This window comes from Rattus rattus, chromosome 11, assembly GCF_011064425.1.
Source record: "Rattus rattus isolate New Zealand chromosome 11, Rrattus_CSIRO_v1, whole genome shotgun sequence".
NCBI classification, from domain to species: Eukaryota; Metazoa; Chordata; class Mammalia; order Rodentia; family Muridae; genus Rattus; species Rattus rattus.
The window spans coordinates 11,911,654-12,054,698 of NC_046164.1; the positions used below are offsets into that span (position 1 = coordinate 11,911,654).

The 143,045-nt window shown below is 48.2% G+C and overlaps 2 protein-coding genes across 7 annotated transcripts in view; one reads left to right on the forward strand and one right to left on the reverse strand.

Moving 5' to 3' along the window:
- The first annotated feature begins 29,970 nt into the window (after positions 1-29,970).
- Cds1 (CDP-diacylglycerol synthase 1) lies at positions 29,971-92,564 on the forward strand. Its single transcript, XM_032916180.1, has 13 exons — positions 29,971-30,336; positions 47,778-47,905; positions 59,996-60,092; positions 66,060-66,157; positions 67,502-67,641; positions 77,709-77,767; positions 79,465-79,547; positions 80,761-80,848; positions 83,639-83,707; positions 85,355-85,507; positions 87,056-87,175; positions 88,919-89,022; positions 91,933-92,564. The coding sequence occupies exons 1-13, from the start codon at positions 30,220-30,222 to the stop codon at positions 92,060-92,062; spliced, it is 1,386 nt and encodes a 461-aa protein (XP_032772071.1). The 5' UTR covers positions 29,971-30,219; the 3' UTR covers positions 92,063-92,564.
- An 11,490-nt stretch (positions 92,565-104,054) lies between these two features.
- Wdfy3 (WD repeat and FYVE domain containing 3) overlaps positions 104,055-143,045 on the reverse strand; it is a 168,058-nt gene continuing 129,067 nt past the window's right edge. For 5 of the 6 annotated variants that reach the window (XM_032916271.1, XM_032916266.1, XM_032916269.1 and 2 more), the window contains 23 exons: positions 141,298-141,466; positions 139,291-139,454; positions 135,973-136,121; positions 133,781-133,901; positions 133,215-133,300; positions 131,150-131,230; positions 129,411-129,465; positions 129,099-129,218; positions 127,085-127,202; positions 125,733-125,839; positions 124,292-124,445; positions 122,462-122,553; positions 122,056-122,268; positions 120,032-120,179; positions 119,754-119,908; positions 118,785-118,943; positions 116,739-116,918; positions 115,805-115,987; positions 114,451-114,547; positions 111,759-112,082; positions 111,415-111,526; positions 110,869-111,066; positions 104,055-107,091 (listed from right to left, as the gene is read on the reverse strand). In XM_032916271.1, coding sequence (XP_032772162.1) covers positions 106,968-107,091; positions 110,869-111,066; positions 111,415-111,526; positions 111,759-112,082; positions 114,451-114,547; positions 115,805-115,987; positions 116,739-116,918; positions 118,785-118,943; positions 119,754-119,908; positions 120,032-120,179; positions 122,056-122,268; positions 122,462-122,553; positions 124,292-124,445; positions 125,733-125,839; positions 127,085-127,202; positions 129,099-129,218; positions 129,411-129,465; positions 131,150-131,230; positions 133,215-133,300; positions 133,781-133,901; positions 135,973-136,121; positions 139,291-139,454; positions 141,298-141,466 — 3,309 coding nt within the window. In that variant the 3' untranslated portion in view covers positions 104,055-106,967. The remainder of the gene's footprint in view (positions 107,092-110,868; positions 111,067-111,414; positions 111,527-111,758; positions 112,083-114,450; positions 114,548-115,804; positions 115,988-116,738; positions 116,919-118,784; positions 118,944-119,753; positions 119,909-120,031; positions 120,180-122,055; positions 122,269-122,461; positions 122,554-124,291; positions 124,446-125,732; positions 125,840-127,084; positions 127,203-129,098; positions 129,219-129,410; positions 129,466-131,149; positions 131,231-133,214; positions 133,301-133,780; positions 133,902-135,972; positions 136,122-139,290; positions 139,455-141,297; positions 141,467-143,045) is intronic. The other variant, XM_032916268.1, reaches the window with a different exon arrangement.

Below are 143,045 nucleotides of genomic sequence, written 5' to 3' on the forward strand. Positions count from 1 at the left end.
AAGCACAGAGCTTTTCATCTTCAATATGGCTTCCTAGTCATTCATAGGTGGGGCCAGGATGGTACAGTAACACAGAGGGCAGCAGAAAATGTCTCATATTGCTTCTGGCTTTGGCCAGAGAGAAGAAATTAGAGACAAAAGGCAAATAACACCACACAGTTAATATTCGTAAATTAGAGAAGTCAGCAACCTTCTATTTCCAACTGAAATCTATTGAACTGAGGTCCCGGAGTCCTTCAGAGACTCTGGGTTTTCTGCTGTGGTTGAGGAGAAGTGGGTACCATCATGTTTTTTAGATACTGAGTAAACTTCACAGAGTGAGCACAGGTATCTAAGTGTGGTTAACACGTGGCTAATAGATGTTGGGGAATGGGTGTCCTTGTATGTTGAAGAGACGCCTATCCTCCTAGCAATAGCTAGTATATGGAATTATTCGGAGTAACCATCAATGAATGGATGAAAATGTGGTTTGTGTACATAACGCTAGCTGTCTCGTTGAACAAGACGATGCTGTGATATGTTGTAATGTAAACGACTTTAGGATTCCATTTCACCCAGGTCAGAACGGCTGCTATTAAGAAAACAGCTGGCGAGCAGTGAGGGTGTGGGAGTAAGCGCTTGTGTCAGCTGCGGGAATCAGCAGGGAGGCTTCTCTGAAAACTAAAATAGAACTTCCATATGACCCAGCCATAGCACACCTGGGCATATACCCAAGGAACTCTACATCCTGCTGCTGGGACAAGCGCACATCCGTGTCCATTGCTGACATGTCCACAAGAGCAGGGAGATGGATTCAGCTGAGCTCTCGGTCAGTAGACAGATGGATGATGACGGTGTGAGCCATGACTATAAAGAACGTTTACCCAGCTATGAAGAAATGCAAAATCAGAAAGAACATGAATGGGACTGGAAAACATTATATTAAGTAACCCAGGCTCGGGAAGACAAACACCATATGTTCTCTCTCATATGCAGATCCCACTTATAATTGTAAATTATGTGTGTGTGGGTGGGAGGAAGCATAAAGACCAGGAGACTAGAAAGGGGCCCACGAGACAGCAAAAAAGAGGCTTGGGGGAGGAGGTAGGGAAGACAATACTTAGGATGAAATGACACAGTGGAGAAGAGGGATAGGAAGATGGAGGAGGGAGAGAGGAAGGGGAGGAGGGAGAGGGGAATGGGAGGAGGGAGAGGGAAATGGGAGGAGGGGGAGGAAGGAGAGGGAAAGGGGAGGAGGGAGAGGAGAAGGGAAAGAGGGAGAGAGGAAGGGGAGGAGGGAAAGAAGGTAGATAGCAGGAGTGGAGGGAGAATGGTTTGGGGGAATGTTCTAGTTTCTCTTCGGTTGCTGTGATAAACACTGTGACCAATTGAATCTGGGGGAGGAAAAGGTTTATTTGACTTACAGGTTACATCCATCACTGAGGAAAGCCACGGTAGGGACTCAAATCAGGAACCTAGATGCAGTAACTGAAGCAGAGACCGTGGAGGAATGCTGCTTACTGGTTTGTTCCCAGTCTGATTACCTTTCTTATGCAATGCAGGCCTGTGGGCCTATGGATGACGCCGCCCACAGTGGGCTAGGCTCTTCTCTATCAGCTGCAGTCAACCACATGCCTCTCAGACAAGCCAATAATCTGAGGGCCCCTTTTCCCAGGTGTCTTTGGTTTGTATAAAATTGACAAAACTTAACCAGCACAGGGAGATGCTGATCAAAGGAACACAGTTTCAATCATCCTGGAGGAGTTGGAGAATCTATTTAATTTTATACTGAAAAGACATTATTTCACTAAAAGAAAGAAAGAAAGAAAGAAAGAAAGAAAGAAAGAAAGAAAGAAAGAAAGAAAGAAAGAAAGAAAGAAAAGAAAAGAAAACCTAGTGGCCTTAGGTCAATAAAGCAGCACTTTGATTACATAATCTAATTCCAGGTATATGCATGATACATACATGTGATCCTATCTATATGTTAGGGTCATTTGAGGGAGGGAGCGATGTTTTGGGGAAGATGGCAGGAAGTAGGCTACGGTGGGATTACATGGAGTGTGTTAGAACTGCCATTGTTACTTACCCAGTCCTGTAGTCTTGAAAGGCTGTTTATTCTAAGATCCTATCTCCTCAGACTAGCATCTCAATGACTTTCTATAAGGTACAAATTAAACAACATCTCTGAAAAAAATATCTTGAATGCCTAGCATCTATTAAATGCTCAGTAAACATATAGACACGTTGATTTCTTCATTGTCTGTCCTGGGGATGAAACTGGTTCTGAGTGGACAGGATGCCTAGCAACCACTTCATAGTTTCTGGAAAAGATTCTGTGGCTTGCGTGTTTCCATTACTAATTTTCTACATGATCTTGTACCATTTGAAAGATAAAAGCCTACATAAAATTGTGGTGTGTGTGATGTGTTTGTGTGTATGTGTGTGTGGTGTTTGTCTTTCGTTTGTGAATATGTGAGTGTATATGTGTATTTGTGGATGTGATATGTTCATGTGTATGTCGTATGTGTATGGTGTGTTTTTGTATGGTGTGTTTGTGAGTGTGTATGTGTGTGTTTGTGTGAAGTATGTTGTATGTGTATCGTTTGTGTGAGTGTGTATGCGTGCGTATTTGTGAGTGTGGTATGTTTGTATGTGTGAGTTGTTTGTGTGTGCTTTGTTTGTGTGTGCCTTGTGTATGTATGTTATCCATGCGAGTGTGCATATGTGTTATTTGTGTTTGTGGTGTGTTTATGTGCATGTGGTTTGTGCATGTATGTTATCTGTGTGAGTGTGTATGTGTGTATTTGAGGTATGGCTTGTGTATGTGTGATATCTGTGTGAGTGTGAATATATTTGTATATATGGTGTGTTTATGTTTATGTGGTACATGTGTGTGGTATGTTTGTGTGTAGTTTGTGTACATGTGTTGTCTGTATGAATGTGTGAGTTTGTGTGTGTGTGTATTTGTGTATGTGATATGTTTATGTATATGCAGTGTGTACATGTAAGGTGTGTGTGTGTGATTTGTGTCTGTTGTTTGTGTATGTGTGTTGTCTGTGAGTGTATATTGTGTGTGTTTTCGAGTGTGGTATGTTTACATGTTTGTGGTTTGTATGTGTGTTTTTGTGTGTGGTGTGCTTATGTGTATTGTGTATTTGTGTGTGGTTTGTGTCTGTGTGCTGTCTGTGTGAGTGTGTATATGTATTTTTGTGTATGGTGTATTTATGTATATGTGGTGTGTGATGTGTATGTATTTGTGTGTGTGTGGTATGTTTATATGTATATGGTATGTGTGTACTTGCGTGTGTGTGTCTGCTGTGTGCTGTGTGGGTGAATATGTGCACTCTGTCTCATTCCCCTCAGAACCTGATGCATCTTTCTGAACTGGCACTCACCCTCTGGGCTAGGATAACAGTCAGAGGCCCCAGTGATCTTGCTTCCCCCCCACCCCTCACAGTGTGACTACATCCAGTTTTTCATGTAGAATCTATTTTTAAACTCTTTTTTTTTTCCTTTTCTTTTTTTCGGAGCTGGGGACCGAACCCAGGGCCTTGCGCTTGCTAGGCAAGCACTCTACCACTGAGCTAAATCCCCAACCCCTAGAATCTATTTTTAAAGCTCACCATGGCTTCAAATTTGAGACCCAGGGAGTTATTGTGAATGAAATGAGACTGAAGACTTTCAGTTGCTACAATGGAGTGATGGGGAACATTTCTCTCTTTAACTATGTTTTAAATAAATAAACTCTAGAACAGACTGGCAGTTCAAATCCTACGTTCATTACCGCTCAGTTGTGTGATGTCAGGTGAGTCATGTAGCACCTCTCTACCCCTCAGTTTGGGGTCCGCAGATCTGAAAAATGTCTGAGAAGTTCATATCTGTAGGGTCAATGATGCTGAGCATAAGGACACCCTTTCAATACCAGCACTTATGGGAGGCTGAGACAGGAGGATTGCAATTTGGAGACCAAACCTAGTGAGAGCCTGTCTACAGTGGTTTAAATAGGACTGGCCCTGCAAAGCTCATAGGGTTGAATGTTTGGTCATCCCAGCACAGTACTATATAGGGGAAATAGAAAGTGTGGCCTTGTTGGAGGAAGTGTGTCACTGGCAGTGGCCTTGAAGTTTCAAGGGCCCAAGCCAGGTCCCGTGGCTCTCCTTCCTGCTGCCTGCCAGTCTGGATATAGAGCTCTCAGCTCCTCCGGCACCATGTCTGCCCGCATGCTGCTGTGCTCCCCACCATGATGACAATGGACTGAATCTCTGAAAACAGTTCTTTTCAGTCCCCTTGCTCTTGACAAACACAGTCATTCTGCAGTAGATCCCGAGCTCAAAGCTTTGGTTTGCTTCACCGAAGCTGCTATGAAAAACAGTTCACCATGACCGGGCCCCACTGCCCAGATCCACAAGCTGAACTTCATAGTTTCATATTTCCCCTTGGCTCTTACCTAAAAGGGAATAAGAGATATTTTATTCTGGAACCAAACGTGAGTGGCCACAGCTCGGGAACACAGATTCGGGTCACCCCATCTCAGTGAAGTGGACGTTTTATAGTAAGACTAAAAGAAAAGTCATAAATCAAGACACTTTTCCAGTATGTTAATGGGCACGTAAGGTGGTTAAGTTAAAACAAGATGGAGGGAGCTCTGCTATAGGCCTGAGCTACCATCTGACACACTTAGTCCTTTGACGAGTGGGAAACTAGGGTTTTGTTAAGTGAAGACATTCCAAAACAGCTTAGGGTTTTTTTTGTTTTTTTTTTTGGTTCTTTTTTTTCTTTTTTTCGGAGCTGGGGACCGAACCCAGGGCCTTGCGCTTCATAGGTAAGCGCTCTACCACTGAGCTAAATCCCCAGCCCCAGCTTAGGGTTTTTTGTTTGTTTGTTTTGGTTTTTCCTTCTATTGTGATGTTAGATCTGACACAGAGCTGGGCAAGGAAATAATTATTTAATAAGACAAAGATAGGCCGAGATAAATTTTAATTGCGCTCTCCGCCCGCAACGCTCCATCCTCTTCCCACCGCTGAGGTTCTAAATCAGTTCATCGGCTTCATGGGCACGGCTTTTCCTCAGGAGTTCTCCTTCATGCTCCTAACCACTGAGCACGTGGGGACAGACACAATTAAGAAGTACAGCTCTGCAGAAGGCTCCCACTGCCTGCCCAATCTCTAAGCCTCAGGAAAAAAACCATTATTTCAGACATGCAGGGCAAAACCCTGGGCGTTGCACTCGACCTGTTTTGTTCTGCCACGTCCTGCACCAAAAGGGCTAAAAGGGTTGGTGCTATCTCCAAGTCCTCTGAAGCATCCTTGCTACTCTCCCCTTGGGACAAGCAGCCATATTCCTAGAAGCTTACTGCCTCGCTCTCCGACTGTGCCGTAAGACTCAGAGCAGACCCTAAACATGGCACCAAGAGCACTGACTTAAGACTGACTCATAAGCCTCAACCCCTTCCAGAGGTTTCCCAACTCTGGGTGTCTGTCTGGCTCACTCAGAGCCCAAGTTCATAATGACATAGCCTTCAAGGGCTTCCTTGATCTGATGACTCAGAAGAGGATGCTGGATTGCCTGGAGCTGGAGTTCCAGACCATTGAGAGCTGCCATGTGGGGGATAAGAACTGAATCCTGGTCCTCTGGAGGAGCAGCAAGTGCGGCGAACCATTGAGCCCTTTCTCTGGCCACTCAACCTCTTTTCCATTTAGTTAGCTCTGGAAACACTCAGCTGTGTGCTGGTTCTAAGGTGCGTTTAGCAAACTCCCACCCCAGGGCCTTTGTTCTTGCTGTGTTCTTTACTGGGGTTGTCTGTGAGACTTGCCCCTTCACTTCCCTGTCTCCTTCGAGGATGCTAAACACAACTGAATGCCCCTGCCCTGCACCTCACCACTCCTTCACAATCCCTTCCTCTCTCATCCAACTGCTTGCTTCTCTATAGGCTCCTCACTACCCAATGGTCCATAAACTTCCTTTCTGTCTTCCCTTCCTTGCTGAGCCTTGTCTGAGCCTTGTGTAAGTGACCCTCTCCATGTTCTCATCCAGAAAGCTGACTGACTAATCTATGAGTTGACAGACGTGCTCGATGCTCTCTAGGTACCCCAGGAGGAAGAGATTTGTCTCCCTATATAACTGTCATAGCCCAGAACCTTGAATAACACATGACACGCATACACAACACACACATACAACACACACACATACACATACACATACACAACACACATACACACACACACAACACACACACACATACACACATACACACATACTTACAACACACACACATACACACATACACTCACACACACACCACATACACAACACACATACACACACATACACACATACACACACACATACATACAATACACACATACACAAATACACACACACACCACATACACAACACACATACACACACATACACACACAACACACACACATACACACACACACACACACATACATACAACACACACACACACACACACACACACACACACACACACACTAAAGCAATAGTTATAAATGAATAAATATCCCTAGGACCATTTTAGGATTACTGGATATTCATTTATGGTGCATTTAAATTACATAAGATAGTTCCTAAGATGTGAAAGAGGCAAAACAAGATTGGACAGGACAGGGTGTGCCGCTCAGTGGCAGAGTGATTGCCTACTGTGTACAAAGCCTTGGGTTTGAGTCTCAGAACCACAAAAAAGAATCCAATAGTGAGTAAGAACGACAGTACTTAGTACAGTTTTGTTAGTACACAAAATAAATATCGAATGGTTCCTTCGAGTAAGCTACTGTGCTTAGGAACAGGCCTGGAGCCAACGGATGTCACAATCCTAGCTACTTTTTATGAAAGTCCAGTGGATTCACATCTGGAAGGAAATCCCCTTAGCTGGCTTGTTGTAGATGTTCTAACTGCCGTACAGATGTTTGGGCAGTGTGTTGGGTCTAGGACTTTGCCCGTGCTAGGCAAAAGAGCTACTATTGAGTGTATCTGATTTCCATCTGTAACTCCTCCAAGCCCATTAGATCATCAAAACACCTCGTGCACCTAATGGAAAAATAACGTAAAATAACGTATGGCTGGCGCTCACACACTCCCTAGGGAACTCCTCTAACCTTTCTTATCCTCAACGTTTCTCTTATTCCTGCTGTTTACAGTGGTTTCCAAGTGAATATTCCAGTTCCGAAAACCAGTAAGTCCAGGTTCCTGTCACCACTTGCCTCGTATGCAGCAAAATTCCCTACGACTTACCATATGCACGTACAGATGCATGGAACAGGGCAGACAGGCCAAGGTACGGCTGCAGACATGACTTCTTGGTGATTCTTGTCTGAGCTTGTTCAAGTGAATCTCTATGTTCTTATCGGGAAATATCAACAGGAAAACCTGTAAACCTGTGGATTAAAGACATTGTGTGCCAAGGACTGCTTGGTGCCTTGTAGGTACCACTCCAGATGTCTAGATACTCATGCCCGTCTTCCTTTCGTCCTGTCTCCCCTCCTGCAGTCCCCTTCTCCAACAATGGTGCCACCAGACAGTAGGCTGCCCACATTAACACCTCATCACTGTTCTTAAAGTGTCCCCCTGTCTGCTTTACACACAACTGCTCAGCAGGTCAGGTCGCCTGGATTTCATGGTCTGGCCTAAGTATTTGGTTCTGCAGTGAGAAGCAACTGAGATTATATATGAGGCCGTTAGGATGAGACTGTTATCTGAACAGATAGGCGTCCTTGAGAAGGGACTCCAGAGGACACGACTGCCCTCCTCGTGACGTAAGACCATGACAAGAAGGCAGCCATCTGCAATCCAGAAGGAGAAACTAACCATGTTGACGCTTTGATCATGTCTTCTGAACCACAAGAAGTTAATTTTCTTTATTTCATATTGTTTTATGCTTATTTAAAATTATGCATCACATATAAATGTACATATGTATAAGCTTAGAGTTGAGATGAAGTTATACTACCTGGGATGACAATGTCCCCCCCGAAAGTCATGGATTATCTAGCAAAGCCTCTAGTTCCAGGCATGGGAAACTTTCTTTAAAGTTGCTTGTCAGCAGAGTCTAAGGGACTCCCGAAACAACATAGGTTATTGATGTTGTCCTGGGTTGCCTCCCCGAAATAAAAGGTGAGATCCTATTACTGAAAACAACACACACTTAGGACATAGGATTTAGAGGAACTAAAGCTGGACCTGTCCCAGAATCTTCCTCCCACAAGATTGGCTCTTGTAGTCCCAACAGGGGTTCTGTTAGATGGTAAAGCAATCTATCCTCCTCCCCAGCTGTGATACTTACGAACCACAATGACTAGACTGGCAAGATATCCCAAAAGGTTCCGTAATGGCACTCAGGTCCCAAGGGTAAACAGTATTTGTGCAGTTGAATTTAAGAGCTGCTCAGGAGGGAGGGAATTCATTCCTGGTACTGAAAATCTAAGCAAGTGTTCGCAGCTGGTACGGTCATGGAGTCCAGAGGAGAATGTATTACCACCAATTTCCTGAGCCAGTACAATTTGCAAATGCTAAGTCCTTATCCTGTGTCCGCTGGTAAGTGTTGTTCTCACCTCTCAAAAAAAAAAAAAAAAGAAGCTTCTTTTTGAAGCAGACAGAGATCATAGCAGAAGTCCGGAACTGGTCAAAATCCAGAGAACAAACTGTAGATGCTGTACAACACAACCCCCACGTGTAAGGCTAAGGGAAAACCAGGGAAGAGGGGCCAGAAAGAGAGTGAAAGCCAGGAGGCCAGGAGGTCTGCTGTGAAACAGTGTCTTCTATATAGGACGAGGAGGCTGCACTTAAAAAATCTCAAAAACAAGCTGGCAAAATAAGACCTGCACGATGACAACCCCAGCTGACACACCAGTGTGGATAGAGGAGCCTCGTGTGGCCCCTCCTAGATAAACAGGTAGACAATAGATTTCTACTGTTTGAACTACCCAGTCCACAATGCTCTGCACCTGAAGTTACAAACAGGTTTTCATGCCGAGAGTAGCGCGTTGTGCAACAAAAGACAAAACATGTGCGTGAGACTTTGGAGGAAGAGGTCAGAAGGATTTCGAAGTGTGCGTTAGAAAGAGTTTCAATCATGAGTAGAATGCTGATAGACAGCTATAAGGGCATTGACGGCCATCATATCATGTGCAGAAGAGCAAAGCGACTTGGAGAGAAAGCTCTGTCTTCTTCAAGATCTCATTAACAATCTCCAACATTAACACTAGTAGGTGATGTCTCAGGCCATTCCAATGACGTGTCTGGTAGGAACAAGGAATAGAGGACATCGGTGACTAGAGGGAAGAGGAGTCAGGTTGAAAAGAATTCAGCCAAGTCTATGATAGCCTGTTATGTGTACAGTGGCTAAAGCCGGGCAAGTCTGCTTATGGTGAGCCAGGCAGTGCCAGGTCTGGAGGCAAGCTCTGACCATGTCTCTGTGTGACGGCAAGAGAGAAAAGGTGTCAGGGAGAGGGTAAAGTCATTTCATGCATTTGGGCCCAGTTTTCTAAAACAGAAGCTCTAAAACTCAATGAGTGCTTGAACTGGCTGGTTTTGTGTGTCAACTTGACACAAGCTGGAGTTACCACTGAGAAAGGAGCCTCCCTTGTGGAAATGCCTCCATGAGATTTAATTGTATGGCATTTTCTCAATTAGTGACCAAGGGGGAGGACCCAGCCCATTGTGGGTGGAGCCATCCCTGGGCTGGTGGTCCTGGGTTCTATAGGAAAGCAAGCTGAGCAAGCCAGGGGAAGCAAGCCAGTAAGTAACATCCCTCCATGGCCTCTGCATCAGCTCCTGCTTCCTGATCTGCTTGAGTTCCAGTCCTGACTTCCTTTGGTGATGAACAGCAATGTGGAGGTGTAAGCTGAATAAACCCTTTCCTCCCCAACTTGCTTCTTGGTCATGATGTTTGTGCAGGAATGAAACCCTGACTAAGACAGTGCTTCATTTGGAGAAAGGAAAAGGCCACATATCCAGCACATAAGTCAATGGCACATCCTGCCCACATCTACCTCCATCCCCCACCATCCTCAGAATTACCGGAAAAAAAAAAAAAACCAAACATAAAACTGGCACAATCGTTTGGTAGGGAAATCTTACAGAACCTGTCAATGTATTAAAAGCACGTGTTGCTAAAATTCTTTTTCTTGTGGGGTGGGGAGGGCATTAAGCATGGCAGACATCCAGGACCCTCTCCTCTGTCCCAAAGACAAACAGGGGTGTGATTCTGCTGCCGTGCACTCTGGGGAGCCCATGCGTTTCTTAGGCTCCTTACAGAGCAGTCTGTGGGTCACACAGGATCACTGATGACTTTAAAGCTGCCACCGGGAAAGGTCTGTACCCAGCATGCATATATGCACAGTGACACCTCTGGGGCTGTCCCTTCCCCTAATCCATCCCCACCTTCAGCCTCCCCCTTTTCTCAGAGTTCCAGGGGCCACAAGCAATCATGGCAGAATTCCATACAAGTTGTGATGGGTGGCGGTTCCTCAGGTGAGGGCAGAGTGACTCTTCTTAGTCCCTCTTTCCAAAGAAGGGAATCAACAAGCCTGGCCGGAATGAACTTTGGTGAGCAGCCAGCCGAACTCCCGAAGATGGTAGCTGTCTGTCTTGGAGGATGGTCTGGTATGGTAGTGTATGGTTTTGACTTTGTTCGTCCCTGCCTATGTATTTATAAAGTCACACTTCTCTTATGGGCTTATCCTCAAGCATGAACAGCGGACTTACATTATAATTACGTACAGTATAACTTTAACAACGGTGAGATTGGAGCGAGCCCTACGTGTCCGTCAACAGAGGAAAGGTTAAATGAGTTTCGATCCCACTGTGTGGACAGTGATTGGAAGGATGAGTATCTGTAACCCAACACAAAACCGTTCTAAAGCACACCATTCAGTGAAAAGCGCATTTCAGAGCATCATACAGAGCACACACACACACACACACACCATAGACTTAATTTCTCTTAAGTTTTTTTTTTTGAGACAGGGTCTCAGGCACTTCAGGCAGGCTCCAAACTAAATATGTCACTGTGGATGATCTAATCTCCTAACACCTCCTCAATGGTAGGATTTCAGGCGGGCGCTACTATGTTATTTATGCAGAATTGAACCCAGGGCTTCACACATGTTGGGCTAACACTCTACCAACTGACAGAGCTGTATCTCCAGGCCATGCCATAGGTTGATATAAATAAATAAATATGGGCATGTAAAATATCTGAAGGTAAAGAAATATGTTTTTTAGGAGGTTGGAAAACAGATTTTATATCACAGTATACTCCCGCTAATACTGCATTCTTTAACTTTTTAACTTCAAGTGTGCATATATATGTATATATGTACAATTTGTATATATGCATATATGCATGTATTTTATGAAGTCCCTAAAACTGCACTTAGACTTTGAAGGTGTTCAAGTATTTTCTACATAAGGAGAAGAATATCTATTGGATAAAAGCAAGCGTGTATTGTTACAGATGAAGCATGTATTGTTACAAGTACAGCCAGAGTGAGGACCACACATTCCATGTGAATATAAGGTAAACATGGAACGAGCACTTATTCCACGCTCAGTGGTGGAACTAGAGAGATACTAAAGTTAGAGAACTTACCAAAAAGGACTTCGACTTCAAATCATTCATCAGACAAAACATACTTATAGTCCATATGTGTGCATTCCTATTCCCCAAATAAAAACCACACATATGACTGTCTTTCTTAAGATTAACTTTTACTCCAACAGAATTGTAAAATAACCCAGTTGTACAAAGACAGGCAAACATACATTTCTTCAGTTGTCCTCCAGTGGAACAATGGCTAAAGAAAATGTGGTCTGTTTATGCAATAAATACTGATCAGCATAGAAAAAAATGAAAGATGAGAAGAAGAAGGAGGAGGAGGAGGAGGAGGAGGAGGAGGAGGAGGAGGAGGAGGAGGAGGAGGAAGAGGAGGAGGAGGAGGAGGAGAACCCTGCATTCACAGATGCATGATGGACCTGGAAGTTGTGATGCTCCATTAAATAAGCCAGACATGGAACGACAAAAGCACACACTGTCACCCATCTGAGGAAACACATGCCCATCTCCTGGAAGAATGGATCAGACTAGTGGTCGCCAGAGGCAGGGGAGAGGGAGTGTGAAGATTAGTCAACAGGAAACACAAGTCACACAGGGAAGGAGTTCTGAGGCTGCTTTATACACAGGTTAGCAACCTACGGAATAATTCACAACAAGAAGAGGGCAAAAATTCCCAACACATAGACAGAATGGACTGTTGAAGAGAGAGAGGAAATATCTTGACCATTACATATTGAACCTGGTCACCTAGTACATCATCCTGTGTCACCCATGAGCATCAGAAATGTGTGCTAATATGTGCCAACTTAAAGCAGAAAAAAAGTTATGGAACAGAAAAAAAAGGAAATAAAACCATGAGAGAGGACACATATTCTTTTCAAACTTCAGTAAGATATTATGTCTGACTATTAATATTATAGCACATTATCTTATCTGGTGTTTCTCCTATGGGGAGGTAGATTAATACTTTCAGTCATAAGATTTATGTCTTTTTTTTTCTATCAAAGTTAGTGACTATGGAACTGACATTTTTTTCCAAAACCAGAATTTTAAGGGCTGCATATTTTATTGTAGACTGGTGTAATTATGAATTTATAAAGTTTTGCCATTTGGGGTGTTTGCATACTGTTTTCAGTGTTATTAACATTATATTTAATATTTTTGTATAGCTTTCAGATTTTTATAAAATCTTTACCCCATTCTGGTTTAATTTATATTTTCATGAATTTTTATAAGCAGACTCTGCTAATAAACATGGAAAAGGAACCCCCTCCCCCACTCCACCAGAGAACACCCTGGCACCCAGAACACCAAGTAAGCTCCCACCCATGGACTACCAACACTTCCCCAGCACCTGCCCAGGCCTACACCTCTACCCCCTGCTCCACCAAAGGCCACATGGGTACCCAGACCCCCCAAAGACCCTCTGATTAATCAGAGGCTACCCTGGCTATCAGAAGTCCAGCCGCTACTCAGACACAGACAACTCTGGCCAGAAGACCAAAGAGAAAACAGAAATCAAAGAACAAAATACAACCCAACAAGGATAAATGCAGAAATCTGGTGGTTAGATGTATGGGTCGCCCAAAACCCGGATGCCTAGACGCCAATGTAAGAACACAATCAGCAATAACCAGGGCTAAATGTCACCACCAGAACTCAGTCATCCTACAACAAGCAAGCCCGAAACAGCCCATCCAGCACAGCTGAAGCACAAGACCATGACCTAAAACCAACTTTATAAAGATGATAGCAGCCCTGAAGGAGGAAATGAACACATGCCCTAAAGAAATCAAGGTGAAGACAAACAAAAAATCGGAGGAAACTAACAAGTCCCTTAAAGAAAGCCAAGTCAAGACCTAAACGTGGAAATAGAAGCAATAAAGAAAACATAAGCTGACAGAATTCTGGAAGTAGAAAATCTGGGTAAGCAAACAGGATTACAGACACAAGCATCACCAGCAAAATACAAGAGATGGAAGAGAGAATCTCGGGCTTTGAAGATATCACAGAAGTAATAGATACATTAATCTAAAAAAACCTTAAATCTAAAAAAATTCCTGATACAAAACATTAAGGAAATCTGGAACACTATGAAAAGACCAATCATAAGAAAAATAGGAGGAGGAAAAAGGAGGAGGAGGAGGAGGAGGAGGAGGAGGAGGAGGAGGAGGAGGAGGAATCTAGCTCAAAGACACAGAAAATACTTTTTTTTTTTTTGGTTCCTTTTTTCGGAGCTGGGGACCGAACCCAGGGCCTTGCGCTTCCTAGGTAAGCGCTCTACCACTGAGCTAAATCCCCAGCTCCCAGAAAATACTTTTAACAAAAATCATAGAAGAAAACATTCCTAACCTAAAAAAAGAGATGCCTATAGAGGTATAAAAGCTTACAGAACACTAAATAGATTGGAACAGAAAAAAGTTCTCTCACAACATAATAATCAAAACACTAAACACATAGAACAAAGAAAAAATATTAAAAGCTGCAAGGGGGAAAGGCCAAGTAACATAAACAGGCAGACTTTAAATTAGAGTTACATCTGACTTCTCAGTGGAGATTCTAAAAGCCAGAAGGACTTGGACAGATGTCCTGCAGACTCTAAGAGACCACAGATGCTAGCCCAGACTACTACACTCAGCAAAACTTTCGATCACCATAGATGGAGAAAACAAAATATTTCATGATAAAGTCAAATTTAATCAACATCTATCTATAAATCCAGCCCTTCAGAAGGTACTGGAAGGAAAACTCCAACACAAGATGATTAACTACACTGACAAAAACACAGGCAATAGATAATCTCACACAAGTAAAATCCAAAAAATGGAAACACACACATACTACCAACACCAAAATCAAAACAAAACAACAACAACAACACAAACAACAACAAAAAACAGGAGCTAACAGTCATTGGTCATTAATATCTGTCAATATCAATGGACTCAATTCCCCAATAAATAGATACAGACTAACGGAATAAATGTGAAAATAGGATCCATCCTTTTGCTGCATACAAGAAACACACATCAATATCAAAGATAACCTCTACCTCAGAGTAAAAGATTGGAAAATGATTTTCCAAGCAAATGGACCTAAGAAACAATCTGATATAGCCATTCTATTATCTAATAAAATAGACTTCAAACCAAAGTTAATCAAAAGAGAGAAGGACACTTCATACTCATCAAAGGAAAAATCAACCAAAATAATTTTTTAATTCTTAACATCTATGCCTCCACACACAGGGCACCCATGTTTTAAAGGAAACACTATTAAAGCTTAAATCAAACACTGACCCTCTCATACTGATAGTGGGAGACTTCAATACCCCACTGAACAATGGAAAAGTCATTTAGACAAAAACTAAACAGAGAAATACTAGAACTAAGTGGCTTTATGAACCAAATGGACCTAATAGATATCTTAGAACATTTCACACAAACACAAAAGAATATACCTTCTTCTCAACACCTCATGGAAGATTCTCCAAAATTGGCCACTTATGCTGTCACAAAACAAGGTTCAATAGAATGATAAAATTAAAATAACTCCCTGCATCCTATCAGACTACCATGCATTAAAGCTGGAATTCAACAACAGAAACAACAGAAAACCTATGAACTCATGGAAACTGAACAACTCCATACTGAGTGTATACTGGGTCAAGATAGAAACAAAGAAAGAAAAAGAAATTAATTAATTAAAGACTTTCTAGAGTTCAATGAGAATGAAAACACAACATACCCAAATTCATGGGACACGACGACGAAGGTGCGCTAAGAGGAAGGTTCATAGCACTAAAGGCCTACCTACATAAAGAAATTCAGAGATTTCATGCTACCAACTTAACAGCACACCTGACAGGTTTAGAACCCGTAGAAGCAAGCTCACCTAAGAGGAGTAGATGGCAGGAAATAATCAAACTGAGGGATCAAATCAATGAAGTAGAAACAATGAGAATAATACAAAGAATCAATAAAACAAAGAGCTGTTTCTCTGAAAACAAATCAACAAGACATACAAACTCTTATCCAAACTACTAAAAGATAGAATATCAAAATTAACAAATTCAGAAATGAAAAGGGGGACATAACAACAGACATTGAAGAAATCCAAAGAATCATTAGTCATACTTTAAAAACCTGTATTTTACCAAATTGGAAAACTTAATAAAAATGGATAATTTTCTCAATAGCTAACACTTACCAAAGTTGAATCAAGATCAGCTAAGTAGTTTAAATAGTCCTATAACCCCCAAGGAAATAGAAGAATTCATTAAAAAGTCTCAAAAAAAAAAAAAAAAAAAAAAAAAAAGAGTCCAGGGCCAGACAGTTTTAGGACAGAATTCTACCAGACTTTCAAAGAAGAGCTAAGCCAATACTCCTCAAATTACTCCACAAAATAGAAACAAAAGAAATATTGCTAAATTTATTTTATGAGGTAACAGACACCCTGATCCTGAAACCACAACAATGATTCAACAAAGAAAGAGGATTTTAGACAAAATTCCCTCATGAACATAGATGCAAAAATAATAAAACACTCACAAACCAAATTCAAGAACACATCAAAATGATTGTGATCAAGTTAGCTTCATACCAGAGATGGCTCAACATATGAAAACAATCTGTCACTGTAATTTTCCATATAAACAAACTGAAAGAAAAAAAGAAACCACGTTGTCATCTCATTAGATGCTGAAAAAGCCTTTGACAAAAATCCAGCAACCCACTATGATAAAAGTTTTGGAGAAGTTAGGGAAAGAAAGGACATACCTAAACATAATAAAGTCAATTTACAGGAAGCCAATAGCCAACAACAAATTAAACGAAGAGGAACTCAAAGCAATTCCACTAAAATCAGGGACAAGACAAGGTTGTCTACTCTCCCCATATCTCTTTATTATAGTAGTTGAAGTTCTAGTTGGAGCACTAAGACAACTAAAGGAGATCAAGGGGATACAAACTTGAAAAGAAGTAGTCAAGTTATCACTATTTGCGGGTGATCTGACAGTATACATAAGTGACCCCAAAAATTCTACCAGGGAATTCCTACAGCTGATATAAACCCCTTTAGTGACGTGGCTGGATCCAAGATTAGCTAAAAGAAAAATAATCCTCCTATACTCAAATAACAAATGGGATAAGAAAGAAATCAAGGAAATAACACCTCCACAATCGCCATAAATAATATAAAATATCTTGGGGTAACTTTAACCAACCAAGTGAAAGGCCTGTGTGCCAAGAACTTTTGAAGAAAAAATAATTGAGGAAGATATTGGAAGATGGAAAGATCCCGCATGCTCGTTGGTAGGTAGAATTGAATTAACGCAGTAAAGATGGCCACCCTACCAAAAAGCACTCTACAGATTCAACGCAGTCCCCATCAAAACTTCAGCACAATTCTTTACAGGCCTTGAAAGAACAATAACCAAGTTCATATGGGAAAACTCCATGGATCTCCCTGGAAAGGGGAAATAGAGTAGAATTTGCAGGTAGACTGGAGGGTCAGTGGGGTGGGAAGAGGGGAGTCTGGGCCAGGGGAGAGGCGATGGCAGGAGAGAGTACTGGTATTGGGGGCATTGGAGGAGCAGCGTAGAAACCCAGTGCAGTGGAAACCCCATGGAATCTACAAGAGCGACCCCACCAAAGTCTCCTAGCAATGGGGGATACAGAACCAGAGCCAGCCATCTTCTCTAACCAGGCGAGTCTCCCAGGAGTGAGACTGGGACATCAACCCTCAAAACCTTCAACCTCCAATACGTTCTGCCTGTATGATGTGCTTGGGTAAGGGGGCGCAGAAGTTGTAGGAGTGGCCAATCAGTGACTGGTCCAACTTGAGGCCCAGATCATGAGAGGGAGTCCACGCCTGACACTGCATGGATAGCCAGGAACCAGAGACCCGGCAGTTCAGACACCATATGACAGGCAAAACAAACAAACAAAAACAAAAACAAACTCAATGAAATGATTCCTAATGGTATTCTGCTAGACTCGTAGATCAGATTCTAGTCCAGTCATCATCAGAGAAATGTCCAGCAACTGATGGGAGCAGATGCAGAAACTCACAGCCAAGCACTAGATGAAGCCAGGGGAACCCCTGAAGAAGAGGGGGAGGAAGGGTTTTAGGAACCAGAGAGGTTGAGGTCACCACAAGAACAAGGCCTACAGAATCAACTAAGCAGGGTTCAGAGGAGCACACAGAGACTGAAACAACAAAACAGACCCTGTAAGGGTCTGAGCTATGGTTCTGTAGCTTGGTGTTCTTGTAGGACTCGTAAAAGTGGGAGTGTACGGTATCTCTGAGATTTTTTTGCCTGTTCTTGGATCCTTTCTTCCTACTGGGTTGCCTCATCCAGCCTTGGTATGAGGGTGTGTGCCTACTCTCATTGTAATTTCTCATTCCATGTTTGTTTGATATTTCTTGGAAGTCCTCCTCCTCCTCCTCCTCCTCCTCCTCCTTCTCCTCCTCCTCCTCTCCCTCCTCCTCCTCTCCTCCTCCTTCTCCTCCTCCTCTTCTCCCTCCTCCTCCTCTCCTCCTCCTCCTTCTCCTCCTCCTCTTCTTCCTCTTCCTTCTCCTTCCCCTCCTCTTCTCTTTCCCTCCTCCTCTCCCTCCTCCTCTTCCTCCTCCTCCTCCTCCTCCTCCTCCTCCTCCTCCTCCTCCTCCTCCTCCTCCCTGTTCAGGAAAATAGAGGAGGAATGTATCTGGGGTTGGGGGACTGGGAGGAATGGCATGGAGGTAAGGGAACTGTGGTTGGAATGAAAGATTAAGATTAAAAAATAATCCCCAGCTCCGGAAAAAAAAAAAGATTAAAAATAAAAGAATAAACACAGAAAAGGAACTTTAAAAGTTGCACTTTTGTGTTGAGCCTACTGGGCATGCCCAAAGCCCACTGGAAGGAAAGCCAGAAACCTCTTTTGCCTGTTTTCATAACTTGGTTAATTTTCCCTTGCCTTGCCATGTTTCTGATCACTCTATACATTTCGAAACATGTGGAGCACCTTTCTAAATATTTGTCAATGACCCCATAGATCTGAATAGTTCTTCAGTGTGCACAATGTATGCAACAGAATAGCAGATAGATACTAGTCACTTTCCTCTTGACAAGATGGCCAGGCAGCAAGGCAGACTTGGTCTGCTTTCCTGGTGAGGGAAACTCCAAATGCTCGCCTTCTGGAAATCTCTGGATATCCTTGTAGAAAACGTTCTCACCACTAATCTCGTCCTCAGACAGACTGAAAATAAGTTGACAGAAGCTAATAAGAGAGCAAATTTGTTCTCTAAACACCATGGAAAAGTATTTACGAGCTGAACCAGATGTTGCTGAAGTATGTGGAGGAGTTTTACTCTGGCAACACTGGATGGTCTGGCGACGGATCACGTCCGCCAGGAATACAGACCCACCCTGGATTACAGTGTGATCTGTTTAGAATACAGACACTCCCTTAGCACACACTTTTAATCTCTAACAGTGAAGGCAAGGTTAGTTTGTAGAAGGAAGCAGCCATGTTTGAAAGTGATTTTTTTTTTTCTTTTCTTTTTTTCGGACCTGGGGACCGAACCCAGGGCCTTGCGCTTGCTAGGCAAGCGCTCTACCACTGAGCTAAATCCCCAACCCCTTGAAAGTGATTTTTGAGGGGTAGAAAAAGTGATGAATCAGAGAAAATATTGACAGAATGAGTCAGAGATAGGATACACCCATACGCCCAACTCACAGGAAAACAGAAGAGAAAGAGGGCCTACTTAAGAGCAAAGAGAGAGGCAGGGGCATGGAGAGACAGTGTGGTGGGTGGTGGGTGGTGGGTATGAATGGCAGTTTTGCCAGAACAGTTTTACAGAGACAGGTTACAGAGAGAACAAGCTAGACACAGGTGAAGCCAGAACGAGGCAGAGAATGAGAAGGAGACAGAGGATTAGAGCAGATTGTCAAAGTAAGTCAGAGGCCAGGCAAAGCAATTCAGTCAGAAGCCAAAGCCAGATTGAACCAGTCAGTTTGGAAGATAAGACTGTACAGAAGGTAGAGGCTTCCAGGCCTAGGCCTCAGGCTAGTACAGAGAAACAAACAATGTGGGCTCAGCCCGCCGTGTATTCACACAGCTTGGATACAGTTCTTATCACTTCATCGGAGGAAAATCAGTGCAGCTAACAAAAGTGAGGAACAAAACCAAGCCCACTGTTGAAAAATGAGAACCAATCGAAACTCTCGAGCAGTTTGGCTTAGCAATCACTCCCGTTCCGTTCAGTTACTCATTGGTTTTCTGCTCTGGGCTCTTCCCAAGTGTCTGGAGTCCACACTGGAGCGTCTGGGTCCTTTAGCAACCACACACATCACCCTTTCCCAAATAAGTGCAGCAAATCACATCACACAGCGAATAAGTAAATCATTGTTATGGGGCCAGGTGGGATCAACTTACTCTCCGTAAGTATTGGGCTATTGATGTTAGTCTGAGGAAGAAGTCAGTAGATTCTCTAAAATATGGCCAAATATTTTTAGTGGGTCAAACTGTGTGGACAAAAAGGGCTACCAGACAACATGTAAGAAATGTATAATGTAGACATGTTTTGTAACGTGCAAGAACAAAACATATTCACTAATGCAGTACTTTATAAAGATTTGTTTTAATTCTGTGTCTGTCTGCATGTCTGTGTGGGTTATGTGCACTGTACAGGTGCTCGTGAAGGCCCCAAGAAGCCATTGTATCCTTTAGAGATGGAGATACAGACTATGGCGAGCTGCCTCGGGTGAGCCATGGGAACCGAACTCAGGTCCTTGGTAAGCCTCCTTCACCGCTGAGCTATTGTTCCACCCACTGATGTAGTAATTTTTTAAAACATGATGATGATTATATTTTCCCAACCAAAGCTGAGGATTCATACAGCCTCGCAGGGGATTTTTTTTTTTTTTTTTTTGGAGTCTGATAATATGTTGATGTGAAAGTTTGTCAATACTTTAAAAATCTTAAAGATGTACACCTACACATTTAATAATTAGGTTGTATTTTTTAAAACGATTTTTTATTTATTATATATGAGTGCACTGGAGCTGCCTTCAGGCACACCAGAAGAGGGCATCAGATCAAATTACAGATGGTTGTGAGCCACCGTGTGGTCGCTGGGATTTGAACTCAGGACCTCTGGAAGAGCAGTCAGTGCTCTTAACCACTGAGCCACTCTCCAGCCCTGGGTTGTATTTTTTTTTTACAATGCATGTAATTGGGACAATCTGGAAAAATCCAAGATTTATGATCTTCCTATCCAACTCCCAACAGTAATCCATCTTGACAATGCTCTATTTGAGTGGCTCAGTGACATAGTCATTTAGAGATCATACCACGGTTTCTGTATTAGTCAGCTTTCCAAAGCTGTGAGAAAATCAAGTTAAAAGTGGGAAAGAGTAATTTCAGAGATGTCTGCTCATGGCGGTTTGGCCTATGATGAAGAAAGCTTCCTGGGGAAACGCAGGAGGAACCTGCTACTTGCTGTCTGGTGGTTGAGAAGGGGCGGGGGAGGAGAGAGGAGAGAGGAAGGAATGAGGAGAAACAGAAAATAGAGGAAGGAGAGGCAAGCAAGAAGGAAAGGAGGAAGAGGAGGAGGGAGATGAGAAGGAAGAGGAAGAGGAGAAGGAAGAGGAAGAGGAGAAGGAAGAGGAGGAGGGAGATGAGAAGGAAGAGGAAGAGGAGGAGGGAGATGAGAAGGAAGAGGAAGAGGAGAAGGAAGAGGAGGAGGGAGATGAGAAGGAAGAGGGAGGAGAAGGAAGAGGAGGAGGGAGAGGAGAAGGAAGAGGAAGAGGAGGAGGAAGAGGAGGAGGGAGAGGAGGAGGAAGAGGGAGAGGAGAAGGAAGAGGAAGAGGAGAAGGAAGAGGAGGAGGAAGATGAGAAGGAAGAGGAGGAGGGAGATGAGAAGGAAGAGGGAGATGAGAAGGAAGAGGAAGAGGAGAAGGAAGAGGAGGAGGGAGAGGAGGAGGAAGAGGAAGAGGAGAAGGAAGAGGAAGAGGAGAAGGAAGAGGAGGAGGGAGATGAGAAGGAAGAGGAAGAGGAGGAGGGAGAGGAGAAGGAAGAGGAAGAGGAGAAGGAAGAGGAGGAGGGAGATGAGAAGGAAGAGGAGAAGGAAGAGGAGACGGGAGATGAGAAGGAAGAGGAAGAGGAGAAGGAAGAGGAGGAGGGAGATGAGAAGGAAGAGGAAGAGGAGAAGGAAGAGGAGGAGGGAGAACTGTGGTGTCAGAGCAAGGCCCCAGTGACCTGGCATCCATCTATTGGCCCTCTCTCCTAAAGGCTCCACCCTCTGCCAATAGAGGCTGCCAATCAAGCCTTCAACGCATGGACCTTTGAGAGGCTGGGTACAGACGGGAGTGATGGCTAACAGGAGTGCGGTAGAATATTTTCTCAGCAGGACCAACCAGGGTCAGTTTCTGTCTCTGAACTTGGGAACCTCACTACCTGCGGAGTCCAGCAGCTTGTTGAACAAGAGTTGATTGACTGAGTCTGCAGAAATCTGTTGACTCGGCCCTGATTTTGTTTGTACTTGGCTTGATTTTTTTTGCCTTTGCTGTTTGTCTAGTTCTGTTTCGGGGAACAGTATCTCGATCATTTGTATTCCAAGCTGGTGTGGAATTATGAATGAATGGCTTGGCCTCCAACTCACAGTGATCCCCCTGTCTCAGGTGCTAAGATTTTAGGTATGCTCCATGCCTGGCTGTGATCCAAGCTTCCCAGCAGTGGTTATTTACTTGGTCCGGTTTCCTCCTGTATTTGAAGAGCAAAATGCTTGACCACACAGTATCAGAGGCATGCAAAATAAAAAAATCACTAATGTTCTTGTTTAAAGATTTGTTTTTTAATTTTGGCTGTGTTTGCATGGTCTACTCTTCCACCAGACAATCTCCACTGCTTTGTGCTTATTTAAAAGCACAAAAACTGGGGTTAGGGATTTAGCTCAGTGGTAGAGCGCTTGCCTAGCAAGCACAAGGCCCTGGGTTCGGTCCCCAGCTCAAAAAAAAAAAAAAAAAAAAAAAAAAAAAAAAAAAAAGCACAAAAACTTTATCTCTGCTTAAAGTGTGACTTCACCAGTTGTCCAAGGAAAGTCATGGTTTTAAGCACGCCATCCCTTAAAATGACAAATTGTAAATGTATAGAAAGTGCTTGCCGTCTGCTTTACAAAGAAATCACCAGCACATGCTTTCCCTAGGGGCCGTGGGAATCGGCGAGGGGCTTAAGTGTAAGACCTTCCAGTTGGCACACTGTACGCATACACAACTGGTTCCAGTTAACAGAGCTCTGTTTGTGCTACGTTCGCCTGCTCTCAGGTCCGAGGCAAGCATTCTTTTGGGTGCTATGCTGACTTCTTTGTACTTTGCTTGCCAAGTCACCTGACCTGGTGTTTCTCTTTCCACCTATCCCGTCAAAGTGCTGTTAGTGTATCCTTCCTTCCAGGTCATCTGGGGTATGGCAGTGGCTTTAGCGATCCGATATTGTTCTCTTTGAGAAATATGGATCTTAAGAATATGAAAAACAGTAACAGGTCACAATCACTCGCTCACACTCGCACGTACACACACGCACACACTCGCATGCACACACACACACACACACACACACACACACACACAGACACGCACGCACACCCTACCCCCACCTCTCCACCCTCCCACCTCCCCACTTCCCACACATCCATCCCCTATGCCCTCCTACACACCTACACATACCCGCTCCAGCCCCTCCCACCCTCCCCACCATACCATCCCCCACACCTACAGCCCCACCGTCCCCTCCCACCCCTCACCCTTAGGTTTCAACACAGCACCTCTAGAAGCCTATCAGCCTGACTTTTTCCCTCTGACTTTTTTCTTGTAACGTTGGGATCATTGTAGTATTTGCCGTGTCTTCCAGGTGAAGCAGAGGAAGTGAAATGGTGCGTGTGAGGGGGCTCTGTGAAGCGTCGCCTAAAGAGCCATTACTTACGCTTTGGATGGGTGAGGCGGCTAGGACATGCCTTCGGCCAAGTTGGATGAGCACGCTGGTACATGGTGTCAAAGGTGAAGACCCCGAGCTCTCTATGCTCCTACCCTTGGGACCTCGCTGTATCCCACACGCACCTGACCATTGTTTCCTGAACTTAAGAGGTTGGTGAGGGCTGGAGAGATGGCTCAGTGGTTAAGAGCACCGACTGCTCTTCCTGGCGTCCTGAGTTCAAATCCCAGCAACCACATGGTGGCTCACAACCATCTGTAATGAGATCTGATGCCCTGTTCCCTGTGTCTGAAGACAGCTACAGTACACTCATATATAATAAATAAATAAAATATTTTTAAAAATTAAAAAAAAAAAGAGGCTGGTGAACATCAATTTTCCTTCAAGTTTTTCCCATAAGATGCTTCGTTGATAGGCCTAAACCAGGATTGGTTTGTTCCTTTTACTAATTTATTTTACCTTCTTATTTTTGAGATTGTATTTTATTTCTCCCTTCCCTTCCTCCCTCCAAACCTTCCCATATAACTCTCCCTGCTTTCCTTCAAATTCATGACCTACACTTTTTTTTTTTACTAATTATTATTACATGCATAGATGTACTTGTAGATGCATAAATATTTCTAAAAACAACCTGTCCAATCCATACGTTAGTTTTCAGGACTGACTGGCACTGGACCGCCAATTAATGGACTTTCTCCTGGGGGAGGACTCTTCCCTGGGGAGGACCACCTCTCCTGCTCCCAGCTTTACTCAGTTGCCTATAATTCTCTGGGTAGGGCTGAGGCCTCGTGGGCTTTTCCCTGTGCCATATGGTATGGCACATTCGTTGGTATCTTCCTTGTTCAGCTCATGTTTGGACAGTCGTGTTGGTGAAACTTTATGGACGTAGCTTCTGGTGTTACTAGGAGACGCAATCTCACGGTAAACTTTCCCGAGCTCTGGCTCTTAAGAGTCTTTCTGCCCCTCTTCCACCGTGTCCCTGAGCTTCAAGCGTGGAAGTGTTTTGTAGTTGTGTCCATTGTGACTGGGCTCTAAGATTCTCCGTTCCTGACTGGTTGTGTCTGCCTGTGCTGGTCTTGTTCTGTTGCTGTGAGACACAGTCGTGATGAAGGGTGAAGACACGCTTGTAGGTTGTTGTTAAGGACTGTGCTGGCTTTAGAAATCGGTGGTTGTAGATCCTCCTCCAGTAAGCATGATCTCACTAGCACTGATCAATCAGGTAGGTTTTCAGTACCAGGCATGGACCTCAAGGCCAAATAGAGGGCAGGTGGTTACTGCCAAGTTACGTGTGCTGCTACTGCACGGGTCGGGTGGTCACTGATGTCACTCACAGGTATCACAGCAGGGTAGGACAGCTGTTTGTCTTTCTTCTTTAGAGGCTTAAATGGTGCCTTTTGACACCTAGTTCTCAGGGTGAACCATTCAGGTTAGTTCTAGCTAGGCCCTGGAGTCTGGGCCCTCTTTCTTGTACATGGGTGCGTTCAGCATGGGCCCTTCCACCTCCAGGGTGTAACCTAGGGCAAAAGTGATAGACTATATAGCTTAGGGGTCTCTTGGACAGCCCTGGCCAATAACTCAAAAGAGGGCTTCTCCCATCAGATATTGTTTTTTTCCCCCCAGTGGACTGTATTAGTATTCTATTGTTGTGAAGACATAGCTGTGATGGTTTGCACATGCTTGGCCCAGGGAGTGGCACTATTAGAAGGTGTGGCCTTGTTGGAGGAAGTGTGTCACTGTGGGGTGGGCTTGGAGACCCTTCTCCTAGCTGCCTAGGGATGCTCAGTCTGTTCCTGGCTTCCTTCGGGTGAAGATGTAGAACTCTCAGCTCCTCCTGCATCATGCCTGCCTGGATGCTGCCATGCTCCTGCCTTGAGGATAATGGGCTGAACCGCTGAACCTGCAAGCCAGCCCCAATTAAATGTTGTCCCTTATCAAACTTACGTTGGTCATGGTGTCTGCTCACAGCAATAAGACCCTAACTAAGACAGGAGTCGTGGCTCTGGTAACTCTTTTATTTATCGAATTGGGGCCGGCTTGCAGTTTCAGGGGTTTAATCCATTATCATCATGGTGGGAAGCACTGCAGCATGCAGGCAGGTGACACGGTGCTGGAGGAGCTAAGAGTACTACAGGTGGACCAGCCGGCAGCAGGAAGAGGTGAGAGCCACTAGGCCTGGCACTAGGCCTGGCTTGGGCCCTTCCTCCAACAAGACCACACTGCCAACCCTTTTAAGTAGTGCTGCTCCCCGGTGACCAAGCGCTCAAATCTATGAGCCTATTGGGGGGGGGGGAGTTCATTCTTTTCCCAGGGCTTTTTTTTTTTTGGTTCTTTTTTTTTTGGAGCTGGGGACCGAACCCAGGGCCTTGTGCTTCCTAGGCAAGCGCTCTACCCCTGAGCTAAATCCCCAACCCCTTCCCAGGGCTTTTGAAGGGATCACTGGATGAGAAAAGTTCACTAAAACTGTATATACACATTTTTACACTGAATTACATGCATTATGTTTCTTTTCTTTTTTTGGTGAGTAGTTAATCATATGATTTCCTGTGGCTTTTTTTTTTTTTTAGCCACCTACATTGTTATGTTACCTCCCTCCTCTGCCTGCGTTTACCTCCTTCTCTCTTAAGTCTGAAATGCTTACCTCCGACCTATAGAGAGAGCTGGAGGGGGGCAGCAGTGGAGGAGAAGCTAGGTGGAGCCACAGAAGCTATAGGAAGGGTATCTAGGCAACCAGAAGCACTTGGCAAGGCAGAGTTTTTCTTCCCTTGGCAAGCTGGGGATGGTACAGCCAAGTACCTCAGAACCTTTGTTGTGGAAAGCAAGCTCAAGTCCCCACCTAAGAGGGGGACTTGTCTCAGTCTGGAAACCTTGGGAGGCCGTTCAGAGGGAAGCAGTAGCAGGTGCCTGCCTCTCCTGCTCCTCACATTGTGAGTGATGGGGTGAGTTAAACCCAAAGTAAGATAGATACCATACAAATAAAAAAAAATAAGGTAAATATCATATAAATAACAAACTAAGATAGATACATATAAATAACAAACTAAGATAGATACCATACAAATAACAAACTAAGATAGATATCATACAAATAAAAAAATAAGATAGATACCATACAAATAAAAAAATAAGGTAAATATCATATAAATAACAAACTAAGATAGATACCATACAAATAAAAAATAAGGTAAATATCATATAGATAACAAACTAAGATAGATACCATACAAATAAAAAAATAAGATAGATACCATACAAATAAAAAAATAAGGTAAATATCATATAGATAACAAACTAAGATAGATACCATACAAATAAAAAAATAAGATAGATACCATACAAATAAAGAAATAAGGTAAATATCATATAACTAACAAACTAAGATAGATACCATACAAATAAAAAAATAAGGTAAATATCATATAACTAACAAACTAAGATAGATACCATACAAATAAAAAAATAAGGTAAATATCATATAAATAACAAACTAAGATAGATACTGTACAAATAAAAAAATAAAGTAAATATCATATAAATAACAAACTAAGATAGATACCATATAAATAAAAAGCTAAAGGTAGATACCATGTAAAAATCAAACTAAGATAGGTACCATATAAACAACATCACTCCTTGTTTCCACACTCCCCAGCAAATCCCTTGCTAAGAGCTAAGAAATCCCAAGCCCACTGCAGTGGAAACTCTTCAAACTAGCCAAGAAAATGTGTCTTGGCCCAGTGTCTCCCATGTACTCTGGGATTCTGGGCCCTCTGGCAGGGAAGACTGTAGCAAGACTGACAGGAGGGGCTTGGGAATCATTGCATGTCAGATTTGTGTCATCGACCACAGATGGAATATGTGAACAAACTTCATTTTTCATAAATGAAAAGAAAAAGGGGGGGCACTGAGAAAAGTCTGTAAACGTAAGTGAAGCCGGTGATGGTGGAATATGCTTTAAGTAAAATATAAAATCATTACTAGAACTTCTTTTGCTGTATGTTAGACTTAATCTCTTTTTACAGGCAAAGTGGAAAAAGGAAGAAAAATGGATACCCATGTATTAGCCAGAGTTCTTTAGAGACACAGCATTGACTGAATGAATCTATCCATTACCTACCTATTTATCATTTATTCATCGATCTATGTATCATATTTATTTATCTATCACCAATCTATATATCATTTATTTAAATGAAATTTATTAGAGTTGGCTTACAGGTTGCATTCTGAATATTCCAACAACGACTGTTGGAAAGTCCACATGGATAAAAGTCATTCAGGCCGTGAGGCTGGACATCTCAGCTGGTCGTCAGTACACCCAGGGATTCCCAAGAAGTGGGCCCTGATACTGTGAAGGAACGAACTTGCCATGGAGGGCAAGAGCAAATGAGCAAACAGCTCCCTTTCCCCATGTTCTTTACAGGCTGCCACCAGACTGTGTGACCCAGATTTCTGGTGGGTCTTCCTACCTCAAATGATCCAATAGAGAAAAAACCCTCAGGGGTTGGGGATTTAGCTCAGTGGTAGAGCGCTTGCCTAGGGAGGGCAAGGGCCTGGGGTTGGTCCCCACCTCCCAAAAAAAAAAACAAAAAAAAAAAAAAAAAAAAATTTAAAACCCTCACAGGGTTTTAGTTCACTCCAGATGTAGCCAAGTTGAGAACCAAGAACATAAAACACAAGGCATAAATGCCAGATAATTTCCTATCAGGCTATAGATTTCTAACCGTTTATTTCTTCATTCACTTCTTCGGCAAACACTGCTGACTGTCTGAGGGTGGGGGCTGGCTCTGCGGCAAGCCTGTGGTTCCATCGATCACTCATCGAGTCAATAACGATAATGCAGACAGAAATGAATCACCATCTCGGCTGAATGACAGGGAGTGGCAGAGCTGCAGGTGATGGCCCTGTACTGTCCCTCCTCCCTGGGTGGACTCTGTTACCCTCACTGACTTCTCTCCCACTGCAAAAGGAGAAGAAAGAAAAGGAAGAAAACCGAGGGGTGGACTGTGGGAAGGAGAGAGAAGTGCTCCTTCCCTGTGCCCATGTGGACAAGGACCAGAGTCTGACACTGTCGCAGTTAAAAGGGAGGCCAATCTCCTTACTGGTCCTTTACAGATGGAGACATAGGCTTACCCACTTACTAGAGGCCACAGGGATAATCCACACCACTGGGGTTGGAATACTGGCTCCTCAACTTCTGGAAGAAAGTTGAAAGGAACCCTGGTCCTCCTTTCTGCTGGGTAGGATCAACAGCCAGAGTCAACCCATTCCAGCCTCTGTGGCCTGCTCCGCGGTCATTTTATCTTTCTATCCAGAAGTATTTTTTCTCTGGCCCTCCAAAAAAATCAATTGACCTAATTACTCTCAGTCCTCTGTTCCTTATGGAAAAACCCCACCACGCCCATCTCATATCTTCCATTAGTTTTAAATGATACCTACCTATTTATATGTGTGGGTGTAAGCACGCGGATAAGAATGCACAGCTTTCTGGAGGCAGTTCTCTACATCCATCATGTATGTAGGGCCTAGGGATTGAACTCAGGTCATCAGGCTTGGCTGCAAGTGTCTCTACCCGGATCTGCTGTTTTTCATTGCATCCTGCTCTGACGTTTGTTTTTGCTTGTTAGTCATTAGGATTTAAAAACAACCACTTGTTTTTAGTAATGACCTGATAAGTTATTGACTAATTACAATAAAGGTGCTCCCCTGTCTGGCTTGTGTGAATTACGTGCGTGTCTTTAAGGACCTTTAAGGACCAGCTCACAAATATCTGTGAAGAAAACTAAGCACCTGCTAACAGGATTAGACTTAACAGAATTAACACGGATCATGTGTTGCCCTGTTCCACCTTTAGCGTCCCAAGGTCCTTGTCTTTCAGAGCCGTGGTCAGCAGCAGCGCTCTAGGGTCATCAAAGGCTCTCTCTGAACCCTACGATAGAACAATGTGTGAAATTCAAAAAACCCCGAGTTTCCCCAGGACAGAACCTGGATATGAGATTGAAACTGTTGGCCAACTCATCCTCCCCAGGCACCAGGGAGGCTAAGCACTGGCTGGAACGCGGAGCCAACGGGTCTGTCCTGCCCAGCAAGTTTCTGCTTGGGGACGCCTGCGACGCTCCGCCACGCTACGGCGTGTCAAGCTGGGCTGAGTCCCTTGGAGGAGTCGGTTGAACTCCGCCTGACATCCCTGCGCCAAGGAGAACTTCCGGGCGGCACCCGGGCTCGCCCCGTGAGTCCTCCAGCCCTTTGCTGGTCCCACACCCTCTGCCCGGCGCGCACCTTTCCGAGCCCCCACCTGCGCAGCGAGCCGGGGCGGGGCCTTGCCGTTGACGTCATCACCAGGGGCGGGGCCTCGGGCACCGCAGTGCAGCGCGGAGGGGAGGGCGGGGCGGGGCCCTGCGGCGCGTGACCGTGCTGCGGGAGCTCGGCCGCGGGGAGGTGGGGCGGGCGGGCGGGGGTGGCGCGGTCGCGAGGCGCGAGGGAGGGAGGGCCCGGCTGCTCCTCCGCCCCCTGGGGCCAGTGCGTCGAACCGCGCACCTGGCAACGGCGCCGCGTCCCCGCCCGCGCCGGTCCGCACCCCCTGCCGGCGGCCTCGAGCGCTCGCTCGTTGATGCCGTTCTGGGGGTGACCCGGCGCGGCTCCGCGGTGGCGGGGCGCTAGACGACGCCAGCCCAGCGACGCGAGAGCGGGACATGCTGGAGCTGCGGCACCGCGGGGGCTGCCCTGGCCCCGGGGGAGCGGGGACGCCGCCACCCCGCGAGGGAGAGGCGGCCGGCGGCGACCACGAAACCGAGAGCACCAGCGACAAAGTGAGTGAGTGCGGCGGGGCCGGGCCGCGCCCCTGGAGCGGGCGTGTCGCGGGGGTCCTGCGTGTCTCCCCCCGCCCTGGGGCGTGCGCGGCCGGGGTAGTCGCTCCGGAACCGGACTGCACTCTAGCTTCTTTCCCGGACCCTTTCGCTCAGGGGTCAGGATGGAACCCGTCCCCGCAGGCGCTCTGGCCGTCTAGTGGCTGCCACCACTCTCGCCTTTCCTCGGAAGGCGACAAAGTTGGGAGTAAACTTAAGACGGGCACCTTGGGTCCTAGCCTGTCATTGGAGCCTGGCGCAGACAGGCTTCTGGAGCTCCTCCAAGCTGCGCTTTCGTTTCTCTGTTCTTTTTTTCCGGCTGATAGATTTCCGAGGGTTGAGGCTGTCCTATATGGGGAACGTGTAAGCGCACCGCAGACGAGGCAGTTGTCCCACCGGTGGATTTCATTTAACCGAACAGATTAATTCCGGCATTTTAGCCCCCACCCCCGTGCTTTAAAACAGATGAACTTTGCCTCCTATTTTAAAATATGCAGATGTGTACAATAACTATTATCGTTGAAGCTAGAAAGAGTCCAGAGTTTAGATGTGTTTCCTGATACACCCGTGCCAATAAGAACTTTGGAGAAAAAAAGGTTTTATGGTCTCATGAGCTAGGTTGATTGTGAAATTGGGCCAGAGAGTAGATTTGCTATAAAAGTTTGTTTACAGGATTCCACTTCGCTTGAGAAACTCAAAACTTATGAATCATTCTTGGAATTTTTTGTTTGCTTGTTTTGGTTTTGGAGGATTTCGTGGTGGTATCTACCGTCATCCCAGCACTGGGGGTAGGTGGAGGCGAGATTATTTTCAGTTTTGTAGTAAGCCCAAGGTTGGCCCAGGTCTCGAACAAACAAAAGAAGACAGACAACCCAAATGGACTTGACATGACCCAAGGTCAAGTTCTCTGCCTTTTGGTAGTGGAACCTAACTTCTCTATTTTCTGTCTTTTGCTTTGTGCTATCCTGACACTCTCTGGCCGTGTGCTTGAGGGGAAGCTCTCCCAAAACTTATACTGATGAACTTGATGGAGCTTGAGTTGCAAATCTGTGCCTCAACCACACGGTTAGCGATAAATACGTGACTTCAGGACCACCGCTTCTTTTCCTACCAATGGATAGGAAGTTAAGACGAGAGTCTGGGAAGCATTTGTGCCGAGGAGGAGTGACACAGAATCCACTCTCCAGCTGTGGAAGGCTGAAACACGGGAAGCTATGGGCTGAGAGCAGCTCCATGAAAAGTGCCTTGGAAACCAGACCCAAAATAGAATTAATTAGGTTGGGATTTTGTTTAGCACTGGTATCCTTTAGAATCAAGGAAATACCAGCCTCCTCATGTCGACTTCCTTAACTGGAGGAAGCCTAACAAGCCTTTATTAAGACAAAACAGGGAAACAGGGAATGGGGAAACGGCGCATAAACTAGCCTCCGAGTGTACTGTTTTATTTTTAAGCGCCAGGATGTATTTAAAATAGGAACGGCTTCTGTGGTGTCTTGACTCATTAGGCTGATCCCTTGGTGACTTGCTTACCCCACCGGCTTGTTTGTTTATTTATAAATGCTGCTGCTGCTGGCTGTGGATTGATACACATCTCGGTGGATGTGGCCTTCCCAGATGCACTGTGTCCGTCTGCAACCGATTTTGTCAACGTTTCTTAGGGGAGGGTGAGCGTGTTCAAACTGTGATGAAATATCCCTGTCGCTCTGGAGTCCCGCCTCAAGGAGCCCTTGACTTTCAGAGCTTTCAGACGTTGAACTGCATCCTCCCTGTGTCCTTTCTTATCAGGGTGTGTATTTGAACACACCTATATTTCCAGGTCAAGGGCTATTTTTAAGTCAGCCGCCCCGTTGGAGGCTGGTTAATATTTGGTCCATTGAAACTCTTTAAGTGTCGTTATATTAAAGGGCCAGGTTTTTTTTTTTTTTAAACACCTTTAGAAATTAATGCAGGAAGTAAAGGAGTATCCCACACCCCTTACTCCACACTCCTATGCCTTGACATTCTGTAGCCTTTATAACTAACGGTCTGGCTAATGTGCCATTTCTGCTGTTCAGGACCCCAGACTGATGCCCAGACAGGGCTCAATGTACGCCACAGAATTAGCATGTGAAAAAGTACTTCTTACCTGCAGGGGGAGTGTTCTAGGACTTGAAACCCTGGAGTAGTACTTGTCAGAGGACAAGGGCCCACCTCAACCCACTACCACCTGGGAGCCATGTATGGGCTGCATTGAGTAGACAGCTGTGAAGGCCTTGTTAGCAGGGAGGGCCTGACTGGATGTGAAGACTGGAGCTGGGTGGGGTGGGGGAGCTCTAAGGAGGACATGAGTGTTGAACTGCCTGGGGGAGTCAGTCAAGTGGACAGGGTTTAGGACTGGTTAGGGCAGAGTGTTCTAGTCAGAAGGCATACAGACGTGCCTCCCGACTCAGCCTTCTAGAGACAGAGCACAGAAATTAGAAATCCCAGGCCATAAACTGCTTGGTTGGGAGGCGAGGTTGAACATTTGAGAACCTTGTGGCCTTTGGTGTTCCTCTTTATTAATGGACTCTGGGAAGCTACGGGACATGGCTGTGTTGTTGTTTTGGTTATTGGTTTTCTTTGGAGTAGCGTTTCCTGTGGAGTCCCGGCTGACCTGGAACCCACCTTACTCCTGTGCTGACAATAACGTGTCTGTGTGTGTGTGTGTGTGTGTGTGTGTGTGTGTCTGTCTGTCTGTCTGTCTGTGTCTGTGTGTGTGTTCGTGTGCTCACACCAAGCTCGCCCCTGCAAAGTTCTGCAGCAGCGTTAGCCTATACGTAGCCCAAGAGCCGTGGTTTGGAAACTACTGGAAGGGGCAACCCTGAGGAGGGTGTTGTGGAGCCCTCTGGGGGGAATTGATGGGGTTACTAGTCAGTCTAGGGGAGATGGTGTCCCATGCTGGAGCGAGCCGGATTGGTGGCACGCCTGACCAGGGTGCCCGTGGTGAGACTTATGAAAAGGTGTCCATGTTAGAAAAGAGCTAGGGATGTAAGGAGTAGCCAAGTCACGGGGGTGGGGGGTGGGGGGTGGGGGGGTGGTTTCCTGGGCGCTGAGAGGAGCGGTTGCTTAGAAAGTGCCATCAGCGGTACAGGTACAGCCGAGGCGCTCACAAGAGCTTAGTGGACACCAGGCTTTCTACTGCGACAGGGTGAGGAACACAAGTGGTAGCTGCTGCTGGGATGGGCGTTTGGACGGGAGGACCTTCTCCTCAGGGCCCAGGCAGGCATGCAGAGGAGGAGGTGCACAAACGTGAGAGGTGATAGCGGAGTTACCACAGGACTGATCTAAGGACCCATTAGAGACAGAGGCAGCATGTCAGAGCCTGCACAGCTCAGGCCAGAGGTCCCCAGCACCCAGGGTGAAGTGGGCACTGCCTCTCCCTCAAGAAATCGTCTGCACCTGAGACCTGCTTGCAAAGAGAACGTCAGCTTTCTCCAATATAGTGTCATTGGGTATCTCAGTCATACCCCGGGCAAGGCAGAGAAAGGCTGAGGGGGTGGGGGGAGAAGCTGGGAGGGTAGGGAGGTGGGGAAGACCTGGGGGAGGGCATGACCAAAATGTATTGTATGCATTTATTTTTCATAGAGGATGAAGGAAGAAGTCCTTTCCTTTCTCAGTGGATGGGGGTGGGGGTTGTGTTCTTGGAAAAAGTCAGGGAGAGATGAGGTGCCCGCCCTAAGAAACTCGGTGGGTAGCCCTAAGCACTAGCAGAGCGCGTAGCGAGCACAGATGGAATGATTGCATAGACACCAGGAAAGGAAGGAAGGAAGGAAGGAAGGAAGGAAGGAAGGAAGTCTCTTGAAGGAAACACAGAGCAGAAGTAGAGGCAGCAGAAGACTGGCAACCCACGTGTTTGCCTTGGGCCCTTCACTTTCTCACTCAAACAGGGAGGGAGAACCGGCCAGCCCTGATGGATCTTAGTAACAAGTGTGCTTAAGCCAAACGCACTGGTAGTGTCACCTCTAAGGCTGAGGATTTGCTGGCCACAGCGTTCCCATGCCGAATCCACACAGCTCTTAAGTTAGCCGTAGGAGGGAGGCTGTCGGTGTTTGTGAGAGGACTTTAGTTCACAGAGTCCCTCCCAGTCTGTTCCACGCTCACAAGGTGTGTTCTGAGGGAAGAGCAGAAGGTGCCTCACAGTGGGAAAGCAGGTGTGGCAGAATGAGAACTGGGGGAGGCGTGGTTAGGGTGGGAAACTCCCACAGCTAACTGTGCGGGATCGCGGAGGCAGCCAGAAAGGATTTTGAAGTTCAGCATCGGCCCACGGAGGGAACTGGACATCAGTGCTTCCTGTGGAGCAGCCGATGTGACATTCACACGTCCCCTCTCTGGGCCTGGAAGGAGCAGGGCCGTCCTGAGCAAGCATGTTCAGGAAGAGTAATCTCTGCCACTAAAGGCGCTTCAGAAGCTACAGACCTGTAGACGGGAGGGCGGACTGTGGGACGGGAGGGCTGGGCTTTCGAAAGCCTCTTTCCATCTTTGGGGTTTCTAAAGAACGGCTTGGTGTTAGGCATGAAGGCTTACATTTTGGGTCTCCTGTAGAATATCATCAGCTGTCTTTAACCAGTTATCCCTCTCTTCCCCTTTCTGATGGCAGCAGTCAATGGTGCACGTCCTAAGTCCTAAGTGTACCAGGGGAAGGTGGGTGGGACATTTGATTTATTTTAAAATGTTTTTTACACTTTAGAAGTCTTTTTTTTTTTTCTTTTTTGGATAGTCATGCTGTGGATTCATGGGGGTGGGGGTGGGGGGCTGGGGAGATGGCCCCTGCAGTGCAGACTTCTTTTCATTGGTTCTCACCAAGTTGCTTTTCTAGGAAGTGGAGAGAGGTGGCTCTTCAGTTGAACCCAGTGTCTCTGCTTCCTTTTCCTCCTGGTCATTCTCCTTCACTCCTTGGTGTTGCTCTCGGCTCTGGAGCAAGAGAGCTTACTACGGTCAGCGATCATTGACAAGAATCTCGCTTTATGTTGACAGTTATAGTGACAGTGCCAGCAGCAGGCTGGGTATCATAGACTCTTCCTGTTTCATTACGGCGACATCTACGGGGCACCCTTGTTAAGTATGACCCAGGCCCTCATCTTCACAGAGTCACCCTTCTTGTCTCTAGAGGATACACCCCAGGGCTCTCCTCTTTCTCTCCATGTTGGCCCCTTTGGTGACTTTCTAGAGAATAGTCATCCTGGCTAGAAGAGGGACAATTTAAACCAGTCCTTCGGAAAATGATCACGTAGAGGTATTATAACGCTAGTATACAATAATAGAGTATGTTTACTCTTTGTGTTTATATATTAACATATATATTCATTTTTGCAAAACAAGAGATTTATATATTCATAAATGACTCGGCTAAAAACATGGGTCGGCTGTTGTCTATGTTCCCATAACTATTCTGTATCTGAGTATACTGTTTAAAAACATATTTTAATTCAGCACAAGGAAACAGATCATTCAGGACCTTCATGCGTTTCCTGAGGCTCGATCTGGTCTTGGGTCTTGGGAAGATGTGTGGTGCCTCTCTAAGCAAGGCTCAGCACAGATGCTGCTGACGTCTACGGTGAGCAAGGGGTGCTTGTTGTACAATCCCTGGTAGGAAAGTTGCTGGGAGCCTCCCCTTTATGGGGCTGGTGCCTTTAAATGCAGTTTCCTTAATACACAGAAATGCCTTGGGTGACAGGCCAGCTTTCCAGAGCCACCTCCATGCGCTGCATTCGCAGAGTAACCAGCTCAAGGACTTCTGCGTCTGTCCATACCTCTGGTCTCCTACAGACAGAGCTCCGCATGGTGTGTCCTGGGCTCCAAGAGGACCAGGGATCAAAGTTATTGTTGTAGTAACTGTTATATCTGCCTAAGAGTTTGTCAGAACAAGATTTTAAACTTTGCTCTAAACAGAACACTGACGCACACAGAACGGAAGAGTCCAATCCTCTGGGAGGATCTTACTTATCCTAAATGTTTGTGACCCTGAGGGTTGCTTCTTGGCTGTGGCAGCAGTTCCTCTGTGTGACAGGACTCTTGGCTGAGCGCTGGATATAGAATGTTGAAGCCCATCTCCCGTGATCCACCTGGCCCAGGGGCACCAAGCACATTGGCATTAAGAGGAGGGCTGTCTGCCTTGCTATCCTCCTGTCCCAAGTGGGTCATTTCAGATACATGGTGGTGCTGTGGAAGAGTAAACATTTATGAAGCTCATCCTGGACTTCACAGACATTTCACATCAAGATGTAGAAACCCAGATGAGGAACAAGATTAGACCTCGGGCTCTTTCCTGGTTGTGGTTTTTATTTTCTTCCACCCACTTACTGTCAGGTGGAGCCTTTTAGCAGCTGTGTGGGATGGTGTGCACGTAGAGCCCAGTGCATGTGGGGTCAGGTGCATGTGGGGTCAGGTGTGTGTGTGGGTCAGGTGTGTGTGTGGGGTCAGGTGTGTGTGGGGTCATGTGTGTGTTGGGTTAGGTGTGTGTGGGGTCAGGTGTGTGTGGGGTCAGGGGTGTGTGGGGTCAGGTGTGTGGGGGTCAGATGGGGGTCAGGTGTGTGTGGGGGTCAGGTGTGTGTGGGGGTCAGGTGTGTGTGGGGGTCAGGTGTGTGTGGGGTCAAGTGCATGGGCTGCCTGGTGCATATGTTGCCCCCCTGGATTCTGCCTGTAGGACTCCTGTCTGCAGGACTGAACTGTATCAGTACAGGATTGTTACCTGACACCCTGCGACTACTTATCTGGGTGACGGTTTGTTTTCTCCTCCTGATGGATTTAACACATATGTTGCATCCTCAAACAGTGTGCTGTTTAGTATTGAGCATCATCAATATCCAGCCCTTATTTTTAAATAATAACAAATGTTTTGCTAAGTTTAATTTGCCCGATCATGTGGGTATTCAAGTTGCAGGCAAACGGCTTGAAAGTAAACGCAGACATTGCTGGCACTCCCTGGGAGCAGAGCCACACTGCTTTCTGTTCTTTTGACACTGGCATGTGTAGACCACACTGGCTTTGACCTTGCCGTGTAACAAGAATGACGCTGAACGCTGATCCTCCTGCCTTTGCCTGCTGAGTGCTGGGATCGATGCCTATCAAAGCATGCATCTCCCAAAGACATTGTCCTACATAGCTACAATACCAGTACAAGTTCAACAATGAGCAAGTCTCACATAGCTGGTCACAGTGGTAGACACTCACACTTCAGCTAGTTGGGAAGTTGAAATGAGAGGATCACTGAGCCCCTGGTTGCAGGGCAAGTGTGGTGAGCCCAGGGGTGCAGGGCAAGTGTGGTGAGCCCAGGGGTGCAGGGCTAGTGTGGTCAGCCCAGGGGTGCAGGGCTAGTGTGGTCAGCCCAGGGGTGCAGGGCTAGTGTGGCCAGCCCAGGGGTGCAGGGCTAGTGTGGTGAGCCCAGGGGTGCAGGGCAAGTGTGGTGAGCCCAGGGGTGCAGGGCAAGTGTGGTGAGCCCAGGGGTGCAGGGCTAGTGTGGTGGGCCCAGGGGTGCAGGGCTAGTGTGGTCGGCCCAGGGGTGCAGGGCAAGTGTGGTCGGCCCAGGGGTGCAGGGCTAGTGTGGTCGGCCCCCAGGGGTGTAGGGCTGGTGTGGTCGGCCCAGGGGTGCAGGGCTTGTGTGGGCGGCCCAGGGGTGCAGTCAGCACAGGGGTGCAGAGGTAGTGTGTTCAGCCCAGGGGTGCAGGGCTAGTGTGGTCAGCCCAGGGGTGCAGGGCTAGTGTGGTCAGCCCAGGGGTGCAGGGCTAGTGTGGTCAGCCCAGGGGTGCAGGGCTAGTGTGGTCAGCCCAGGGGTGCAGGGCTAGTGTGGTCGGCCCAGGGGTGCAGGGCTAGTGTGGTCAGCCCAGGGGTGCAGGGCTAGTGTGGTGAGCCCAGGGGTGCAGGGCTAGTGTGGTCAGCCCAGGGGTGCAGGGCTAGTGTGGTCAGCCCAGGGGTGCAGGGCTAGAGTGGTCAGCCCAGGGGTGCAGGGCTAGTGTGGTCAGCCCAGGGGTGCAGGGCTAGTGTGGTCAGCCCAGGGGTGCAGGGCTAGAGTGGTCAGCCCAGGGGTGCAGGGCTAGTGTGGCCAGCGCAGACCCATCTTCAAAACACACCTAATCCATACTCTAATTTTCTCACTGTCCTCAACGCTTTTTCCCAGAACTCTCCTCCCCCAAGTCCGGATGCTAGCGGGTTCTCACCCTGCAGGAGGTGCTGGAGTAGGACAAGTTCTTCTCAGCTGATCTGCTGGTTTTTATTTTCCGATGGGTTAAGTGCTGAGAAATCAGTAGAGTCTCTGACAAAGATCTCAGGTAAAGAGCACGTTCACTGCCGTAATCCTAAGTGGCGTCTGAATGAAGCCCATCAGAGTTTCTCTATCATCCCGTTCCGTTAGCCCTTCAGGGATCTTCAGTTCTAATTTGGATTTAAGACGTACATAAATGACACCATTAGGCACTGTGTAGCTTTGAGACTGATGTCTCCCAGGGGAAGGTCACAGTGTGCCCAGACTGCAGGGACATATTAGAGCTGAGCCCGAGAGAAGGTGGGATTCGGGTACTGCCCGTGGCATTTTAAAGGGCAGAAGATGGCAGGAACAGTGGTGTGGCCACCCAGAGGCTGGTAGTCACAGAGATGGCTGTCACCAGCCCCTTGGCATACCCTGAGTCCTCAGGTATAGGCAGAGCCACGGCTGGGTGTCACCCTGGCAGGTGGGGAGGCCGAGAATGGAGTCATGGAAACTCTGGCTGCGGTAGGTTGCATGGACCGGCTGCGGCTGCTTTCTGGAATTTCATTTCTGATAACTTCTGTATCGTATCACCTCACACAGGGGCTTCAAACAACAGAGACTTACTGTCTTACGGTTTTGTAATCAGCTGTCTGAGTGAGCCTCAGGGATGGAACTCAGGTATCAGCAGGACTAAGTTTCTTCTAGAAGCTTTTTAAGGAGAATCCTTGCCCTTTCTTGCTCCCCAGTCTTTCTGCGTCTGATGGCTTGTGGCCCCTCCCTCCTTTCTCAGAACCAGTCTCAGTACTCACTGTTGCCGCTCTTGTGTCTCCTCAGACCCACTCCATCCACTCTCCTTTGCAGCCGATGGACAGTCCAGGACGGCCTCTCCATCTCAAGGCCGGTTGCTTGGCTGCTGCCATGACTGTATTTCCCCCTCGTGTTGTACCATAATGTCTCACAGGGTTCAGGGCAGATGGATGAGAGATTAACCCGAGTGTCATTGGAAGCTGCTGAGTGCTGTGGGATGTAGACTGGACCATATCCTTCCTCCCTGCTCCCTGCCCTTGTTCTGATGTCTCAGTGTTTGCTGTCAGGAAGAGCCTCGGCCCTCTGTGGGTCTCTCCTCATTCTCCAGCGATAGTCACTGAAATTGAGCGCAAAGTGGTGGTGTTGGCTTAAGCTGCTATAACACACGTCCCAGAACTGGTCGGCTTGGATAACAGGGATTTATTTCTTACAGTCCTGGAGGGCTCTGGCCTCTTGATTCCTAGTGACGGTGTCGTTTTCCTACTCTCAGAAGGCACTGCAGACTTTTATGTGGAGAGAGGGCAGAAGGGCAGAAGATGGCAGGAACAGTGTCCCATCCTGTGAGGACACTAGTTCTGCACCTATGTGGTGTCTGTCTCAGTGCTGTCACATTGAGTGGCAACAGGGATGACCTGGTGGGGGGAATCCATAGCAGGCACAGTTTGATGAGTTTTGACATTTTTTTCCTGTGTGACTAGCACCACAATTTAAAACAACAAGCATTGTCTTCTACTCCTGGAAGCTCCTTCCCCCACCTCCCATACCCATTTGCTATTCCCTGCCCACCCCTCCATGCTCACTGGTATGCTTTCTAATACTGTAAGTCAGGTTTATGTTACCTGGGATTTTACAAGTGCAGTGTCGTGCAGGCATGTACTCACATGCATATTATATGTAAGTGGATGCCATGTAGGCATGTACTCATGCATATTATATATGAGTGGATGCCGTGTAGGCATGTACTCATATGCTTTATTATATGTAAGTAAAGTGCTATGTGCTATGCAGGCATGCACTCATATGCATATTATATGTAAGTGGAGTGTCATGCAGGCATGCACTCATATGCATATTATATGTAAGTGGAGTGTCATGCAGGCATGCACTCATGCATATTATATGTAAGTGGAGTGTCATGCAGGCATGCACTCATATGCATATTATATGTACATTTGTCTGGCCCTTTTTCCTTGTCTAAGTGTTTTAGACAGGAACTTATGTCGCCCAGGCTGGCCTCCAGTTTGCTTAGTGGGTAGGATGACCTTGAACTCATGCTCCTCCTAGGGTTAGCGGGCGTCATCACAGCTGGCTTCCAGACCTTTCTATTTAATACAGTTCTTTTAAAGATACACCCATACATCCTAGGTAGCAGTAGTTCGCAGAGGGAGAGAGAGCAAGCAGGAGTGAGCATGGGCGCACTTCTCCGTGTGGAGTAACATCATCTGCCTGTTTCCACATTGGGTTTTTGGTTTTCTCTGGTTTGACTGTACTCAGATACAACTACAATGAGTTTACATGTACAGCCACACACAGTAGGATGCATGCTTTCCTCTTCCCCGAGGAAATGCCAAGAATGAGATGACCAGATTGTTGCCCAGGCTGGCCTCAGACTCACTGTGCTCCCGCTCAGCTGCTGCCACTTGCTCGCTGTGCCCCATGCCTGCATCACTTGCAGGCTTTGGTTTTGGTCTCTGTAATGAGTTATAATGTGGAGCATCTTGTGCTTGCTTGCCATCTGTGTTCTGTTGTTGGTGGAGAGTGTCGGCTAAAATATTTGCTCATGGCTTGTAATCGTTGACTGTGTTCCTGTGAACTTTGAGAGTTTTTTTGTGTATTCTAGCACTCAGGCCATCGCCAGCTGTGTGATTGACAGATTCTCTTTCCTGTTGTAGCTGTCAGGCTGTCACCAGCTGTGTGATTGACAGATTCTCTTTCCTGTTGTAACTGTCAGGTTGTCACCAGCTATGTGATTGACAGATTCTCCTTTCTGTTGTAACTGTCAGGTTGTCACCAGCTGTGTGATTGACAGATTCTCTTTCCTGTTGTAGCTGTCAGGCTGTCACCAGCTGTGTGATTGACAGAGTCTCTTTCCTGTTGTAGCTGTCAGGCTGTCACCAGCTGTGTGATTGACAGATTCTCTTTCCTGTTGTGGCTGTCAGGTTGTTACCAGCTGTGTGATTGACAGATTCTCTTTCCTGTTGTGGCTGTCAGGTTGTCACCAGCTGTGTGATTGACAGATTCTCTTTCCTGTTGTGGCTGTCAGGTTGTTACCAGCTGTGTGATTGACAGATTCTCTTTCCTATTGTAGCTGTCAGGCTGTCACCAGCTGTGTGATTGACAGAGTCTCTTTCCTGTTGTAGCTGTCAGGCTGTCACCAGCTGTGTGATTGACAGAGTCTCTTTCCTGTTGTGGCTGTCAGGTTGTTACCAGCTGTGTGATTGACAGATTCTCTTTCCTGTTGTAGCTGTCAGGCTGTCACCAGCTGTGTGATTGACAGAGTCTCTTTCCTGTTGTAGCTGTCAGGTTGTTACCAGCTGTGTGATTGACAGATTCTCTTTCCTGTTGTGGCTGTCAGGTTGTCATCAGCTGTGTGATTGACAGATTCTCTTTCCTGTTGTAGCTGTCAGGCTATCACCAGCTGTGTGACTGTCAGATGCCTTCTCCTAGTCTTTGGTGTGTCTTTTCATTCTCTTAGCATCATTCAAAAATAATAAGGTTTGTTTTCTTTTCCTTTTATGGGGCATGCTTTTGTTACCATATTTAAGGAAGTCTCCGGGACCTAATCCGAGTGAGATTGGAGGGTTTATGGACTTCGTTTTGTAGTTATTTCAGCCCTTCCTATTGCATCCTCTCTGCAAAGTTGATGAGACTCAGTTGAGTACATATGTGTGGAGTTCCTGCTGGACTTTGTTCTGGTGAGATCCCGTCTTGTTTCACAGCCGCATGGTCCTGCTTTGTGAGAGCCCCTGCACACAAGCAGTGCCTGACCCTTAGCTTTGCTCTTTAGTCGCCCCGGCCCTTCTCGTCCTCTCTGGGAAGCCTGTTGCTCCGGCACTCCAGCATCAGCCTCACTGTCGGAGGCAGACTTGATGGTGAGCCGGGAGCTCTGCTGCAGCTTTCAGACTTTATTAGCAGACGTTTTGTTTTGTTTTGTTTTGTTTTGTTTTGTGGGGAATGGGGAGTGGGGACCATGTCTCTCTAAATAGCCCTGGTTGTCTGGAACTCACTATGTAGACTAGACTCAGTGTGACTCTGTCTCTGCCTCAAACGTGCTAGGACTAAAGGTGTGTGCCACCACACCTGTCTATGCAACATTTTATTTGAGCTTTTTGGTTTGGGTGAGAATAGCATCCCCTACTCAAGTCCTCATTTCACCTCGGTAGAACGTAGGTCCCACCCAGGTGACTTACAGGAGATCACCTATAGCGAGTGCAGGTGAGGTCATGTTCAGTGTAAGGCTGTAGCTGAGCTGGCGGACTGATCACCTATAGCGAGGGCAGGTGAGGTCATGTTCAGTGTAAGACTGTAGCTGGGCTGGCGGACTGATCACCTATAGCGAGTGCAGGTGAGGTCATGTTCAGTGTAAGGCTGTGCTGGGCTGGCGGACTGATCACCTATAGTGAGTGCAGGTGAGGTCATGTTCAGTGTAAGGCTGTAGCTGGGCTGGCGGACTGATCACCTATAGTGAGTGCAGGTGAGGTCATGTTCAGTGTAAGGCTGTGCTGGGCTGGCGGACTGATCACCTATAGCGAGTGCAGGTGAGGTCATGTTCAGTGTAAGGCTGTGCTGGGCTGGCGGACTGATCACCTATAGCGAGTGCAGGTGAGGTCATGTTCAGTGTAAGGCTGTAGCTGGACTGGCGGACTGATCACCTATAGCGAGTGCAGGTGAGGTCATATTCAGTGTAAGGCTGTAGCTGGGCTGGCGGACTGATCACCTATAGCGAGTGCAGGTGAGGTCATACTCTGGTGAGGTCATACTCAGTGTGAGGTCATATTCAGTGTAAGGCTGTGCTGGGCTGGCGGACTGATCACCTATAGCGAGTGCAGGTGAGGTCATATTCAGTGTAAGGCTGTGCTGGGCTGGCGGACTGATCACCTATAGCGAGTGCAGGTGAGATCATGTTCAGTGTAAGGCTGTGCTGGGCTGGCGGACTGATCACCTATAGCGAGTGCAGGTGAGGTCATGTTCAGTGTAAGGCTGTAGCTGGGCTGGCGGACTGATCACCTATAGCGAGTGCAGGTGAGGTCATACTCAGTGTAAAGCTGTAGCTGGGCTGGCGGACTGATCACCTATAGCGAGTGCAGGTGAGGTCATATTCAGTGTAAGGCTGTGCTGGGCTGGCGGACTGATCACCTATAGCGAGTGCAGGTGAGGTCATATTCAGTGTAAGGCTGTGCTGGGCTGGCGGACTGATCACCTATAGCGAGTGCAGGTGAGGTCATGTTCAGTGTAAGGCTGTGCTGGGCTGGCGGACTGATCACCTATAGCGAGTGCAGGTGAGGTCATGTTCAGTGTAAGGCTGTGCTGGGCTGGCGGACTGATCACCTATAGCGAGTGCAGGTGAGGTCATGTTCAGTGTAAGGCTGTGCTGGGCTGGCGGACTGATCACCTATAGCGAGTGCAGGTGAGGTCATGTTCAGTGTAAGGCTGTGCTGGGCTGCGGACTGATCACCTATAGCGGTGCAGGTGAGGTCATGTTCAGTGTAAGGCTGTGCTGGGCTGGCGGACTGATCACCTATAGCGAGTGCAGGTGAGGTCATATTCAGTGTAAGGCTGTAGCTGGGCTGGCGGACCCGGGTTCGTTCAGCACGTGTTGCTCAGAGTCAGCTCCTTGGAGTCAGGAGTGGTGCCTGTGGTCACCATTTTCTCTCCACAAAGGATGAGGATGAGTAACAAATACAGACTGGCAAAGGGCCTCACTACTAAAGAGAATTCTGGAAGCATAGTTGATGTGTGGCTATCCTGGAGCTGGGAGTCAGAGAAGAAGGTTCTAAAGAAGTGGCCCTGCGGGAGCCAGGCTCAAGGAATGGGGCAGGGAGGTTGGAAACAGGAGACCGGGCAAGAGGGGAGCGTAACTTTATACCTCACACAGAGAATGAGCCTCCGCATGCCGGGAATAGGAGGACACTTGTGAAAAGTGGGATGTCAAGCAGGAGGCCCACAGGATCAGGGTCCCCGTGTGGAAACGGCCTAAACAGCACAGTGGTTTGCCTCCGTCCTGATGCGTTTTGGCAGGGAAGTGGTACTATCAGATGTGTGGCTTTGTAAAGTTGTCTTGGCTCCAGTGTGCACAGCAGGCTCTTGTGGGCGGACAGGAGGCTGAGGCACAGGGAGAGGGTGATGCAGGAAGTGCTGATGGTGATGGTGATGGTGATGGTGATGGAAGGGACTCTGGAAGGCGGGCTCCATGTAGGCTCAGTACATGGGCCAAGGGAAAGGCCCATAAGACGGAGGCCCAGCTTTAATGTAGTTTACTTCTGTTACTTGTGTGTGCATGCACACATGTGTACACATGCCACATCACACATGTGAGTCAGGACGCAGGTGTCCCTTTCACTGCTGGTCCTAGGCATTGAGCTCAGGCTTGCTCGGCCCAGGTGGGTGGCTCCTTCATCTGTCCCCTGATGTCCTCTCAGGCCCACCATCTTTGTAACAGAGGGTCCATACCAGGAATTCAGTTTGACATTTGACGAACGGTGTTGTAGCATGCTGTGTTTGGGGATTGCCTTTTATTCTTTAGTTATTACGAGATTAAGTCTTAAATTTTAGATTGTGCTTCTCTAGCGGATGTAAGGTAAAACTCAGAACTCAAGGACTGTGACTAAGAAAGGCAGCGTAGAGGGTGGCCACGGAAGGGCTCTGGTTTCATTTCCGTTGCTGTGAAAAAAAAAAAAAATCTAGAACAAGCAGTGTTGCCAAAAGAAAGAGTTTACTTTAGGTTGGACGTCTCAGTCCATCAGTGGCAGGCAGGTCACCAGGGCGGGAGTCCCAGACAGCTGGCTGCACCGCACCTCAGCGCACCTCACACACAGTTGAGAGCAGGGGGAAGCAAATGTACCGTGCTGTGCTGACCGCTTGCTTGGTAGCCAGGTTTCTTCACCGTGAGACCAGCCATGCAGGGCTGCCTTAGTTACTGTGATGAAAGAGGGTGCCCAAGGCAACGTAGAAAAAGAAGCATTTAACTGGGGCTTGCTTACAGCTTCAGAGGTCAGTTCACGAGCATCATGGCGGGGAGCATGGCAGCCGGCACTGGAGCAGTAGCTAAAAACTTGACATCCACAGGTAGCAGGCAAAGAGATTGACCGAGCCTGGCATGGGCTTCTGAAACCTCAAAGCTTACCTCCAGTGGCACACCTCCTTAAACAAGGCCACACCTCTCAATCCTTCCCAAACAGTTCCACCGACTGGGGACCAAGCGTGAAAACACATGAGCCTATGGGGGAATTCTCATTTAGACCATCACAAGGATATACCCAGGGAGTGGTGCTGCCTGCAGTGGTCTGGGTCTTCCAGCATCAACACTCGGGACAGGCCCCCACAGACAGACCCATAGGCAAGTCTGATCTAGGTAACACCTCATTTAAACCCTTCCCAGGTTATTCTGACTTGGATCAAGTTGACAGAACTAGGCAGCACAGGAGGGGAGGCCTGAGCATAACCCTGTCACTGCTGACTGGACTTGGATGTGCTTTGCAAAAATGTTGCTGATTTGAAGAGAATGATTTGAATCCCGGCCCAGTGGTTTTTTTCCCAAGTGGAAACTCAAGCCTTCGTTCCCTTAGGGTCACGGGATTGGCCTGGTGCCAGACTGAGCGTTTGAGTAGAGGTGAGATGCGTCCTGGCACCTCCCAATCCACACCCCTGTGCTTTTTCCTGTCTTTGCAATTCCTTGGGGAGTCACTTCCTCTGTCACCCTCCGCATTACCACCCATCCCCCTCTCTGGATCACTGAAGTTAGAACGAATGTCAAGAAAAAGCATCACTCTGTTTCCTGGCCGAGGAGTCATGTGACCCCGCTCGATGGCTGCTGGTGCAGAGATACTCCTGGGGTTGACGTCAGTCAGTCGTTAGCAGTCAGCATTCTGCTGTTAAGCTGTTTTGGGATCATGTCTGTCTCATTTGTCATTTTGGCATAGGGATGCAGTTAATTTTCTAGTTTATAAGAGTTGCATTTGGTAGACTCATGTTTGACATTTGCTTTACGAAGTCTGAAAATATGGCCCAAATGCTAGCATTTCACTTGGAAGGCCACCTATGGGATGGGCAGACTCGATTTAACCCTGGTAGCTTACCACCTGCTTGAATCTGCCTTGGCCTCGGCATCATAGCAAACGCCTCCTCTAGAGAGGGAGGTGCCGTGAACGGCAGCGATGCGATTTGGAGCCCACGCTTTGCAGCTAATGAAGGCCGAGTTTGGGTTGAGCGTCCTGACCTGACCTCTGCTCAGGACCTCTGTCCTTGTCTGTTGGGAGCCTCACCCCGTGAGTCTCTTTCCTTGCTGGAGGTTGCTGGTTGCAGGAGCCTGGATGGTGAAGGAGGAGGGGTGAAAATGAGGGAAGGCTATGGAGGTCAAGGCCAGTGTCAAAGTCGAACAGCTCATTCCATGTCTGTTCTTACAGATGCTGTGGCCACCCTATCCTGAAAGTTTTTGGATGGCCTTTGTCCCAGAAACTGTGGGCTCCCATGGCCTCTAGCATAACCATAGCCCTTGCATGTGTGGGCTCTTAAAAGTTAGCTTAGGTGCTGAATACCTCAAATTTGACAGCTAAAAAAACACTTTTGACCACTGTTGATCTGTTGGAAAAATCTAGTGTCTGTTTGATCTGCTTTGCTGGGATCTAATAAAAATGATGGATGTTACAGTCTGCATTGCTGTGCCCAGCAAAGAGCTCACACTCCTGATGCTGGGACGTTAGTCAGATAAAACCAGACTGAATGGCCAACCAGAATCTACGGAAATAACCCTGTTCTCCCAGATGAGAAGCAATCAGTAAATATCTAGTTCTGTCAGTAAACATCTGACTTATGTAACCTGAGCCGTTCTTCTGTCTTCTGTTTAAGGTAATCCTTTATTTTGGAATTTTACCAAAGGTAATAAAGCTTGCTTAGCAAGAAACTGTGGCGGCGCTCGGGCATTCGATCTAGGCTGATGGTGCCGTCTTTGTCTTAGATTATGCAACCTCGTTTTGGCACACAGAGCACTAGGGAGCACACTGTGGAGCATGTGCTGTTTGAAAGACTACTCTGCCTTTGAATGTCAGGCTGCACACACAACACCCAGCACGTGACAGGAGGGCAGGAGGGTCAGAGTCTGAGGACCACAGGGGCCATCTCAGGGCTGCTCTCAGAATAAATGTATTAATACTTTGCCAATAGTTCTCCTTTTTAATTTTAGGAAACAGATATTGATGACAGGTATGGAGATCTCGATGCCAGAGGAGATTCCGATGTTCCTGAGGTCCCACCGTCCTCAGACAGGACCCCCGAGATTCTCAAGAAAGCCCTGTCTGGACTGTCATCAAGGTAGGATGGGTGAAGCCAAGTCCATCTCGCTACCCAGCACAAGAACAGGCTTTGAGGTCACCCTGCTTTGTCCATGCGTTCCCTTGGTTTTTTGTGCATTTGAGACCCATAGGAGGAGGAGGTGGTGATAGGGGTAATTTGAAGTGCCTCACTAGTGCCTGATAGGTCGGCTGATGGTCGCAAGACACCCAGACTCCTAGATGTGCTGCTGTCAAGGGCTTCCTAATGAAAACCATTGTGTGTTCCCTAAAAGCCAGGAAAAAGTAGTCGCTTCTAACCTTTCTTTGATGGTGTGTGTGTGTGTGTGTGTGTGTGTGTGTGTGTGTGTGTGTGTGTCAGGGAGGTAGGTGGGATATACGTGCTCGTGTGCATATGGTGCATGTGCGTGTTCTTGTGGGAGTGCTCATGTGTGTACACAGGCGAGGTTGACATCAGGTGCTTTTCTTGACCTGCTCTCCAATTATTATTATTTGTTTTTTGAGACAGGATCTCACGCCGAGCCTGTAGCTTGCTGACTTGGCTGGGGCGCTCCCACCCCACCCTACGGGCGCCCCCTGCTCTGCAGTATGTCACTGAGCTGAGCTTCAACGAGGACACTGGGGATCCAAAGTTAGGTGCTCCTGCCTGCACAGCAGGGGTTTTGTTGCCCAAGCCATCGCTCAGCCTCCAGAATATCTTTCTTTAACTGAGTCTAAAATTCCTGTCTAAGACACGGCGTTTCTCCATTTTGTATTTGTGCCATTTTAAAGTGTTTATGAGTATGAGATTTCAGCTAATTCTATCTTACCCTGCACTGAACGCTTGGGTAATTTGAGTCACAACACTTAGGAAAGTGAAGGAAGTGTTAAGGTCCATCCAGGTTACTATGTGAGATGTTATGCATGGACAGTGCTTCCCTTTTCACTACACCACGGAAAGAGATGCATTTGATGTCACATCCGAGAGACACAGTTACAAAAGGGCTCGGGAGGATTCAGTGCTGTAAATGTATGTGATACCCTCCGATTTGTTTCTGCTTGGTGCCGTTCTTCTGGACTGAACGAGGAATGGTGGCTCTTACTCCCCCAGGTCCAACACCCCTGGTGTAGTCAGATCGGAAAGGTAATCCGAGTGTTCCCTGCTTGCACTGGGCGACAACCATTCGACAACCAGTGGAGATAGAAAGGAAGACTCCAGCTCAGCTCAGTCTGTCCTACTTGACCCTCACACAGATGACTCCTGTGATCCCTCAGTGTGTGTGTGTGTGTGTGTGTGTGTGTGTGTGTGTGTGTGTGTGTGTGTGGTGTAGCGGGAGGCTTCTCACCAGCAAGTAGGCAGCTCTATAGAGAGCACCCACTGGTGTCTGCATTGACACTATGTGCTTGGAGACAGCAGATGCCAATGGGCTGAGGCACAGGGCTGTTCCCACTCCAGGCACGAGTCCCGAGGCAGGCCTTCAGAATTCTAGACTGACCACACACTGATCGTGTCCCCACTGACCCTCTCGTTAGACTCCGTTAAGCAGCTCACATTGCTGGTCTGTATAAACAATCGTAGTGGACTGTTGACAAAGGAGTCAAAGAGCTGCAGGGACGCATTCGAGCTGCATGTCCCTCGCTGGATTCTGTCCCTGTGGAGTTGGCGTCACTTCCTCCTGGAATGTAGACAAGTCCCTGCTCACCTTCCTGGACTGTTGTCTTCGGCTGCCAGCATTCCTCCCACCTCATTCTTTGGGGGTCTAGGAGACCGCTTGACAGAACTGTGAGGGTCTAGACAAAGTCTGAGCTAAGAGTAGACTGCTGAGCCAGGGACCCAGCCCAGCCTGCCTGCCTGCCGGCCTGTCTGTCTGTCCATCTGTCCATCCAGAGTCTTCTTGTCCAGTGGACAGCGTTCCTTCCTCCTGGGATAGGATAGGACTTTGCTCAAATGGAGGTCTTCTGGCCCCCTTCCAGTCGGGGTGGAGTAGAGTACTGCTTTATAGCCGGCTCTGAAGGAAAATCGGAGTAGTCTTAGTTTCTGTGACCCACCTCAGAGAAAAAAATGATCCTCATTTCTGTGGCCAGCAAAAGAGGGATAGAAGGAAGTGGGTGACGGGAGGGAGGGCAGGTGAAGGCCAGTGAGGAGAAATTTGCCTTTTGAAGTCTGCGTCTGAGACCTTACCTGGCCCAGCATTATTTTCCTTGAGAAAATAAAGACCACGGGAGGTTGTAGGGCTGGAATTGTGGTTGAACATGGAAAGAATCTGTCAGTCTCATAACCATATTAGATAAATCATTTCAATTTGTGCTTAGCTGAGGGAACAAAGGTATGCCATCTTCCTGAGCACATGGTTGTGATTTTAATGTCCCTCTTCCCAATGGCTGTGTGACCAAGTTCACAGACACATCGTTGCCTTAAAAATCTCCTCAGATCTGTTTAGATTGTATGCATGTGTGTGTGCATGCATGCATGTGTGTGAGAGAGATGCACACATGTGTTATATAAATGCATACGTGTATGTGTGTGTACATGTGTGCATATGTGTGTGCACGTGTATATATGTGTGTATGTATATGCATGGTGTATATGTACATGTGTGTATGTGTGTGAATGTGTGCATATGTGTCTGTGTGTGTATATGTTTTGGGTATGTGTGTGCATGTGTGTATATGTACATGTATGTATGTATATGTACATGTGTGTGCATGTGTGTGTGTGCATGTCTGTGAGGCTCAGTAATAACGATGCTGAATTCCCATGTGTCAGTCAATGACTTTAATATAAAACAACAGCACACAGTAGTCGCTGTTTCTCAAGCACACAGTGTGCTAAGCATTGCTGCAGCACTCAGCACGCACTGATATCCCATAGCAGCTCTGTAACATGGCTATGCCTATAACAGGTTTGCAAATGAGGAAGCTAAGGCGAAGGGGAATGGTGTGAGCCTAGGCACTGTGACGGGCATGGTGAGCGAGACCTCCCCCCCACCCCCAGTGTAATGAGGGAGTAGCTCTCAAAACCAGAAAAGAAGTTTTAACAGTGCCGATGAGAGACTTGCTTATGAAAACCAGAACAGTAGATGGCCTGACAGTTTAGTCTCAGGAAGCTGCTCTGTAAAGAGTTCATCATGAGTGTTTCTGTACAATACACGCTTTGACGTCATCTTTTAGTGGCTTCCCAGACCAGAAAGAGGCTGTGTCACGGAGACTTGCGTTTGTAGAAAAAGGGTTAAAACCCTCACTGCCAGAAGCTTGTCTGAGCTGCAGGGAGGAGCTCTGACCGCCCAGAACATGCATTTGTAGTGGTGGTGTGCATTCGCAGACCCTCTCTGCTGTGCTGTGCATCGTGTGTTTGCAGGGGAGTGAGCAAACTTGGGCTTTCCCTCTGCCTTGCTGCTTTAGTCTGTTCTGGGGGGGTTGGCGGCAATGTCCCCCATGTTCAGTATTCTCAGGTGCACTTCAGTGAGGTGTCCCACTGTGTGGAAATGGTAGTGCATTCGATTTCTTACCCTTCACAATGAAAAACATGTATAGTAAACGTTTTCTTTGTAGCTTGTCCCTAGAAACCCATGATTTTGTTAAAGTGGACCATACTTTTCTTAAACAGTAGAACTGCTTGGCCTAGGTTGCTGTTTACTTCCAAGCCCTTACTCTGTGATCCCACAAAAGAAATATGCTGTTGCCACTGGGGAAGGCCTGAAGGTTTCCATTCACTGGAGTTGCCCCAGCCAGTTCCTCAGCCAAGTGTGTTCCGAGGGGTGAGGTGACCATCAGCCGGGAGGGAGGGTGAGCGTGTTCCGAGGGGTGTGCTCATCAGCTAGGCGATCCTCTTCTAGCAATGCATGGCAGTATATGGAGTCAGTGCAGTTGGTGCTGCTGGCAGCCGGTGGTGGGTAGAGACTTGGACAGCTGGGTACTGTAGGATGACATCACAGCACAGGGACATCTGGGTACTGTAGGGATGACATCACAGCACAGGGACAGCTGGGTACTGTAGGGATGACATCACAGCACAGGGACAGCTGGGTACTGTAGGATGACATCACAGCACAGGGACATCTGGGTACTGTAGGGATGACATCACAGCACAGGGACAGCTGGGCTGGGTACTGTAGGGATGACATCACAGCACAGGGACAGCTGGGTACTGTAGTGATGACATCACAGCACAGTGGACAACTGGGTACTGTAGGGATGACATCACAGCACAGGGACAGCTGGGTACTGTAGGGATGACATCACAGCACAGTGGACCGCTGGGTACTGTAAGGATGACATCACAGCACAGGGACAGCTGGGTACTGTAGGGATGACATCACAGCACAGTGGACATCTGGGTACTGTAAGGATGACATCACAGCACAGGGACAGCTGGGTACTGTAGGGATGACATCACAGCACAGGGACAGCTGGGTACTGTAGGGATGACATCACAGCACAGTGGACCGCTGGGTACTGTAAGGATGATGTTACAGCAGAGTGTCTGGTCCAAGTGTTGCTGATCAACAGAAGCCGTGGAAAGACCCAGGCGAAGCCTGCTGGTGCCCTTGAACTCCGTCCTGCTATCTCCCCTCTCTGAGAAGCCACACACTTCCTGTCCACCTCTGCCTGAGGCTGGTAGATGGACTTTGTCTGAACCTCCGGTCACCATCAGATGGCAGATCCTGCTCCCCAGGCCCCCTCTGGGTCCTCATCCTTGGCTTAAGTAAACTGCATGACCACGCAAGTTCTTGGTGACTCATGATGCTTGTGCCTCCAGGAAAAAAACCATGTCATTAACGCTCGAAACAAAACTGACTCACTGGTTGCATTAGCAACCTGACTGAGATTTAATCAGTGCGTAACCACTTAAGATGGTTGCTTTTGTTGTGGTGGTGGTGGTGTTTTTTTTCTTGGTCATATTAGGGATTGAAGCAGCACCTCAGGTGTGTCACCTCTGAGGGAGACGCACCCCAGGAGATTCAGTACCCAACCCCCAACCCCACGTTGGCCACACTGATTGCCAGCCCTCCATACTGTGCTGAGTTTAGCTGAGTCCCTCAGCTCTGCAAGGCAGTGTTTGTTTATAGATGACATGGTTTCAGGTTTTTCCCAAAGTTGTCAGGGGCAAACTGGCTCCCTAGTGAGCAGGGCTGGGAGGTGTGGCCTGGATGAGCCCCCGTGAGAGCGACAGTGCGGTGACAAGCACTCTTGTCATAAAGGTGACTTTCCCTGGAAGCTTCCCTTCGTCCCTCTCTTCGGATGGAGCAGCAATCTCTTCAGATACCACACCTTGACTCTGGCCTGTAAGAGACAACTCTGTTTTTCATAAATTAGCCAACTTCAGGTGTTCATTACAGCAGCAGAAAGTGGACTACAGACACTGCCACTTCCATTACAGAACAGACGAATGTGACCTAATCTTCTGATTTCGTATTTTTGGAAAATGAAGAAATTAAATTAATTTTTTTATCTTATCGGGAGAAGAATTAGCTATGCGTTAAAATGTGGCTGAATAGAGAGCTCTGGGCAAGACTGGACGCTCCCACTGTTTTCCTGGGAAGAAGAGACGTGCACTCTGCTTTACAGGGGAGGAGCTTTGGAAGTTCACAGAGACCGTGTAGCGTGTAGAGAAGCAGATTCGAGGAGGCAGAGAAAGGGGAGGGGCAGGGGGTGCAGTGCAGGCCGGTGTTGGTGGGAGGGAGCGGGGCACTCACTGCACACATGGGTTTTGTCCTCACTGTATGATGCTGGGGATTGAGCCCCAAGAATAGGCTGTGCGGTAAGAGTATCCATCCAGACCAACAGATGTGTGCAGTGATATGGAAATAAAAGAAATAATAAGATACAAGGCACCGTGGCTTCTCTGAAGGCTCGGAATGCCTCAGCTACTGGATCGGAAGGTTCCGAAGACCTTAAACCTGCTGCAGGAGGCTTTCCATGACTGTAAAAGTGACCAGTGACCTTGGCAGACATGGAAAAGAAAGCTAAGAGGAAGAGTCAGCGGGCAAACGGAAGTCTTGGGGGTGGGGGGATTTTAGGAATGAAAAACGTGACGGAGCAAATAGCCACGGTGGAAAGCGTTCTCTATAGACTCAACCAAAAGGGAAGGAAGGGCACCAGGGATGCAAGGGAAGGGCAAGGAGGGTCCACACTCAGGCAGCAGCAGAGGCGAGACACCAGATACCGCAGGCACCATGGCCTGCACCTCTGCCACACACAAAAGTCAGGCCTAAGAGTACACGGGACGGGAGAAGGAGCCGAGATGGATGCCACAGCAGAGAAAACCCCAAATCTATGGGAATGGACATCCCAGAGAAGAACCTCTCCATGATGTATTATGGTCAGAATATAAAAACAAATTTTTTAAAATATTAAAAATTATAAAGGAAAATTAGCAGCTTGGAAAAGTTAAGCTTATAAAACAATATCAGGTATGAGCCATCTACAGGCCAGAGGAGGAGGAAAGGATATATTTCAAAACCCAGAAGTGAATAACGGTTAAGCAAGGTTGCTGTGTTCACCAAAGGCGCCTTTTAACTGAAAAAGAAACAAGAACATGGCAGGACTAAGGCAGTTGATGACCCGGGCCAGCGCTGTAAAGAGGAACAAAGACAGCCTCAACCACAAGGTCACGGAAAGGCATAAACTGTGAAAGGAGAAGCCAGCAAAGGGAATCTGTTATGTCCAACACAGCCACACAAGGCCTGCCTGTATTAGTAGTGGGGAAAGGAAAGAACAAACCACTCAGGGGCAAGCAATCTAGGCGCTGAGGTTGTCAGACTTAGCGAACAGTCCTCAGTAATAAGGTTACATGTAAGGCATTTCAGCTCTCCAGTTAAGAGAAGCAGAATGGCTAGCCGCAGTAAAAAGGAAACAAAGTAACCAGATCAACTATCTCATCTGCAAGAAACACAGCTGGCTCCACAGAGATGACCACAGACCAAGAGCAAAGGGTGGAGGTCTGCCAGGTCAGTGGAAGGAAACCAGTGGGCGTAGCTCTAAGTGTGTACTAATAAACGGAACAACTCAGCAAGAAGATGTAACAAATTGTGTGAGTACGCTGTGTGTGTGCGTGTGTGTGTGTGTGTGTGTGTGTGTGTGTGTGTGTGTGTGCATTGAGGCTCCTAATTTCATAAAGAATAATTGGCATTAAAGGTCAGGCAAGTCCTGGTACCATAATCTATATGACTTTAATAACCCTTCCTCATCTTTAGGTAGCCCATCGAAGCTAAAAGTCAGCAGAGAGCATCACAGTAAAGCTACACCATATCAGACAGACACCATATCAGACAGACTTACAGGATACTTACAGAGCAGTCCACGCAAGAGACATGGATACACAGTATCCACAGACGTCTAAGACTCTCCTTAAGAGCACAACACAACTCTATATCACAGGGCAAGCCTTTTACAATGCCAAAAACTTAAATAATTTTTGTATCTCATCAGATCACAGTGGAATGCCAAAAGAAAGTTTATAAGCTGCTATCACTGGGGGACTGAACAGTGCACCCTTGAATGACCAGCTGACTCACTGAAAAACACCAGAGAGGAAATATAAAAGCCCCACAATCGGTGAAAGTAGAACTCACTAGAACTTTGGAATACAGCTGAGGAAGTCATAAGAAGAGAGTTTATACACAAGACCTAACGATACTTATGCCAAGTGCTTAGAAACACAAGAGCACGCCAGTTCCAATGCAGGAGGAAAGGCCAGGCAGAAATCCGTGCACTGGAAATTAAGTAAATGTATAGAATCTTTGAAAATCAATAAGCAAGATTTTAGAAGCCTGGGGGCGGGGACACAAATGGATAAAATCAGAGGTAAAAGTGGGAAGATCTATCAGATTCCAGTGGAATTAAGAGGGTGATGAGGGAACGCTTTCAAAGCTCGTGTTTCAGAAAACTAGAAAATCCCAAGAAATGGGTGCATTCTTAGACACAACAGAGCAGTAAGCTATTCAATGAAAATCATTTAAAGTGGACTTTTAAAGTCTCCAGAAAACCCGACTGAATACTGACTGCTGAATTCTACCAAACTTTTAAAGAACTGGCATTCACTACCCTCCAGCTGTTCAGGAAAGGAACACTGACAAAGTCACTCTGTGGTTATACCAACCCAAATGAGGTAAAAACGTAGCAGAGAAAACTGGGGGCCACATTCTCTGGAGGAATGTTGACACAGAAATCCTCATCAGAACTTTCCACAGTAGGGCTGGAAAGATGACTCAGTGGTGAGGCACTTGCCATGCAGGGTTAAGGAATAGTGAGATACAAGTGGACAGTTAGGGAAACGGGAAATGGGGAGGGTCTGTAGGAAGGGATGGGTCTGTAGAGAAAGGGATGGGCTGTAGAAAGGGGAGGTGGTTAGGGAAGGGGAGGGGCTGTAGAGAAAGGGAGGGGCTGTAGAGAAAGGGAGGGTCTGTAGAAAGGGGGAGGTGGTTAGGGGAGGGGAGGGGCTGTAGGAAAGGGGGAGGTGGTTAGGGGAGGGGAGGGGCTGTAGGAAGGAGAGGGTCTGTAGGAAGGGATGGGTCTATAGAGAAAGGGAGGGTCTGTAGAAAGAGGGAGGGTCTGTAGAAAGAGGGAGGGTTCATAGGGAAGGGGCGGGGCTGTAGGAAGGGAAAGGGCTATGGGAAGGGGAGGGGCTATAGAAGGTGGAGGGGCAGTAGGGACGGGGAAGGAGAAGAGGTAGGTAAAATAACAAGATGTTTGAAAAGCCACCGGTATCATACTATTAACTAATAACCAAAAAATAAAAACAAAAATCCCCAAACATATTATATATGTCATCCTGTGTATACATTCGCATAAATAGTTTTAATGAACTTTTCTCATCTGGGCTGATGGAGCTTCCTCTAAGAGAGAAAGGCCACCTAACAAACACCCCAGTCCCAGACACGAGAATCCCTCTTTGGGGTTGGCCAGGCTGTCCAAGAGACTCCCAGAGCATAAAGCCTATAACTGTTGTACTTGGTTCCCCCAGGGGTAGAAGGTAAGTCTCAGGAACTGACTGGAGTGCCTCATCCCTGCTATGCTTCCTTCAAATCCTGTACTTACAGTGAGGTATTCTCTCTTCCCTTCTCTGAAAAGAGACCCATTTTACCCGTGCACAAAAATGAATTCACAAAATGAATGCAGTGTTGCAGTCTTTCCTAAAGAGAGGCTGGAGAGAGAGCAGCTTACAGCTCTTTTTCTCAGCAGGGTGTGGGCAGCTCACAGCCTCCTGTAACTCCAGCTCCGGGGGTCCGGTCCTCTGTACTCACACATGCTGGCACCCACATACATACCCACGTGACTAGAGTGTGGCCCACCGCTGCCGCTCTGGGCGCGGACTTGCAGGACTCCCAGTCAGCGCACAGAGTTGCTTCCTTGTGGATGCCGTTGCTCACGGTCCACAGAGGCCCGGACAGGGATGTCCTCAACAGATAAATGTAGCAGGAAGGTGAGGTGCACATCCTCCGAGATCACCGCATTAAACGAGATTAGCCAGACTCAGCATAGTATGGAGTCTAGCTTTAAATTTGTGGATTCGAGAGCGGGCACATGCGTGTATGTATGTCTCTGTGTGTGCGTGTACACAGAGACTGTGAGAGAGGGGGAGGAGGGGTGAGGGGTGAGGTAGTGGAGCAGCAGGAGGAGCCCACAGGCCCTGGGAGGAGGAAGGGAGTGTTTTGGTGGAAAAGAAGGGGTGAGCCTGCAGAGCAGGGCAGGGGCAGAGGGGACGAGGGTGAGAATAGAGTATATCTTTGCATAAGCATGCGCAGGCCACAGTGATACCCATTAATTTGGAGGCTAATAACTTTTTTTTACTTTAAGGTAACTAACTAGAGCATGTTCCGTGGGGGCCTGGGTTTGTAGTGTCTGTAATTCTGAGAAGAGCAGATTCCTGCTTAACATTTCTGGTTCTCAGCAGCTGCGGAGAACATTTCTCTCCAGCTCAGAACCAGACATGGGCAGTGTCTGGATGGTGGCAGCCCCCACCAGGACCTGGCTTGTGATGGCACTGGCTGGCCGCGCGTTCTTCTCCAGGTCCCAGTCAGCCGGGGCAGGATTACCATCAGTGGCTGGCTTATGGCTCTTTATTTACCTCTGCCTCGCTTTATGACTCAGCCCAGCTTCCTAATCCAGTCAGTAATCCGCAGAGTTCCGTCTTTAAAACCAAACAGCCGTTCAGCTGTGTGTTTGACTCTTCAGGCCTGAAGTCCAAAGTCTGATGCAAAGAAATCACAATTCTACATAGTTTACTGAACAGTAGGGGGACACACGGAGGGAGGAACTCAGTGCGAGCGCTTCAGGAAAACCGGGGAAGTGAGCAAAAAAGCTGTTGGGTTTAATGTTGACATTTTGGATCCTTGAGTACAGAAATGGCATGAAAGGGTCATTGGCAAAAGAAGTGTCTGAGCTATGCAGGGTGGGGTGAGGGTGTGGCTCAGAGGTGGAGTGCTTACCTAGTACATACACACACACACGCACACACACACACATGCACACACACACACATGCACACACATGCCTGCCCACACAGACACATGGACACTCACACAGACACACAAGTGCTATACTTAGGATTGATTCCTTTTTTTTTATGTGTATAAAAAATAAAATGAGCCACATAGTGTAGGAGAGCGTCTGAGAGCAAGGAGCATAGTCAGCATCTGATGAGCAGGTAAAGTCAGCACCATCTCTGTGGTAAAAAGGGAAAAACCTGTGTCTAGAATGAGATACATGAACCAGGCTAAACTGAGTCAAATCTCTCGAAATACAGGTTAAATGTTGTGATTGGAATTGACAGAAGTCACACATGCTGGTTAATTTGGATTGTCGGTTTTGATTGACTTTGCACACGCCCCAGTGTGTGTCTGTGTGGTCACGGCATGGTGGGTGGAGTGGGGAGTCTGCCCTGAGTGTGAGTGGCAGCCCCCTCCCTTCCCGTGGGCTGCTGTTCTGGACTGAGAGAAAGGGAGACATCTGCAGGGCACTGGCACTCCACTTGCTGCTTGGTGACGTGGATCAGGCTGTCACTGCCCCCCACGCCATGCCCTTGCTCCCCCTCCCTACCCCACACCACACTGTCCCCCACATTTGCTTTTTGACAGATATTTTGTTTGCAGTGACAACTTTTTAAAGATTTATTTTAAAATGTATAATCAGTGTACGTACATGCACATAAGCCACAGCACGGGTGTGGACCTTGGACTTTCATGCTTGAGAAGCTCATGGCGGATGCATGGACTCAGGGAACATGGCAGAAGAGGTTGGATATGCGTGGGTGCCTCAGACTGGGTGGAGCCTAAAGCATATGTGGCAAAAATCAGTAAATCTTAAAGAAAAGCCTCAGAGTCTGGACCCGGAATGACCCACATACAGATGTTTTCAGAATCTGTGACAGGGTCTTGGTGCTGCAAAGGCCAGCATCGTCCTCTTGGTGTAAGTGACCTTCCTGGCACTGTATCTCACATAGCCTGGGCTAGCAGTATGTGACACTGAACCCAGCCTCAGGGGCTGTAGCATGATTTACAAGCAACAGTCCATGCACTTGAATCATTGCTGGTTTCTGTGTGGTGCCTGTCTGCATGCTCATGGCATGAGCAAATAAGGGTGAGCGTGAGGCCCCTCAGAGGGCTTTCTTGTCGGGTGCAGCATGAGAGGATGGCGTTGTTGGGCATCTCAGTCTTAAAGTGGAGGTCTGGGGGAGACCAATCTACAGCCGAGTGGAAGGGGGCTTAGTGCCTGCTGGGATGCCTGCCCTAGGAGACAAATAGGAGTTTCTGCATGGCGGGTCTGCTGGCAGCACCACCTCCTTAAATGGGTGAGTTTTTGTCACCACTCCACTGTCTGAGCTTCCTCCCTTCCCCGACTCTCTAGGCTCCTCCTCCTCCTCACAAGGTCCTTGTTGGGACGCCCATTCCCTCATCCAGACTGACCTAACTCTGTGTGCTCATGACTTACCCTCACTCACAGTTAATAACAATCACTTTCTTTAACTGTCAGCGAGTGACTGCCGTTTGCTTGTTGTTACAGAAAATGAAGTAAGATCTTCTTAAAGAACGGTTAGAAAAAGTTACTAACTCTGGAAATTCAGTAGTGAAACCACACACACTGAAACGTTAAAATCATGTTATTAAGTGCTGACTTTACACCTTCTCTGTAGATGGAAGAACTGGTGGATTCGTGGGATCCTCACCCTGACCATGATCTCCCTCTTTTTCCTGATCATCTATATGGGGTCCTTCATGCTGATGCTTCTGGTAAGTGATTGGCGTCTTCCTGAGTGCCTTGGTTTTTAGTGTGTATGTACCTTAGATGCATTCTGAGAGTGTCATCAGGTAACCCAAGGATTGGCAACAGCAAACTCAGTGCCTTTAAGCATTTTCTAGTTCATGAAATGACCTAGACTCATCTTTACTGTTTGCAAAATGGTTCCTCTCTGTGCCCATTCACCAGAGACCAAGAGCACTTTTATATGTAGGCATCTATGGATCCAGTATTGTGCAGAGCATTGAACATACCACTTGCATGTGTTTACCTATGACTAGGTCCCTGACTGCAAGTGACTTAGTGTAGCAGCAGGAACTTTGAGTTAGTCAGATGAGTGTCTGGTATTAGGTAAATGGTGATATGTCGTGTGGCAGACAGTGTTAAGCAGAAGGGTAGAGAGGCGTGTTATCCGGTGAGACAGGGGGAAGGAAGGGCGTGCAGAGAGGTGATGCCCAAGTTTGAGGGTTACACAGAGAAAGCAAGGCAGGGGTTGATGAGAGAGCAGTACCTCAGCACAGGATCTGAGCTGACCTAGGAGATTGAGGTGTGCATGGGAAGCCAAACAAGTCATGAAGGCAGGCGGACAACTTAGGCTCTTACTTCATGGTTTGATAAATGCCTCCAAGGTGATGGTGTGTGCCAAGCATTACAGTAGCACCCGGGTATGCTGACGGTGGCGCTGAGGAAAACATCCCAGGCTGCTTTGGTGGAGCTTGCTGTGTACACTGTAAAGACCGGCTTAGCTGCTTCTCACCACAGACTGCAGTGTCGTAAATAAAGGCTGGTACTCTGGGAGCAGGAAGAACTTTCTGGAGCATTGTGCAACATGGGAGCTTCCGTCTGAAGGTTAAACAGGAGTCAAGGAGGAGAAGGGAGGAGATGGGAGTACACGTGATCCCCAGTAGTGGGAGCCAGGAGGAACCCATTAGTTGAACAGATTTATCAGGGTTCCCAAGCATTGCCAGCATGGCTTAGCAGTGAATAGTGACAAGCATTCTCAGGGGGAGGGGGCACACGGTGGGTGTCCCTCCTTACTATGAGGGTAACCTGGGAAGGTGAGAAGGCTCTCTGGGTAAAACTGTACTCTGTCCTGACCAGTCCCCACTGCTACTACTGTGGCCCCTGCTCTCCCTGTGCACACGGGTTGTGCCTGCTCTCCCTGAGTCCCTACTGCTTATCTGTCTCAGTTCGTTCAGCCCCTCCCTGTATGCACCTTCCCAATCTCCTGCCTCTTAAAGCTTTCGAATGCATTTACCCGTCTGTCTCTCATGCCCAGCGCTCTGTCTTCTTGATTACTGATGTCATCACCAGCAACATGATGTAGTTTTTCTTTTATTAAAAATACATTTGAATGTAAAACTAGCCACACAAAAAATGTCATCAGCTCAGGGCCGGATTACTCTTTCAGGACAGCGTTCGGATCAGGTTTAGATCTGGATCCTGACTGCTGTAAAGGCAGGGTCTCACTGTTATTGCCTAAGCTGGCCTAGAACTTGCCCTGTAGGCAGGGCGGGCCACGAACTTGCAATCCTACTGCTTCAGCGTCTGTCCACAATGCCAGAAGTGCAGGCGTGTGCCACCATGCTAAGTTGGGTTTCGTCTTGTAAAAGAGAGTCATGAATCTTCCTAAAATGCTTAGGACTTCTTTACTTTTACTGCTATGAAAGGAAAATAAAGGTTGTTTCTTTCCAAGTTACTTGATTGCTTGGCGAGGTAAGTCAGTGGAAAAAGATAGGAATGGTAAAGATTCGGTTGAAGAATATGTGAGCTTCGACTGTTTGACTTCATGGACGTGCATGCACATGGAATTTTGCATATTCATATTGGGAGAATAGAGATGCTCAGACAGACAGTGCTCAGGTGGAATTACGGTATGAGCTTGCAGCCTTATTTCTGTTTCTCCTCCCGCACTTTCTGGGTCTGTTTTGAGCAGTTTACCTATCCCTGCCATGCCTTAGCTTGTCCCATCCTTTCTAAACAAGCATGGTGGGGTAACACACCCATTGTTCCAGCAGAAGGGGGAGGGTCAAACTGGGAAGCTAGTCTGGGGCGTGAAGGAGTTCTGGGGCAGTCTGCAGAAAGACCTTATCTCAAAACCAAACAACTCAAGAGAGAAAGAAGATGATGCATTTCTTTAAGCCTTCACTTGAGGGAATGCTGGCTGCCGCAGGACACATCTTAGTTCACACAGAGTGTCCCTCTGTCCCGGGTTATAGTCTTGGCTTGTTGTCCTCACAGACACCAGCTTTCTAGTGATGTCATTACTGCACACACTGTGAGCTAAAGGCACAGGAGTCATAGAGAAGGTATGGTAAGAGGTTTCCTCGCCCTCTATAATAGTTGTTAATTCATACTACAGGGTTCACTTTGATTGTCCTTAGCTTTTCCCTTGTGAGGATGGAAACAGATCGGACATTCTCACAGTTACTCCAAGTCTGCCATCAATGCCCAGACCCAAACCTCGCTGCCCCTGGGTATCTCTCTTTTGCTTTAAAAATCACTGCTGCAACACTACTATAACTAAAATTCTGTGCTCTGTTTTTCAAAGTAAGTTTTTCAAGGCCCTACTTTTCAGAGTCTGGTATCGTACAGTCTCTCTCACCAACTGTGGTAGACTCTGCTCTCTAATGGTATGTGAAGCCTTGTGCTATTTAAGTCACGGTGCTATTCTTAAACGTTGAGGTTTTGTTCTGTTTCTTTAATGAGTAACACTATCTTGAACATACTCCAGCACAAAAAATTCTGATTTCTTAAATCAGATTATGTTCTTAGAATAGATTTCTAAAATTAAAAATAGCCTTTCTTGTTTGCTATGTTGATGACATTCAACATGTCCAGAACCTGTGTTCTGCCTGGCGGCAGTCCTGCGTGAATCTGTTGTCCAGGCTGTCCTGACTCCTCTCTGTTTCCTCCTTATCCTTAGCCCCTCGGCTCATGGTGTGACGAGTGCCCCCTGAAAAGGCTCGTCAGTGAAGGCTTGGTTCCCCCTGGTGAGTGTAGGCACTGAGAGAGAGATGCTAGGTCACAGGGTCTGACCTAATCAGCGACTCCATCTTACTGGGAGGTGTGGAAGTTGAACAGTGAGGCTGGTTGGAGGAAGTAGATCAGAGGGTGTGGTTTGGGGGCTGTATCTTGTCGTGGGCTCGTCCTGATCTGTGCGTCCTGGCCTCCTCTGTGCCCTCCCTCCTACTGTGATGTTCTGTCTCAGCACAGATCCCCCCAAAACTCTGAATTAAAACGTTTGAAGTAAATCCTTTTATGCCGTTTTTGTCAGGTGGCACATTCCCTGTTTCCTTCTTGACAGAATCCAGTCTCCCAGTGTCCCCTGTGCGGCACCCTCTGCTGGTGTGGCCCTGTCATGTCATGAAGCCTGCATTACTGTCTCTGCTTTGCCACCACTCCAGTCCATGCTCACTCCCTGTGTGGACAGATACTCAGGCACTTCCTCCCGACATCCCTCCCTGATGTAGCTCTGTTTGCACATTCTGACGGCACAGAAGTTCTTGCACATACCATAACATGCCCCCGTCTGTTGGCTGACATGCCCCAGTCCTCTGCAGGCATGACTGCTGGTCCCCCGCCACAGGGGCACATGGTTATTTTCACGTGGCATTAGCGTTTTGTGCTTATCACATGCGCTCTGAGAGCACATGTACTGCCTCGCTTCCAGGCGTCCTCAGTGACTGGACACGTAGGCTTCTACAGAATTAGCTGTTGTTTTTAAGGCTCTTAATGCATCAATTGTGTCAATGAACTCGTTCAATGTTTATTGCTACCAATATCAATGGTACAGGGTATCAATTCCTTTGCAACCTCCTAGTCCTTAGTAATATAATTATATTTTAAAGATTTTGCCTCTGGTGTTTTGAATTCCTTGTTTTGATTTCCCCAGACATTTTGTATTCCCCTTGTAAGCCATAAGGATCATCATACAGATAACATAAGCTGTTAGATAAAGCCCTCTCTCCTCAGTAGAGCAGCGTGCAGTGCTGACTGAGTGTTCGTGGAGACTGCATCACGGCCCTTGGTGTTTTAAATGCTCTTTGTTCTGTAAACGGTGTAGCTTGCCATGTTGTCTTGACACCGAACATTGTCTCCAGTCTGTGACTGGTTTTGTGAAAACAACCTTTTATTTCATATGTACACAGAATGACCTCTAAATAGCCTTTGTTTTTACAATGCATGAATGACTTTTGTTACCAGCGCGCTCCGTAGACTTGGATACAGTACGTCTTTATTGTGTAGCTTTCTCATAGCATGCGATTGGACATTCAATGACAAGTATTCGGTGACAGAATAGCTTAAAAAGATCCAAATGGCAGATTTGAGAAGACTAATTTATAGAAGCCATTCCTTCTCCCCGACCCCCATCCTCAGCTGTGTATGTGCATGTGAGCGTTTGTGTGAATTCACACATATGTACTCATGCGTGCACACTCTCCTGTGATGCTGAGCGATTGCTTCCATCCCTCCACACGGTGTCTTTTGAGGCAGGCTCTCTCACCGAGGCTGGAGGCTGCCACCCGAGAGGCCTGGGCTCTGCCTGTCTTGCCCCCCTTCCCTCAGTGCTGGGCTTTGGCCTTCCCGCGCATCTGCTTAGTTCCCCAAGCTTGTGCAGTTGTGTCAGTTACCCACTGCCTCATTTCTACAAACTTAATACTAAATACTAAAAGAAATAAAATAATACATATTTTGGACATGAGTTTTGAAAATTTAGATTCTAATCTGCAAATCGATATGTGATATAATCCCAAGATATTTCTTAAAGAGTTTTAAAGCTCTTTAAGCTTATAGAAGTGTTATTCTGTACAAGATTGTATAATCCTAAGCCCTTGGCCGTGCACTCTAGAGGAAGGAGAATGGTCTCTTGTGTGCACACTCTCGCTTCTTGCTTCAGAAGTTTTCACTGTGCCCTGTGCAGACTGAGTCTTGGAACCGATGTAGGCCAAGCTGAAGTCAGGTGGTGGGTGGGTGGGTCTCACCTGGATGCATGGGTCTTTGAGAAGAGCTGCGAGCATAAACAGACACAGGTGCAAGCAGAGCTCTGTGACCTTCGAGGCTGGGGCGGGGTGTGCGTGTGTGGAAGGCTAGCAGTGACTGTTCAGAGTGACCGGCACTGTTGCTGGCCCTGCGTTGGTCTGTAGCTGAAAGATAGTTTGTCCTATTTGTTTTGGGCATTTTTTTTTATTTTTTTTTTTTTTTTTTTTTTTTTTTTTTGGAGCTGGGGATCGAACCCAGGGCCTTGCGCTTCCTAGGTAAGCGCTCTACCACTGAGCTAAATCCCCAGCCCGCATTTTTTTTTTTAAAAAGATAGGGCCTTACTATTTGGCTGCTACTGGTCTACAGCTCACAGCATAGAGGCCAGGCCAGCCTCGAACTCTCAGAGGTCTGCTCCTTTGTCTCCTGTGTGCTAAGGTTGAAAGTCCCACCACCATCTTTATACGTGGGCTGGAGCACGTGATTAAAGATGCCTCCATACAAGCACACATCTGTTAAGTCGGCCTTTTCCTACACTAATGTACGAGACGTAAATGAAAAGGTTAGAGCTGGGCAGAGATGGCCGGTTAGAGGCCAGTTAGCTCCATAGGTGAGACCCTGTCTCAAAAAGAAAAGAGTATCCCATCTTGAGGAGTGGCGTGCATACATAGAAATAATAAAAATGAATGGATAAGGCCCTCTCAACTGCCAAGGGGACACGAGCTGCCCTGCACTTTAAACCGCTGTTCAGGCTTCTTGGGAAGATTGCCAACCTTCATTTAAACATCCTTCTGCTACCCAGTTAGACACCACTTCATTTGAAAGAGTGGATCTTGCCTTTTTGCTGTAGCTATTTAGGATAATTAAAAGTCCAAAGATTAAGATTTTCTAAAATACATGTGCCAAGAACTTGCTTCTGAGTGACACAGCAGAGAGAAACGGTGGGAACCTTGTGACTGACTGTTGCGTTCTATTTTCAGGTTCTGGGCATCCAGGTGAAGTGCTTCCAGGAGATCATAACCATCGGGTACAGGGTCTACCACTCCTACGACCTCCCGTGGTTTAGAACACTAAGTTGGTGAGTGGCCCTGAAACGCTCACAGTAGCCGATCTGACTCACTTCTAAGTTCTGATATCACACAGTGATTCTGAAGAAAGAGAAAGGTGCAGCCGCTGAATTTGTAGAGACGAAAATAACCTTTGCTCCTTCTCTGGCACAGCCCTTCTCAACCTTGCAGTTCAGTCTCTGTGATGATCTCTAATTAATGATTAATATATATGATGTTTTAACTCCTCCTGATCATGATTCTGTGAAAAGGCTTATTTATCTTTCCCCCAAATAGTCAAGGGAACACAAAATATTTGATATGTACAAATGCACGTGCATTTGCTGTATGCATTCTTTCAACTCTTCAGGTACTCGTCCCCATGCATATCCCTATTCCCTGAGTAGGACGTGGCACTATAACAGATCCTTTTCGGCCTCCATGGTCACTCCCTTAAGGGAGTTAGTCCATTACCATCTTCCAGGGAGCCGCTGGCTTGCTAAGACAGACGTACCTCACCCTTGGGGCTAATCTTCTAAGTAGTTCCCTACCCAAGGGCGGTGGTCAGAGCTTGTGACCCTGGTTCTGGGATCCAACAGCCACAGCAACTCACTCAGTTGCTGACTGTCTGAGGCAGGGGGATAAACCAACCATTAGGTCAGGGCCAGCCTAAGATATAGAGTAAGATCCTGGAGATGGGGGAGTGGCAGGGTGGGTAGGTGGCTGTCAGGAGTTTTCTTCATTTCTCATAAGAGATATGGGAAATACACACACACACATGCACGCACGCATGCACACGTACATGTGCGCACACACACACATGCACGCACACACACACACACGAACACACATGCATGCACACACACACATGCACACACACACACACACACACACACACACACACAATGGGAGAGACATGAGGACTGTGCAGAGAGAGTCCAGGCAATGCTCGCTGTCTTCTCCTCCTTCCCCACGTAGCTCATGTGGTGAAGTGGGGCTGTGTCCTCGGTGTTTGTTATTAAACATGGGGCCATTGAGCAGCTAGGAGTTCTTTTCATTATAAACTTAGCACTGTGTGCGTGTGTCTGTGTGTGTATACGTGCGTGTATGTGGGCACGTGGGCGTGTGTGCCCGTGTCTGCTGTATTTTGCTGCTGCTGGCTCTGATATCATAGCTTGAGGTAAACACATGAATTGCCCTGGATTGCTAGTTGCGGTCGGCTAATAGGTCTAAAACTCAGTTTAAAACGAGGAAATAGCAGTGTGGTGCAGCACATTTTGATCTTAGTGTTGGCATCAAAATGCAGGGGCTAGTTGTGTCACATTTGAGGCGGGGGTAGCATTTCCACACAGCAAGCTAACGGGTTTCAATTCCAGGTACTTCCTCCTGTGTGTGAACTACTTCTTCTATGGAGAGACAGTGGCAGATTACTTCGCCACGTTCGTTCAGAGGGAGGAGCAGCTGCAGTTCCTCATTCGCTACCACAGGTTCATATCCTTCGCCCTCTACCTGGCAGGTAACTTGAGGTTGCTCTGTACTGACCCGCAGCTAATGGTTTCCTAGGCTAATGGTTTCCTAGGCTAATGGTTGCTTAGGCTGTTTAAATGCATTTGTCTTTTTTCTGTCACATTTTACTCTGGGCTCTCCTTAAACTGTTTCTCATGTATAAAGTTACTTATTCCATTGTGGTCTTAAGTAGCATTTACTTTCTAGTGGCAATTAAATGAAAATACATAATTATAGCATGCTATCTTCTTGAGATTTTTCTTTTCAATTTATAGCTTTTAAAAACCTTTGAAACACAGAGCATTTATTAACCAAATATAATTTATAGAGAAAATTTGACAAATATATATTTATAATGTCCCTAGGGAATAAAGCTTTCTTCTAGATTAATTGGATAATCTGGAGATGGCGCAGTATGTGTGCAAATGTGTTGACAGGATGGATGTTGGCCTCCTTTTCACTGCTTTGGATTGAAGGTCAGCTGCTTAAGGAAGAGCTAGAATGCACTGAGTTCCTTAACTTTCTGATACTAAGAAACGAGACATGGAACACAGCGTGGGAAGATGCTGGGGGGCTTTTGGAAATGGGGGGGCTTTTAAGGATTGTTCTCATTTTATATCAGCTTTTTCCCCCACATCCAATCCTGTTTTCGATTTTACCCCCTTATTTAAAAAGTTATTAATTGGGGACTGGAGAGATGGCTCAGTGGTTAAGAGCATTGGCTGCTCTTGTCACAGACCGTGGTTTTCTCAGCACACATGTGATGGCTCACAACTCTCCAGGGCATCCAGTACCTCTTCTGTGCACACATCCATGGAGGCTAAACACTCATACACATGCAATCAGATAAATCTTTAAAAGTTATCAATGTTATATTTACAGTCTGGAGGTGGCTGGTCCTTTTGAATTCTAGGCAGCTGGAAGGGGTCACAAAGAGACGGCAGTGACTGACACCTGCTGAAAGGTCCCCTTGAGGTTCGGTCGCGTGAGGCAGAGTGCTGTTGGCTGTCAGTACACATCTGTGCCACCATATCTTGCTCTCTCACCAGACAACAAGCTTGATTACTATGGAGGCTTGATTCCAAGGTGGAGTCTTTCCTTAGGAGGTGGAATCTGCCATCCCAGTTTGCTGTTTAAAGCAGTGACGTTGGCAGGACAGAGCTGTAGTGGCTTCAAGCTTTTCTGGGTTTGTTCTCTGTCTTACGGCTTCTGGTGTGGCTCAGACTGAGGGTCCCACATCTCCCAGTGTGCCTTGTGTCATTACCCCTGACAGATTTGCTTCGTTTCATGTTGTTACTATAATTGCCTAGCGAAATTAATGGTTAATTAAAGTATAAACCATTCGTGCTACTTACTAGTTTTAAAAGATGAGTTTCTAGAGCGTGGTCGCCAACAGTGTCCTTGCCCCAGCCACCCTCATGTTCTGTTTCTGTGAGTGAGGTAGCTCCGTGTTTCTCTCTGCCACTGTGTGTTGATGTCGACCTGTCAGATCCTGTCTCACAGTCCACACGCTCAGGCCTTTCGGTCCTCGTTTAGGTACCTAACAGGTGCCTAAGCCGTGTCTTCTTTCCTGTTGTGCCAAACACCATCCCACTTCCATTCCTATTTTAAAGGTTTTAGTTTACCCATGTGAGTGTATGTGTCTGAACATACATCTGTTCAGTATGTGCATGCAGGGCCCGAGGAGGCCAGAAGAGGACCCCAGGAGCTGGAGTTAGAAATGGTCACGATCTACCACGTGGGTGCTGAGAATCAAGCCAAGGTCCTCTGGAATAGCGGCCAATGCTCTTATCCAATAAGCCGCCCTCTGTTCATTCTTGACTCTCCACTCTCCTTCCACTGAGTCAACTGCCCTACCTTTTCCTTCACACAGTTCGGCTTCAGAGCCTTCCGTGTTTTCTGGGGACAAGCTCACACGCTCCGTAGTATTCTGTGTGTTTGTTTTCTGGAGGTCTCCAGGCCCCTCCTCCTGTGGTCCAGCTGCACAGAGGCTCCCTGCCTTCATGATTTAGTTCTTTCCCGGGTCCCCCAGCCTTTGGACATCACCCCTACCTTGCAGAAGTAGGGCACCCAGTAGTGCTGTTTGAGGTACAGGACAGCATTCTTAGTGTCCTGGGGTCTCTTCGGTCTATTGTCGTGACTGACATCATGACGGGCTTGTGCCTGCCGTGAGCCCTTCACTTGGTGCTTCTGCCTCACTGTGTGGGTTCTAGCGAAGACCCTCCGTCAGCCCTGCAGTCTCAGTACCACGATTTCCTTCTGTTCTCTATGTTCTGCTTGGTCTTCATCTTCATTTCCTTTAGTGGCATTTCGGCAGCTGCCAGGGCAGAATGGAAATGAGTATACATGTTCATAACCACCTTGACGTGGGCTGCATCCTTCCCGTGTCCTTCATAGCCCATCGGTGTCTCAGGCCTGTGGGCTGTCAGGGGTAACCACCTTTTCTACCACAGGGCCCAAAGCCTGTGGAGTCTAAGTAGTATGGGAGGGCTGGACCTGTGCCCGCTGCTGACCAGGGTCTGGTCTGCCTCTCCATAGGCTGCCTTCTGAGTAGGAAGCATGCCAAAATCCTAAAACTCTTGTTAAGATAGGGTGTTTTAAATATATATATATAATATATTATGTAATAATATATTTAGTATATATTAATATTAAATATATATATATGCTCATGCCCATAGTAAACATTCAGAAAACCAAATGTGTATTCAGTGGAACCATCTTGATCTTGCCTTACTGAAGTTACTCTAGAAATTTCCAGAGTATTCAGGCCTCAGCTACTTTCTTAGACAGAGAAGAACAGATTATTCTATAGTTTCCAGTTAATGTACTTCAGGGCAGCTTTATACTGGCATATCTGAATCCAGCTGTGTCTCCCGACCTGTAGACACAGAAAGCTGCTTGCTGTCCAGTGGGCACGGTGTGAGTGTGTGTGAGCGTGTGTGAGCATGTGTGAGCGTGTGTGAGCATGTGTGAGCGAGTGTGAGCGTGTGCGAGCGTGTGTGAGCGTGTGTGAGCGTGTGTGAGCGTGTGTGAGTGTGTGTGAGTGTGTGTGAGGCAGCCACTTCTTCCCACTCCTCCCCTTCCTCCCACTGTTGATGGCTGGAGCTCAAGCTTGGAACAGCTTCTGTTGAGCAGAGACAGTGAACTGATTTTCTTGTTTATGTTTATGCATTTACACAGTCTCCCAACCAACTCCTTTCAGTGATTGTTCTATACAAGAAAGTTTTACAATCTCATAACATACAGTTACTGCTGCTTTCTTCCCCCAACCCTTACCCCCATGATGGGCTGATTTCTGCCACAGACATATTTTGCCACAAGCATGAGTAGGGTCACAGAAGGTCATTGGAAAGCCACCACCCATAATTTTGTAAACAAACATTGAAGTGCTTCCCAGTGCTAGGGTCCTAAGTATGGCCACCCAGAGCGCATGAAGACAGGCAGCTGAGTGCAGAGCCCGTGAGTCTCAGGTCCTCCAGTTGACTGCACAAATGCATACGAGCAAGAATTACAGGGGCAGGGAAAAGCGCCTTCCCTCCAAGGGAGGCTGTGACTACAGCACCTTGGAGAAGAGGCGACCAGTACATGCTGAGTGCCTAGTGGGCAGGCGTCTGCCATCCATCCCAGGGGGAGGGACCAGCTAGCCGAGCCAGGAGCAGAGCTGAGGGACGATGGCATGACCTAGCCTGGAAGGCACATGCATGCATCTTGAGGAGCTGTCCATGTTCATGGGAAGGGCTTGGACTTCTCCCTGGGAAGATACAAGTAAATCTGTGAGTAAGTGAAAACGCGCTGCTGGGAGCAGTTGGTCGGGAGACTTGGGGAGGCAGAGCTGAATCGTGCAGGGTTATACTGCAATGGAGGAGTGTAAACCTTAACCAGTCCTCCTAATCCTTTCAAACAGTGCCACTCTGGTGACTAAGCATTCCAATCCAGGAGCCTGTCAGTGTGGCCTGAAAGTGGCCCTGTTAACTAGAGGAACCAACTATGTCTCTCACTGTGTGTGCCACCCAGTACATTCCTAGAGCTCTGTGCTGAGCCTGCGTGTGCTAAACGACTGGGAGTCTGAGATCATGCACGGCCATGCACGGTGCTTGGGAGGTGTGTGTGTGTGTGTGAGTGTGTGCATGTGTGTGTGAGGACTGGTGCTTGTGAGTGCTGTCACCTCAGCCTCCTTGCCTCGGCTTTTGTCTTGATGAGCCTTTACATTGCTAGCAGAACAATAAGTCTGACTGGTGGAGCTGGACTTTGGAGTGGTATGGGGAAGTAGGAGGCGCCGTGTTCACATATCTGTACTATTACAGTGTGAAAGGGCGCTGTGAAAGCGCTGCTTTTACCGCAGTGATCAAGGACTTTGGGAAGTATGTCTTTGCAGATACTAAAAGTGATCAAGGACTTTGGGAAGTATGTCTTTGCAGATACTAAAAGTGATCAAAGGACTTTGGGAAGTATGTCTTTGCAGATATTAAAAGTGATCAAGGACTTTGGGAAGTATGTCTTTGCAGATACTAAAAGTGATCAAAGGACTTTGGGAAGTATGTCTTTGCAGATATTAAAAGTGATCAAGGACTTTGGGAAGTATGTCTTTGCAGATACTAAAAGCAAAGGTAGCAGAGCTGTTTCACTGACATTGAATTTTGTTGGAATAAAATGTAGGCATCCTTGGGTCTGTCCTCCTCACCAGAGGCCATGAAATTCAATGGCATGCATCCCATCACACAAGGAGACTTACTGACTAGGGTCTAGAAGTCATTCTGACTTTTAGATAATCTTGTCACAAAGTGAATTTGACTAATAAACTCAGGAAAAAAGTCAGTGAGACTGAAAATAATGCAAGCTTCTGCAGAGCCCAGATTTGCATAAAAAAGGAGCATCTGCTGGGCTTGGTGGCTTGGATTCAGGCTGTATAGGAACGAGCAAGTGTGTGGTTACAAGTCCTGTAAAGACGATGAAAGGTTCAGACAGGTTCAGGGATCTGGGGTGCTGGACCCCAAAGGACAGCACCAGCTACAGTCACGTGATCACCCTGAATACATTTATCTGTGGTCATCTTGGTTTCTTTGAAATCCTTAAGGTATTTGATCAGTGTCCTTCGGCAGCAATTCTTTTAAATCTCAGCTAACGTGGCTGTTTGCATAGCCTTTAGTTTCCTAATTCTGCCTCTAACCTCTGTGTAAACGGCTCAGCTGTGGCCGAGGGTGAGTGAACACACCGTAGGCCTCTGACTGTGTTTCAGACATGGCAGAAGTATGAGTCTTGTCAGGTAGCCTAACCCAGCAGAGGATGAGTGAGTTAGCAGCACCTTGTGCAGACCTAGGCCCATCCTCAGGGCTGTTGGGACTGAAGATGCTTAGTCGCTGAGGGTAAATTTAAGACCGATTCCTTGTTCTGTCTTGTCTCCTCAGCTGGACAGAGAGCTCTGGAATGCTTATGCCTGCCAATCTCAGTTTTTCTTTATCTTGCATCTGGAATTTTGTAAATGCTTGCTAAGTTTTAAATCGTTAACTCGTTTTCTGAAATTCTGTTTTTGCTTCTCTTTCCCTGGCATGCTGGACAACGTCCTTTGCTTCTGTCCTTGGCTGTGAGTCCTGTCTTCCTTGGGACCTGGCTCTGGCTGCTGCCTGAGGAGTGCTTGGGATGGGGTTTAGGATGCTCACCTCAGCGGCACTGAGCCGGGAGCTGTTGCACCAGTGCCGTGTGTGCCAGGGACCTGCTCTAGTGTGCTTTCTGCTGCCGTATAAAGCACTGATCAAAAGCACCTCGAGGAGAAAAGAGTTTACTCTGTTTATGCTTTGTGGTCTCGGAAGCCACAGCAGGAACCTGGAGGCCCGGCATGAAGCCGGGACCATGGAGGAGCACGGCCTACCGGCTTGCTTCCATAATTTGCTTGGCTATTTTCTCAGATGCTCCAGGAACCCTGGCCTTGGGGTGTCACTGCCCTCCCACACGGACAGATCATTAATCAGGAAAGTGCCCCACAGACAGGTCACAAGCCCCTGTGACAAAGGCAGTGTTCCTCAGTGAAGTGACCTCTTCCCAGCTAGCTCTACTGTGTATCAAGTTGACAGAAACCTAGGCAGCCTTTCCAGTGAGTGCTGTTGTAATGTAACAAAGCCCATGATGTTAATTGGAAACATAGCTCTGTAAATATCATTTGCTAGTTCAGAGAAAGGTATGACTGGATCCAGATGCATAAAGTGTGTTTTCTCTATAGTCATTAAGACATCAGATGTACATACTCTGATGTTTTAAGAATAAATTCACATGTAGTTGTGAATGGTGAAGTTCATGTCTGTTTTTTAAAAAGAATGCTTTTCTTTAAAAACGTTTAGCTTTCGATGAACTCGCTGTCTCAGTCACTGTTCTGTGCTGTGCAGAGACACCATGACCAAGGCCACTCTTACTGAGTTAGGGGCTGGCCTACAGTTTCAGAGACCTAGTCTATTATCATCATGGTTGGTGGCTTGGCTGGCCTGGCACTGGAGCAGGAGCTGAGAACGTTATCCTGGTCCATGGGCTGAGAGGTGGGGTGGAGGGAGAGGGCACTTGTGAAATGAGAAAGCCAGTCCTCTGTGACACATGTCCTCCATTAAGGTTGCACCTCCTAATCCTTCTAATCCTTTCAATCAATGCCACTACCTGGTGACTCAGCATTCAAATACAGGAGCCCGTGAGGGCCACTCTTATCCAATGCTCTTTACACCTCCTTCCCTGACGTTAGAGACGGGTGTGGTTCTGAAGTATTTCGTTCTTGAATAACTGTGGCCTGTAGGTGAAAATGCACTAAGATTGTTCTAGATAAAATGTCAACTAGGAAAGTACAGAATGAGTCTGCTGATCATTCTGTGTGGTGGATTTCAGTGTGAATGACTCATAGCTCATGGTATCCAGAAGTTCCTGTGGCCTTGCCAGGGGGACTGAGGGGTGTGCTTGGGCAGAGAGGTAGGTCCAGTCCCCTGGACATGCAGCTTCAACCACAGACCAGCAGTGCACAGTGGTGCAGACGTCCCATCACTACTTGAACAGCAAGATATATCTACCTGCTGTGGGAGGTGTTTCACCTTCATTTCTGCTGTTGTAATAAAACCCCTGACATCAAGCAACTTTGTCCAGAAAAGGTTTATTTTAGCTCTCAATTCTAGGTCAGTCCATTGTTCCGAGGAAGTCAAGACAGGATCTTGAAGCGGCTAGTCACAGCCTCAGTCAGGAACAGAGAGAATGCAGCCTGTGTTCTTGTCCTCTCCCCTTCCACCCCATCCACTATCCAGTCAACACAAGACAGCCCCACAGGCGGACTCATGGGCCAGCCTGATCTAGAAAACCTCTAGGTTCTCTACTCAAGTGATTGTAGATTGTGTCAAGTCAACAATTAAAAATAGCCATCGTAGTTTACGGTCATTGTTACCAAAGTAGCACCAGTTCATTTAAACTGCATCACACACACACACACACACACACACACACACACACACGCATGCACACGCGCACACACACACACATGCACATACGCATACACACATGCACGCACACACGCATGCACGCACACACGCACACACACGCGCGCGTGTGTGCGCACACACATACGCGTGCACACACACACACACACACACACACACACACACACACACGCCACATGGTTTTCTTTGTCAAAGATCTTTAGTGTTATTTATCCCCTCCCTCTGTGTTTCCTTCCCACATCCCTCTGCAGGTGAGTTTCCCATGTGCTGCCCCAGCCCATTTTGTCCATTCCCCCTCCACAGTACCTGTGACCCACAGTCCCCCTCTCTAGAGCTCCTCCCCCGACCCCCACCCCACTTCCCACTTTCCTGGTTTCTGCAGTTCCTTCAGATGGTGTCCTCATAGCTGAATACTAAAGCGGAAATCTCTAGTAGGTAAAAGATCTTGTGGCATCTGTCTTTCTGGGCACATGCGAAGGAGTCGTCTAGCCAGGTTGTAGGGTAGATCTGATCTTCAGTGTTTGAGAATTCTCCACACTGGTTTCCAGAGTGGCTGCACCATTTTCTGCAGTTCTGCCAACAAAGAGTGGGCCCCTCCCACCCTCGCTGGCCCCTCCCACCCCTCGCTGGCATGTGTTTTGTTTGTTTTCTTGACCTTGGCCTTCCTGCTGAGTCAGATGAAGTCACAAAGTGGCGTTAGCTTCCATTTTCCTAATCGCGAAGGATGGGGAACACATTTGGACATATCTCTTAGCCATTTTTATTTGAGAACTCTCTGTTCAGATCTTTTGCTCAGTTTTTAACTGGGTCATTTATTTTCTTGACCATTTTGTGAATTCTGGGTATTAATCCTTTACTGGGTGAATCCTTTACTGTCAGATATTCTCTCCTCTGCAGGCTTCCTCTTCACCTGCCGGAGTCTTTCCTTTGCTCTATTGAATGTTTAGTTTTGGAAGGTCCCACTTGTCAACTCTGGGCTTTAATACCTAGGCAAACGGAGTCCCTTTCAGAGAATATGCTCCTTCCCCTGTGTCCTGCGGGCACTGCCCGCTACATGTCTTCTAGGGGTGTCAGCATCTCTGGGTCTTTGATCCATTTCGAGTTGATTTGTACAGTGTGAGAGATGTGTCTCCAGTTTGAATTGTCTATATATAGGCATCTATGAATTTGAGGAGTTGAGGGAAGGGGAGGGAAGGAAAATAATAAATACACAATAAAGAAATAAAGAAAACACAGACCTAGTCATCACAGCAGGAAAATTTAAAATGAGACTTTTATGTGCTTGGCAGTTGAAGAGCACGGACTCCATGTCCTCGCCCCTCTCCTTCACCCACATCCTCTCTACCTCCGCTCCGGAGTGTTGTGTCAGCCTTTGATGTCTCTACCAGAGAGTGTCTTCTTACCAGCTTTGCAGTCCAGTGAGCAGTTTACTCTGTAGATGGCGGGATGCAGGGACTGTGGCCGGTACCCACCGCCCTCATTTTGCCATAATCCTTATGTGTGGACATTTAAATTCAGTCTTCAAAACCAGACAGAGGCAGCTGCTGCTTGGCTGTCTGCCCCGAGGAGAGATGCACCCTGGGTTTACTGCCCTGTGTACTGAGTACAGTGATGTAACAGCTAGCATTTCTCTCGTGTGGTGTGGGTCGGTTGACAAAAACAGATTCAGTTTGTGTGTAAGATTCGCCCTGAACCCATTGTGGAGCTCATGCGCTCGTCCAGCTTAGGCGCAGATTGCGCATGTCGGGATCCGCCCCTGCCGGAAGCACGTCTTTCCCAGGTTGCTGTGTCTGAGCAAGCCTCTCATGCTGGTATGGATTAGGGACTGACTGGACCGGGCGACTGCAGTTGTCATAGGTGTCATAGGTGTCTGATGCAGTCAAACACTGGGAGAGAAGCCGTTACTCGACAGCATTTTGCCGCATTTGTACCTCTGGTTTGGGACACTTCAAGTTATGCTTTGTCTGAGTCGTGCCCCGTGAGTCCCTGTGGAGTGGCGTGACTTGAGGGCAGGAGCATCCAAGCATTTCTTTCCCTTCTGTGGGCCTCGGTCCCTGTCTGTGAAGTGTGGGTGATGTGGGTAGCTACGTCAAGGACACTGGAAGGATGGAGTCACACAGACAAGCTTAGGCGGGGCTAGGAACATACCGTGTTTAGTGGGCACTAGCAGCTGTAACAGTGTAGATGTTGACCGTACTCTGTGATCTCTCAGTCAGTTGACACTTACATGGTACGATCTGCTGAACTGAAGATTGGAAATCCGGCCCTTCCCGTGCTAGGCAAACACTCTTCCACTGACCTACCGGCCTGCTCGTGAGAGAGTGATAATTTAAGATGTTTTTCAGCTTGCATATTAGCAAGGGACGAATTCATTTCACTAATGTGGAGATAGTGGCTGGATTCTTTCCATGGAATATATCAGGCACTTGAGAGATTTCAAAATCGTTCCTTTAGAAAACTCCTAAAGCCACTAGCGGAGAGGCAGCATTGGGGCGGGTGATGGCTAAGATGTGCTTATGTGGTGCAGGAAATGGGTCATTGGGGGAAGAGGGATCCCTAGAATCTCATACAGGAGACAGAATCACACACGTCCTTTGTGTCTTTTGCTCTTGGGCAGGTTTCTGCATGTTCGTCCTGAGCTTGGTGAAGAAACACTACCGACTACAGTTCTATATGGTGTGTATCCGCGGCTCCCATAGCCGCACTCGTCCTCCTCCTTCCTTAAGAGAGAACGGTAAATTAGCTGCTTAATGCCCGCCTGAGCCTGAAGGAGTTTTTCACTTCCCCCCTGTGTTCATTAGCTATAAAACACTGGAGTTGAAAGGGCTTTGAGAATTAAAACTTACATCAGTTCCTAAAGTGTTATCGAACATTCAAAAAAAAAACCCCAAGACCAAATGAAAATGAAAATGGTGTGTTTGGAATCCATCTCTGGATGGCTGCTAGAGCCAGGAGGTACCTGCTGTGTGGATTTTGTGGCAGTGGACTTTAAACACCTGCTGCCGACATAAGCACAGTGGCAGAGTGAGTGCCTTTGTGACAGCTGTGGTTGCCACAGTCTTGCTGCCTAAGAGTCTTTGTTCGGTTAGAGAAGCAGTCTGCGCTTCCTAAGAGCCATTACTCTGCACAACGCATTTCTTACTGTGCTAAAGCGAAGCTGAGTTGTGAACCCCAGGTCAGCGAGACTCATTCAGATTAGGTCATTCTTCCCACTCGGCCTTTTCTTAATGGAAACATTCTACAAATTATTATTGCTAAGAAATTTGTAATATTCCTAAATTTCTAATTTCAGGCAATCCTATAGTATAATTCTTAACAAAACACAAAAACAAGCAGGGCAGATTGGAAATAACGAAGTCTCATCTCAGGAGCTGGTTCTAGGCCACTGTAACAACAATGCTATGCACGCTGGACCTCATGTTTCTGTCTGGCCCGCTTGCATCCTCTCGTGCATGCTTTTGAAATCATCTTAGTTAACTATGAGACTTAACAGAATCAAATCCTATGTGAACAGTTATTTCTTAGTGACTAACGACAAGGAGAAACCGGTCTGAGCATTTGATCCGTGTATCTGTGGGGCTCCTGAATTCATGGGTACAGGAGGGCCAACTATAAAATAATGCTTTTGAGTATAAAATACTTGGTTCTTTTAAGTGTATGGCAGTGGAACAGAAGAAAACAATCAACAAAAAATACCTGGCTGAAATGAGAAATTATTTTTTAAATTAAAACCTGAATTATTTTAAAAAATCACTTCATAATTGCCAATCAAAACTGTCAGATGAAATCATAGAATTGTGACTGCTTTTAGCTCACTCTGCCATAGTAATTGTGAGGGACAAGGGAGGGGTGGGGAGGGAGCGCTGGGGGAGAGACACGGCAGAGGGCTTTGAAGGGTTGACATCGCATACTATCCTTGAACAGACACGAGAAAGATCAGCTTTCAGCATGAAAACATGGAACTTAAGGGCAGTTGAATCCAGAGAGTTTTAATCCTTCAAAGCTAGAAGTAACTGTCTGCATGGAGAGGTTGTCACAGTAAACCCAGGGAAGAGAGCAGCCTCAGTGCTTACCTGAAGTAGTGAGCTGCCGGGCCGCTCTCCACAGCGCAGCAACTGTGGCTTCTCGGTCGCCATAGTGTATATCTCATGGTATTAGCGTCCCGGGTTTATCTAGGAATCACGTGATCCTCCTTTCAGGGCTCTAGTACGAAGAGTGGGAAGGACTAACTTCACTTGTTTTGCTTGTATGACGTTATTATACAAATTCTGATCAGAAGTCATGGCAGAAAATGTGTGTTTCAAAACTGCTCTTGCTCCTTGGCCGCCTGACGAACTGCGTTGCTAACCCTTGTGTTGTTGGGCTATTAACAGTTCGCATGGACTCACGTCACTTTACTGATAACCGTCACTCAGTCACATCTTGTCATCCAAAATCTGTTTGAAGGCATGATATGGTAAGGGATATGCTGCGTTATGCTGTGTTCCGTGTTTGTGTCCTGCCTTTCAAGCCCTAACTAACACAGGCAGTAGCTGTCCTGTTTCCATAGCAACACTTGGTCCGCCCCAGCAGAAATTACCGGATTTCACTTACTGTTTGACAACTGAGCACACAACGCCCCAGTAAGGACTGCAGTCCTTTAGTTCAAGTAAAATGCATTTACGCTTTCGCAGCTAATCCATCCCAATGCTACTTTAAAACAAACAAAACAAGGATGGATGCTATGTACACAGAACGTGAGGTGTGTGACAGTTGGCTTTCAGAGCGCAGGCTGGAGAAATCTTTTCTCCGGGTGACAGTGGGTGGGGTGACTTGTAGGAAAGAGCGAGCCTCTAGACCGTTGCTCACACAGAGCCGTGAGCTCCTCAGCACTGGGCTTTGCAGGTTCAGGAAGCATTCTTATTAATTAATTAAAAGTTATCCAGCTTAGTGGTGAGAAATGAGCTGGGATGGGGAGGAAGCTTGGTAAGGTTCTGTGGACCGGTGTGTGTGCAGTGAAAACCGGCCCCTCCCCAGCCCACCAAAACGTCACCAACTAGAATCTTCTGGAGCTAACTGGGATTTTGCTAGGATAGGTTTTACCCCCTTACAGTTTACCAAAATGTGCATGTGTCTGTGTAAACATTTAATTCCAGTTTTCGGACAGATGTCATATAGAACCTTCCAGTCGAGGGAGGAGTGTTGCTTATATAAATAGATTCTGCAGAATTGTCAGTTTGGCAGTCATAGGCTAAGACAGGAAGAATTAAAATTATTATTTTCCTGAGAGTTTGCATTAAGAGCTTGAGGTAAACTTATCACTTTATTCTCTGCCTGCACAAGTGGCCTGCGTTTTGCATCCCACGGCGCTGCTCTTAGAAGAACGAGGGGTCTTTTTTTAGTTTCTCCTCCTAAAGTTAAAGCATGAACGTGTGTAGCACTAGCACCGGGCTGGCTACTCAGTGTTTCCGTAGCCGTGCTCTCAGCGTCTTAGTGTAGTGGTGTTTCCTGGCTAACTGAGCCAGCTCTGTTTGGTATTTCCTGTCTCTCCTGGGCCTTTGCCCTGTGCTGTGCTCTGCTCTGTGCACTGTGTGATCTAAAGGGTTACCATGTGGGTTCCTTCTGAGCCGTGAGCCAGGTAAGTGTCCGCTGTTTAACCGTGCACTCCTCTCTCTGCTACTGTTTTAAAGGTTCCTTGTCCCCATATCAAGCGTCATCTGCAATGACATCACGGCTTACCTTTTTGGATTTTTTTTTGGAAGAACTCCTTTAATTAAGGTAATGGGAAATGTCAGAAGGGAGCCCTTCCCATAACCTTAGGGCCGAGCCCTGGGGACAGTTCAACCATTGGCGCTCTTGGGCAATGGATTTGCAGGGAGCCTTGGAGCTCCTGTAAGCAGCAGCCCACCGCAGGGCAGCGAGATGCCTCCTCGGAGTCTGCTCTCATGTGTTCAGTCGGGTCCTCCATGGGAGCCGGGCTCCGTCTCCCCTGCTCCTCATGCTCACCTCAGCTCCCTGCTGGTTCCTCCTTCCCTGACCCTCGCTCAGTTCTTTACCCCATCCCTGCAAGCCCCACAGCCAGCCTTGACCCTGCTCGCCCTGCCATCTCTCCCTTCATTAGACTTCCCACAAGAGCAGGACACACATTGTGTGCACAGAGACCGAGGCCATTTAAAGATAAGACTAGAGGGGTGAGGCAAATAGGAGAAGCTCAAGACAGCTAGAGAGCGTCTGTGATAGCCCTTGCCTTGGGCTTGGTGCTGTTTATGGACAGTGGAGGCACGGACATGAATTAAATCACTCAGATCTCATTTTTGAGCAAGAAAGAAACAGGTTCTTACAAAAAACAAACAAAAAAAACAAAACAACAAAAAAAAAAACCGAAGCTCTTCCTGGTACTGATTTAACTGATTAATTTTTGTTTTCTGAGATAGGGTTTCTCTGTGTAGCCCTGACTGTCCTAGAATTCACTCTGTAGACCAGGCTGGACCTGAACACGTAGATCCCCCTGCCTCTGCCTCCTGAGTGCTGGGACTAAAGGGTGCACCACTGTCACCTGGTTTGATTTTTTCCTTTTTGAGAGCTTTTTCTGTTGGGGCTTCCTGCAGGGATCCGTTCCTTCCTGAGCAGTGGTCAGTGGGCGTCTCAGGAGAAAACAGTTCTGGAGGGTGCAGGGGCGCTGTGGATAAGGGATTAGCTGAGCATGTGAGGCTGTGCAGTGCTCCTGGGGAGCTGTGGGCAGCCACGTGAACCAGGCTGAGCTGCAGGGCTGCTGGCCTGTAAGGTGCAGATCTCCGGCCTGTTTCCAAAGCTGCGGTGACAGCACCAGTGAGCATGCTCACAGGCTCCGACCTCGCACGCCATGAGGGGGGCTGTGAGCCATGCAGGAGTCCCAGTGACTGGCTTTGAACACCTTTCAAGTGATTACACCAAAGAAGATTATTTGCACGATGCACGACACACCCAGGATGTTGAGCAATTGTCTGGTGATCTGCTAGGAGTCAGCTGAGGCTTTCTTAAGTCATCAGCAGATACTTTAAGTCCACTTGACGGTACTAATACAGGCTCTGATTATCCAGAAGGGGCATTGGCTCCTTCTCTGTGGCAGAATTGTTACCAGGTTTGCTAGGCTGCCAGCTAGTTTGGCTTCGAGATGTCTCAGCTTAAAGGTTAAGAACTCTACCAGGAGCTCAGGTAGCTTGGGCTGTGACCCCCTTCTCCGACAGCTCTGTCCTTGTGGGCCCCCTTGACTGACACAGGCGTTTTAGTTCTTACCTTGAGTGGGCAGCTCCGGGCATTTAGGACCAGACTCAAGTCTTCTCTCTTATTCTACAAAGTTCATGACTTACCTCCCGATTTTTCTCTCTGAATATCTTGTTGACTGGGAAATGGGAGGCAGACTGAAACATACCCAGTGTCTATTCTTAGAAGCACAATATGCTCCTTTCTCTCTGAAGGTAGATGGAGAGAGAGAGAGAGAGAGAGAGAGAGAGAGAGAGAGAGAGAGAGTGTGTGTGTGTGTGTGTGTGTGTGTGTGTGTGTGTGTGTGTGTGGCGCTGCAAGCACACACTAATTTGGGGCTGTTGAATATTTCATTTTGGAAGGGAATCTCATAGACATTGCATATTAGAACTGAGCTGAACATGCGAGTACCAGTTGTAATCTTAGCACTTGAGAGGCTGAGGCAGGAAGATTGTAAACTCTAGACCAGAATGGGCTACATATGAGACCCTGTCCCCCTAACCTACCTGCCCAAAATAAGATGACTGGAGTGTCACAGTGCCTGGGCCCTGTTGTATTCCTTCTGCCCTCTGATCAGGAGCAGGGCAGCTCTGGTGGTGTGTACTCAGGGTGGCTAACAACCTTATTCCAAGAGGAGCACACAAGTCAAGAGAACATGGTTTCAGTATTGAATTTATAGCCCTTTGAAAGACAAAAAAAAAAAGAAAGGGCTTGAGGCCATTTAACAGAGATGAATAGACATTCGTAATACATCACACACACGAGGGTCTGCTGTGTGTTAAGTTCCTCTCAGGACACTTGCTCAGGTAAATCGCAACCATACAGTGAGCAGTGGAGTTTTAAATCATTGAAGTAAGAGGAAAGGGAAGGCTGGGCAGGGTGGCCCACACCTTCAACCCCAGCACTCAGGAGGCAAATACAGACAGCGCTGTATGAACTAGAGACCAGCCTGGTACACAGAGCAAGTTCCAGGACAGCGCTGTATGAACTAGAGACCAGCCTGGTACACAGAGCAAGTTCCAGGACAGCGCTGTATGAACTAGAGACCAGCCTGGTACACAGAGCAAGTTCCAGGACAGCGCTGTATGAACTATGAACTAGAGGCCAGCCTGGTACACAGAGCAAGTTCCAGGACAGCCAGGGCTCCAGTTCAGAGAAACCCTGCTTGGAAAACCAGGGAGGGAGGGAGGGGGGAGGGAGGGAGGGAGGGAGGAGGGAGGAAGGATGGGGGGGAGAGAGAGGTACAGGGGTTGGGGGAACTCTAGAGGCCCCTGTGTTCCCAGGTTTGCACGTGCACTAACCCTCCCTCTCGTTCGGTCTCCATAGCTGTCTCCTAAGAAGACCTGGGAAGGATTCATTGGTGGTTTCTTCTCCACAGTCATATTTGGATTCATTGTGAGTTTTATTAGGATTTTAATTATATTTGTACTCTGAAAACCCATGTTAGATTTTTAGCCTTTTTAAAACCTACAAAATCACAAAATGCTAGTAATATTTTTATTAAAATTTACTAAGTAGGTGCCCACAGTCAGTCATTCTCTGCGTTTGATTAGCGTGGTCTTCTCAGATGCCTGTGCCCCTCCCCCAGTCTGCTGCCTAAGGAAGTTTCTTTGGTGACAGGTGAGAGCCACGTTTACCTGTGGGTCTAGGACAGGCTGACACCCCACTAACGTCAACATTCAACCCCCACACTTTAGGCTCGGGGAACATCACTGAGATTGTTAGAGCAAGAAGACAGGGTGTCTGCTCTAAGACCATGTCAGATTTTCAAGACTAGTCCCTGAACACTGATATAGGTTGATATAAAGTTGATGTAGTTGATATAAAAATATTACATCTAAACACAGGGTAATCACAACAACTTGAAGCTTCCAGAGAGTAAATTCATGAATAACTGGAAATGTGGCATTGTCTTGTATGGGGAGACTGACCCTCTATTTAATTCTTAAACAATTAATTCTCAAGATTTTAATAAAATTTGGGGGAAATAAAGCAAGGTTTGAGGTAGAACATCAGTACTCACTGATACACACAGAAGATCCTACCTAAGGCCTGTGCATCAAAGGTAAAATACCACGTCAAGTGATACTGCGGGAGTTTGTTATTTAGCCGCACAGCACAGAGACCCCGTCGCTGGAAGAAGCAAAGATCTGGCCCTCGAACGGGACCGCAGCCAGGGCACGCGGTTTGCTTGGCACAGGGCGGTTGACTGTCCCAACATCACACTTGAGTTTCTGCTGTTCTTGAGCAGAAGGACGGTGTGTGGCTGTAGCAGCTTGAGGGACAGAGGATGTTTTATTACCCCACGCCCCATGGCTGAGGATGCCCATTTTAAAGGCTGTCCTGGGCGTTGGCTGCTAAGGGACAGTGGCACCTCACCTGCACTGCTGGGCACCCTTTGCTCAGTGACTGTGTCAGCCGACGAGCTTAGTGTGAGCCTGCGTGCAGCAAGCCCCATATCTCTGTAGCCCACTCCTTCACTGATCGTCCTAGCCTCTGCCAAGGGTTACTTTGTAGACTTTTAGGACGTAAGGTCTTGGGCTGACAAGATGGCTCCCAGGTAAGGGCAGTTGCTCTGCAGATCCTGGGGCACAAATTTTATCCCCAGAGTCCACATAAAAGGAAAAGAAGAAAACAGACTCCATACGGACTCCATAGAGCTGTTCTGGGGCAGGCACACACACACACACACACACACACACACACACACACACACACACACACACACACACACACACACACACACACACACTTAGAGCAGTAAGAAGATAAATTGGAAAGTAAGATCCCCTAAAATGCTCTTTTAAGACTGCATCAGCCCCGCCCCTTCTTAGGCTGTACGGAGATCTCACTGCTTTCAAAAGTTCTTTCATTCTCTAAAGGTCTTGGAAGGCTTTTCCTGGGACCATCCTGACCTTCTACCTTTGTAAGCGTGTAGCCGTGTGCTCGTGAGGGACATCCCAGCAAGCATCCGCTGTGTCCTTCGTGCCACATGGTTTCCTTTAACCTGGCATTGTCACAAGCTCTTGCTTTGCTCCTCAGGCTGCCTATGTGTTGTCCAAGTATCAGTACTTTGTGTGCCCGGTGGAGTACCGAAGCGACGTCAACTCCTTCGTGACAGAATGTGAGCCCTCAGAACTGTTCCAGCTTCAGAATTACTCCCTCCCTCCGCTCCTACAGGCAGTGCTGAGCCGGGTGAGACACTCGTCCCTTTAACTCGGTTAGAGCTGTGCTGCCCCACTGAGCTGCCTTTAAAAAGAAGCTCTGATCTTTAAAGAAAGATATAGAGGTGGATTGTGTGTGTGTCCTCTTCAAGTGGATGTTAACAGTTCAGGGCACTTGTTTGTATAGTAGGAATTTATTTGCATGATGATTTAAATACTGGTAGCAATTTCGTTTGTGTTGTCTAAGTGTTTTAAAACATTTAAAAATAAATTAACGCTTGCTTAGGAAGTGCAAGGCCCTGGGTTCGGTCCCCAGCTCCAAAAAAAAAGAACCAAAAAATAAATAAATAAATTAATTAATTAAAAAATTTTTTACAAATAAGTGATTTGAATTAAAAATCCCATGATTCTGATATGATTCAAATCAGTATACAACTCAGTTAGGGCTCGTCAGATGAAAGAACCCTTGGTTTTAGGGTTCGTTCCTAATGGAGTCGCCTTCTAAACAAGTCTTCCCACCGCCACCTGTAAGCATCTCGGAGGTCCGCTCCCCCACGGCACCCCTCTGTCTGTGGCTGCACAGCTAACATGGGAAGTAGAATGGGCTGTTAGTTCTTATGTGGGAAGAAGAAGCCTCCGCTGAAGGGTTGCCTTCATCACACTGTCCTGTGGGACAGTCTCTTAATTGATGATTGATGTAGGAGGGCTTAGGATGTGGAGTCCAGACATTTCTCCCAACTACCAATCACATGCTATAAGGCCTGAGCTAGAACCAGCCATGCTGTTGCTTTGAGAACAGATCTGAACTCTGTGGGCTGAGCGTCTTTCTTGGATTGTATTCGTCGCATGCTGTTTTTAGTTATTTAAGGGGGAAAGAACTTTAGACTTCGATGATTTGAGTGAAGTTCTGTTTGGATGATTTCCCCATGTCATCTGTGATCATTCATGCTCATTTCGACAGGTTTTGTTTCGTTCGAGACAGCGTCTTACCGTGTATAGTTCAGGCTAGCCTTCAACTCGAGGTATTCCCGTGTCAGCCTCTAGAGTGCTGGGATAACAGGCTCACGCCAATACCCCTTGATAGCATTTTTTAAAAAAGAATTATTTATTTCTTGTATGTTGAGTGCACTGTAGCTGTCTTCAGACACACCAGAAGAGGGCATCAGATCTCATTACAGATGGTTGTGAGCCACCATGTGGTTGCTGGGAATTGAACTCAGGACCTCTGGAAGAGCAGTCAGTGCTCTTAACCGCTGAGCCATCTCTCCAGCCCCCCTTGATAATGTTTTAAGAAACTTATTTGTATGCGATTCCATAGCTTTCAACTCAGTTTTGGCAAGGAAGACAACTTGTTTTTTTCATCATTTGAAATTTGATAGTTATAAAATCTACAGGTGTGACCGAGGTGTGGGGCAGGGGGTTGGCCCAGCGTGAGACTACTGTGGTGACAGGTTTTCTCCTGTGGTCTTCAAAGTTTGAGAAGTCAACAAAAACGTGGCCTTCCTTGACTCCCATGTCTGGGTGGTTCCTGGGTGAGTGCAGGGTTAATGGGCAGGTCCCCTGTGCTTCCTCCCCTCAGGAGACCGTGAGCTTGTACCCCTTCCAGATACACAGCATTGCCCTTTCAACATTTGCATCATTGATCGGCCCATTCGGAGGCTTCTTCGCCAGTGGATTCAAAAGAGCTTTCAAAATCAAGGTGAGTGTTTACATTCTCGGTCATGCTGTCTGTCATACACATAATTAGGAGCTATATTGTCATTGCGATGTCATCCACAAGCCCCAGGGAAATCACACCGTCCTGAGATCTCAGCCTCGCAGAGGCGCTGGCTGGCTGGTTTGAGTGTATTTTCCTTTTGGAAGATTTGGCTATGCCACGGTTGTTCATTTTGAAGTCTTAGCCTCTTCTGGAAGTGGAAAGCCCCCTCATTGCTGATGTGAGGTGTCAGGAATCTGTTGTAGTTTAGCATTTCCCAGTCTTCCTGAGGGCTCTGCAGAGGACCTTTTGGAGGGGAGCGAGCTCCTGCCTGTCCTGCAGCTAGGGGAGTTTCAGACTTGGTGATGTCAGGCTTGAAAGGACTTTCTCCCACCACAGCGTTTCCCCTCTAACTGTGCTGCATGAAGCTCGCCCCACAGACACAGCCGTGACTGGATCAATAAAACCCCGTTGATAGGACATGCTTGCGGGCTGGATTTGGTTTGTGGGATCTGGTGGGCTGGTTCTGGTCCAGAGAATTACAATTGTCCCTAAGCTTTAGAGGAGCTGGGTCATCTCAGTCCTCTGCCCTTCAGTCCTCTGCCCGCCCGTACCATGTTAAGGTGGAATTGGCTCATTAAGGGCTAGTGTGGCTGTTGAAGATGTGGAGGGAAGGCAGCTCTGAGGAAGCTGTTGAAGCAAGTGCAAGGAGGAGGTGACTTGTCAAAGTGGGGATTGGACAGAGCAGCTGTGTTAGAGACCGGTTGAGCACACAGTGTTTGGAAAGTTGACCGCACAGGCCTTAGGCTGACCAGGGAAACAAATGAACTCAGGGAGCCTCCGCCCTGAGGAGGGCTGTGGTGGGTGGAAGGCAACATAGGAAGCCTACAAGGTCCCTGGCCTCGATGCTCCCTCCCTGGAGGGAAGGGTGCGGAGCAGTCCAGTCTGTGGTGACTGCCTTAAAGAGTGGGGCCGGCTACTGTGGCTCCCTCATGCTTCCGTGAGCAGAGACTGAGGAAAGAGTTGGCAAAAAATTGTCACAGAGCTGCTCAGTAACTGTTTTAAATGGAGAGTAGGTATTTAGGATGCCATTCTAAAAAGGCTCTGAGGGTCCGCACTGAAGGGAGAGGTTTTCTTTTCACACCTGAAGGTGCACTGTTGTGTCCTTTGCTAGGTGACCAGTGTGCTGGAAGAGCCTGGAGTCACCTCTGTTTTCTGGGGTTCAGGCAGCAGCCCCCGTACCATTACCCGCCTCTCTGCAGGCTACTTAAGACGGTGTTCTCAGGGAGCTGCTTGTGTTTACCTCAGTGCTTGCAAAGACTGTTTGTCCCCGGAGTGACCCAGAGCAAGAACCTCTGGATAGGCCTGAGTCGGAAACGCCTGAGCGTAGATGGAGCACCAGGGCGGAGCCCACATAGCCACGGCCATGCAGGACGTGGGCGGTCATGAAATTAGAGAAGGATGCTTGACAGACGTTCTATTTAAAATTTTCTTAATGAGAAAAGGTGCTAGGCTTAATTAATATTTAGTGTTATTTCGGTGCTGCCGACCTGTTCAGAAATCATTAAATGGTGAGTAGAGATTTGGAAAATAACGTTTTAATCTGTTGGTTGTATTCTAATTTACCTGTATTTGTTGGGAAAACAAATAGTAAAGTTGTTTTCCTTATAAGGTGTATAGCGCTGATAACATTAATCTGACAGAACTTGGCATGGGTGATTTGTTGCACATCGTCTGTTTCCACAGGACTTTGCAAACACTATTCCTGGGCATGGCGGGATAATGGACAGGTTCGATTGTCAGTATTTGATGGCGACGTTCGTGCACGTGTACATCACCAGCTTCATCAGGTACTCTTCTGTTAAAACAAATGAAAACTGTTCGTGGCACGATTCCCGGGATGTCATTGGTTAGTTTAACTGTTTCTGTCAACAGTCGTTTACATCAAGTTAAATGCACTCATAGCTCTGCATAGCAGGGTTCAATCTCCATTGTTTTTTAAAGCATCTGAGCAGCCTAAATGTAGTCTGCACAGTGATTGTTAGCAGGACTCGATTAAAAGCCCAATATGAGGACCCAGCTAATGTGCCTCATGCTGGGTTCAGAATGAGCGACTGCATTTCTTACTGCCATTGGTGGGAGACACAGAAGGCGGGGCGGGCATTCTCTGACTGCTGTTAAGGAGGAGACAGTTCATTCAGGCCAGCTCTGCCCGAGTGTCCGGTCACAGTCACAGGATGCTCTAGGTGTGAACACGATAAAGCAAAGTGAACCCCTGTCCTCTGTCCGCACTTCCTGCAGAGGGATAGGAGGGTTGGAAGAGAGTAATAACGAAGTAGTGTTGATGGTTTCAGGAGCCATGGCAAAAGCGAAGCAGGTGAGAGATTATGGCTGCTCGCGTGAGGGGGAGGAGAAGTGGCTGCTTAGTCGCTTGTTACTGACAATGAATGTTTCAGATCTGCCCTGTAGTGGCATGGAAAAGCCGACTGGAGTGAGTTGGTGACTTAACGTCCATGGTCTTTACTAGGGCCCAGAGGGCCTTGGGAAATGTTTTCGTCAGTCATTTAGAGAGAGACTTAAATTTAGGAATTCATAAATGCACAATTAATCTGTAGCCATAGCAGCGTGGGAATTTCTGTGTTAATCTCATGGTGGAGGATGTTGCCGTCTTACAATGCCCAGCTGCGCTCACCTTTCACAGTGAAGACCTCTTCCCCTGTGTGGCACGTCTCCTCCCTCACTGATTCGTACGCCCCTTTCTCCATTCTACACACTGGTTAGTTAGACACATATTCATTGATTCCACACAAATCAGGACATTTTTGTTCTTCCTCCCTGGTCACTGATCTTCACCTTCGTTCAGATGTGGCTAAAAGAAGCATCCCATGCTACCTCTTAGTTTCTGAAGCTTGCTTCGTGGACCACCACGTCACTTCCGGCCCGTGCCGTGGGAGTCCACAGACAGGTGAAGTTCACCTCGCAGGCCTCAGGTGTACGATGGTGTCTGTGGGACTCAGTTCTTCTCAGTGCTCAGCGTGGCCATTTGAGTCGCAGGTGCTTGTCCTCCACCTGAACAGAGACCCAGGGGTCTCCTGCGGGTGGCGACCACAGGCCATTGCTTTTCCTACTCGGGTAGAGCATGGACGCTTAGATCCTCTCCTTTAGGCTGCATTGAACACATTACCTTAGCCCGGCAGCCTCTCTGTGTGGTTCCTCATTTGGTCACGTAGTATCGTGGCCATCTTTACTGCCTCTCCCAGCCTGCTCCGTTGATGTCAGGATGGCTCCAGAGCGTCCTTCGGGGTTTACACGCTGTTTCTCTATCACTTTGTTGTCAACATCCCCTTCTGTTCATTTTAACAGTGTCTTTCTCTTCTCTTCTCTTCTTCTTGTTTTATTTTTTATAGCCCCAACTGACCATTTTTGTCTTTTGCATTGCATTTCTTTGTTGGTAGATTTTGGTACTAGTAATTTATAGTTAAGTCCCTAAAAACAAAAACAAAACCCCAACCAACAGAGAGACAGAAGCCAGCAGTTTCTAAGGCATTAGCTCCCGTTTGTTGTTTGAGAGGGCTCCACCTGTGCAGTCCGCGGCCGGGCCATGCTGAGCTGCTCCTGTACTGAAAGCGGATCCTTGACCTATTTGGGATCCAGAGAGCGGGAAGCGCTTGCTGACGTCACTTTCCATGTAGCAGAGCTTGTGCGGCTGTTCCTCTCTCTGTGGGCAGTCGCTACTCTCGTGCTGTAATGTGAGTGGACTCTGGCTGTGAGGGGTGCGTGGTCACAGGTCCTGCCAGCTTGTCTCGGGACTGAAGGGGACCAGGGGATGGCTGCCCTGTGCTCCTGAGCCGCTGTGGCAAGTCAGTGGTTTCCAGAGTAAATTGTGCCTCTGTTCATCCCAGTGTGATAATTACTCTACAGAAAACACTGCTTCGTTACTGGAACTCTTTAACCCACACTGACCTGGAACTCACTATGTAACCCAACTCACAGTAATTCCTCTGCCTCAGCATGTCCAATGCTGAGCTTACGGTTGTGAGCCACCATGTCTGTGTGATTTTAGAATTGTACGGATGCGGATATGTTGGGCCCTCCAGCCAGCCTGTGGGAAGTTGGGTTCCCGAGACTGCGACAGGATTACCAGAAGCCAGGGGATCCTGCCTGGAATTCTCCAGATCTTTGCGCCCCAGATGAGGTGCACACTGCAGGGCTGGGGCGGGGTCCTGGAAGAGTGGACCCAAGGGGCACTGCCCAGCGGTCACACAGCTGCCCCGGGCTCCTTCCTCCTGAGTGGGCAGCTGCGCTGCGTCAGGTGGGCGAGGGCGGGGACGGCCCTGACATCCGGGGTACATCCCAGGTGGGGCTTCGGTGGAGGAATTTTGTGTTTTATGTCTCGGGCGAACAATCATAGTTCTCTGAGGATATTTCTTCAACAAAGTGCCTTCCACGGTCTGTGAGTCTCTCAGAAGCTAACATTTTACGTTTCTTCGTGTGCCTTTTTTGGGTTGGTCCTGTGTCCACTGCTCTGAAGGTTTGTTCTCTGTCAAGTTGTCCTTGCGAGAATGTCTGTAGACCTCAGCTCTGTTTCCTCCACGTTCGCTCTCCGTGGACCTCAAGGCATAGGGGTTCGGCCCCTTGCCTCCCCTCTCATGAGCCCTGGACACTCGTGTGCGCTCTGTGCAGAGCTGTGTCAGTTCTGTAAATGGGTTTTCTGAGTGTGCTCCAGCCGTGTGACCGGGTCTTCTCTGCTTCATCACCAGGGGTCCGAATCCCAGCAAAGTGCTCCAGCAGCTCCTAGTGCTTCAGCCAGAGCAGCAGTTAAACATCTACAGAACCCTGAAGATACATCTCACGGAGAAAGGCATCCTGCAGCCCACCTGGAAGGTGTAGCTGTCCTGAGGGGACAGACTGCTGAGGAGGAAGGAGCTCACAGAGCAGCTCCGACTGAAGTCTTGCACTGAGCCAGCCTGGGGCTAGAAACTCAGTAGATGCAGGTTTTGCAGATACGAATGTTTCTCTTTCTCTGAAATTACTGTGAATATTTAACAAACACGAGATCTGAGACGAGTGCGCATCAGTCGCCGCCGTGAAAGATCCGTGCTTTTCTAAGATGTATTTTCCAATGTTAAGTTCTCCGCCCTCACTGGCCGGGCTCCATGATGTAGGAGGTTTAAAGAGTCAAGCACTGTCACCTGAGGCTGAGGCCCCCTTAGGCTCGTGCCTGGCAGTGTGATCCTTCGCACAAACACTGACCTTCGCACTGACTGGGAGCTGCCTCTCTGTGGCTGGGGATGCTCAGCAGGCACCCTGGGAAGCGAGGCCTAGGGCTTCCTCCTCTACTGACCTCAGGCGTTTCCGCAGGCTGAGTTAGATTAAAAAAGAAAGAAAAAGAGCGCTTGTCCACTTCTCTCTCTTCTTTTTGTTTGTTTGTACACACCAGGCAGGCGCCCCACTCCTAGGCTCTGTTCCGGCTGGACCGACCGCCTACTTTCAGAGAAACAGCCATCTGTCCAGTGGAAACACCCTGGCTTTAAGTAGTTTCAAACCAAAAGGTAGAGGCTGAAACTTACCCCACTATTGATTTGTTTAAAAAGAAGGCATCAGAATCCATCTCTGATGAAACTTTTGGAGAAGCACATAACCAACTTCCCAAGAGACTCAGAGTGGGTCCTGCTCCTCCACCAAAACACCTCACCCAGGACGGTGGTGCCGTGAGCAGGAGTGGAGGCTGAGTCGGCAGGGCAGGCTGCCTGGGGTGAGCTGAGCACTGCATGGCGGTGCCAGGCCTACCTCCATCTCTGTGTACAGCACACTTGGAGACGAGAGTTTTCCCTGAAGACCCAGCTCAGAGCCAGCCCCCTGATGGCAATTAACCTCTGTCACCTTGCACTTCCTGTCATGCCATGAAAACCAAGAGTAAAGATCAAGCAGAAATAATAGCCATGAAGCAGAAAAGCACACGGAAGTCACGCCCCCTTCTGCAGGTGGGTAGGACACTGTAAGCCACGCCCCCTTCTGTAGGTGGGCAGGGCACTGCAAGCCACGCCCTCTTCTGTAGGTGGGCAGGGCACTGCAAGCCACACCCCCTTCTGTAGGTGGGCAGGGCACTGTAAGCCACGCCCTCTTTCGCAGGTGGGCTGGGCACTGTAAACACTCTAGCCCATCACAGCACCATTGTTAACTAAACTGCCTCCAAGTGTGCTCTGCAGCCATATTGAACCAAATGTCAGGGTCACCCGCAGAGATGACCTAGTTCCCCAAGCTGAGCACCCATAGGTGAAGAAATGGAGACACCGTAAAGGATAATTTGGTCATGAAAGAGTAAATATTTTTGTTTAAATTAGAAATGGATTCCAGTCACCACATTTCCTTCCCAGTGTGGATGAACCCACAGCCATCCTGGGCTCTGTAAGCATATGGCCTATGTGTGAGCATGGCAGACGCTGTGGTCCTCAGTCCCAAAATGCCACTGTTGGCCCCTAGGTGACTTGTGACCCTGGGCTCCATTCAGGCTACATCCTCTGCAGGCAGCCGAGGGAGCACGGCCACATTACAGTGATTCCCTCCTAGTCAGGACACAGGGGAGCTGATGTCAGCTTCCCTGCTTTTGTTTGTCCCGCGCCCTGCCCCAGATGTTGACCATGACTGAGTTGCAGGCACCTAGGAAGCTGAGAGAAGCCTTGTTTGTGATAGGATCATTCCCCAAGAACAGGGCAGTTTGCAAAGGTGTAAAGGATGCCTGGGGACAGGGTGGATTCTCCTTACCCACCCTGCTGTCTAGGCGTCATGAGGGGTTGCGAGGCAGAATTATGAGAGCATTACTTAATACACGTATTAAAAGTCAATATTCTTCTAAACAAAGGATGAAAGCAGGTTACGGCAAAAGCTTTTCTTAAATAGATTTTCTTAGAGCTGGGTGTCCATTACGCCATATTAAAACAAGGGCGTTCCCTGACAACGCCCTAGAGATGAACATTTTAGTGTACTTTCACAGCGTGTATATTAAGTGGACTATACTTCAGCAAGCAATCATCCTAAGAGCCATGTGATGAGCGCTACATTTGCACTGGAAGAGGCTTCATTCAGCGGAGTGACGCAGCGGACAAATGTCAGTCCCTCCAGGCGGTGACCCTTCAGTGGAAAACTGCCGCTTGAACTGTTAGCCCGTGGGATGATGATGTTCGAGAATGGGGCGTTCTCGCCAGCCTTCCTTGTGGGTTTGCACAGACAGTTGCTGTCATGGCGACACCTGGTTTGATGAAAGGTCGAGGCGCTGTGTATATACTGTACAGGGTGAGAGTTTATGATACGTGTCAATCAGTTCTCTAAATCTTTATACTGAAACTGGGATAGAAAAATAAAAATCCAACGGCATTTTGACTTTGTGGTGCTATTTTCTCACTGGAGGAGGAGCATTCTGTAAGCACCGGGCTTCTAGACGGCTCCTCATCCCCCAGTGTCACCTTACGGACTGCTAGGGTGAGCCTCCTTGTCCCCTGTGGATCACAGGTGAGAGTGCCCTGACTGATGTCCAGTGCACAGTGGCTGGTTAGTCCTGCCTGCACCTCCACTACTGCCCTTCTCCACTGGCAAAGGGCAGCTGGCGCTGCTGAGCGGAAAACCAGCCGCTGCTTCAGCCATGGCTGCTCTGGTGGGATTACGTGCTTCTCCAATGGTAGACAGCCTCCCAGTTCACTCGAGCCAACCCGGAACCCCCCCCCCCCAGTCATCCGTATAGCACAGTGGGACCCTCTGGAAACAACACTGGAACTCAGTTCTCAGCCCCACTCAGACAGGAGTAGACCTCACAGGGGTGACAGAGTGGGGACAGGTGCAAAGCCCAGGTTCATGGGAGCTGGGCATCACCTGAGCTCCTTTGAGACTCCCCTTCCTGAACGTTCACGGACTTTGTATTTGGAAGCCTATGAAGCTGCTGCAAAGAAAACTGGGTAAGAGCTAAGTTTGGGGAATATTCTTGAAAAGAAAACTTGTAAATCTATTTCTCATTAGTTTGATTAGGTCAGATAGACATATTTAATTGATAAGAACGTTCCCCCCCCCCATCCCGTCCCAGACACGTTGTTGAGATGTGTTTACAGGCCAGGCTGGACAGCATAATGCCTGCCTGTCAGGCTTACACTAGGGGGAAGCAGGATATTCAAGGCCAAGGCCAGCCTTAGCCATGCCTGACTTCCAGACCTGCTTGGGTCTACAGGAGAACTTGCCTCTCAGTATGGCAGCGGCAGCGGCTGTGATTCATGTATCAAAACTCACTCAGACCAAAGATAGTTGGAACCATTTCCATGTTCTCCCCAAGAGTTCCTGGTGCCCATCTGCATTACTTCCTGTCCGGATGTCCAAATATGGTCAAACCCCTCCCCCCCGCAAGCTGCCGCTTACCTGCTTCTGCCTCTGTACTAAAGGAATCAAGGGTGTGCTTAATACTGTTATCATGAGGGGTTGGGGATTTAGCTCAGTGGTAGATCGCTTGCCTAGCAAGCGCAAGGCCCTGGGTTCGGTCCCCAGCTCCGAAGAAAAAAAGAAAAAAATACTGTTATCACTATTTAACTTTTTATGAATATTGAACTTGGACCATCCACTTACCAGTTGATAGGCACTTTGCGTTATTTCCAACCTGGGACTTTTATGAAAAAAAATGTTTCTAGAGTTTCTAGAAATAACCGCCTTGTGTGGTGAGTTCATGTTTAAATATTAGACGGTCATTTCCCCTGCTTCCCGAAGTCCCTTCATTCCCTGTGGCTCTGCTTGGGAGCTTTGTTCTCCTGGCCCGATGAGGGAGGCCATTGTTCCCTTGAAATGAGAGCAGCTGATCTCACAGGTGAGCCTTATAAGATTGGGCAGATTAGCATCTCCTCCTGGACTTTGGAGGGATCATGAGGCAGGGCTGCCTTCTTGCGGAGGTTGGTAGCTGCTTGACCTCCCAACTATTGTGACAAGACAAGGCTAAGGTAAGCTGGGGCTCTTCTGTCTGAGGGCCGAGAATCTGTGGCAAATCCTAGGTGGCTGTCTTGTATGTGGTACGGAGTGGGTGGCCTCTGTGGTGCATAAAGTCAGTCAGGTGAGTAGAGAGCCACTTCAACCGCTGATGGTCTAGAGAGAGTATTGTGGTCCTTGAGAGTAGCACATCCAGAATGGGCTACCCTGGGCTAGCGAGCGGCTGTGGCACCGATTGCATCGCCTCTGTCACTGGTGATAAGATGTGCAACTGAGGGCCGGCTGACCGTGCAGGAAGAACCCGCTTCCATAAGGGAGGAATTTAAAAAGAAAACCACAAAGATGCTGTCCTCTGTGAACCTCTGAACTGGCAACCCGGTCCACCCCCACCCCCAAACTAAACTGGGGTTGGGGTGTGGGAGTGAGGGAAAGAGTACAAATCAGGTCTATGTTAAAATTCTGGGATCCCAAAACTTGGAATTTAAAGAATAATCAGAGAGAGGAAGGAGAGCTAACAAGACATCCCTTAGGCCCAACCTTACTACACAGGAATAGGGAACTCTGCAGTTCAGCACACAGAAGGGGGTCGTCATAATGGCTCCGTGTTAGAACCCGGCTGAGGACTCTGCCTCTGAACTGCTTGAATTAGAAAACTGACAAACTTGTTTCAAAAAAGTTATCACTGGGCCCCTGATCCGTCTTATTGTTACCTTTTTCTCAGCCAGACACAAGCGAGAGTCACCTGGGAAGAGGGACCCTCTAGGCAAGTCTGTAGAGCATTTTCTTGATTAATGGCTGATATGGGCGGGCCCAGCCCCATGTGGGCGGTGCCATCCTTGGGCAGGCGATCCGGAATTGTGTAAGAAAGCTGGCTGAGGGCTGGGAGATGGCTGAGCCTGAAGGGCTAAGCTCACAGCCAGAAAAGACAAGAAAGACTGAGGGAGCCAAGTAAGTAGTTCCCCAATGTCTTCTGCTTCCGTTCTTGCCTCAGGCTTCTGCCCTGACTCCTCAGCGATGACTGATTGTGGTACTTGTAAGTCAATAGCCTTTCCCTCCCCAGCCTAGCCTTCGGTAATGGTGTTTTATTGTATCAGTAGAGAGCTGGCTGGGAAGGAAAAGCCCCTGAGGACAAGCACTGGGCGTCCTTCTCAAAGAAGAGACCTTTGCCCCATGTCCTCTTCACAGATCCTTTTCTAGGGAGAGGATTTCCTAGGCAGAACTAGGAAGCCCCACATTGATAGTTCTGGCTTTTGTTTTGGGGCTCCCCCTCCCCTGGGAGGGAAGGGGTGGGGAAGAAGGAACAATGCATTGTCCAAATGTATCGGCCCTAGCTTTAGACTAGAATCTAGCATACCCAGTAATGTTAAAAAATAAAAGACAGGAAGCCTAGGCCAAAGAGACACGATGGAATTTCGAGGCAGGCGCTCTTCTAGCTTCCAGACTGCAAAGGCAAGGGAGGGCCTCATACAGACCACTGAGGTCTCCATTCCACACAGTGTGGAGCATTTATAGGCACAGAGAAAGGTAATTCTGGTCTAAAAGATCTCAAATTCCAGCCTGCTGTGTCAGCCCATGCCTGGAACTTAAGCACTCCGGAGGCAGAAGCATGATTGTGGAGTTGAAGCCAGCTGGGGCACCGTAGCGAGAAAAGGGAAAGAAAAGAAAAAGAAAAACATTTCCTTTGGGTATAATACAGCTAAGAATATTCATTTCCACCGTCCCTCTGCTGGGTAGTTTTATATCAGCTTGACACAAGCTAGAGTCATGGGAGAGGATGACTAAGAAAACAACACCAGAAGATCAGGCTGCAGGCAAGCCAGTGAGGTGTTTTCTTAATCAGTGATGGAAGCGAGAGGGCCCACCCATTGTGGGCGGGGCCATCCCTGGGCTGTGGTCCTGTAAGAAGGCAGGCTGAGCAAGCCACAGTGAACAAGTCAGTAAGCAGCGCTCTCTCCGGCCTGCACAGCAGTTCCTGCCTCCAGGTGCAGTGTGAGTTGCTGCCCTGGTTTCTTTCAGTGGCCTGTGATGTCATCGATAATAACCCTAACTAAAACAATCCCTAAAACCATAGCTTCTGAAGGGCAGATAACCAAAGGTATGTGAAACATTTGACTGACTGAAACACCATTTAGTACTCAGATAACTCAGTCCACACTCTGTCCTCAAAAGACTTCCGGGTCAGCTGGGAAGATGTGTCAGAGGATGCTGTGTTTCAATCTACTCAGGAAGGGCTAACCTGGGCTAGTGCTAGGAGTAAGGGAAGAACAGGTGAAGGGAAAGCCCAAGAAGGACCGAGGCTCTGGTACATTCTGTAGCTTTTTTTTTCTTTTAAAACAGATACCTTCTTTAGACTAGAAAGCGGCCTGTCCCCAGGTCAGAGATGCGTTTAAGAGGAATTTGGAAGCAACACAGAGTGCGGATGGATGGGGTGGTGCTGGCCCCCGAGAAAGCCCACTGGAGCCCTGCTCAGGGCAGTGGAAGGAAAGGCCACCTGGCTAACATGAGCCAGGAGTTTTACTCTGCCAAGAAATTGAAAACATGCACACGAAAAGCTGTATGTGAATGTTCGTGACAGTCACAAGACGGAAATGACCCAAGTGTCCGTCACTGGTAGATAGGTAAGTCAGACATGGTATCAGTCACACAACAGCCCTCTGCTTGGCAGTGAGGGATGTGGCATGGATGACCAGTCACAAATGCATACAGACACAGAGACAGACAGACACAGAGACAGGTAGACAGGGTTAAGAGTTTTGTGTATTTGAGACCTTCTCAAGAGTCCATAGCCCTGGTCGTCCCATTAGTCGTTCTGTGGTCCGTGCTGGCCTCACGCTGGTCGCACTCCTGCTTTAGCTTCCTAAGTGCACACGGAAGGGGGTCGTCATAATGGCTTGGTGTTAGAGGTGTTAGCCACCGTGCCCACTCCTGGCAAGGATATCTCAAAGTTACATCACTGTGATGCCTGCACTATGGGATCTGCAAACAGGCAGAAGGGGCAAGGCACACTCCAGGACTGAGGATTGGACAGGGGGTGCTGCTAGGGCACGCCACAGCTACCCTGCCACAGGGGCAGACAAGTGCAGCTGATTACCTGCTGGCTAGAGTGGAGGCAGGGCTTGTGAACGGAAGGTAGAGGGTGGCCTGGGGGTAGGGGTGCTTTTCTTCTCTGGCTCTGGGCAAACACACTGTGGCCAGGACATGGTCAAGAAGCCCGTGGTCAGGACATGGTCAAGAAGCCCTCAAGGACTACTGGGCATTGAAGATTTAGAAGCACATGTCTGTGAGTTTTACATACAGACGCTCAGGCCTGGGGTTTGGACTCACAGAGGCTCAAATGCTTTAAGATTTCTGCCCAAACTGCGTTCAAGCAGAAGCAAGGCAACTTTAGCTGCCTCCTTGTCAGGCACTCCTGGAGGAGCTCTGCACATTGGTGAGCAGGACAGTTCTAGGCCTTTCCACAGCTGACCGTGGGAGTTCCTACCATGAGCCAGAGCATGACAGTGAGGAGGTGGGTAGGGACAGCAGTGTGGTCAGGACGTCTGTTGGTACCACAGGACATTCACTACAGCCAGGATGGTTGGCACTGTGCTGGGGTCTGTATTAGTGTTTCACGGAAGGGCCAGCCAAGGCCTGAAGCAAGCGAGGAAGAAGAGCTGGCTTGGGGCAGGCAGAGGGCTCGGTTAGGAACAAACTCCACCTTGGGCGGGGATCGAGAAGCCGGTCAGGGTTTTAATCGGCAAAGTGACTCCAACTGGCATTGCTGCCGCCTTGTGAACCTGCTTCAGGGAGGGGAGCAGACAGTACCCACGTTCCAAGACTTACACTGTTCTCAAACAGTGACTCAGCAAGTGGGTAGTGAGTGGAAGAGCCATTCCCCGACGGAGGGAGTCATCACAAGCAGGGGAGGAAGCACGCTGTCCGTCTGAGAGGGAAGGACACCAGGGGACACGTGGCAAGGCTTTGTGTCGTGACTTTAAAAATAGCACTCATTCAACAGAGGGTCAAAATCAGAACGGGAGGTCCGCAGAGCCAAAAGTCACACTGGAGGAGAATAAGACCTCAGTGACTTTTTAACAGTGGGGCATGGAGTCGATGCTGGAAGCCCAGGTAGCTAAAGGTGAGGCGCTGAGGCTGGGAGTTCTAGAAGAGGGTCGCTGTCTCACTTGCCGGTGGCCCAGCAGAATGTGTCCGTATGAACCCAGGGATAGCTTCCTTAGAAGGGAAGGCAGCACTCTCCGTGTGCGGGTTTGGATTTGAACTAGAAGCGAGTCTGGTGACGTGGCAGACTCAGACAGCAGAGCCGGACGTTCCAAAGTGTCTGGGGGTGCACGGTCTCTGGCCGCTGAGGCTACCCTTTGCTCCCGCCATTGTTTGCAGACTGAGTTCGGAAGGAGTGTCCTCCCGTCGTGGGCACTCCATTCTGATGCAAGGGAGGCTGTGGGCCGGCCATGAGCCCTTCACTCAGCCTCTCGGCTCCTTTCCTCAGATGGACGGACCGCTCCCCTCGATTTGCCTTTGGGTTCCACGCACACCCTTTCTTGTTCATTTCCAGATGATGTAATGTATGGAGGACACGCGTCAGTACTGCCTTTACTCTTTAACGATGACCAAACACCCAAACTTTGTAACATTTCTTTTGAGGGGCAGGTGTCCTAATAAATTCGCATGTAAGAAATTCAGATATGAAGATGTTAGGTCACTCACTCAAGGAATAGAACAGGAAACAGCTCTTGGCCTGATCAGTCCCTTATACTTTTGAGGGCTGCATGAAGTATTAGTTTTATACGATCAAACTTTAGTCTTGATAATAGGATAATTAAGGGTTAATTAATAATAATGTGATTGTTAAGTCCTCCTTAGATACCCCAACACTTCCAAAGTGTGCTATTCCTAGTGCTTCAAACTGTAGAGGGGAATTCCCACGATGTGTAGCTGCCAAAACCCTGTCCGAGGTGATGGGGTCTGATCCTAACACTTGGCGGGCGTCACTGGGGGGCCAGAGGACGTGCTGGAGTTGAATTTGCCACCAAACAGGATTGCATGCATGCCACCACAGCATGGGCAGCAAGCATTTCCTGCATCATTTCCTTGGATAAGTGGGTCGCAAGTCCTTACCCTGTGAGTCCCTAGACCTTCTTGGTGGGTTTCAGGAAGCTGGCTCTCATGACTCTCAACCCTAACGTCTGATTCCAACTGGAATTGTGGCATGGACCACTCTGTGTGTGTGTGTGTGTGTGTGTGTGTGTGTGTGTGTGTGTGTGTGTGTCCTCACCACCAAGCACTGGCAAGAACAAAGTATAAGCTTTACTCAAGAACGGCCTTGGAGCAGTAAGGATGGGGTTGTTTGTTCAGTTCTGACTTTCAGAAGTGACACGTGACAAGGAGTCACACAGAGGCATCCAGCTGCTCTGAAGAAACCCTTGGGATTGGACTGTGTGTGACCAGCCCTGTTTCCCTGTAGCACTCCCCCCCCCCCCACAGAACCAACACACTCTGGCTCTGTGGCAGACACACTTGTGATGATCAAACATGAGCCTGCCACTTCAAGGACAACAGTGGACGCTTTTGATGGCTAGTGACAAAGTTTTAGGTTTGAAGGAAAAAACTAGAACTTGGGGAGAACAATTATCTACTGCCACAGAACGTAGACTTTCCTACGGTGCTGGTAACATTTCGATGTTACATATGATAAGGTACCTTTGGGGACATCACGATGGGATATGTGAGCACCTGGAAAATGCCCAGATTGTGCAGCAGCGGTGCATAGCCCCCTACGGCATGGGCACTACGCTTTTGTAGTACAGGAAGCCTTATGATTATGGAAAGGGAAAAGACACAGGACAGACGGATGGACGGACAGGCAGGCGTGCGCGCACACACACACACACACACACACACACACACACACACACACACACACACACACACCTCTCCCTCAAACAACCCAAAGCCTCTAAAGGAGTCTAACTCTGTTAAGAAGGACTTATTTGAAAAGGTTATTACAACATTTATGTTAGCCAGGATTTTCACTTGTTCAACTGAAGAGAAACAGAACAGACAGAAGGCAGCGGCAGACCCAGGAGCCTCTCTGTCCACTATTAAGCTAAACATGGCTTTCGCCCAACTCTAAAACAAGTCTGGGCCACTGAGACAGCTTGGCAGGTAGAAGGCATTTGCCACCGATCCTGACAAGCTGGGCTCAGTCCCAGCATCTACATGGTGGAAGAAGAGAATTCATTTCCCAGAGATTTCCTCTGACACACAGAGACGAAACGAAAGTTAAAACTCCATGCTTCTATTTTTATTGGTGTGTGAGTGGAGGTCGGGGGGGCCATCAGGGTCCCCCTCAGTTCTCTCATTGAACTTGAAGCTCTGGTTTGGCCAGACTGGAATTCAGTAAGCCCCAGAGACCCCCTTGCCTCTGCTTCTCCAGAGCTGAGACTGCCAAATCAAAATAATTTTTTACGGTGATTTATAGACACGTGTAATTTGTTAACATGGTTTCATCGTTGTTACTTTAAAAGGAGTTACTATGCCAGGGGTGGTGGCACATGCCTTAATTCCCAGCCCTCTGGAGGCAGGCAGCTCAATCTGTGAGTTTCAGACCAGCCAGGGCTACATAGCAAACTGTCTCAAATATACATACATATATATGAATATATATACACACACACACATATATACACCTTAAATATTGATGTATGTTAACCATATGAGGGTTCTCAAAAAAGGTTAATGATGAGTCTAAGGCCAAAATGTTGGCAGCATACTACGCCCTATTCTCTCATACTCCCTATGGGGAAGTCAGAGGACATCTAAGTTAAAAATGACTCAAACAGTCTACGCCTTTCTCTGTACATTTCTTTTGTGGGAACACTGTTACCTAAAAACCAAATAGCTAGTGATGATGATGACACAAGTGGTGGGTTGTGGAGTGTAAGTCTGGGATGTTAAACTGCAAAGAAAGACTGCTAACAGTTTCTGTCAGACTTCAGGAGAAGGGTGGGGTGGGACTCATACACACACGCACACACACACCTGCACGCACACAAGCACACACACACAGGCACACATACCTGCATGCACAGGGGCACACGCGCGCGCACACACACACACACACACACACATGCACGCACGCACAGGCATACACACACAGGCACACGCACACACATCACATACACACACATATGCATGCACACACACATCACACACACACACTCAAGGCGTGCACACAGGCATACACACACACAGGCATACACACACACAGGAATACACACAGAGGCACATGCACACACACATCACACACACACCTGCACGCACACGGACACACACACGCACAGTTGCTTTTCACAATGATGAAAACATTGCTCAGGAAAAAGCCAAATCATGCAAAAAGGTCTTTTTTGATAGGCCGGTTCAAATTTGAAAGCAACGTCCCCCAGACCATTGGCCTTCCCTTCCTGCCACCCTCCCACCCCCCAACAGTCACCAGCCTGGGAGTCCGGCATAGTTGGGAAATCCAGGATGTAGAGATCCTGGTTCATAAGGATCAAACTGGGGCCTGAACTAACTGCAGCCAATTTCTGCAACTTTAAGCAGAGACGAAAGAAATAGGCACAACCAGGGAGACATTACGTAAGTACGGAGGAGAATCAGAATCATTTTTCTTCTCTGAAGATCTTAAAACAACTTAAAAAAATTTTTTTTGTGGTAAATAGTAGGTATTTATTTGAAATGAAAAAAATACTTAAGTACCTGGACTATTGCATTTAGCACGGGCTGCGACTGCCTACCTTTGTGCATCAGACAGAGATACAGTGAACATCCAGACCACAGACTGCACACGGTAGGAATTCCTCAGCCTTTACACAACCACCAGAGAAACAGAGATCGGATTTTGCAATACAGTACAAAAGTCCACAATCAATCCAGTCTTAGCCAGTATCTTCGGTTTACTTCTGTTGCTGTACAAACGATTGGCCGTTACTAGGGCTTACAAGTTAATGACAGGACAGAAATATACATGGCACTGACACAAAAAGTCAGTTGTGTTAATGGTCATGCAACAAGTAAGCAAACTTGCTGAAATTAAAAATACTTTCTAAAAACAGCTTTAACAGCGTAAATATTTTATACACAGTTGTTTACCAAAAACAAAATGTATTTAAATGATACAAAGCAAAAATAAGTTTCTACCACCTTTATACATAAGAAAGTGCAAAATAACTTATCTAGAGTGTTTTGCTATTCTCCAGAGGGCTGGCTGCTACGGGCAGCTACTTCTCGTCTTCAAAAGCATGACGTCACACTTGCACACTACACGCGGGTGTGTGTTGAGTGCATGGATGAGCAGTGGGTGGATGGGTGAAGGGCGAACAGAGGTCAGGCTGGAGCCCTGTGAGGTACTTAGAAAAAGAATGCAGACCACGGGAAGGTGGACACACATCGTGTATATTGGTAAGCAGATTGGCACAGAACACGGGGGATACATAGCCAGACGAGCAATGGAGCCCAGTGCCGGGAGGGGGGGGGGGAGTGGCTCTGTGATTTCTGCAGAAGTGAAAAGAAAACAAAAACCAAAAGCTGGTGGAAACAAGACAGTTGCCCACAGCACCAGCTGCCAGAGGGAAGGAGGGGTTTGGTTTCCACCTACTAGTTATGGGAGTTGGGCTGGAAAGTTGAAGAGCCTTCGTCCCATAGCACGTCAGTCAGGTTAGACAGCGGAACAAGCTTCGAGTGGCTACACACACACTCCTAAGTTCAAGTCTTGAAAACACCTCTGCCACAGGAGGGCGCTGCTTTTCAAAAGTGTAAAGTAACACTGTTGCAAAGCATCCAGAGGCAGCCAGGGCCAGCCCACCACCACGCAAAAGCAGTTTCTGCAATGGAGGAACACCAGAGTCCTTCTGAAGACAGGGACGGGCTGGGGGGGGGGGCAGGGTGTGAGACACCGAAGAGGAGGAGAAAGCAAAGCAAGTTTTCAAGTGGAAAGCGTTAATGCCGACAATCCTTTTGTTCACGTGTGTATTTGAGCGTTTAGAAATGGAAGTGTTAGAGTCAATTCTGATATGTATCACAGACTGGAGGCTGAAACCTATAAAGGAAGGTTTGAATTTAGGAAGCATAAGGCACTAAAGCAGCCTTCACGGTTTCTCCTGGAGACCTGCTTGTCAGGAAGAACAAGTTTGTTCTGCAGCTGCTTTCAGCCCACAGGGTACAAGGTCACCGTTGTACCACATGCCTGTTTCTGGACACATGTGCATATATGTGCATTTAGTGCATAAGTGTGCCTGTCACCAGGGCTAAAGATGGAGAGAGAGGGAAGCCAAAGCCACTGTCCTTTGCGTGGAACCTCCCTCTGTGAGGGTGTCAAGGCCTGTCCTTTCTTTCTTGGGCCATTAGTGACCCCATGTTGTTCAAATCACAGGGCTTTTAGAATTGTTCATAGTATTAGTGCTAAGTATCTGAAAATGTTAAAATCTAGATTAATTGTTTCGATTTCATATATATATATATTTATATTTATGTACATAACACACATTTAAAAAAATCCCACCACCAAAGCCATTTTCCTATAAACTTCTCTTAGCCCCGACCAGCTTTCATCCTCCTGAATGTGTGCCTTCTGTATCCAACTAGTACAACAAATTAAATAACTAAATATTAAAATACTGTAATTATATTCATAGCAAAACCAAAAAAATAGACATTGGTACAGTATAAATCTCACTGTTTTCAGGTAGATGGCATGAAACGGTAAAGGTTCATTTGAAGCACTTCTGACATGATCCAGTTTTACAAGGTTTGAATGTTAATTCTGTACACCTTTTTTTCTTCCGAAAATAAGCTGTAGTAGAACACACGTGTCCCCAAATACACACACTTGTTATGTTCTATGCAGAGAAGCTAATTTGGGGTGACATGCAAATATATTTCCGTTAACTGAGGCAGGGCTGTGTCCTGCCTGACATCCATCGTGAGATCCCCTTTCCGTGATGCCGGGCCAGGCTGGGCCCACACAGCCCGAGGGTCAGTTTCAGGGGTCGGCCACACAACTACTACACTGGAGCGGTATGCAGCCTCAGACCGGTGCTGGCTATCTGCGGCTATCTTATGACCAGACCTCTCTCCTCCCACACCAGCTCCTAAAGCAGGGCTACAGGATTTTGGTGATTAGCCTATCTTAAGTGGAGACGCTGTGGGCAACTTGAAAGAAGTGACATCAGGCACACAGGCTTGGTCTGAACAGGAAAAAAAAAAAAAAAAGACAGATAATGTCTCTGAGGATTAAAAAAACCCCATATTTATAATTGAGATACGTTAGACAGACCTTAAATGGTTCATTGAGTTAGTGGCTTAGTTTGAAGTCTCATGTTACAGGCAATTAGGTCCTTATTTAGAAAAAAAAAAAAGGCCTTTATACCTATTTACAATATACACAGCTGCTTGCAAAGAAGTCAGATTTACCACCATTTTCTAGAAGCCTTTTTTTTTTTTTAAAGTTTTTGTTGATTTTTCCAAATAAGGATGAATAGCTCTATAAAAATGAGATACAAGAAAGACAGTTGGGGAGCAGGAGTTTGCTCTCGGAGACAGCTACGCTACGGGAGACTCGGGTTCTGAGACGCTCCGGGACCACCTTGCGTTCTTGTGCTGTTAACGGCTTAGTGCCCGTGCCGGCCACTGGCCTCGGAACCCGATCCAATGATCCCTTTGAACTCAACACTTCAGACACTCAGTGTGCAGAGCTGTGTAAACGGAGTCTGCTTCAGTGCCTTTGGAGCCATGACGGGGCGCGAAGAGCTCCTTCAGGCTGTGGCCTCTCGTCAGTCCCGCCATCTCAGCAGTTCCGAGGCCCATCGTCTGCCCCCCTCTCGTGCTGTAAGCTATAGTAGCAGTTCTGGCAGACACGCACTGGGGACGAGATTTTCAGTCGCTTGATTTCTGACTGAAATCGACTGCACCTAAAGGACAGGGAGCATAAGTTAGTTCCAGGTCGTCCCCGAGAGCCACCACAGGGGGAGGCACTCAGGAGTGCTGTGAGGCTGGACCGGAGAGCAGGCAGTCTGCTGGAGCAGTGCCCCAGGCTAGACCGGTTGGTGCTCTTGCTGCTGACCCTCGGTGCTGCATTAACAGCCTACAGAGGTGTTAGGGGGCCATTTACTTGAGCAGAGAAAATTAGAAAAGCAGAACAGAGTGAGGGTTCCCACAGAGAGGCTGAGAAGCTGCAGCAGCCCTGATCACCGGTCTGGACCAGTGACGGCTGGAGGAAGCAGTCCGATGCTAAGCCAGGCAGTCCAAGTTTGACCTCTGACTGAGCACTGGGCTGCCTTCCCCGTGTGCCCTGCTGTCCCGCCTTTAGCTGTGGCGAGTGCTAACCCCGCTTAGGTCAGAGGACTCAGTGCTCACCGCATTCCAACACCGGATTTGTTTCCTTGTTTTGAATCTGGTCTCCTCCTTGGGACCCGCTCACTTTGTTCCTCTCAACACATACCATATGTTTATTAATGGCATTCAGTGACATTTCTGTACACGTGTACAGCGTGCTCTGATCTTAACCACTCCTCTCTGGCTTTGTCTCCCTCCCCCAGCACCTTAACTAGTACATAGTCCACCTCCAGGTCAGGCCAGCCTTTGTTAGCTTCAGCGTACGGCCATGAACGTGTGCCGTCGTCCGTGTACGGTCTTTCTCTGTATGCACGGCCTACCTCACTTGGTACAAATGTTCCTCAGTTCCATTTGTCCGGGACATTCACGATTGGCCACTCTGGAGCGATGCTGTGGGGCAGTGTCGCCTTACGCTGGAGTTTCACATTCAGTTTTTAAACTGAGATCTGTACATCTCATGGAGCTGTCCCAGTGACACTTAAGTCACCTTCGGAGAGTCTCAAATGAAGGACGCCTCCATCCAGTTGGCTTGTGGACAACCGGGTGCTCAGGAGGGTGACTGGGCTGGCTATGTCGGATTCTGTGCAAACCCTCAGGAGTGTGGCTGTTCTCAGCAGCAGAGCAGGAAGGCTGGGCCGGGTTCTACTCTACAGAGCTTTCCCCTGGGCTGGCTCTACGCAGTCAGTGCTCCCAATGAGAGCAGTGGCTGACTTAGGAATCACCTATACTTAATATCTGGACAGCACTCCCAAGAGCAGCAAGGTGGCTGTGCTCCACCTGTAACTGCAGGGTCAGAGCACACGGCCGTGACGGCCCCACCCAGAAAGGCCGGCAGGGCGTGCCTGCTAATTCATCTTGCAGCCTACTTCCCGGAATAAATAAATAGTAACTACGACCCGTTCACCCCCTCGCCAGCTAGCCTTCGTTTCCATCCCGACATCATCCGGTCCTTGTGGCTGCTCTCAGGGCAAGCTGTCTTTATCCATCTTTTAGCCACAGAGAACAAGCTCAAGGTTTTCAGTCACTTAACCCGAGGTAACGGTGAACAGAGATCAGAGTCACTGGAAAGGCCACCTCCTCACCAGAATCCATACACTGCCTATGAAACCTCAGAACTTGCCATAGAAAATGATTATTCAGGAATTTTCTGTGAAGCATTTAGACGGAGGCACTGTGAGAGTCAGAGTACAGAGCTGTGTGTGCTGGGCGAGGGGGGCTGTCTGTGTAATCGGGGAGTGTGTGCTGGTGAGGGGGGCTGTCTGTGTAATCAGGGGGTGTGTGTGCTGGTGAGGGGGGCTGTCTGTGTGTCCAGGGGTGTGTGCTGGGGAGGTTGGCTGTCTGTGTGTCAGGGGTGTGTGTGCTGGGCGAGGTTGGCTGTCTGTGTAATGGGGTGTGTGTGCTGGGGGGCTGTCTGTGTAATCAGGGGTGTGTGTGCGAGGGGGCTGTCTGTGTAATCCAGGTGTGTGTGCTGGGGAGGGGGCTGTCTGTGTGTCAGGGGTGTGTGCTGGGGGGGGGCTGTCTGTGTGTCGGGAGTGTGTGCTAGGCGGGGGGCTGTCTGTGTAATCAGGGGAGTGTGTGCTGGGCGGGGGCTGTCTGTTGTCAATGGGTGTGTGCTGGGCGAGGGGGGCTGTCTGTGTCAGGGAGTGTGTGCTGGGGCGAGGGGGCTGTCTGTGTGTCAGGGGTGTGTGCTGCGTGAGGTTGGCTGTCTGTGTGTCAGGGGTGTGTGTGCTGGGGGGGGCTGTCTGTGTGTGGGGGAGTGTGCTGGGTGGGGGCTGTCTGTGTGTCAGGGGGTGTGTGTGCTGGGCGAGGGGGGCTGTCTGTGTAATCGGGGAGTGTGTGCTGGGCGAGGGGGGCTGTCTGTGTAATCGGGGTGTGTGTGCTGGGCGAGGGGGGCTGTCTGTAATCGGGGAGTGTGTGTGCTGGGGCGAGGGGGCTGTCTGTGTGTCGGGGTGTGTGCTGGGCGAGGTTGGCTGTCTGTGTAATCGGGGTGTGTGTGCTGGGCGAGGGGGGCAGATCGTATGAGCGCGGGGCTGAACTCGGGTGACGCCGGTAGCTCGTATGCCGGGGGGCTGTCTGTGTAATCGGGGGGTGTGTGCTGGGCGAGGGGGGCTGTCTGTGTAATCGGGGTGTGTGTGCTGGGCGAGGGGGGCTGTCTGTGTAATCGGGGAGTGTGTGCTGGGCGAGGGGGGCTGTCTGTGTAATCGGGGTGTGTGTGCTGGGCGAGGGGGGCTGTAATCGGGGGATAGCGAGTTCATCCTCATTTTGGGCCAAGATAGACTCCTGCCTTATGACCCAATGCAGACTCCAAATAGATTACAAAGTGAAACTTGCAAACCTTAAAATTACACACACACACACACACACACACACACACACACACACACACACACACACACACACACATCCCACAAATATAGTAAGTGCAACCACACCAAAACTGGAACCTTAGTACTAAGACAGCACAAATGCAAAACTCAACCCAAGCCCCAGACTTGCAGGAAGTGAGTGCAGACACGGAAGGATCCGGTCTCAGTGCCCATGGAACTCAAGGAGAGAGACCGCCAAGAGGGAGGAGAAAAAAGTGCAAGAGACAAACCCACAAGGAAAACGGGGGTCTCCAGTGGCACCTGAGAAGATCATCAGTGTCCCCAGCATTGAGGTTAAACCCTCGAGGCACATTTATTCCCTTAGCCACTGAGTCGGCAAAGGGGAAACAGCTCTGAGAATTTGGAAGGTCCTGCGGCACTCGTAGCAGCACAGTTGTGAGGGTCATTTACAAGGCACGGTTAAGACCCAGGGTTAAGCCCGTGTGCTGTGGGGAGTTCTACTCTGTCTCCAGCAGAGACTCTGGCACTTGGACCAGAACACACTGTAGCTTTACATAATTTGCAAAATGAAAAGACGACCCCGAGAATCCTTAGGGGGTGAGTGTGAGGGACACGCACTCCTACATGGTCCCGGCACAGGGGTAGAGCAGATAGGCAACAATCGCTGGATTGTGAGTGGATTTTAAACAGTGGAGTACTACGTTACAGAGAAGTGCACAGCGGAGAAACGAGACACTGTGCAGAGCCACAAACACTGAGGGGAGTACAGACGCACGGGCAGTAGGTGGGGAGGGACACAAGTTCTGTGTGTGGAGTGGACACGCACATGTCCCATGTGCCTCTAGTGGAACACGCATGCGTGTTAAAGTTGGGCTGACAGCTGTTTCTGTGTTCTCTATGAGAGAGGTCGCTCATGATTATAGAAAAGAGCAGAAGAGACGATGGGTTTGCATAAACCCCCACCCCACAGGACACGGCCATGCAAATCAGCGCCCATGCAGGGCACAGCGCCCCCAGGAAACTCACTTCTGACAGAAGAGCTGCCCGCAGTTCCTGCAATGGTGCCTTCTCTCTGTGAGGGAGAAGCGTACGGAGCATCCTGAACAGCTATCGCCACCTTCGTCCTTCACCCAGTGGTCGGCCGCAGAACGGCCAGGCTGGTCACTCACAGACCAGCTGAACACTCGGCCTCGGCTGTCACCCACGAGGATCCTGCTGTGATCCCTGTGCAAAACAGGAGACGACCTCTGCTTCAGGGCTCGGGGTGGGGGGAGGGGCTCAGAGGGAGCCCCGATTCCCTCAGAGGAAGTTAAAGGAGACAAAAATGAAAACTGAACCTGAATTTATTTTCCCATTTTAACTTTCTTTGGCTCAACACCTGCTGTGTCTTTCGAGCACACGGATGTTGGTTTATTTGTTGAGAATTAAAACCCACACAGTGGCAAGTTTTAGGCCAGAAGCACCGGACCTGCTAGGACAACATGTGCTTCAAGGACCGGGTTAAAATGTGGGTCCCTAGCCTTGTCAAATGACCCAGAGAGGGAGGTGGGCTGGAAAAAGCCGGGCTCTTACTTGGAGACACCCAGTGCGGTGACCTCAGCTGGATGAGTGTTGTCCTTCCGATCAAAGGCCGTGTGCATAGTCAGTTTGCTTCTGAACACCAGCTGCCGCTCCCACCGGTACCCTGAAATGGAGACGTCAAGACAGACGAACTGAACCTAGGGCGTTCCATCAAGGGAGTTTCTGGACTGTGGCTCCTTTTCTATAGCGAGCCCCACTTGATCTACAGGAGGCCTCTGTCTTTGGCTTAGGCACAGAGTTGATCAAGGACAGAGCCCAAGGGAGACGGACCCCATAGCCGGAGGACCTGTCACAACACTCACGGGCAGGGGGAAAGACAGCAAACATCAAGTTACCAGGTTTCAATCTGCTGTAACTTCGTGCTTCAGTGGGGTTGGGGTGGGAGTGGGAGAGGGAGCCCTGAGGATGTGCTCTGGCCTGGCCCTCTGAATAGTTCACAAATATGAAGCCATCTTTCTCATCAAGACTGAGCTGGTCGGACCAGCGCCGGGAGTCATCAGAGCCGCTGTCAGTGCACCACGTGGCGGTGGCTCTGCAGGAGGCTGCCCGAGGCCTGTGGCTGGTGCTGCTGGGCTGGCTGGGCGTGTCCTTAGGATCCTGGCTGACACTGGGCTCTTCTGCCTCAGAATCACTGCTGTCTTCATCTTGGGCTTGCTGCCCTGGGTAAAGCATTGGGAGAATGAGAGATGGCGGACCCATCAGTTAGTGCCACAACCAAGTCTATGCAGCCGGATTCTACACGGTAAGAACACGCAGGACCCTCCTTAGAATTCCATGTCCTAGACCACAACTGAGAAAATCGCTAGCATGGCATTTGATCCCTCCTAGTAAAACCCGAACCACGCTCTCCCAGATAGCCTGGCTCCTCAGGTGCTCGCTCCACCTGCTTGCTTCCCCCTCACAGTAGCGCCACGCACTGATGCTACTTTACTGGTCTTCAGAAAGCCCGGGTGCACTGGTGTCACCTGTCTCCGACGACACCTCACTGTCTAAAATCCTACCCAATTCCTTCTACTCAAAGCACCTCCTCCCTCTTCCAAACTCCCCCTGCCAAGCCTCTTGCTGTCCTGTGCTCCTCTCTAAACCATTACCTCTGCACTCTTTACAGTGGCCGAGGGGAGAACAAACGTGAGTCACATCCATGGCGCGTTCCGGCGTGTGTGTGTGTGTGTGTGTGTGTGGTAATGGTGGTAGGACGGCAAACAGGAGTCTCATCTGTGCAATCAGTAACCACGTGACTTCCAATACGACTTTGAATCTTCCTGCTGTCCCTTTACATCTCCCCACACCATTCCCTACTGCCTCCAATAATGCCTCTCAAATGAAGATCAGTACATGGTACGCACCGTTCAGTCCTTCTCTGTGGACTTTCCCCTTGCACATGGAGGATGACACTCGCTGCCTCGACGCCTAGACCTGCCCTCTTCCAGCCCACCATGATCACTGAGTCATTCACTAAAGAAACGTGACTCACTTCAGGGGCTCCATCACCCGATGCCTTGGATAAGACAGGCAACCCCCAACGGTTACTGATTAGAAATTTCTGAATTTTATGTTCCTCCTACCAACACTTCCCATAGCCTCTTCTGAAGCTACGGCTGAGCCCGTGGGAACTGACATCGTCGAGATGACGCAAGAATCAGATCGTGCTGATTATGGGTTTCTTCTTCCCGCACAGAAGGTAGGTTCTGAGTTTACTGAGAGACTGCACTTCTGGGCACCCACCTTTCTTCTTCTTTTTTTTTAGAACATTAATCTCCCAATTTATTTTAGCACCTGAACACAGACACACACACACTCAGACAAATGAGTAAACATTCAGAAAGGGAGCTGTGGACACAGCAGAGACATCGAGAGAGACAACTGGAAATTATGCTGTGTCTAGAAACCAAGGAAAGCTGGACGCTTCCTTGGCAGAAGCCAGGAGAGATGAGAAAGTGCCCACCCAGAACCTTAAGAAGCAATGTTTTGTTAATACTTTTAGACTTCTGGCCTCTGGGGCTGTGACAGTGATGTTTTTTGTTTGTTTAAACCACCTAGCTTGTAGTTCTTCACTCTAGTCCCCGAAACCTAACAGAGCCTTCTACTGTTCTGAAAATGAACAGTATATTAATCTCTAAGGCCCCAGACAACTGTTGTGTGGGGGCCATTCCCACAGAAATGAGCTGTGTTCCCTGATATGGCCAGAGAGACGTTTGTTCAGATTCAACTTAGCTCTAACACACAGTGTGGCGCACGCACCCGTGTACGCACTTCACTCACAACACTCTGTACATTAGTCCCTGTACACACATACCTCACTCACAACACTCCCTACATTAGTCCCTGCACCTTTCTATGCTGCAGCTCCTTACATCACCAAAGTCAGTCATTTGCTTGCCCAAAAGTCACTAGTGCCAGGCCAGGGAGGGACAGCAGTGCAGGACAGGAGGCTGCTGGCTCTATGGTGCTGTCCACAGTCATTCTGTAGAGAAATCACCTGGCTCTGTTTTATCAGAAAATGAATGCTTCAGGAGTTACAGATAAGGGTCTTCAGTTGGAACTGATGCCCCGTGTGAGCAGGGTCAGTTGGGGTGAGTGCTGGTGTTAGGCCTGTAAGCAATCTAAGAGCCCGGCAGTCTCCTGTCTCCACCCACAATCATGGCACGAGCTGGGCACAGCAGCTGTAGAACCGAGGTGGGGAGCACCTGACTTACCCAACCCTGTGCCCTAGAGAACTGAGACGCAGGCCCATGAGCTGTGGGGAGATCACTCCTATGTTTAGCCAACTATGCTTGCACCCCTTGGAGGGCGGGCCCTGGTGACCTCAAGCAAAGCTGGCACACAAGCCCAGAGTGACAGCAGCAGGCAGTGCTGTGTGTGCTGCTCCATGCCCAGTCCAGTCCAGTCCAGTCCAGCCCAGCCCATCCCAGTCCAGCCCATCTCAGTCCAGTCCAGCCCAGCCCAGCCCAGCTCGCTCAAGCTATTCAGTGTGAGTTTTTCCATGGTGACCTATATACATCACTTGACTACCTGCTCATCAAGTACCTATCTGTGCTTCCGGGCAGCCTTCCTGCATCTCCAGGTCTTCGACAGGCTCAGGAGCTGGTGTTTCGGGAACCTGCAGGAATTCCATTCTCCAGAACTGTGGGGAGACAATGTGCACATAGCACCACTCAGGAAGCAGACTGGATAGCTCATGGAGGGGCGCTCCGAGGGTTAGGTGGGTGAGTCCAGTGACCACCTCTAGGTAGGAGCTTCTGAACCCATGAGGCCCGTTACCTCACCTGGTAGCTGCCCCTCACTAGAGAGAACCCTGGCCGTGAAAGTTTAAAATCATGGTCAGTGTGGTGAGCATGGTCTTCAGTGAGTGGACAGCTCAGGGAGGATCAGGAGGTGTGGCCCTCCTGGCAGAGGTGGGTGGGGCTCAGGGTCAGGAGGCGTGGCCTCCTGGCAGAGGTGGGTGGGGCTCAGGAGGCGTGGCCTTCTGGCAGAGGTGGGTGGGGCTCAGGGAGGGTCAGGAGGCGTGGCCTTCTGGCATAGGTGGGTGGGGCTCAGGAGGCGTGGCCTTCCTGGCAGAGGAGGATCAGAGGGTTGGTTTTTGAGGTTTCACAAGCTTCATAGCCCAGGTTTTCTCTCCCTCCCTTCTTCTCCCTAACCCCTTTTACTCTTAGTTTTCTGACTTCAATTTGAGGATAGAATGTAAGCTCTCTGCTCCTGCTCTTGTGCCCTGCCTGCCTGCTGCTATGCTCCTGGCCATGACGGTCATAGACTCAGCCTCTGAAACCGTGAGCCCTCAATTAAATGCTTTCTTCTGTAGGTTGCCTTGGTCATGGCATCCTTGCAGAAACAGAACAGTAACTAAGATAGACAACTACGTAAGTAAACTTCCTACAAGAACCTCTCCAAGTCTTGTGTGATGAATGCAAACCCCACTTCCAAGCACATTTGTCTGTGGCAATTTTGGTGCTGTCTTAAACATTTAGCAGTGTTTCCTGTTGCCTCAGGAAAGCAGGCAGGGGTGTGCCCTGCAGGACTGCTGGCTGAGCCACAGTGTGTGACTTGGGAGTCAGCGTCACTGTCTCTAAGCTTGGGCCTGTAATTAAGGAGGGTGATAATTGGTCACCCAGCTTTGACAAAGGGCACAATTAAGGGAACTAGGCCCCAAAGGGGGAAAATATATAGCTACAAAGAAAAAGAAAATCTCCTCAGAGAAACCCAACCATTTGAGGAACTAGAGAGGTAGTACATGCATTGCCTCTTCTGAGATACCTACCACAGAGAAAGCAGCCAAATGGTATGCTGCGTTGTTTCAGGGGACCACCTGAGAGTGGGTGGAAGGCCTCAAGACTGGCCTCTGTGTGTGTGGGTAATGTGTAGCTTTCTCGCTGAGGTTACTTACCCGGACCACTCCATCTGAGTGTCCTGTCACGATGACATTCTGCGTGTCCCACTCATTCATCTCGGACATGCAGCAGCAGACGATCTGCTGGCTGCGGCCTGTGAAGGTGTTGACGCTCACGATGGGGTTCCCGTTGATGCTCCACACGTGGACGTATGTGCCAGCACAGGACACGATGTCCCCCTGGGGAGAACGGGAGTTTGCTACTCTCTTCTCTGAGCTTCAGAGCACAGGTCTAGCTCTCAAAACCTGTCAGTCCTTAGACTAGTGGCTGAATGATTTGAGGTGGCCTGGGATCCAGTGCTTGCGGATTAAAATGTCTTCAACAGAAGCTTCTTCAAGAATTCAAAGCTGAGTCCCTGCTGGGCACCTCACCTCCTGCCTGAGCTGAGCTCTTTTCCCTCCATGAAGCTGTGTCACCCAAGGATGAGAGGGACCATTCTACTGGGATTGAGACTTTCTCTGGTGTGGCCAGAATCTATTCCTGCTTCTCATTAGAGAATCAGGCCCTCAACTAACTTAAGAATGAGCTCAACACCAAGCCCAGAGGGTGGAAGGATAAGCTCAGGTGTGCTATATGTCTCTTCAGTGACTGAGACGACCGACAGATCCTACGTGCTACTGTGACAGCTACTGTAAAATAATACGTCTTACTGTACGTTGTAAGTCAGCAATTTGGAAAGTGTCATTGACAATTTTAGCAGAGCTCTCACACTCTTGATGACCCCACGACTCCCTGCTCACTAGGGAAGTATACTCTACCACCCTTTATTTTCACTGCCTCTTGCTCTCTTTGAAGTGTGCAGCGGGAATGGATTTTCAGGGATTATAAAGTTTAACACCCACTGGCTTTTCCAGCGACTTATTAACCAAGCAGGACGCAGTGGCACCCACAAGTGGACTTGGCAGCACGTTTCCTCGGTCAGCTACTCACTGTTAACTCATTAATGCAAAGGGCGGAGACGGGCGCTCGGTGGCCGCGGAGCTGGGTGAGAAACGACAGTTTGTTCAGGTCCCAGATGATGCAGGTCCGGTCTCGGGACCCGCTGACAATGATGTGGTAGGCTACAGAGGCTGTGGCACAGGTGACAGTATCGGTGTGGCCAAGTAGAGCCTGCAAAAGACAGCAGCAAGAAACCAGGCCGGTCACAACGGCAGGGCACGGGGGTCAACTGGCCGACTCCTCACTTCTACATGTATCAGCAGAAGGACAGGCTGACAGCCAGAGTCACCACAGAGTCGGATGCCCAGGACAGGTGTGAGGCGACAGCCCGGGTGTTTCTTTTCACCTTCACATTCTTCTTGGAGGGAGGGAAAATGGTGACCCAGATCTCTGAAGGAAGAGGAAATACCAGCTGCAACTGGCTTGGATTTCTTTCCGCTCTTCCCATGTGATCGCATATTGATTATGGGTCCCAAAGCAGAGACTGTAAGCTGCGTTTCTAGTCTTTCGCCAATTTAGACAATTTTTAGGACCCACAATTTAAAAAGGTGTATGGACCACGTGCAATTATTTTACTATCCCAAAGCAAAGAAATTAAGATTGCAGTTACTGCCTGTGACCCTGAAAGAGGAGCTTGGTCTTGCCAGCCCTGGGCGCCGGGCTGAGCAAACACAGAAAGCTGTCTGAAGTCCTCAGGCCACAACGCTGGCCCAGGAGCTTCCAAGTATTTTACAGAGGGAGTTTGGTCAGCCAAACGCACGTGTGACCCTGCTGAGACTCACCTGGCTAATCTCAGTGGGGAAAGGAGCGTTGGCCTCCGTGGAAGGCTGTTCTATTCTACAAGGGACTAATTCTTTTCATATACGCCTAATGAAGTTTGACTTGGCTTTAAAATGGCCTTGGGGTGATTTGAACTTAAATTCTGGCGTTATCTCAAAGGTAACGTCGGCATGCGTCATTTGAGGCTCAGTGCTCTGTGTGACGCCCTGAACGCAGTAGGGACTGAACCGATGAGGCTCTTACACCGCTTCTTAAATTACATCCTAAGACCACAGACACACTCTCCTTATTTATGAGTGCCCATGATAAATCCTCACGGAAAACAGTGTCACAAAACGGGCGGAGTACAGTGGGCGGAGGAGTGCAAGCCGAGCCTGGAGCCTGAGCTCACGTCTTAGAATCTGTGTAAAGTCAGAGGAGGGGACGGACTCCACAAAATAGCTTAAGTAAAAACGAAGAAATAAAAAATCTTCTGGGGCTGGAGAGATGGCTCAGCAGTTAAGAGCACCCGACTACTCTTCCAGAGGTCCTGAGTTCAAATCCCAGCAACCACATGGTGGCTCACAACCATCTATAAAGAGATCCGATGCCCTCTTCTGGTGTGTCTGAAGACAGTTACAATGTACTTATATATAATAAATGAATAAATCTTAAAAAAAATCTTCTGTATTAATTAAGTCAGTAACAGAATCGTACTGATTAAATGGTCAAAATACTCGTCAGCAACACTGTGGGGAGTTTTCTGGACACATGGATGAACTTGACATGTCCTTAGGTATAACAATGACAAAAGAAGCAAACTGAGACGTGGTGGTCCAGGTAAGTAGAGGCCGCAGTAAGAGGCGTTAACCCACAGCAAATATAACCTGGCTTGCAAACGTGCAGTGTGCGTGTAATTCTAGAAACACTTGTGCTTCTTAGGTAGGCTGAGATACAGTTCCTAGAGACAACTTCCGTTAGACTTTAAGGGGCAGTTTTTGAGAAATAAGCCTCGTGTGATTACTGAAGACACCAAGGTTTGGTCAGGTGTGGTGGCACACTCGATTCCAAAACCCAGGCAGCCGGGCCAGGAGTCTGAAGACGGCCTAGACTACACGGCTGGAAGCAATCTTAAGCCGAGATCAACACACGCCCCACCTCTCATAGCCAAGCAACCCTCTTCCACCTCAACCAGGTTCTGGTTTTGCCTGCCAAGGCTGGCTCTGGCTTAAGGAGGCCTTGCGTAGCGCCCGCCCTCCCCTCAGGCTGCACGGTTACCTGCTTGAGCGTCAGGGGCTTGGCCTTTTCTTTGGAGGTGCCCATCTCCCAGACGCACACCACTGTGCTTGTTCCACCCGTGATGACGAGCTTGGGGTTGGGGCAAACTGCACAGAGAATCTGGCCCCATTCGGACAGACATTCATACACAGTCACTGCCTGTAAACAAAGCAGACGCGAGAGAGCCACGTGTCACCAAGTGCCGCAGACTTCAGCTAGAGGAGGGCAGAGCCGAGTTCCCAGGGTAGGTCTCTGGACGGAGCTCGTTCTGGGTCGGCTTCAGTTACAGTTGGCAGGGTTCCATTACAGTGACAGTCCCACTCAAATTCTACCCCGAGCTGCCCGAGGTCAGCTAAACTACAGTGGCTGCTAAGCATCAAATTTGAGCGACTGTGGTAACCCCCTCTAGTTTTTATCCAGTGTTCAGCCCGTGTGATCAGCATGGTGAAGGGCATGTATGCCATAGCCAAGCAGAGTGCGCAGAGGGAGCACACGCTGTTCAGGGAGCACTCCGCCGACTGAGAACAGTGCCCACTACCACCTGAGGGCCATGCGGTCTATCTGGGTGGGAGGATCCCTCAGAGGCCACAAAGAGACCACAGATTTGCTTCTCCAAGACTCGGCAGCTTTTGGTGTGTGGGATGGGGCTCCTTCAGGGTGCTGACACGGCAAGTGGCCAGCCAGAGAGTGACTTGCCAGAAAGAGGCCATTCAGGCTACAGAAATGGTGAGCCCTTTGCTGGCTAGGATCTTAGAACTCTGGGAGTGCTGGGGGAAGCCCGCACCCACTTCACAAACATCTAAACCCTCTTGTTCAGGCACCGAGTGGCTGCCCTGCCAGCCCTCTCCCTCTGAAGCGGGGCATCCTCCTTCTTGCCTTTGGAGGAGCTGCAGACAAAGCCTGGTTCTCCCTGCCCCTGTCAAGCCCGGTTGTTGCGACCACGAAAGGGTGGAGGGAAGCAGTGTATACCTTGTCTGACTCGTAGGTCCCCAGGCGGCAGCTGAGGTCTGCATAGCCCCAGGCGAAGGTCTTGTTCCACGCAGGGGGGATGAGCACCTTGTTCTGCTCTACGGCGAGAATGCCTTTTTCTGTGCACACGATCTGCCCCACGGGCTCTTTGAGTTCTACAGAGAAATCATCGCGTTAGGCAGTGGGGACTTAGGACCTGAGTCTCACACACCAGGAAAGCATCCCGACCAGAAGACTGAAAAGGGATTTCAACGCAGAGCTTGGGGCCATCATCTTACCTTTCACGGGTGTTAGGGAAGGCCTCAGGTTGTCTAGGTGATGGAAAAAGATCTTGTCGCTGGTGGCTCCTGGTGGGACAGAGAGGCCTGCGTTCTCTCCGTTCAGCCGACTCCGTACTCGCTTTGGTGGATGAGGCTTTTTAAACAACTGAAGAGGACAACACACGTGATGGGATAATAACGAACTCTGCCCTTTTCTGTCCAGCACGTTTCCCCACTGATAAGCTTTACAAGGACCATACACTATATCATCCCCGTTTCTTGTCTGTGGAGAGCTGTTCAAGAGGCTAAGAAGACTGTGACACGTGGGAGCAGTGCCCCCATGCCACAGCCAGCCGGGGCGGAGCATGCTCACTGCTGGGCTGAATCGACTTTCTGAAGAGATACAATCCACTCAAACTCCAAGTTGGTGGACAATCATTTTACAGTGACGTTAAGTCCCGCAGTTCTCCACAACCTGACCGCTCTGACCCTGAAGGCAGCAGGCCCTCTAACAGGGTTTACTCCTGCCCTTCATGGCCGTCCCTAACATGACTTAGCAATGGCTCTTGGTGCCCATCTGTGAGGGAAGAATTCAGAGAGGCAGAGAGGATCCCGAGCGTGCACGCTGCAGTGATGAGGGCGGAGCTGTGCCACTAAGGTGCTCGCTCTGTCAGACTCATTTGCAGCTTTTGCGATGAGACATATTTTTAAAAGAAGAAAAACCTTTGGTTTTCTTTCTGGTCATTGTTTCTACAAGATTAAAAATATTAAAAGTTCGCTTAAAGATTCTTTCTTATAGAACGCCCGCCCTTGACACCCTCAGGAAGGGGCAAAGGCTCAACTAAGGAGAGGGAAGCAGCACCGGCCCTCTGGTCTGAAGCCACTCATTTCTTCGTGGGAGGATCAGCCTGCAGCTCGGAGGACTCTGTACTGCTGTCCTCTGGTCTGTCCCTGCTTTTCCACAAGAAGGCTCGCCATTGTTCTGTGTGTTCCCACTGTCAACACTGGAAACCTCAGAGCTGGCGAACCAACAGATAGCAACTCCAGACAAACGGGTGCAGCAGGGACTGAGGGGGCTGGGACCCAAGAGCAGAGCCTTCAGGATCGGGACAGGAAGGTGCATGAGCGGCCTGACCCTGCCTGTGTCCTCATGGTCTCGTGGCCACTCATGGCGTTTCCCTCTGTCCTGTGTACCCTGCATGGGGCGATGAAGGAAGGAGGTTTGCTCCTCACTGGCTGCAGTGCAGTGGTGAGCTCCACTCTGCGTGCTGCGAGCCCTGGCTCCTGGTCGGTATTTCCAGGATCCAGATGGTGGGGAGGCAGCCGGTCCTACCATAGCAGAGCCCCTACTCTCTCCGTCAATACTGTGGCTCAGACTATTACAGTTATTCTCCCGAGGCTTGACCTAGAGTCTCCTGAAGTTAAACTGAGGCTCCATCAAACTGGCCTCTGAGCACGTTGTGGGGGCTTCTGAATGTCTTAGCTGTCAGCACGGCCATCAGTTAGCACAGCACCCTCAGGTGCTTATTTCGCAGTGAGCTTATTTCTCCTGCCTCTGACTGTGAATGCGACACGAACTGGCTGCTTCACGCTCCAGCCTTGCCTGCTGACAGACCCCAACCTGCGGCTGCCGAGAGAAGAAAATCTTCCTTCCCTCAGCTGCTCTTTTCAGGGTCCTTTACCACAGCACAGTAAACCGTGGCTGCGCACTCTGCTTCCCCGTCTGTGCTCCTCTGCAGTGCGTGTGTGTGTGTGTGTGTGTTATGTGGGGGTGTGATGTGATGTCTGTGCATGTGTGTGTGTGTGTTCCGTGGTGTGTCTGTGTGTGTGCATGCACGTGTGCGGGTGTGTGCCACGAAAGAATTCTACTTGTGTGACTGTAAATGGAAAGGAGATCGATGACAAGCCGTGTGCTGAGTTTAATGGTGAATGCAACGACTCATTAGTGAGTCTTAACTACTTGTACGATCAGCTACCAACCGAGAGAAATAGACCACACCTACAAACTGAACCAGACCCACCAATGCCGGGAGCAGCCGTACCTGCTTAGGGATCTGACCGAAGTTGTTAATGAAGCCGATGGTGGCCGTCTCCTTCAGCGGGTCGTTTATGTTGTAGATATCCACTTGGCCCTCGTAGAAAAGGTGATGGAAGACGTTCACAGCCTCCACTGCCGCGGGGCCCTGCTGCTTATAGCCGAAGATGAGGTCGATCCACTCGTGCAGGTGGGCGCTCACGTAGTCGCACTCCAGAGCCTGTGATCCAAAGCAGCCGGTCACTGCCTAGCTTTTACCATTGATCATGGTAAAGAAACCTGGCTGCGGTCACAGGAATTAAACTGCTTAAGAGCCACGAGGACAATACAAGTGACTTCAAGTATACACAGCACACTGCTCAGGGCCCTCTCTCCACAGTGGTCACTGGCCAACCGAGACGCAACCTTCTTACCTCACGGTGGACGCGGATGAACTCTCTCGGGTCCCCCTTTGCCCAGGGTGGAAGGATAACATCTCCAAGCTTGGTGCCATTCTGTTTGCAGCCTGAGCAGTTGGACACATTAGGAAAAAATGGGTGAGTTCAGCAGTTAGCTCCCTACTGAAGAGACAGAAATCCCATGCCAGATTCATTACCAATGGCTATGTGGCTTCACCCCACCCCGGGCCCTCTCCTGAGGTTGTCTGTCATGGCGTCTCTCCAAGGCGGCTCCCTAGAGCACACCTCAGAGAGACTACTGACTGTTAGCAAAACCAAGCCGAACTCTCCCAAGTGTCTTTTGGAAAGTTGACATCACAAAGTTAAACAGTTCCTTCCTGCTAAGACTCCTCAGGGCTCAGCTAGGCTAAGCTCGCTGTCCTCTAAGAGCAACACAGCATTTTCTAGAAGGCTGCCGGCTACAAACCTCTTCTCAATGGCATAGGTGCAGCTACCAGGGTCTCTTATGATAAAACTTAAGTACTTGAGGTTTCTCATCTTTTGACACAATGTGTGTATATACACATATACAATATGTATACACGCATGTATACACACACATACACGCACGCAGGGTCTCTATTGTATAGTTCTGGCTAATCTTGAACTCACAATCCCTCTACCTCCCGAATGCTGGGATGAAAGGTATGCGCCACCATTCACAGCTTAAAATCTTAAGAGGCTTCGATAGGACACAGATATTTATCATTAAAAAATAAAATGGAACATTAAAGAAAAAATATTTGGAAAAACTAAGGCCACTTAGCAGAAACAAAAACATCGTTTTGTAATAAATGTTGGCATTTATTCCGTGTAAAGTTATATGGGATAATCTGACATTATTAAAGGAATCATTTGAGCCCAGCGTGGTGCTCACATCTCTAATCCTAAAACCGAGGATGGGGAGATGGGGATGGCACACTGGAGGCCAGTCTGGGCTAGACAGCATGCTACAAGGCAAGCCTGGGCTACACAGCAAGTCAGCGTGGGCTAGAAAATAGGAGTCTCAACGTAAGAAAACAAGAAACCATCCTCTATAAGATTTAAAGAACCAATTGGAATTATCATCTAAAAAAGGTGGATTTTTGTTGTTGTTGTTAATGAACTAACTCTAGAAAGGCATTTTAGTTTACAATCCTCCTAAGCCCAAGTGAGATCAGCACTGTGGAAGATGGTTGAAAACAATAAACCAGAGGGACTTCACAGCAGGCGACTCCACAAACACTGTGCTCAGAGGTTTAGCGAGCCCTGGGCTGCATCCAAGACGAAGCCAGGAAAAATACGTCCCGTAGAAACTATCAGGTGTACATCACTGGGCTCGATTATTTATAATGTGCCACATGGATAAACGGCTTACTCACCAGTGTATTGGGTGGGTTAGAAGTTACTGTATGACTTAACAAAAAGTCAAGTCAGTACAGAGACCACATACTTCTAACCCCCTCAGACGATACCCTCCACAATGAGTGTGTGTGTGTGTGTGTGTGTGGTGTGTGTGTGTGTGTGTGTGTGTGTGTGTGTGTGTGTGTGTGTGTGAATAAAAGTAGGATCACTGCAAGATGATTTTCACAGAAACAACATGTCCCTGACTACTGGATGCCCCCTGTGTCCGTGTTAAGTCTCCCACGGACGCTCAGCTCAACCAGCTCTCTTAGGCAGCAGGAGATCGCTCTCCTTGCGTGTTATTTACACGCACACTCATAGGGAATCAGCAAAGTAAGCAGGGTGGATCATGGACCGTGAACACTGACGTGCCTCCCTACACGTCTCCTGCCAACACTCCTACCAAGCCTCTCGTCTACGTACCTAGGTCAAAGTTGTTAGAATTGAACAGGAATTCCGGCAGGTAGAAAAATTCTGGGATGAGTTCTTTCACATCTGCCATGTTGTGCTTTGATGCTGAGTACCAGGCCTCACGGACACTGTGGAACATCCGGTCTGCCAAGTCAAAGTGACCACCCTGGGGGCAGGAGGAGGCACGTCTCTATTAGGGAACTCTGGGCCATGAACTTCTGTCAAGTTCAAGGGCTTATAAACCTCAAATACCTTTGGCTACATTCTGACTTCTTGCCATCCTACATTAAATAACCAAACTTTATAATCTCTCTCTTTGGTGTATTCTGTATAAAGGATGCCTAGTGCGTCTGTTTTGCAGTCAAAGCAGAATTCAAATATGAAGACAATAAAAGTTCATTAAACTATTAGTCTTTAGGGGACCCCTGAGGGAAGAATTTCATGGGAACCACAGGTAATTGGCAAGGCAAGCTTCCAGGTATGGACGACGGTTTGGCCAAGTCTATCTTTTACACTAAGTTACTAAGTAACAGGTTTCCACGCAGGGCACTTTCCCAATTGATTTTGGTTGACTCCCTGACTTCTTTGTCAATTACCGTGGCATCCAACTGTCACAGCCATGAGTGGAGTAGAAGGTTATGAGATGTTCATGGTTGATAAAACAAGTTGGAGAGCACTTTTACGTACGCAGCAGCCTCCTAGACATGTCAGCCTCTAGCTCTTCTCCTGACTGTGCGGGCTTTAGTGAACACAGAGCATGTCTATGACAGTCGCTATAGGAGAACGCCAAGGTGGCTGCCCAGGCTGGCTGCTCTGGACGGTTTCTCACTTCATTCCTTGCTCAGGACTTTACTTCCTAACTCTGTTCTGAGGAACCCTGCCCCTTGCTGTCCTCACCTCCCATGCCAGGCATCTGCCCTGCTGTGGGCCTTGTGTTCTGGAGTTTGCAGGACCCCAGAGCTCCCTGAGCACCCTCTGCCTCCCTCCTCCATTCCTTATCTGTGTCTTTCTGACACATCTGATCACGCTCTAACAGCATTTCATATCACTCGTAAGAGAAATTACCAATCACTAAGACCAGTGTTTAGCATCTCCCTATCTAAAACTCTGCAAGTGCAAGATAGAGCTTTGTCTCCACGCACTGACCAGTGACAGAACGTGGAAGGGTGACTGTAACCATGGACACAGCATAGGGGCTTTTAAAATAAAACACCTATTGAATCCAACTAATTAATACTAAACTCCCTCTCCCTGGCTGGAATATTTACGTTTTAACTGCGAGATCCTGAACTTGTTCACTCTAAATGAATTAATTCTAGCTTATTTATCGATGTAAGCCTAACAGAATTTCAGGTCCCTTCTGAATGACAAATTGTCACTGGTAACACTTCAGTGTTCCTTAGAAGATAACAGTTTTGGAAGACTAAATGAGAGCAGACTTAATGAGGCTCACCTGAAGCCGTAGGAATATCTGTGTGAAGGGCTCCATCCTCACGAGGTACGAGGCCACGATCATGGCGGAGGAGTAGTGGGTGCCGTAGTGGTAGGCTGGGGTCTCCCCTGCTCCAGACGGTTGGAGCATCATTAAGAACAGGAGGAAAGGAGAAGGTGAGCGTGGTATGAACCAGCAGGTCCGGGAATGTTAGCAGGTGTGACGGCAGCCGTCACACCAAAGGACAAGCAAACATGTCCACCACTGTCCGCCTGGTCCCCCATCACTTCTAAGGGCAAGCTGTCTTCCACTGAAGCAGGATACCGACTTTGAAGCTACTTGTTTTCATTAGGTTATGGCTCTGTAATTAAACAGTTCTCTAAACTGCTGTGTGCAAGTGCAAGGCAACGGTGTATGTTATTATTACAGTATTACTATAGTATATGTTATTATAGTATTACCATAGTATACATTATTATTATAGTATTACTACAGTATATATTATTATAGTATTATTACAGTATATATTATTACAGTATAGCTATAGTAGATATTATTACAGTATTGCTATAGTATATATTATTACAGTATTACTATAGTATATATTATTATAGCATTACTGTAGTATATATCATTACAGTATTACTATAGTGTATATTATTTTTATAGTATTACTATAGTGTATATTATTTTTATATTACTACAGTATATATTATTATAGTATTACTACAGTATATATTATTACAGTATAGCTATAGTAGATATTATTACAGTATTGCTATAGTATATATTATTATAAGTATTACTATAGTATATATTATTATAGCATTACTGTAGTATATATTACAGTATTACTATAGTATATATTATTATTATAGTATTACTATAGTGTATATTATTTTTATAATATTACTATAGTGTATATTATTTTTATATTACTACAGTATATATTTTTATTGTGTATCTTTCTTGGCAGAAAGGGTAGGGAGAGGGAGAGAAAGAAAATGGGATAGGATTAAATTTAATAGGCTTAAATTCAAGATATTTTTCCTTTGCTTTATGTATGGGGGGAAGCAATGGTCATTACATATAATACATTGTATAGTTCACAAATATTAATCATAATTTTAAAATAAAGGGAATTCTAAAGGTACCTAAATGAAATTAAAGGAGACAAAGGAAATGGATGTGTCGTTCTGGGACTGAGTGTTGTTGGAGACAGTGTCCTGCCAGCTACAAACATCTGGAGCGGTGGCCACTGCAGGACCGTTGACTTTCTGCTGTACACGTGTGCAGGTGTGCATCTGTAACAGCGGGCACACCCACAGGCGCCAGGGCACTACACCGTTCACAAGACAGAAGGCTCTCCTCACCATTGGGATCCTCCCAGTCCTTGTAGCGCTTCTTGTACTGGGCCAGTCGCTCATCCGTCTGCGCGCCCATCGGCTTAGCCAGGTTTCTGAATGTCTTAGGGTTAGTGAGGTCAACTTCCTGAAACACAAACCAAACCCCAGTGCCAAGTCACCAGGTGCCCTCTCTCCTCCCCAGCGCAGATGCAGCGGCTGTAGGGGCAGTGACCCTCCCTGTGGCATGGGTAGACAGAAGTGGAGTTAGAGATACGTTTGTGGAAAAAAGGAAAAAAACAAACCAGTCTGTGGGCTGCTTACCCCACACCTTCTGTTCAGACGCAGAGCTTGGTAAGTGGCACTGCCTGACAGGTGTTTTGGAAATTAGGCGTCTCACAGGGAGACTCCTGGGATCTCAATAACAGGAAGGAGGGCAACAGTCAATGCTTCTAGTTCTGAGCAAGGACATAGCAGGACACCTGCAGGACACCTTAGAACCAAAGACTCCCATTCTGCATGATCTCCACCTCTCCTGTACCCAAGGACAGTCTCCTGATGCCCCCTCCTGCCCCTCCTGGTTCCATCTAACTTCAGCCCTGAGCACTTTCTTCATGTAGGTGGTTTACGGGGGGATGAATGGAAGCACTCAGCACTCAGCCATCAGCTCATAACCCGATAGAGTGACTGCCAAGCACACCGAGTACTTCCCAGTCTAACAGGGATCGTTTTTAAAAGCCTTTCACTAGCTGACCTAATTTACATATTCAGAAGAAATTTACTCCCTTTGGGTTCTTAAAGGTAGAAATTTGAAATGCATGTCTGTGAAATGTTTAATACATGCCCTTCTTAACAATTTTACCAAACACCCAAAGTCTTGGGCACAAGAAACTGATCCACGCGAGTGAACATACGTCTACCTGCTGCATCTGTCCATGCAGAGCCTACAGGGGAAGCACCTCATCCATACTAAACTTGGCAACTGCTAACATGGACGTGCCAGCCACTGCTCTTGAGAGGGTATCTGAGGGAGCCGTGAGAAGAGTCTGGGCTTCGGCTTAGAACCTCACTAACAAGCAGGGTCAAAAGCATGACTGTGCTGTGCAAGCCGTGTGAGTGAAAAACTGAGAGAACCTTGAACGCTCGGCCTGGGAGGGAGGAGGAAGATCAGAGTGCGTCCCACCAGCAGTGTGCTTGTGTGTGGATTAAATGGCTCCTAATTCATGACTTGTGAATGACACTACGGCAAGGCAGGCTATGAGGAATTGAAAGCTGGGACAATTCTAGGCAGGTTACTGAGGGGGAGCGGGACGTGGGGAGGGGGATGCAGGGATCCCACTGAGCAAAGCAGGTGTAACGCTATCAGATCCTGATGAGGAGAGAGTAGGGGTCAGAAGGAAGCCTGGGGCAGCTGTCCAGTGAGAGGCACGCTGGCAAAACTGGTGGAGGAGGAAGCCAGGGTATTCATTCAGAGGGAGGCGTGCCTTGGTCACTGGAACAGCAGCATGGATGGAAGCTAGAAGTGGTGTCTACAGAGCTAGGTTTGTGATTAGATTAGGAAGTGAGGGACCTATGCCCGCCCCACAAAACCTCACTGTTTTACATTCCCCAACGCTTTAAAGTTTTCCTAATCACATGAACTTAGATGTTTTCATCTCATGGGTCTTTACCCCTGACCACCCTGTAAGATGTAGTCATGACTCAACGGTGGATCAGGATCACACAGTGCACCGCACTCACACCTGCACGGGCAGGGCGCTCACACCTGCACGGACAGGGCACTCACACCTGCACGGACAGGGTATGCTGCTGAGTCTTTTCTTACACTAGTATTTTTCTGAGGACAAACTTTTTCCAAAATATGACAAATAGAAATTCTGATCATTTGATCAGCTCTGATTGTGGTGAGAGACAAAGTCAGATGAATTTTTGCTTCTGAGCGTGATTAACCCTTTTCAACTCTAATCTAAAACACAAGCACGTGAGAACTGAAATTTTTCATTTCATGAATGAACTGCTCTTGGGGAGGTGACTTGAGGTTTACCTCGGAGTCGTAATCTGCGAGGATCCAGGGGAAGACAGGGTACTGCATAAGGTCGTTGTAGGACCTGCCGGCCAGGGTGTTCAAGTGCATCAGATACTGGAAGTTGCTGATTTCACCTCTCTTAGGAAAGATAAAAAAGACCAATCTTAGCGCAATAAATTATTTCTGATGTTTAAAAAACTTTACATGCAAAAATGGACATTAAAGAAGAAAGATTTCAATGCCCCACCCCCCCTCCACAAAAGGGAAATGTTTCCTTCTGGAGACCGCACTGTGCAAGGCGGGAAGGCCTTCAGCGTGCGCTGCACTCACCTCCCACCTCTGAGTCACAGACTTCTCTCCAACCAGGGTGCTGAGTAAGCCAGACCTACACAGGGAAACCAGGCGTGGGTCAGAGGTGCAGACCTGAGCGGCCTTACAAGAGGCATCCACCCACCCTGTACAGTTCCTCAGCGCACAAGATGGTCTGCTAATGAGGGCCGTGATCACTTCCGAGGGCTGTGATGAGCACTTAGAAACAGGAACTATCAGGACCAAAGAAAATGCAGATGGCATCGCCTATACCAAGGGAGGCAGTGTTCTATGACCTGGGGTGAAGCAGAGGGCGTATCCCACTGTTCATCACGAGTACAAGAAGTAGAGGAAAAGAAATATGCAGGAATCTCCACATAGAATCTCCACACAGTGGTACACAGCCCCTGAGACTGGCCCTGAACAAGCGACTGACAGTGAGAATTTGCAGCAGGGTAGCACAGCGGCTCAGTTCTTTTAAACACGGTTGTGCTACACTTCGGCACGCACACTCTGTCAGAGCTCTAGACGATGCCGCTTAAGGCTGCCATTGCCGAGTACTGGAAGTTGCTCATTGGTCCTCAGCCGAAGGCACCTCGGTGACACGCACCAGGGCCAGTGTTACGGGTGCCACTCTCTGAGCATGTGCACAAGCAGAACTGTCTCTGGAGACCAGCTAGAACATTCCTCACTCCTGTAAGACAGGGAAGGGAGACTATCTCCCTCCCGTGTTTATATTAACGACGGAAATGTCTGGAACTTCTAGGGCCTGCTTCTGAGGTTAACAAATGTACATATTTAATTGTTTTCTTGCTATTGCTTAAAGAAAAATTAAAGGCAATAGTTTATCAACTTAATATATTTTCATGTATACGGGTTAGGAAAATTCATTTATAAAAGAATTTCTAATAAGTTTTTCCATCGTGCGTGTATGCGTGCGTGCGTGCGACCTGTAAGTTAGTCTGTAGTCTGAAAGCACAGGGTGTTTCCAGGTGGCCTATCACTGGGTGACTGCAAACAGTGGGAGTGTATGGGACCTCGGCTTGGCTGTGGCCCAGGGGAAGCTCTGAAGGACGAGAGGGCTTGTGGCAGAGCCAGAGGTTTAAACTTAAAGACCAGACGGGCAGGTTGCAACAGCAGAGGCATAGTCAAGGCCCCATTATAGAGCGCGCCCCTGTAACATGAGGACAAGAAGGAAGGAAAGGTGGGCACAGGTCAGGAGTAGTCACGACAGATAAGTGCAGCTGTACTCATGTACAATTACACAAGAAACCACTCTGACACAGTGTAAGAGTATCTTAACGAGATAAACAATTACACAAGAAACCATTTTCTGCAATCTACAATGTAAACAGTTAATGCCAAAGCCGGTATCTACTCAGACAACAACTCAATCCAGCATGGGCAGCAAACAGATGGAGAACTTCTTGTGCAGCGCTTTGGTTTGGTAATGCAGGGAGCCTTAGAACGTGCACGGTTAACTTCACAATGGGCAGTCTACCCAAACAAGGAGGAATTGCATTCAGTGCTATAAGAAAACCTGGAAAGGATGGCATCAAAAAAAAAATTTTTTTAAAAAAGTGAGAGAATGCTTTATACGCAGGGCAAACAGGGGAGCGAGTAGAGGTTTTGTTTTCCAAGAGGCTTTTTGAGGGTGGGAAATCTATAGCAACTGAGGAGAGAAAACCATAATTCTCTCTAGATTTAAGTCATCCCAATCCCACAGTGCCATCGTTTTGAGCGAGCATCCTAGTACCTACCCTTGTTCCACACTGGTGTTCGGTCTCTGCCCAGACACAGACTCTGAGCTGTCGGTGAGGGAGGGCACAACTGCCAGGAACCTGAAACAATTCAAATTACACGTGAAGTCTCAGCAGGGACCAAGGGACCCCAGAGAAGAACAATTCTTAGCGCTTCCTGCCACTGGCCCTCCCATTGGCCAGTAAACGGCAGGCAGAGGGCTACATGATCAGGATGCTGACCATGAGGGGCCACAGCCATCTGGGCTGGGACCCACGCTGCAGGAGGGTGTGGGAGAGCTCTGAGCATCGGTCTGCAGGAATGGAGTCAACACAGGAGGTGCTCATGAGGAACTGCAGCGAAGCAACCACCTACGGTGGGCGAGACACAGCCGTGCCAATGCTAACACACTTCACTGAGTAAGAGGAGGAGTGCGGGGCATGTGACATCGATGGCTGTCTGCAGATGCTCGTGACACCAGCGTATAAAGGCTTAGATCTCAAAGCAGCACGGTGGTGGGAGGACCCTGGGAAGGACGGAGGCCTTCAAGTTGGAAGACGCGAAGGAATTTCTGAAGGACAGACACGCTCATCTGTTCCCAACACCTAGCAGGGGTGACGGTTAACAGCATTTCCTCTGCGCTCAGGTGAGGGCGGCGGCAGAGCTCTCCACTCTCACACACGGGTGGGGTGGGTGGGTGGGGTGGGACGCACCTGAGCTTTACCTGCTCTCACAGAGGAGGAGTTTACATCACTACTCGGTCTAGGCTGAATTAAAGGACACTCACTTATATGTTCACACACCATACATTAAATTACCTATGGCTAACTACAGAATATTAAAAAACGTGGTACAAAAATGTTAAATGGAAACTCCAGAAAAAAAATTAACTTTCATTACTGTATACTGATACAGTTGATTCCATTTATTTATTTATTTATTTATTTATTTATTTATTTATTTATTTATTTTTGGTTCTTTTTTTCGGAGCTGGGGACTGAACCCAGGGCCTTGCGCTTCCTAGGCAAGCGCAGAACCACTGAGCCAAATCCCCAACCCCAGTTGATTCCATTTATTTTATTGTTGCTACTCTGTTGCTCTGCCTAATTTATAAGTCAAGTCTTGTCCTGGATGTACATACAGGCTACATCTGCAGGTTCCAGAGAAGTGGACCTCCAGAGAAGGTTCATCTGTCAGGTTCCCACCGTGAAAAAGGGGGACAGATGGCGCTGCTCTACGGTGACACGCAGCACTGTGTGGTATTAGCTAATCCTGGTGGCTGTAACCTAGACAGAGAACTGAGGGACTAGGATTGTCAGGAGCTCCAGCATCCCTCCTGTACCAAGGCCTCCGTCTCCTGACTCACACGTGAACAGAGACACCAGGAGTGTGTCCTCTGTTAGATCTCACCACTGAGGAAATGTGCTTAGACCTGAGCAGTGTTCTAAGTGGCTGTGCTATGTTTTCAAGTGAAGGAGCTAAACTTTCCCTCTAGGTACCGAGGGCTCTCCAGTGGACACTGTTTCTCTGGGCGCTCAGCTCTGGGGCCCCACAGCAAGGTAAAGGTGGGACATCTAATTTTCATTTATTATTGTTGTGCATGTGTCCTACACATGTGGGCGCGTGTGTGATGGCACCTGTGTGGAGTCTAGAGGGAAACCATGTGGAATAGCTTCTCTCCTACACTCCGTAGGTCCTGGAGATTGAGCAGTCACTGGACTTTGGTACCAAGGGTCTTTATCACTGAGACCTCTCGAGTCTACCAAAGCATTATTCTCTTTTTTATTTTATTTGTTTACCTTTGTAAGGTGACATTTTTATTCTCTCAGACTTTGTGACGGAATGGCCTTTGGTTGTTCTCACTCTAAGTTACCAGAAGGGAGAAAGCTGTTTAATAAAGGAGCTGGCATCGCTCTAAAAGCTAGTGAGAGGAATCATGGTTTAAGAGGCTGGGGAGTGAAAGGAAAATGTCTGCAAAGACCTCCCTCACTGGTCTGGATTTTAGGCAACTAGCTGAACAGGCTTCAGTGGTCCCCTCCCCCTCTCTTCCCAAAACAACGTGTAAGGAAGTCCCGTGAACAAGACCTTTGGTAGACTTTATTCCGAATTCCCTTTTGAAAAGCCAGGAGGTAATTCCGTCCATCTCCAGAGAAAACTTCAACAGCGATAGGCTGAAACGGTTAGAGAAAGAAACGGTGAAACAGATTGTGAAATGGTGAAACACGCTAACTTTTTCACTGTGAATTTCTACAGTGTTGAGTTTCTTGAGTGGAGAATTCATGAGTTCTCTATATTTAGGCATACAGTCAAAACGTTTTCTTCTTATTATGCTCAAAATTGAAGAAATCTTTAAAAATGGAATGATAAACAGTAATTAAAAAGTATGCCCCTGAAGCGACGAAGATGTAAATTTTTATAAGAAAAGACAAACGTGCACTTGAATCAGAGAGCAAGGGCTGCGTGCGGAAGGGAGCCAGAGTTCAGACCATGAGTCAGAGAACACAGAGGCACTCTACGGTGCTGTGCGTCCTGGGATCGCAGGCCCCAGACAGCAATGTGGACGCTGCAGCGTTCACGACACTGGTCCGTCTAAAAGTGGTATTTTGGGAACAGACAAAGGGCGAGGCCTCCAGGGTGTGCTGTCCACTCACCTGCAGCAGATACCTCCTCTTATGAACCTCCTTGATGTCTTCGTATGCGAAGATGCTGCACGTTCTCTTGAGTTGGCTGGGGCCTTGCCTGGCGCCTCGGGGGATAATCGGTTCATGCATGCTGTGAGGAGAGGGAAGCACACAAAACCATGGCATGGGTCAACGCGCGGTCAACACAGGGAGGCCGTGTCAACAGAAGACACTCGGGAGACGATGTATCAGAGTTTCCAGTTTAGAGTGTGATATAATCTATCAGCTGGGGACTGGGGAAGCCCTCTGAGGGTCACCATCGAATGCTGTCTCTGAGGATCACCATCGAATGCCGTCTCTTCTTAGGCCCAGTCTTTCCACCTCTCGGTTGGCTCAGGGGCTAAGCCAAGCACATACTTGGGGGTCCCTAAATACAGTTTATTTCTTCCCAAATCAGAATAGGAGGAAATGACCTACAATATTTAGATATGAATCTATCTTTATATTAACAAAACAGTTTTATTTTTCAAGAATCACAAAAGACAATTAAAAAGTTTTTCTATACAGAAGAAGGTCTCATGGTCGTTATGTGGCCTTGGCTGGTGAAGAAAGGGACATCTGCAGTGTCCCTAGGAGTGAACCAGAGACCATGTCTCATGAGCACCAGAGCCAGGTGTTCACTAAGGCTAAAGGAGGAGACTCAGCCCATGAGTGTCTTCTGATCACAGAGTTGATCCGTTAACCCACCATTACCCCAGGACTGCGAGGCGCAAGGAGAGGGGAAAGAAGTCAGGCAGTCAGCACATGTGGGCTTTGGTCACCACACTCTAATACTCGAGCACGACATCTGTTCTTGTCATAGCTGTATGCACATGTCTAGGCGTGTAGAGGTGTGTCTGTGTATGCACATGTGTGTGCTGGAACAGACGAAAGTGGAGGGCACCAGGTATGTCCTGATCTGTCAACTCTCTGCCTCGTTCCTTTGCAACAAGGAACAACTGAACCTGGAACATGGTTCCAGGCCATGAGCCCTAGCAACTTCTGTGTCTCAGTTCCACGGCCCTGGGATAACGGGTGCCTGTGTGACCTTATATGATGCTTTGAATATGCTTGGCCCAAGGAGTGGGACTGTTAGGAGGGTGGCTTGAGACCCTTCTCCTAGCTGCCTGGACGAGACAGGCTCCTGATTGCTTTGGGTCAGAACCCTCAGCTCCTTCTCCAGCACCATGTCTGCCTGGACGCCGCCATGTTTCCTGCCATGATGATAATGAACCTCTGAACTGTAAGTCAACCCCAATTAAAAGTTTGCCTTTATAAGAGTTGCTTGGGTCATGGCGTCTTCTTCACAGTAGTAAAACCCCAAAACACCAGGTCTGTGTTTTTGTCTTTTTTTTTTTTTTTTTTTGGAGGGTGGTGTGTGGTGTGGGTGCGGTGGGGTGGGTACTGGGATCTGAACTCAGGCTCTCATGATTGTGTAGCCTCTGTAACAACGATTTTAAAAGTGATCTTACAAACTCAGAAGGAACATTTAAGTGGATAGATATGCTGCTACGTTGTTTTATTAACTTGCCACGGCTAGAGTCAATTGTAAAAACATGTCTGTAGGATCAGCCCTTGGGCATATCTGTGGGTTATTTTCTTGACTAATGATTGATGTCAGAGGGGCCAGCTCACTGTGGGCAGTGGCATCCCCTAGGCAGGTGGCTGTAGGTCGTATAAGAAAGCTAGCCCAGTGGGGAGCCAATGAACAGTGCTCCTCTAATCCTGCCCTGACTTCCCTGGATGAGGGATTCTGGCAGGGAGAATAGAGGGCAAATTAACCCTTTCCTCCCTAAGCTGCTTTCTGGTATGTTGTTTATCACGGCAAGAGAGAACCTAACTAAACAGTAGGTTAATGAGGACTATAATTTGGCATATAATGCTAGTGATAAAGAGACATAAAAACTTAATTTCCTTTTGAAGAACAAGCTCCTTCTTGGTGGTGGAAACTGTACTGCCCCCAGGCACACGTGGACTGGGAGGTGACTCAGGGTATGGCAGTATTGTCCCAAGGCACACGCAGACTGGGAGGTGACTCAGGGTATGGCAGTATTGTCCCAAGGCACACGCAGACTGGGAGGTGACATCTTAGGACATGGCTTTGGGATTAAGAAGCACTGCAAACACATTTGCTGTCATCTAGAGGCAGCTTTACCTGGTGTCTCCTCACATCATTTACTTACTTTGGAGGTAAGGTTTCGATGTCTCTTATTTCCCTGGTGGCAGTCATGGTAAAGCCATCGATCACATAGAAATGCTCTTTACCAAAGAGAAGCAGCCCCTCACTGGTGTCCAGGCCCTGGACTCGAGCACAGCGGTACATGTGCTGAATCTACGAAGAGAGTCACAAATATTCCTTCCTGTAACTTCAGAGAGGTCTGGGTGACTTCTCCCTTTCGTCACTGTTAGAGTAAACCTGAGACTAGGCATATTAGACCTGAGTTCACGTGTAGATGTTTTTGGTAAGTAACAGGAGACAAGCACTCGCTCTCATCATCCACTGAGGCCTGTACCCTACCCAGGCCCCATCTGCTATGCCAAGCACACCTGGGCTAGAGTCTGCAAATGAGAAACAAGCGAGCTGGGGCTCTCGTGGCGAGCACAGCCTGGTGGAACGGAGGTCTGAAGCACGCATATAAAAGGTTAGAATGGGCAGCGTGACGCACTGCACATGTTCTGCAGGGACGTGAGCCCCAGAGAAGGCCCAGGCTCTGTGGCTACAGCCTCTCAGATGTGGTCGGAGGCCTCGGTGTCCAGGCACATCTGCTTTGTAGCCAACATACACCGTGGGCTTGTAAGGCTCACCTGAGATAAAGCTTATAACCGCATTAGACTCGTTGGCTGTCTTCTCTTCCGGAGCTCATTGTCCTTTGTGCAAGAACCCCGTGGGAGCCACAGGATGGAATGTGTCCTTCACGCCCCACCTAGCCCCTGACTCCTCTGCCAGCCCAGCCCAGCCCAGCAGACGCTTGTTTCCTCACAGGGCAGGTTACTGAATCTCTCAATGTAGTATTGTTTTCTTTTCAAAAGGCTCATTCTTAGTAAACATTCCTTCTTGTTAACTCATTTTAACACAGGTCAAAGGGGAAAAAAATCAGCGACTAAATCAGAGCCAAACAAATATCAAGAGAGGTCACTTGAGTCTAGTTCCTGTAGCGTTTCAAACGTAAGTGACCCAGGAGAGAACGGGCTCATGAGATCAAAGGTTTGAGAAGGGAAGGGAGAATATCAAGCTGCCAACTGGAGCTTAGGGGACAGGAGTAGAACGGGAAAACGTTTCCCAAAGGGCCAGAAGTTTATGTGGAGTCGGGGTGTGTTTCAGTGACAACCTTTTATAAACTATCGGTGCGTCGATGGGCGTGACTGAATATTTTTACCCATAGATAGGAATACCACATTGTATCCTAAATATGTATCCAACTGCTTGTCAGAAGTAAAATTTCAAGGTAAAAACATGAATACATTTTCTCGAATATGCAGGTATTAAGTCAATTCCACAGGACACCTGAATCATTTCAGTGAAAGAGCAGGCTGTTTGCAGGGAGATCCACACATTACAATGTATTTTATTTTAACTTTTTGAAACATGGTTTCATGTATGCCAGGCTGGCCTCAACCCCTCCCACCCCTGCACAGTCAGAATGCTAGGACGACCGCCTTATACCACCTGACCGCATTTAATCAGGGCTGGGATTCAAACCCAGGGCTTCCTGTGTGCCAGGCAAGCACTCTACCAGAGGAGCTGCATCCCAAGGCACAGATAGGTTTAATTTTCCCCTATGGTGCTAGGGATGAAACAGGGCTCCATGCAGGTCGGCCGCTGTTCTACCACCAAGCTCTTCCCTGGGCTTCCCTTACTTTAAAGTAACAGCTATAACGTAACTGAGGGGGTGGGGGGCAGACAGACTGACATCATAGGCACACAGGCCTTCTAAGCATTCGGATGCTAGCAACACAGTGTGTGAGCAGTGTCAGCTGGGGATGCCGACCATTCCGGGGCCACAGAGCCCCTCTTAAGCCATCTTCTGGATGGATGAACTTTCATAGTTACATGTTCTTTTCATTTTATAATGTCATTCAAAATTATTCAGCGCACATCTCCGAACTAAAACATCAGCACTGCTCTAATTGTACACCAGCTTATTACAACTTCTTAAGGTAGGACAGATATCAAGGGCTAATACTACAGGCAAAAGTGAGGAACGCCTCTTGAGATGGGTGAAACTCAAATTCGTGACACAGTAACCAACTTAGCTACCATTCCTCCTGTAGCTAACTACTACGCCAAGGGTTTTTGTCTGTTAGAGGACTGGGTTGTGTAAGACGGGACCACGAGTGACAGTCGCACTTGATCATAAGCACACCATCGAGGGAAAGGGGACTCGGGAACAATCAATCACGACAGGCCAACGATCCATGATACCTACTGAGCAGGCCACAAGCACTGAGGGAGGGCGTCTGAGCAAGGCTGAGCAGGTCAGGGAGACAGCCCTAATGGGGCTACAGACCTTAAGACTAACAACTCGGGAATCACTAGCTCAGAGGTCACCAGTGCATGGACGTGAAGGGGAGCTGTCAGAAGAAACTGTGAGCAACGTTTGGGGCTAAATCCATGGTGGGTGCCTGAGGGCCAGCATGGAAGCCACTCAAGGCGCTCAGGCTTGGAGGTGGGCAGATGAGGGGGGTGTGATAGACAGCTTCCTGTGAGTGAGTGAGTGAGTGAGTGGGTGAGTGAGTGGGTGAGTGGGTGGGTGAGTGGGTGAGTGAGTGAGTGGGTGAGTGGGTGAGTGAGTGGGTGAGTGAGTGGGTGAGTGGATGGGTGAGTGGGTGGGTGAGGAGTGGGTGAGGAAGGGTGGATGGGTGGGTGGTGGAGGAGTGGGTGGGTGGGTGGGTGAGGGTGGGTGGGTGGTGGTGGGTGGGTGGGGTGAGTGAGTGGGTGGGTGGGTGAGTGAGGGGTGAGTGGGTGGGTGGGTGAGTGGTGGGTGGGTGGGTGGAGTGAGTGGGTGGGTGGGTGGAGGAGTGGGTGGGTGGGTGGGAGGGGTGAGTGAGCGAGTAGGTGAGTGGGTGGGTGGGGGTGGGAGGGGTGGGTGGGTGAGTGAGGGTGGGTCAGTGACTGAGTAATACATGTGAGCTGGAGGAGAGCCTGATCAGCTAGAGTTTACAGCGATGTGGAGGAAAAAAGCACCTGGCTGAGACAGCTGGATGGCTTGTCCCCATACCCCTAAAGAGAGGTGTGGTCTAACAACAGTCAGAGGAGAGTGAATCACAGGTCAGTGTGAACCCTATTTCTGATGAAACTTTGCACTGTTGAGTGCAAACAGGACAAAGCCCTTGCTTAGCGGGCTCTCTTGTGCCTTGTCTTGGGATGCTAAGCTCACTCCATTCTTCCTTCCCTCCTCCACCTTGGCTTAGGATGCTAAGCTCACTCCTCCCTCTCTCCCTCTCTCCCTCTTCCACCTTGTCTTGGAAAGCTAAGCGCCCTCCCTCCTCAGAAGCCGTACCTTCTCTCCCTCCTCCAGCAAGCGCAGCAAGGTGGCATTGTCTGTTTTCTCCTCCTCCTCTATGGAGCCACTCTCAGCAATCTGGTCTTGGAGCTGCTCCTGGGTCTCCTCGTCTCCTCCATCAGGCGCAGACCGAGAGCGCTTCAGGGGTGGCTTCACCAGGCCTAGAATACAGAGAGCAGCGGGGGCCGTGTGGGGACAGTTGGGTCTGAGTTGGCTATGGTGTGGGTGGCCTCTAAAGGCCCACATGCTAAAGCTCTGGACTCCGCTGTGGTGCCAGGGGAGGTCTTCAGCCTCTGCTCACCTGGAACGACTGATTCTCAGGGAATGTCAGGTCTGTTCTGAAATGTTCGGCCGAGGTGGTTGTGCGAGAGAACATGCGTGTTTTAACGGGAGCAGAGGGCAGTACTATTAGACAGCGTTCTCTTTATTCACTCAACTGGATGTGAAGCTTAGATTTCACTCATTTTTAATTAATCTCAAGTGTTCTGTCTGCATGCCTGTCTGTACATGTGTGCCCGATGCCCACAGGAGCAGAAGAAAGCGTTGGATCCCCTACAAGTGGAGTTACAGACGGTGTGAGCCACTACGTGGGTTCCAGGAATCAAACCTGGGTCCTCTGGAAGAGCAGCAAAACCCTTACCCAATCAGCCAGCCATCTCTCCAGCCCTGAAACAGGATTTTAATTTACTGACAATTTTAATACTAAATTTTAATATCCTGGCTTTTAATTTAAAAACTTTTAATTGAAAGTTCTTAATTTACATTTTGGGACTTAGTTTCAGAAACTGAAAACATTTTGAGTTTGTAGTCACTCAGACCCTTCAAGAAAGTCAAAGCAGAGGATTAATTTATACATTCAACACAGACTAGGTCTTCTATTGTGCTAGAACACGCTGTCAGGGTAAGGAGCGGAGAGAGGGTTCAGGAGGTAAACTAGCCATAAGCTGAGTGCAATCCCAGCACCGGTGTGGCTGAGACAGGAGCATTCTCGGGACTGCTGGGCACTCAGCCTGGCGGAATCAGTGAGCTGCAGGCCGGTGAGAGACGGCACAGGACAAGGACCTTGGGCTTCCACAGGAACCCACACAACAGACAAACGCCACAAAAGAAGTGATCTCTGCCTTTGACAAAACTGACACATCTAGAAGGGTCATGAAGCAGTGAGAAAGAAAACACTGCACCGTACACAAGGGAGGAGAGCAAAGCTCCACCCGGGGCAGGAGCCAGACTTAGAGGCGGATGCTGCGGGACAGGGCTTGTTATGCTGGGCTCCTACGCATCCAGGAAGGGGCGAGAGCTCTGGGGAGCCCGAGAGGTGGCCAGCAGGTGGCTCCAGTGAAGCCCACCCCTATACTGAAGTCCAGGAGCCTAAATGTGAGATCACTTCTTCAGTTTCAGAAAGATTGCTCCTTTTTACATTGGCCAACACATATTGATGATGTTCCTAATGTTTTAATTTTGTAATTATTTATTTACTTGCTTAGAATCAGGTTTCACTGAGTGCTCTGCCAAACATACACACGAGCCCACACACACACACACACACACACACACACCACACACACACACTCACACACACACACACACATCACACACACCACACACACACACACCACACACACACCACAGACACACACTCACACACATACACACACCACACACACACACACACACACACACACATTCACACACACACCACACACCACACACACCTCACACACATACACTCACACACACACACACACACACACACACACACACACACACGCACACACGACACGCGCTTAATGAGCCAATGACCATGAGACTGACATACACATACATTTAGAGAGAATAGAGACAGCTTTTTCTCATTCATAAATCGATCTGTAAGTTGTGATGGTCAGGTACACAGATATGTTTATACTTGGCCCTCCTGTTTGCAAATGCTTCTATTTTTATATGCTGTCATGTGGAAGGAATTATCCAGAATGATTTCAAATCAAAATCAAAGAAGAGGCTGACCTTTGACCTTGGCAATGGTGTCTTCTCCATGCTCTGGTTCTTGCTGGGTGGCTTCTCCTTCAGAACTCTCTACAATAGCATCCTGCACAATGGCGGGGTTACCGGAGGCCAGGCGGAGGTAGTACTCTTTACTGTCATAGCTTATGGCCCTTCGGTACCGAGCAGGTTTCTAGGAAATTACAAGAAAAGAATTCCAACAAGTACAATACAAGCTTATGGAGAGCTTTAATACACACTAATACACAGGCTTTCAGATTACGCTGCTCCATTAAAGAACCTCCAGTTTATAAAAGAACATGTAGTGAATGGTATTAGCAGTTCTGTTCTTCCCAAAGAGACATGGGCTGTGTTTAACCAAGTAACGTTCCTGAACTGGTGAAGTCCCTGTCTGCTCCGGCTCCCTACTCTACCTTCTGAGGCCGCAGAGGAGTGTGCCAGCCATGAGGGGCAGTGGGCTGCAACGGCACTGTCCGGTCCGAGGAGCCTGAAGGACACGGGTTCTCTTGGGACAACCTCAAGTGTTTGCTTTGGGGGTGTTCAGGAAGAGAGTTAGAACTGTGCAGTACGCTCCGTGGTCCTGGGTCTACAGGACTCTGGAGTTCCAACACCGGCCACCTCTGCACCCTGACGGAACAGAAGATGACTCAACACCAGATGGCACTCTCTGGCTGGCCTGCGCGGTGAGCTGGTACCTCCCTTCTGTATCATTGTCTGGTACCTCCTGGTAACATATACTAAAGGGCATAGAAAGAACCAGGCATTGGATGAAAAAAATAAATATCTAGGGATATAAAAAAAAGATTCAACGGTCTGGACACAACAGAACATTCCTTTCACAGATTGATCTTTACTCTAAAATGAGTTTTCTAATCGAGCTAAACTTGCTTTCCTTCCTAAAACTGTATATAGGGAGAAAGTCATGGCTGAAAATTCCTAAAACTGTATTTAAACGCAGACTGCTAAGACCAGGATTAGACTCAGGCTTTGGATCAAAGATTCCACAAGCTGAGGGGTCTGAAGCACGGCTTGGGCTTCCTCTGCAGACAATGTCTCATTTCTCCTCTGTGACAGATGAAAACATGTGTCCTTTAGAAATACTATTTTTCTTTAAAGATTTATTTATTTTATATATGCAAGTACACTGTAGCTGTCCTCAGACACCAGAAGAGGGCATCGGATCCCATTACAGATGGTTGTGAGCCACCATGTGGTTGCTGGGATTTGAACTCAGGACCTCTGGGAGAGCAGTCAGCACTCTTAACCACTGAGCCATCTCTCCAGCCCTGGAAATACTATTTTGCTTTCAAATTCTTAAAACTGACTTCGAACTAAACTGGAAACAGATGCCTGCGTGGGTGGGATGCTCAGGATGGAACAAACACTGGGCAGACTCCCAGGAAAGAGACGCAGTCGAGGCCACAACAGTCTTCTCTGTCGGTGTGGGCCTGGGGAACCGACACCCGGAAGCAAACTGAGGAGATGGAGACATTACAGCAATGCCTGGGAACGCCATCTCATGGGCACACGAACACGGACAGTGCAGTGTGTGCTTGAAACGAAAGGAAGCAACAGACTTATTACCTTTATGGTTGCTCTGTATGAAGTGAAATGATCATATTCAACTCAAAATTGCTTATAAAACAGAGAGAATGATTTAGGAGCCTGCAAGGAGGCTGGGCAGTAACCGGAGCATCACCTGCACAAAGTGCTGACATTTTAAAGGTGATGGCATGGTTAGTGATGGGCAG

Bases quoted from the DNA above. Each gene is read 5' to 3' on its own strand.
- Cds1 (XM_032916180.1), top strand. From the start codon at position 30,220: ATGCTGGAGCTGCGGCACCGCGGGGGCTGCCCTGGCCCCGGGGGAGCG. The intron at 47,906-59,995 runs GTAGGATGGGTG...CCTTCTCTGTAG, and splicing joins CTGTCTGGACTGTCATCAAG to ATGGAAGAACTGGTGGATTC. The intron at 85,508-87,055 runs GTGAGACACTCG...TCCTCCCCTCAG, and splicing joins TACAGGCAGTGCTGAGCCGG to GAGACCGTGAGCTTGTACCC.